The sequence below is a fragment of the Zeugodacus cucurbitae genome, chromosome 3 (genome assembly GCF_028554725.1).
Source record: "Zeugodacus cucurbitae isolate PBARC_wt_2022May chromosome 3, idZeuCucr1.2, whole genome shotgun sequence".
Lineage (NCBI taxonomy): Eukaryota > Metazoa > Arthropoda > Insecta > Diptera > Tephritidae > Zeugodacus > Zeugodacus cucurbitae.
The window spans coordinates 52,643,952-52,788,130 of record NC_071668.1 but is presented as its reverse complement, the minus strand read 5'-3'; the positions used below and the strand labels follow the sequence as shown (position 1 = coordinate 52,788,130).

The 144,179-nt window shown below is 36.2% G+C and overlaps 2 protein-coding genes across 2 annotated transcripts; one reads left to right on the top strand and one right to left on the bottom strand.

Annotated features, from left to right (window-relative positions):
* Window positions 1-22,923: 22,923 nt before the first annotated feature.
* Window positions 22,924-135,732, bottom strand: LOC105216874 (neural cell adhesion molecule 1-A). Its single transcript, XM_029043243.2, has 19 exons — window positions 135,280-135,732; window positions 84,967-85,093; window positions 72,723-72,840; window positions 64,202-64,295; window positions 63,837-63,950; window positions 63,095-63,298; window positions 62,181-62,326; window positions 59,021-59,165; window positions 58,620-58,750; window positions 51,920-52,079; window positions 49,248-49,350; window positions 47,817-47,928; window positions 45,250-45,331; window positions 44,409-44,550; window positions 38,362-38,543; window positions 35,691-35,875; window positions 35,382-35,490; window positions 33,849-34,018; window positions 22,924-24,114 (listed from the first exon to the last, which is right to left on the bottom strand). The coding sequence occupies exons 1-19, from the start codon at window positions 135,461-135,463 to the stop codon at window positions 23,209-23,211; spliced, it is 3,414 nt and encodes a 1,137-aa protein (XP_028899076.1). The 5' UTR covers window positions 135,464-135,732; the 3' UTR covers window positions 22,924-23,208.
* Window positions 27,972-31,704, top strand: LOC128920197 (uncharacterized). The gene is made up of 2 exons (XM_054226900.1): window positions 27,972-30,271; window positions 30,352-31,704. Coding segments are annotated over exons 1-2 (2,286 nt in total). The 5' UTR covers window positions 27,972-27,987; the 3' UTR covers window positions 30,354-31,704.
* Window positions 135,733-144,179: the final 8,447 nt, after the last annotated feature.

Below are 144,179 nucleotides of genomic sequence, written 5' to 3'. Positions count from 1 at the left end.
GCACGACGCAAAAATTCATTTGGATCACGTCGAAACATCGTCAAATACTGCTGTGAAGAGATCTTATAATTTGAGTGAGCAAACGCACCATCTGTCGGTTCTAGCGTCTTTCTCATGCTCAATATACTTCTTTAGAGGTTCCTACTGAATGAGCTTCTGGATTTTTGTCACGTGTAGAGTACCTCAGCATGTCCATCTACGCGTATGTACTTCAAGATGGTAAAAGTAAGTAAGCTGGCTATAGTAGTAGTAATGAGTCACTGAGGCTAATTACTTATCGAACCACACTCGTATATACCAATCAACGTCCACAATAAAAAAATGTCAATGGCATGAAAACTCGTTACTTAATTGCCTATAGCACATTTCGTATGTATGTGTGAGTTTAATTTTTTAGTAGATTTTTATTTTCTTTTTTTATATATTTAAAAAAAGCGGCATTAATTAATACAACAAAATTTTCTTTTTTTCAATATATGTACTATAGATACTACAAAATACATTTGAACTGGTAATTTTGCTTTCAGGCGTTCATTTTAAGCCACCAAGTAAATTTTCAAAAAAGTGATACAGAGACACGGTACCCAAAACCCAAGGGAAAAAGTGATCAATCAATTTCACTATGATAAGTTTCTGGATTGTGTCGAACAGGGCTTATACTTTTTGGGATGAGAAACTAATACAGAAGCAATAATTATGGGGCACTTATGCACAGATGTCACTTCCAGAAACTAGGCAGGAAATGCATGCGATGAACATATTGAAACATTAAAGCATTACATCTACAAATACCTAGTCTTCAGCCGGTTAAGTGTGAAAAGCTTCAGGGTCTGTCAATGTTCCAAGCCAGAACAAATTGGGTAGATTCGAGGGATACGTAGATAATGTTTTTCAAGATATTCTCCATGAAGATTTATACACTTTTGCATGCGCTCAAACCAATTTTCGAAGCACTTTTTTTGAGCCTTTTTTTGAGCGATTGTCAAATTGTGCGGGATCCAACGAGAACAAACCTTTTTTACGGCCAGGTGTTCATGCAATATCGAATGTATGCTGGTGGGAGAAATGCATAGGCATTCCTCTATCTGAAGGTATGTTACATGACGGTCTTGCATTATCAGTTCACGTACGGCATCGATGTTTTCTGGCACAACGGCTGTTTTTGGACGACCTTAACGGAATTCGTCTTTGAGCGAGCGTCGGCCACGATTGAATTCGTTGTACCAGTTTTTCACAGTGCTATAGGATGGTGCTTTATAGCCATACAAAGATTTTAGTTCATCGATGCACTCTTTTCGCGATAATCCACGTCGAAAGTTGTGAAAAATGATCGCACGAAAATGTTCACGAGTTAATTCCATTTTTTGGCCGAGATGAATTTTTTAATTCCCTGTAAATAAAACAATTCACGATTAAATGACAAAACGTTCTGAGTGATGTTATGCTAAAAATGTCAAACTATCCAATGGAAATGTCAGATTGCACCTGGTAACACTTAGTGTTGCCTAGGCCAGAAATATATATAGCAGCCCTCGTAGTATGCAAAAAACTCATAAAATTTGTAAAAGTCTAGAAAGTTACGTTGTTAAGGGGAACCTAAATCGAACACTTGTAATCCATTCGGCCTCTTCTTTCATACTCCAATTTTAACTTCTTAGTATCATTGTCACTAAATCAGTATCAGTATCAATTCTATATAATAGAGGAAATCAATAGATAGGCACACGCTTTAAACAAGATTGTTTGTTGTAAAAATTCTTCGAATAAAGCAATTTGATATACAAATAGAACTTGTATATTCTCTTAAAAATTTCAATCCGAATTTTGTAATGCAAATGGTAATGTTCCTCTCAACACGTACATACTCATACATACTTTCCTACAAATGTGGGCAATCACGTCTTCTGTGCTGAATTTTATGGGCACATTTTACAGCGCATTATGACATTCGAATGTACATATGAGTGTGTGTGTATTTCAATAGCACCTCCATATATACATAGAAAAATGTGTACTTACCAGACTCGTAGGGAAAAGAGAACATAGCAATGAACATTCGCAAGCAGGAACACAGTGTCTAATTTTTTTTAAATTACTACATAAACGATCGATAGTAACATTTATAGACCAATATAAGTAGTATTTTTTGGTCTTTCGGAAATATCAATCTATAGTACCCATCGATTTATAACCAGGAACATTTCTTACACTTTTTATCCTACTAATGAAATTTAATGAAAAAACACGAATTTAAGTTAAAATATGACTCACCAGATAAGATCGAAGCTCAAACTCTCATTTACCAACGCTGCCAGTAAATGGAAGTATATTACAAATTCAAAAACAACGAGTAGGTTTAGGCAAAGAATCTTAACCTAATGATGTAATTATGTAAGTTACATAACTTATTGAAAAGCCGTATAACTCCCAAATGTTCACAATAAAACTTAAATTAACTGAGGTACAATAGATACTCAAACAAAAGGGCTACTAAAAAACTAGCCGAGAAAGACTGGATTAAAAGAAATAATATTGTAATAATATTAACATAATCTTTTGCGTTGTAAAGTTAGACGAATGTAATTATATTAATATTTTTTTTATATACGAGGATTGATAACGTACCGATCCATGCTTTCAGAAACATTAGCGTTCTACCTCTGATGACTATTCGTTTAAGATGCGGTTTCCTATATTACAAACTAAAATAAATTGGACAGATGGAGTGGAAAATAATAAAATTTATGAAATCCAGAAAGGTGTAATCTATCGCCTATATTTCAAAATATTGTTTTTACAAAATTATTGAAAAATAACGGAATTATGTGCTATCTTCGGAGGTGCCAAAAAATGTGCGCCAACTGCTGACTTGTTCCCGTCCGAATGAGTATCCGAAACAAAAAAAAAATCGAAAAGATTATGAAAATTGAAGGATTTCCTATACCATGACCTACGATTCTTGAAAAATATCAATAATTATCAAAATGGCGTAGTACTGAAACAAGTGTGGTTTTGTAATGCCAAATTAATTTTTGACCCATTAAAAAGATCATTGTATAGTATTAAATATATTCAAGAATACTAAGTTTCAATTTAAAGTCGATCGGTCAATTGCTCGTTGAGTTATAACGACGGCAATTTTGAAAAATGTCTCTCTTGAGAACCCTGCCATTCAATAACTATTCAAGATACGACCTTGCCGATTCCACAGGAGCTGAAAAGAAGCATTTCCAGTAACTAGGAAACCGTAGTTTCTATATTTACCTGCAATATAAAAGATTTGCAAACCACTCTTACAAGATGTACAGTACTATCAACTTAAAAAACGTATCGTATCGAAAATTATTTTTTTAGGACGCAATTTAATATAAAATGTTCAGTTCATACTTTTCGACATGAAATGTCCCATTATTACACGGACCTACATACACATGTCTGTTTGTACGCATGTTTAAAAAGCTTAAATGTCTGCACCCGAGAATACATACACACACATGCTCAGCAAGCTTCTTACGATTATTTGCAGTCAGCCACGCATCGAGCGCGAGATATGAGTTGTGTTTTATGACAGTCGTACGTGTTTTGAAAATAAAGCGAAATGAAATTTCACACACAAAGCAAGTAAGAGACATGCACACACATACACAGCCACCAACGCAAATATGACACAGCGCTCTAAGGCATAGCAGTGTGTGCCCAATGCGGTTTACACAACCTTTGTTATGTGATTTCAAACTGCCGCAGTCACACTTTAAACATTTATGACACTTTTGCATGTGACCAAAATAAATACGACAAACAAAGCGTGAAATGTGAACGAAATAATTTGCCATAGTTCCACAACAAACTCGCTAATAAAGTGACAGGCATGGATGAAATATTTGCAAATTGCTAAAAATGCCGTAAAATTAGCGTCACACTGCCATGTTATGCAGCAATTAAGCGAGTAAATGATGCGCGATTTCGGTGGCCGCGTCAACGGCCGCAGGTCGCTCATACGCCCCGTGCGTCGACATGCGACACCCTGAGTTGTCAGTACGAATTTGCATTTCGCAAACCGAAAATTGCATGCAAATTGAAATAAAAATGATAACGAAAAAAACAAATCCAACCACACACACGCACACACACAATATACACCAATATTTGCTTAAGTATGCACAGCGTCCGTCAATGTGACCGAGGTGTTGCATTAGCCGGCAACCGCAGCATGTGTGATGCCTCATACCTACAAGCGTACAGTCGTCACGCTGTGTGTGGCCAGGCGCTGCAGGTGCTTGCTATGGTGTGTGACAAAGTGTTGGCTTTTCTCACTCTGTGTGTGTGTGTTGTATACTCTCGCTCTGTCACTGCAGTGTTTTTTGTTGTTTTTGCTATTAAATACGAAATAACAATTCAATATTTTTGATTGAACACTTTGGCACGTGGTCAACAGCTATTCGAATTTGGCCACAGCGCAAAAAACAACGGTTATTTTCACTGCTTCCACATCCGCTTGTCGTGTTCGTCAACGCTGTTCGCGCGTTGATGGTGGCGATAGCGTTGCTGATTTGACCAATAAATTTTAATGAAACCCATTTTCTGGCAACGCGTACACAGACCGTCACACGCATACAATTCCGTATAGACATTACCGCATTGTTTATGTGCACGCAGCCGCGTTTGTATGCGTGCTGTGTGAGTGCTAGTGGTTCGCCACAACTCGTGGAGGACTCAGCACTTCCAAAAGCAGTATGATATTTTGTCGATTTTGATTGCAAAATTTAATGAAATATAGTTTTTCAAAGGCTTTAAAATTGTCAAATGGAAAATAAAGCTTATTTAATGTGCTATAAGGCTCGTATTATAAAACAGAAAATAATATTTCAATGGTTTCTATTATGCCTTATGTTGATCACTTTTTTGGATATTTCGGATTTTGAATATCTTCAGAGCATTTTGTGGACAGTAGATACTTCGTATCTAGAATATTTGGATCTATTCAGATAAAGAATTGTTTTTGTATATCTTTTGTGCTATGTTCCACAATTTACCAAAAAAATACTTCAATATAGCATCTTTTCCAATAGACACCAGATTAGATATTTCCAAAAATGATGTTTTTACAATGTATACCTAGTCCTGTATTACCATACAGTTTGTATTTGATTCCCCAGTGAGTTTGCTATATGTCAAATTAATTTTTTAGGTTTTTTCTTCACTAGTTAGGAATTTTATAGAATTCGGTAACGAAACAGCTCTAATTATTGTAATCTACGTACTTCTCGATCTGGAAAGCATAGGTGAGTATATGTGAGATCTCCACTTTTGGTTATGTAATTTTCAGATTTACATTCTATTTCTTTCCATAAAAGCCATACCTTATAAATATTGATCGTTCAGGAAAAAACCTAAAACACGCCACAACGTTTACCAACCAAAAATATATAAATATTTAAAAAAGAAGTTACACCCTTCCTCTTCAACAATCAACTATTACTATTAAACTTTTAATTATAAAAAAGTTAAATTTAAGGATTGATTGTAAATAACAATGTCAGAAGCTTGCCCTTCCCTACTTTGTTTATTGTGCAAATATTTGTTGAACATAATATATAGATGTTGGCATAATAATCACTTACTAACACTAGAAATCGGAATTAAATATATCAGGCATAAATATATAGGCACAATTCGTACGATTTTGCCTTAGATGTTCTGGAATTAGTTTGGTTTCATTTGATATTGAATTTCAATTCGAAACAATTGAATTCTCTGTGACAGTTTGACAATACCAATAAAAAGTATGCGTTCGTTCAAAATTTTAACAAATTTGAAATTAAATATTATAGTTTTTAATAAAGAAACAATGTTTTTATGGCCGTTTATGTATTGAACGAAGGTGAACGATTTTATCGAGACAGAATTGAAAAGCGGCATTTGAGAGACCATTCTAATCACCTGTCTGCAGCGGTTACACGTGCAGAAACGTTTCAACTTGTCGTCTAGAGCGGATTTCATTTTTGTTTCAGGTTTGTTTCCAGCTATCGGTTAAGTAAGTTTTACATAGTATTCAAAATTTTATCTGAAAATATTTATGATTTAGAAAATATTTTGTGTCCATGGATTAAGCTTCAAATGTCAGAAATGGATTCTAGAAAAGCTAAACTGGTAACAGGATGCATTGATGGAACTCATGCAGCTACGGTAAAACCATTTATAAACTAACATATTTTTTTAAAGAAAAGGTTTCTCAGCATAAATGCGATGATTCCACAAGTGAATTATAATGAAGTCGGAAAATTATAACGATTCCGATTTGCGACAAAATGATTTGGTGAAAAAACAAGAATGGAATGATTTACAGAACATGTTAAACGATTTGGAAACGGAAAATGTGAAAATATTGCCCGAAAACCATTTGCAGAATATGCCTGTATATGTATTCTTATTTGGAAGACAGAACCTCAATAATCAAATTATAATTAAATTGACTTAAATCAAGACATTTTATTTGTCTCAAGAAGCGGCCTAATTTTCCTCCTCTATCAACTTACTTACGGCTCCCTTGAAGATTCCAGTCTAAAGCTGTTCGTGTGATGCCATATTGGGGTTTACGCAAGGTGTGCTCGATCCATTTCCATTTGCACGCCTGGTCCTCCAAATATTTCGATACCAGTTCGATAGCGCGATACTTCTAGGCTTTCGACATTGTTTCTAGTTTGACATTACATTTGTACTTTTTAAGTCACCGTCCAAAATAGTCCAAATCTGGCCGATATCATCGAAGTAAGTTCATGGGGGGATGGGATGGGAGTGGCCAGGAACGATTCTTTTGCATATGACTCAAGCAGCTCACGACTTCCGGTTTTAGACCAAGTATCTGGGTCGCCAACAGACATCCGTTTAAAGGCGAGCTAAAGTGAGAAGGCGAAGACCGCTTCTGCGGTTGTGCGTAGACTTTGGGACCCACCACTTAAAAAAAACCTCCCCAATGAAAGACCGAACAGAGCCTCGGATGAGAAACCCCACTTTTGATTACGACCCCTGCAAACGTTTTAAGGATCACGATTTGAGGGCATGCACCTGGAATGTCCGGACCCTTAATTGGAAAGATGCCTCTGCCCAGCTGGTTGATGTCCTCATACAACTAAAGGCTGACATCACCGCCATTCAAGAAGTGCGATGGACGGGACAGGGACGTAAGAAGGTGTGTCCTTGTGACATCTACTACAGCAGCCATATAAAGGAGCGCAAATTTGGTGTTGGATTCGTGGTGGGAGATAGACTACGTCGCCAAGTCCTGGCATTCACCCCGGTGGATGAAGGTGGTGGTTTGGTTCCAAGGACGCCATTCACTGGAAGGAAGTCAAGGACAGGATAGTAATTACGTGGTGCCAGTTCCGAACTGTAAGGTAGATACTTTGCAAACAAGCGCATGGCGTATTTTCTCTATGCTGGTGTCCATCTTTGACACGTTCTCCAACAATACTCAAGAAATCACAAAACTATCTGGTAAGATAATTTTAATACGAAATTATATCTTTCTCACTCCATATAGCGTAACCGCACCTTTGTAACACGAAATACAGATTACCACAGCCATCTATTGGATAAATAACGGATTTCTCAGTACAGAAAACTTAATAATTTCTCTGTTATGCAAACAGTATTCTGTATTTCTAGCGCTACTTATGACCATATATTGATAATCTCGAATAGTATACATTTTATTCAGCCGTGACTTTTTTGGACTCAGTAAAAAATTACTAAGTTATATCATTTGTATAGTTTTCCATACCAACTGTGCTTGCTTTTCTGCATATATTCAGGGAAGTGGGTAGAGCTGAATAATGCACTGAATGCCAGAGGATCGTAAAGGCTTTTTATCCCACTGTGCATAGTGTACGTCCCACTTGCATTACATCAGCGCATCGCAAAGTGAGCAGAAGCATAAATATCTTTTGCTGTATCAGCATTTTAATATAATTTATTGCAAATTGTTACTTTTTATTGTTGTAAGCAGCAATTGCACGTCAGTACGCTTCTGTGGGGGTGTGTGTGCTATACAAAACTAAATGATTTTAATTTCACATGCTACTTTATTTTTTGTTTTTGTTTCGCTAATATACACGCATGTGTTTGTGTGCCACCGACTCGATTATCGATTGCGTGTAAGGTTTGTTGTACACATCTGTGAGCCAATGGGCGTAACTAGCCCATTGGAGTGCATTGCAGTTTTGCAGTCGCTATAACAAACAGTGACAACTCAATTAACTACCAAACTCCCCATATGATTAGTTACAGGCAACCATGCAATCATACAACCAGCCGTACAGCCGAACAACCGACGTCTCACCAAACGGCAGCTGCGCCAAACGCCATTTGAAACCCATAAAATACACATTGAATTTTCATTTCGAATTTGCGGTAATTAAACGGTTTTTCGCAATTTTTCCCCCAACATTCGCATGCATCTGCTCGCGTTTGTATATATTTCCATATGCTGTCGTATCGCATTGGAATTGAGTGCATTTTGCATAAATGAACATTAAGTGTTGCGGCAGCTGATTTGAATCGGTTTTTTGTGGTTTGCAGCAGAAATGATTTATTTATAATTTTTCATTCGCAAGTGGTGGTGGGGGGTGTAGTAGTTTAGCACTGCATTGCGTGATATGAAACAAGTGCCTCTTCAAACCAAAAGTGCTGACAGAAAATGTGATTTTTGCATTAATGCTGCATCAGCGCGTAGCATATTTACTTTATCATACAAACAAACATATTCCTATCGATAAATATAGCAAATAAATATCGAAAACATACGCAACATCAAATGTACAGCTTATCTAAGTAGTATTTGACTTAGTCAAAGCCATCGCTGATTGCTTATATTTGCCGTCGTCCATTCGCGACCTCTCGCGCTTCAGCGCTTGCCAGATTGCTCGTTCCAATGCAAAGCCAACGCATTGCCCTAAATCAATTTTATGCATGAGGAAATTTTCATTACGATTTTAAATTATATTACAGCGCGTACAAAGTCAGAAGAAATACCACTGTAAGTGGGTATGTGAGCAGTGGTTTGTGAATAGTACGTCACGGAGGATGAGTGAAGCTTCTGATAGATACTGCTATTGGTGTGGCGTAATTAAGTTTTTAATTTTAAGGGTGGTATGGAAAATGATGGCAAGAATTGTATGCAATAGCAAACTTAGTTGAAATGATTATTTATTATTATATAGGAATTTGTTAGTTATACTCACATACTAATGAATAATTAAATTCAAATAAGTTGAAAATATCACTACCTTGTAGTCAAATAAACTAATACAAACTACCTTATAACTAGTTGGAATCATAAAACCCTGACTAACTTTATTCCAAAAAAAGAACACGTATTTTTTGCGATCAGAAATTTAACCAGTTCATATGGGTATCGCCCAACCCGAAGAATATTTAGATGTATTTATGTATGTGATTGGCGTTGAAACCATTTAGCCGGTTATAGACGAATCGATAATAGCGCGCCACTCCTCTTTTTCCCTCGCAGTTCGGCGCCAGTTGGAGATCCCAAGTGTAACCAGGTCGCTCTCCACCTGGTTTCTCCAACGGAGTGGAGGCCTTCCCCCTCCTCGGCTTCCTCCGGCGGGTACTGTGTAGAACACTTTCAGAGCTGGAGTGTTTTCGTCCATTTAGACAACATGATCTAGCCAGTGAAGCCGCTGTCTTTTTATTCGCTGAGCTATGTCAATGTCGTCGTATAACTCGTACAGCTCATCGTTCCATCGTCTGCGGTATTCGCCGTTGCCAATGTTCTGAGGACCATAAATCTTGTGTAAAATTTTCCTCTCGAAAACTCCTGGTGTCGTCTCATCTGATGTTGACATCGTCCAAGCTTCTGCACCTTAAAGAAGGACGAGGAAGATAAGCGACTTGTAGAGTTTGATTTTGGTTCGTCGAGAGAGGACTTTACTTTTCAATGACTGTTCAATTCAAAGTAGCACCTGTTGGCAAGAGTGATTCTGCGCTGGATTTCGAAGCTGACATTGTTGGTGTTGTTGATGCTGGTTCCTAGGTATACGAAATTATCTACGACTTCGAAGTTATGACTGTCAACAGTCACGTTACAGATATTTAGATACAGTTATATATATCTATATTTAAAAAACTGTAACGTCGCGTCGTCTCTAAAAATATAATAAAAGCAGATTTATTTATTTTTTGAACTTTAACCTGCGTGTGGTACTCTAGCAATCTTTATGCTCATACTCTTTTGGATACATACTTGAGGATTACAAAAAAAAAAAAAAAAAATTATCATTAATTTGCTTGACGGGTTACATAATGCTTACTCAAATACAAATAAAGGAAGAAAAAACAATATGCGATCAGTAAAAATCTATAGTAAAAGTTTAAAGCAATAATCCATCCACAGTATTTTATACTTAACGATTGCCTGTAATGGGGATGGGGTCATATGTAGAAATTCACGTAAGTGAGGAAAGCCCCTGACTGCCAGTCACTTGGGAGTGGCCAGGAACATATTCTTTTGCATGAGGACTGCAGAAAGTGGGTCAATGTGACATCTACTACAGCGGCCATATAAAGGAGAGCAAATTCGGCGTGGAATTCGTAGTGGGAGAGAAACTCAGTCGTCGAGTCTTGGAATTCTCTCCGGTAGATAAACGTCTAGCCACAATCTGCATCTAAGCGAAGTTCTTCTATGAGCGCCTAGAACGTACCAATGAGTGCAGCCCCCGTCACGATATCAAAATCGTGCTTGGCGATTTCAAAGCTATGGTGGGTATAGAAGGTGTTTTTGGCACAACTGTCGTAAAATTCAACCTCCATGATGGAACACCGCAAAAAATATAGGCACTTAAATGGGGAGACACTTAAACGGAGTTCCCATGGCTTCATTGCGTTGAAGCTGTGCGATATCCGTTAATAGTTTGGTTGACGTATGCTTGCACTTCAAATCGCTGAAAAAGTGCGATAATTATTAGTGTAGATCCAAGCTAATTTACAATCACACACCACAGGATTGTCAGTCAATTTTATATCTCGCACACAATCGTCGGCTGTGGTTAGTAAGGCATATAAATTTGATAAGGCATATATGTTTTTAATGAAATAATGCTCTAAGTTTATTTGAAATGGGCATGTAATTCCGACTTTAATCAACCAATCCATATTAAATTCGCTCAAAAGATTGCTACTAAAATCGAGTAATATTATACTTGCTTACTTCGTAATTTTCGGTTCGCAACTTGTTGACATAATTGAGATCTTGCTCTAAAGCCAAAGGCATATTGAAATTGAAATTTATTAATAATGCTACGGAAGCATTTGAGTAAACTTCAGTGCCCCAAACAGTTCGCAGTTGATTTCCACCTAAGTCTAGCCTATGTATATAATGCAGCGGTTGTATATTTGCAATGTGATTTGTGTTGTCATACAATACATCCACCTTTCACAAGCCTCTATTGAGTTCAACTTTACACCACCAAGGGCGTTAGTCATGGACAAGAACAGGTAGTAATCACTCCCTTCCAATCCCACCAAACAGCATTCCACTGCAAAACCTTCCTGGCCGTCAATCCCTGCTTGGCCACTCTTTGGGACGATTCACCGGCCTCGGTCACGACCGTTTTCGCTTGATATTGTCGTATGCAATCAATTTTTCGTCGCCAGTCATCATCCGCTTCAAAAATTGGTCGAGTTCGTTCCGTTTCAGCAGCATATCGCAAGCGTTAATTCCGCGGCACCCAAACATCAAGCTTTTTTGTGTAACCATTCCGCGGATGGTTTAAATGGTGACTAACTCCCATCTCCTGGGCGATGTAACGAGATGCCACATGCCGGTCTAACTCGATGTTTTCCATGATTTGATCGGTATTCGTCCTCACAGGTCCATGGTTTCGTTTTCACGCGCTCTGAATCGTCGAAACCATTCCTCCAAAGTTCGAAGTGATAGAGTACCATCCCCCAAAACACCATTAATCTCCCGAACACTTCTCTAGCGGATTTGCCTTTAATGAAAGAAAACTTTAAAATAGCGCGAATTTCGGCTTTAGTGTTGAACGAACGCAACATCCAAACTAATCATGCATAGCGTCGTTTTGTAGGTTAGGTCAAGACCTTTCAAAAATGCATAGTATTGCCAAATACGAGTTCTGTAGGCCTTTATACATAGCCGCGAAATTCCAAAGACAAAAATGCGGAAGAAATATATTTGCCAATCTAATATATTCGGTGTTATTTCTCGGATTCCATTACGGCTCAAATTCAGACAATTGAATAGAGTGAGTGTTACAAAGATATTTTCCTGCAAGTTTTTCATATTATTCCCGGCTGAGTCAAGCTTCCTGAGCGCAGTAAAATTTTGAAAATATTCTTTTGTCAAGTTTCGGAGAGTCAGTTGCTTATTCGTTAGACTTTTTACACTCAGCGCCTACCAGTTTCCGTGGATAATGAGTAGAAAATATATCAATTGTTACAGCTGTAACAACCGCTGAATGTTAAGTACATTTTGCACTGCAAATTTAACTCTTATAAGCTCTTCAGTTACATCAGATTATCGTTAGTTTATCCGCGTCATGAATATTTAGTACTTCCAACCGAGAAATGTAGTTTTTTTCTATGACCGTTAAATTATTGCAATTTTTCTCGCCCAAATAACTTGCTGAGCAAAAATTTAACGATAATTCGCGTTCGAGTAGAAAATTAATATTTAGTTCTGTTGCTTTTGGACAAACAACTAGCTTTGTGCTTTTATTTGAACCAAATATGACGGAGAGTGTCGGTATTTTTCGCTAACACTACAATAATTAGCACCAGCGCATGTACATGAAATATTTTCATCATTGTAGCAAACAGTAAGTAATGAGTCAAATAATGATGCCAGACCCATGCAATCAGTGGGCTTCCATCCGTTTGTGTTAACCAATACAATATTATTATTTAAGATCAGTCCACTTAGTACGTAGGCGAATATGATATACATGTTGAAAACTTTAATTTAAATGCAATATTTTACAGTTCTTACTTTTATATTTTTCCTCACTATGTTGGCCAACTTTCTAACTATATATACTAAATAATAAATAACCAACTGCAGCAGATTAACCCATTTAAATCGTCATTTAATACCTTACCAAGAAAAAATATTTATGCAACCACAAACTCTTGATGCACTCATCTTATAAAAAACCCTTTAGTAAGCGCTAAGTTTGGGTGAAACCGAGCACTTCTGGCATAAGAGCTGTAAGTCTTGAGTCTTTCCTTAAAAAAAAAAATTATGTACGAGTGCGTATTAGGCGTTGCCAATTAAGTAAATCTTAGCTATATATACATATATTTTTTATTAATTCGGCATTTTCAATTTGTGTGAAATTTATAATTTATTCATTTTTGAAAAATATGCTCCACTCTGTACGCAACATTCAAGATGCCACTGCTCTTTTTTATGTGCGTTTGTTTTTATTGATGTCTTAAATAAAATAAAAACAAAAACAAAACATGAAAAGCATAAAAATAATGATGTAATTTGTGCGATATAATTAAAATATAATTACAATTGGGAGTTGTTGCGTGCGCAAAGCCAAAGCTTAGATGGCAAAGTGTCGACTGTGCGATGACTGCAATGGGAACCGCTTTATTTGCACAGTGCCGGCGACTGGTGTTCGTGCTGCCGTTACCACCCGACCCATCACACCGATAACAACAATTTCGCTTCCACTTGGCTGCCACCTTTCGGCGTGTAAATCCAATTATTTTCGTAAGCATTGACTTAACTAAAAGAGAAGGAGCTTTTGAGAATACAACAAAAAAAAACAAAGCAAAGCAAATATACAATATCAAAATAAAATTGCTCTAAGAAATGAAAACAAAAAAGGAAATGTGTCAGCTAACAAATTTAATTGCAATTTAATATAAATACAATGAAAACCCTTAACAACGGTATTATATATAATGGAAAACAAAGAAAACTTGCAGAGCTTTAAACACGCTACAATTCAAGTTGTTGTGTAGAACTTTCCGTTAAGTTTATTTTTTGCTGTTACAAAATTGCCATCTCTTTTCGCTAGCAATACTTCTTTCATGCTTTCCGCTTAGTATAAGTGTGTCATAAATTTTCCATTCAATGCCAAATTAAATGGCTATTGGCAGATGGAAGTCCCAAAATAAGCGCGCACGCACACATACACACGCTCAATATGATATATTTTCAGCATGCGCCTACGCAAATATTGTTTATAGCCACTTTGAATAAGCGAGCGCCTGGACATTGCCTTCACTAACTCAAACGCAATCATTTTCCAATTCAACGCTTTACCTTTGAAGCTGCCGTCGTCATATAGACATATTTCTCCTAATAGACATACACACACACACAGAGGCGCGCACCTGAAATCACCATGCGCACTAACACATGCAACAAAATTACTCAAGCTAAAACATCCTTATTGGCCACTGGAGATCAACAAAGGCATTAGTCTGGTTGTATACGCAGACTCATACATACATACATACATACAAAACTGTGCATATATATGGTATGTGTAATGTGGTGTTTGCATTCCCAACTGTGGTGCAATTAGGACAACGCAGCTATCATCTAGAAGTATTATTTATGTATGCACTTCAGCATGTATTTATGCAAGCATGTATATATATATATATATGTGTACGTGATGTGTGTTTGCCTCAAACATTTAGCATTTGCCGCTTACGGTTCACCATATAATAAATTCATAAGCGCATTCATGTGCTATGTCGTAGCGATTGCGACGCTTTAGACAGTTGGACAGTTGGCAGACGAACATGCTAAATCTCCCGTATGTACATATACAAACATGTGAAACATATAAACTCACATCTATGTGCACATATGATTGTTTGTGCTAGTTTATTTGTCTGTTTGTTGGTACACATGCTCAAAATTGTTTCGTAACAGACTTAATGTACTGCCATTACCGTTAGTATACACCTACATGCATACACACGTTTATGAGTACGTCCACACACACACATTTATGGGTATGCCATATTTACCGCATAACCAATAAGATGCTTTCGAGACGCTCCATAAAGTTTCACCCGGGCGAATGAGTAATTGGTAGTGATTGATGATATTTAAATTTCATTCGAAACCATTTAATTGGTATAACCTTACTACATATTCGACATTTTTTTGTCTACAATTATAATTCAATTTATTTCTTGAAGTCTTGTTTTGTGAAGTTTTCTAATATTAAAGCGAATAGGCCACGTCATCTGTATATTATTTAGTAACGCTCTAGTTTAGTGGCATAACAAAATAGAAGCGAGATTCGAACCAACAATCGAGTATAATAATTTATAAATTAGAATTTAAAATCATCTCTTCAGACTTTACTATTATTTTAGCAAACCCATTCCGTGGTTGCCTGACATCACCAGACCAGTGCAATGGACGGCACAAGGATAAAAGAAGGTGGGTCATATAAAGCTGCACAAGTTTGCTGTTGGATTTCTGATGGGAGAAAGTCTTCGTTACCGAGTCCTGGAACTCACTCCGGTAGATGAATGTATAGCTATAATCCTCATCAAAGCTAGATTCTTCAACATATCGCTGATTTGCGCCCACTCCCCAACATTTCGTTGGGACTTTCTATGAAAGCCAAGAACGCAACTATGAGCGCTGCCGGCGCCACGATGTCAAAATCTTGCTTTGCGATTTCGACGCTAGGGCGGGTCAACAAACATGGTTGATGGGATGGTTGATTGAAAGCTGCAATCGCAATAGCGCAAGTTTCCACTCGACCTGCTCTCTGAGAACACTCGTTATAAGGGAACTGTGGAGCGGCATCTCAAACTCACTGCGTACCGCTGCAGTTAAAGCAATTTCGGCAACGCTAAAAAACGAGCTGGTGTGTTAAGGAATGTCCTTTCTCAGTGGAGAGAATGCATAATGCCTACTTTGCAACGTTGCGATCGTCCACAACACATGCGCGGTGCAATAGATATCGAGAGAGAGCAGACAAAAAGAAAGACGACGAAACGCACGATTATGAAGAGATTGAAAAGCTTATAGATATGGGTAATGCTCGAAAATGTTATGAAAAGATGTGGCGACTCGCTTGAAGAAGAACAAATCGGAGGGGGCCGATGTATTTACGGTCGAGCTATTCAAACGGCGGCGAAGAACTGATAAGGTGCATGAATCAGCTTATTTGCGGAATATGGTCGGAAGAAAGCATGTCTGACGATTGGAATCTCAGTATGCTATGTCCAATATATAAAAAGGGAGACCCTACAACCTGCGCCAATTACCGTGGGTTAAGCCACATCATCATCACTTATAATTTGTTTCATTGAGATATTTACTTATGAGTACAAATTAGCTTCTGTATTTTGTTCTTTTGATCGTTCATGAAGATTTGGGAATTCGAAAACAACATGCACTTTGTGTATTATTATTATTATTAGGTATTTCTAGTACATATTTATATGACGTTGAACACTATAGTACAACTTTTTTAACTTACCATATTATTCAACTGTTATTTTTTCGAAAATAAAACCAAAATGCTCAATTTTTTTATATTCGTATTTTCTTTTATTTTTATTTACTTGTTTATTGTAACCTCTTTAATACACTAACAGTTTCAATATCATTCGACAATTATTTTAGTTGTTTACTTATCATTTTGCTTTATCAATTTTTAAACTCTTATTATATTTTCCGCCTATTTAATTTACAATCATTGGCTATTTACACAAAAATTTACAATTTTACTTAAATGTTAACGATTTATTTTACATTAACTAATGCCAAATCAGAATTGTCGATATTTATAATGTAGCTATTGTTATAATTAGTGTCTACATTAGGTTTTTTAAAACTATACTAAGCTGTAATGCAATGCCTAGTTTTTTTCGTTTTTTCTTTTTAATGTAAATTACTATGCATTATTTTTTAATGTTTTTCTTTATTTGTAATTATTTATAATTGTAGATTTTGCATTTTATTTTCCAAATTTATTTGTCATACGATACTGTATCTCTGTACATATTTAACTACTTGCAGTCACGGCCGCAACTACAGTTGCAATTGCGTCGCTGCATTATTACAATATGCTCATAATTAAAATACAGTTGGGTTACTCTTATTAGTTGTTAGTAGTGTCTGCTGATGTACATATTTTCACATCCTATTAGCTATGTTTGTTTACAATTAAATACTTTTTCTATGCATTATTGATTCATAATATAGCTACATATTTTATATAGTTACTATTTTTTCTCAACTTCCCAGCTTAAAGGCTTAGTTAAAAAGTATTTCTATTTATTTTATTGTATTGTTAAAAATATTTATTTTTTTTTATTTACTTGCAAATTTCTGCTGTTTAATTTATGTATGCAAAACCAAATGTCTAGCAAATATTTACAGACATATTTCAGGACACGAATTTCGCATGGTTTGCATTACCCACACGTTTTTGTCGCACGCGATATATATATTTATTATTTGAATTTTTTCTTTCCAAATTCATATTTAGCTATTTATAAAAACTTATTTAGTCTATGTTATAATTTTAAAATACAATATTTATATTTATATTTGGTTTGGTATTTATCGTGGCTTAGTTTGCGGTAAATAAATTTTAGCCTACATTAGTTTCAAGTCTTTTAAGAGGTGCTATGTAGTATGTAAGTAAAGGTATTATCATATTTATATCTATTTAAATTAATTGTAAATTGAAGTCCATTTATTTGTTTAGTTTTAAATTAAACATAGCGGTTTAATGGGTAGATATGTGCAATAGATAAATGTATGATATATTGTAGATACATACATATCTACGAGCAGTAAATAGAAAGTAAATTAATATATTTAAGTCACGCTGTCAGCAGTATTAATAGAAACTTAATTATAAATTTAATTAATTTTTTTTGAAATTGATATGCCTGAGGTATGAATAAAAAAGTGATATTTTTTTGGTTCTGAATTATTATCTATTATAAAATAAATTAGTATATTAGTATAATTATTCAGACGGACGTTGTGAGAAATTCAATAATACTTCTAACGTTCGTAACATTTTTTTTCAATACTCATATAAATTTTATTATTATTTCAGAACGCTAATTTAAAAGGCATAAGTAACTGAAGTAACATATGTATTCATCCACATAAGATTTTTCTTTAAATCTGTAGAGATCTAGCTGTCACTTATCTGTCAAAGTAGACATATGTGATGATGATATTTGACATCTTTGTCAATTTTACTTTTCTAGAAATCTAGCTGTCAAAACAACTGTCAACTCAACTGTCAAATTTGAAAGATGTGTTTGACTTTTGTGTACATTTTAATTGGTTAACTAACATGCAAAGAAGAATGGAACAACGTTAGAATATTCGCCTTCTGTGCGGAAATTATACTGCTTTTCAGTTCTTACCATTTCTGACATAAAGGCTACATAAATAAGCCTAATTGTCGCATTTGGAGAACAAATGCCATCTTACAACTAAAAAAAATACTGTTCAGTGGCACCAATTGCAGTGGTCCATACTTTGTATAACTGTAGAGGATCTAACGGGTAATCCTCGAGCCAATAGTAATTTCAGCAGGACAATTTAACAAGCTGTTAATAAGTAACGCGTGAAACAAGTAATTTATTAGCACAGACTTTAGTGACTTGTCAAGTGGATGGATATCTTTTTTATCTTTACTTAAACTGTTGGGCTTGAATCCAAATAATGCAAGCAAACTAATAATAAAAGAAAAAGTTATTTGAACTCAGTAATAATTAATGAATGATGCTAATGAAGTGAACCGTATATATTGTTCTCCTAATAATCACTTAGATTACAATGAACAACACTTGGTTCAATAATGTACGAGTATATGTATGTAGCACTATACTCAGAACTTTCATTTTAATGTACAATTCATATCATTTGTTAGAAAATTTTGTACACTAAGGTTATAATAAAGTAACCCTTGGAGTAAACATTAAAATACTGAAAGACTAAAATTTTACTAAGATAATTAAAAAAATTTTCTAAGTTATTTAAAAGGTCAATAGAAGTCACAATGAAGCCATGGAAGACGAATTGATTAGGATGAAAACAAATAGTGTGTAATGAGGGAAAGACAAAAGTACAATCGGATAAAGTTCTACTCCGTAAATACTTCTTTCAGATACACCAATATATTGTAAGAATTTTGCTGAAATAAAGATCGAAATCGGCAATAGAATTCAACATCAAATATTTATTTATATATTTCAGGTGAGAATTAGCAATGGATTATTTCATATTATGCTTTCATGAGAAAATTTTAATTTGTTTGGATATTGTTTTCGAAGTATAGAGCTTATTAGTCTCAACTTCAGCTCATTTTTGGAAAACAAATTTTCAAAAACACTCAACTGTAATTTTTGCTCGAAAATTAGCCAAAATTTATTAAGTTTGGGATTTACTTCGCCATTTTAAATAAATAATTTTTTTACGCGAATTTTATATAATATTTTTATAATATACGAGTACAACAAATACGTGCAATTGACAATCATAAATGTTTATATTATTTTATATAGTTCGACAACAATTCAGATTGATATGGGATAGTTCTGATATTGCATAGAATTTTGATCAAAAACGAGAACTTTTTAAGTTTTAACACAGAAAATTTGATATTTGGATATGGTTTTCATTTTCGTATAGCAAACGATATGCTTGGGGATATGTAGTCTATTAATATAAGCTGATTTCGATTTGTCACTGCTCTGCTCGCTTTGTTTTCTTTTCAAAAACTACTTGTGCAAGCAACAACAAATTTATCAGTTAAAGTCAATACAAGAGGTTATGTGGATAACCATTTCCTTTAACAACTCTATCAGTTGTTTATTCGATTCGCTATTATCAAAGAAAAACAAATAGCGCTTGAGGTTTATATACTAAATAAGGTTCAGGTTCAATATTATTCGAAGACATTTCTTTATTTGCAAATAATTTTTTTAACAGATATGTAATTAATATTTCTCAAGTATTTATAGAATTTATATATTTTATAGAACTTCCAAATAAGATTCACATTTTTGAAAACGGCACTTTTCTTAAAACCGCCTTTTAAATAATATTCAAATAAATAATTTTTTATATACATATGTGGCACAATGTTTACTATTAGTTTATTTTACATATAGTGGTATTTTGTGTCGCCCTATTTACAGTACTTTACTTGCTTTATACTTACATAGCGTAGTCTACTTAATGTTTACGCATTTTTCTTAATTCATTATATATCGATTTCTTGTTTTAAAATATATGTATGCTTTGACATTTCTCTTATAATTAGCATTAACTACCCGTAGGCAGTTCAGATTTTATTTAATGAATACTGAAGAGTCTACCCTATGAACTCTTATTTCTGAATATCCCACAAATAGTTATGAGTGGCTTGTCATTGAAACTAATGGTTCTTGCTAGCGAAATCAAATGGATGAAATGGAAATGAGTATCCAAGAAATGTTTCAGAAACTAGTAATCACGATTTTTCTAACTTCCATAGTCCAATCTCAAGAAAGCGGAACAAAATATGTGATCTCTTAAAACAGCCAGTACCATCCCTTAGTCAGACTATATGTGAGCATATGATCGACATTTGCTACAAAACGTAATTATCTTCAAAGGAAAAGCGTGAGAGAGATTATAGTATTATTGAACCTAATTGTGATTTTCAAAGAGTTACCTGCCAACAGCAGCTGAAACACAAATCTCTTTATAGCCTTTTTACACAGGAGCTAATTGATCAATTAACCGGCCTATGCTCGATTAAACGCTTATTAAGATCGATTTACCATACAAAATAAAAATATACATTAATTTTTAATTGAATTTTAATCGACTTGAAAATGAAATGCAACTCTGCGACAAAGACGTACGATATACGTTCTTTGCCTGCGTTTGGCTGCATTTTTTGATAAAAAAAGCTACGGTAGATGTCGCTGCTAAAAATATCAAATGATGCAACTTACCAACTTCTGATGAAAAGCAAAAACAACAAGTACGGAAGGGCTAAGTTCGGGTGTAACCGAACATTTTATACTCTCGCAATTTATTTATTTAACTTTATTTATATTATATAATACACAATTTGACCTACATATTCGTCATATATATTGTATAAAGTCCATTGAAAGTTGGAAACCATAATATTAGGTTAGAAGCACCGAGGTCCTCGTGTTCGATATATGGGGCCTTAAAAACCTATGGTCCGATTTCGGCGATTTTTAGAATGTTGTTTAGTTCTGCACCGATATCTTCACTAGAACTTACTTTATATATTGTAAAGTAAACGATTCAGATTGTCTTCAAAGTTCTGGTATACAGGAAGTAGGCGTGATTGTGAAGCGATTTGGCCTATTTTCACAACATATCATTGGGATGTAAGGAAACTATTACAAACCAAGTTTCATTGAAATCGGTCGAGTGGTTATGATCCGATTTCTTTTATTTTTGGACTGTATTAGGAAGTGGCTAAAAAAACGACTGCAGAAAGTTAGGTTTATATAGCTCTATTGGTTTCCGAGATATATACAAAAAACTTAGTAGGGGGCGGGGCCACGCCCACTTCCCCAAAAAAATTACATCCAAATATGCCCCTTAATAGTACGATCCTTCATACCAAATTTTATTTCCATAGCTTTATTTATGGCTTAGTTATGGCACTTTATGTGTTTTCGGTTTTCGCCATTTTGTGGGCGTGGCAGTGGTTTGCTCATTTTCGAAAGCAACCTTCCTATGGTGCCAAGAAATAAGTGTGCCTAGTTTCATCAAGATATCTTAATTTTTACTCAAGTTACAGCTTGCACAGACGGACGGACGGACAGACGGACAGACAGACATTCGGATTTGAACTCCACTCTTCACCCTGATCACTTTGGTATATATAACCCTATATCTAACTCGTTTAGTTTTGGGTGTTACAAACAACCGTTATGTGAACAAAACTATAATACTCTCTTTAGCAACATTTGTTGCAAGAGTATAAAAATGTATAAGAGCTGATCGGTTATCGAGTAGCCGGCAGTGTAAAAGGCAAAAAAGGGTTACTCAATAAAAATTTTGCTTGATCAATTAATTTGACTGTGTAAAAACGCTATTCAATTTTATATACTCAATCCAGCATTTACTACCTTATTTCAATAGAGAGGCGGTGAGGCGATGTAGGGTCTGTTCATATAACGATGTAGTGCTCTGGCATATAATAGAAAATGTTGATCTAGTGCCAATAAAGAAATTTTAGACAGTTCTCTCTCGGAAGCTATTTGCAGATTTATCAGAAATGCCAAAATTTTGCGGATGATAAAGCTGCAAATATTATAGTATTATCCATCAAGTCAACACAATAAAAAATATTTAATATGAAATTTGGAAACGGAGATTTTCATGCCGGAGGAACTTCATTTTCCCAAATCATTTAGTCCAGCTATGACAATTTTCCACTCCACGCTTCATGTTCAAAGAAGTTGCTTTCTCTTCTCTTCAGAAAAAGTTAAATTGAAAGAAACTTTCTGTAGGCTATGAATAAACTAAGACAGAATGTAGCAAACGAACGAACAATAAAGGACACTGTGATTGGTGCACATTTATCAGCGTCGATCATTAGACAGTTTAAGTTTTTATACAATTTTGAAAAATGAAACTGCTAACTCCACTTAATCATGCGTCTGCAAGAATTTATCGTTAGCACTCACTGGATGCTGCAACGTCACGCTTAGCACTTGTGCTAATTACACGAAAACTTTTTACTCGCTCATCAATCTAACTGTACTTAATGCCTAATACAATTTGTCAAGGACGTACTGAAGTAGACAGCAGCTCAGAGCCACTTAGCCAATATAGTTTTATGGCGCAACTTGTTGCTGTTTTTTTTCACCTTTATACATATATATTTATATATATTGGTATGGACTTAGGGCTATACATACCTTACTTATTTCATTACAAATTTTCATGCACTTTTACTTTGTCAGCTACTTCACTACACATTTCGTACATTTTCGATTTTTCTTTTCTCAATACATACCAACCAACCACTTGAGCGCCGCACACATTTATACACATATATACCACTTTGCGACGACTGTCCGTACAACTTTGACAACACTCTGCGCCTCATAGTACTTGTAGCACTTGGCTGGTGCCTTTGACGGCGCACTGCATAAATTGCCAGCTCAGACGCAGCTTTCGGGCACACGCTGTGTCATTAAGCAATCCTTGATGGCATTTATATTTATGTTGTCATCCAAGTCGCTGGACGAATTGCAGGACGTCGTTGCTGTTGAGGCCGCCGATGCCGATACCGCGCCCGTCATACTCAGTCCTAGACCGCTGGCGCCACCACTACTACTGCTATTATTATTGCTGGCGTTCAGTAGCAGCCCGATGCCACTCAACGACGCCGAAGTCTGCGAGGTGAGCAACATCGATGGCAATGCTCCGCTGTGATGGTGGCGTCCACTGGCATTCACACCCGTTGTGCCGGCCAGCGTGTTGTATGCAAGTGGATGTGGCACTGGTAGCGGATGGTGTGACTGTTGCTGTTGTTGTTGTTGCTGTTGGTGGTGATGCAGCATTGTTGCACGACCTATAGTGCCGCCAACTACATTATGATGCAGTCCACCATTGCTGCCACTGATGCTGCCGTTGCTATTGCAACTCTCATTACTATTGATGAGACTGCTGAGTAAGTAACCGCTGCCGCTCCCCAAACCGGGTGGTAGCGTGCCGCCACCGCCAGGGCCATGTAACTGCTGCTGTTGCTGGTGGTGGGTGGCATTGTATGCGGCGGTGGGTGAACCGATTAGTGCCTCATTTAGGCCATTCGCTGAATGGGTCGCAGTGACAACCGTTGCTGCACCAGCTCCAGCGCCTGCTCCTGCTGCTTTTGTGTTCAGTAGCTGCTGTTGTTGTTGCTGGTGATGCAGTAAGCCAGTGTCCACTGCATTGACTAGGACACTACTGCTGCTGCTGCCATTGGGATCTGCAGTTGTGCCCGAGAGTGGATGTGTTGTACGTGCAGTGATTTGATTAGCAGCGACGAGCTGCGTGATGTTGTCATATGCGGTTGTAGGAAGATGCTGCTGACAGACACGTGCACACGAGATGGACAAAAATCCAACGGGAAACAAAGCGACACGGTGATAAAGTGGATGCAGTCATGGTAGCCGGATATGGTGCGCGTATATTCACCGTGGGCATTGTTAATCGTCAAAGTGTTAGTATGTCAAATGTGCAAATAAGTCAGTTGCAGTGCACAGGAAATTGTGTCAGCGTGTGTTTGTACGTTCAAATGTGTTCGTGTAATTCATTCGATAGCGGATATAGGCAACCGTTAGTTATGTTGTTGTTGTCCAACAATGCAGTACGTAGCGCCAAGTAGATTTGTAGCGGCGAGTAACGAGTGGTAGTTAGTCATTTAGTTATCCAAGCGGCATACAGATGTACAGCAGCAGCGGCAATAAACGCCATAAAAATAAATTGGAAAAGAGCAGAAGAGAAGAAAAATGTGTTTAGTAAGCAAAATGCGAGAGAACCACTTAAATTCAATCAAATCAACAGTGAAGTGCAGCTAATTGTTTGTTTGTAATGGCGGCATCATGCAGCCGCCAATGAAGCTCCTTTAGCGCAATAAAGGAATTTATTGGTAATTTTCTTATATTATAATAGTCTTTAGTAAAGTATAATAATAGTCAATGAAAAACTTTATTACTTTTAAATGTGTAATTCCTTAAGCTGTTAACCGAAATCTATAATATATTCGTTGAATGGATCCTTGAATTTTTCGGATGTAGTTGAACATTCAGTACACTCGAAGATTACAATCCTTACGAGATAAAATGTTCGGATAAAAAAATCTGGTTGACCAACAATCATAAATGGTATCATATTAATATATAATACTGGTCAGGCTCACTTAGCTTCTTACTGCACCCTCAAGAAACTCTTAAGTATTTATATTAAAATCGGCATATCAATATAAATCACTATCTACATCATATTAGTCTTAAGGTGATCCATTTCGAGGTTCCCTACTTAAAAAAACACAGAAATTTTCAAATTTAGTGGGTTTGTATTTTTAATGACCCGTTCGAGAATTTCGACTGGTAACTAGCGAATGACACGCGTGGTGTTTTGCTGCAAGGCCTGAATCGAAGAGGCATTGTCCGCCTCACAGGAAAAAGTCTAAAGGTGTGATATCACACGATCTGGGTAGCCAATAGGCCGGCCCTAAACGACAAATCATCTGCTCACCGAAGTGTTCTCTAAATAATCTCGCATTGAATGATGCGATGTGTGCGAAGTGGCGCAGTCTTGTTGAAACCAAATGTCGTCGATATCACGAACTTCAATTTCAGGCATCAAATAGTCGGTTATCACTACGCAATATTGCTCGCCATTGACGGGTTGGTTCTCACCGGCATCATTTTTGAAGACATATGATTCCACCTTCCCACAAACCACACCAAACAGTTGCTTTTTCTGGATGAAATGGCAGCTTATGAATCTCTACAGGTTGGTTTTCGTCCCAAATGCGCCAATTTTACTTGTTTACATACCTATTCAGCCAGAAATGGGCCTCATCTCTGAACAGAAATAAGCTCGAAGATCTTTACAGAGAGTGAATTTTCGTAACAAAGTAAATTTGTTTGTAAATGTTGTTCAGACGTAAGTTTTTCCATGATGAAATTCCAAACAATACTCAACAAAAACAAGTAAGGAAAGGCTAAGTTCGGTTGCAATCGAACATTTTATACTCTCGCAATTTATTTAGAGATGTACCTATATTTTCGGTGAATAATTACCCTTAGGCACTGAGTTCTTCATGTTTGATATCAGGGGCCTTGAAAAGTCATGGTTCGATTTTGACAAGTTTTCCACAAGTGATGTTACAGCTCAAATACAGTATTTGTGTAAAGTTTTAGTGAACGAATCAGAAGGATTCAAAATTGAGTTATTTGGGAAGTAGGCGTAGTTGTGAACCGATTTCGCCCATATTCCACCAGTGTCATCAGGGTTTCAAGAAAATATTATACACCGAATTTCACTGAAATCTGTCGAGGTTACATCTTGTACGGACGGACAGACGGACGGACGGACGGACAGACAGACATTCGGATTTGAACTTTACTCGTCACCCTGATCACTTTGGTATATATGTATAACCATATATCTAACTCCTTTAGTTTTAGGACTTACAAACAACCGTTATGTGGACAAAGCTATAATACTTTTGCAGCAAGTACTATTTATCAATGAACTGAATAATCTAAATTGGTTCTGCCACTAATCGCGTAAAAAAAAATCGCGTAAAAATGGTTAGTTTTCCAATATTAACTGACGAATTGGTTCCTAATATAAAAAATATCGCGTATAACAAAATATACGCGCAAAAAAATATTCAAAAACAATACAATAAGTTTCAAATTTCAGACTTATGATTTATTCATTCATAACAAAATAAAAAATACTGTTGACGCCGCCCCCGCCTAATTTCACTGCCACGTCTGTGTCGGAAGAGAGATCACTACTTCGAAGCTTTTTCGAAGTCTAATTCGAACGCAACTAAATATTTGAAGTTGCGCTCTTGCTTTGCTTCTTCTTACTTCTCACTTCCTTTGCGACATCTCAACCGATCCAGACGTGCACACCGTACTCCACCACCTGAGCTAACATTGGTCCTTCGAGCCGGATAACAGGTAACAAGTTGAATTTTTTAAAGTGAAAAGTGCATTGATTCGCCTGAATTAGTAACACGCAAGGTTACAGCCAAACATATTTTGGACTTGTGCTCTGCAAGCTATAAGGCAATAAATTAGTAAATTTGAACATAATTTATGTATGTACAAAACTAATTGTGCGGTGTGAAGTAGAGACCGAAACTTATTTTTGGCGCTCTACCAACAAAAACTCGCACACTGCAGGTTGTATTGTACTTCGTTTAAGTACAACAATAAATACACCTCGCCTTGCACTCGTCATTTAAATCACTTTATATATTCTAACAATATCTGTTATTCGAAATTTAATTTTCTTGGACGCACAAACAACGTCTGGAGCGTCAACAAATCTCTATCGGTTTTCGTCTTGCTAATTTGAGTCTAGTCGCTCAACTCTGCCTTTCCATATATTGCTCGAATAGCAATAAAGGCAAGCAGCAATACAGTAGCTGCAGTAACGCTCTCGTTACAAATCTCTCTCGGTCCTTTTGTGTAGTTAATTTGAGTCTAGTCGCTCAAATCTGCCTTTTCATATTGTTCGAATAGCAATATAGGCAAGCAGCAATACCGCAGCTGCAGTTTCGCGAGTGATAAGTGAAAAGTAAAACAAAAAAAGAACAAAAAGCACATAGCCCAAACAGCGTTGAAGTGAGCGACGCAATCAAAGGCAAAGCAGCGCAGCAGCCATCACAGAAGGCCGGCAGCAAAGGCAGGCAGAGCCAAAGGACAGCAACAAAAGGGACATTGCATTAGTGCGGAGATAACCCCATAAGCCAAAGTGCAAGTGATAGAATTGAAATAAGTACTTGTGAAATTCTCTTTGTAATTTGATTTAAATAAAGAGTGACTAAGCACACATCAATCTTTGTTTGTGTACTTATACGAATACTAGGCGTGCAAGTGCATTGGGACGATTACCCAGCAAGCACTTTTCAAACAAATTTTAACGAAACGTAGTTGATTGTTTCTGCACTAATCAATTTGTGATAGTGTATATACATATATAAAAAAAAAAAATATTTTTTTATTGAATTCATTATTTTTTTATTACGAAAAATTTAAACGTTTCACAACTGAACAACGCGTTAATTCAGTTTGCAGTTTTCCGTGATTGGTACTGTAACTTTTAAACTTATTGCAACATATTTGCAATTTTTTTTTCAAATTTAAATCAAATTTTTAGAAACGATTTTGCGCAACATATTTGCAGTTTCGGTTAAATTGTCTGATACAATGGAATCCATCAAGGCCTTTATGATAGCTGCAGACGCTATACTGGAGTTTGAGGAGTCTTTTGCTCCAACTGCAAACAACCAAAGTGCCTACTCTCTTGAAGTACAACAAGCCGAACTGAAATCTCTGTGGGCAGAGGTAAAGTCGGAATACAAGTTGTGTTTGCCAAAGGTGGATGCTTCCGATACAAAAACAGTTGAGGACATAAAACTTAAATATACCAACAGTTACCACGCATATGTGTGTTGTGCGGCCTTGATGGGCGAACACATGCACAACCTCACGGGGTTCAACCAAAGCCCAAGTTCAAATTCTACAATAATTCAACCTGAACGGTTGCAACAAACGGCAGAACCCGTGAGGTATTCCCTCAACTTACCGCCATGTGATACAGAAATATTTCATGGCGATGTGTTGCAATGGCCCTCATTTAGGGATCTATTTGCCGCAATTTATGGGAACAACTCGAGGTTATCCCCAGTCGAAAAGTTATTCCACCTGAATCAAAAAACCCGAGGTGAGGCGAAAGCTATCGTTTCGAAAGCGCCTCTGACGAATGATGGATTCGCATTGGCTTGGAATAATTTGTTGTGTAGATATGAAAACAAGCGAGTTCTTGTCAATACACAATTAAATTTATTATTCAAGCTTCCGCACATTTCAACTGAATCTGAGGCCGAACTCAGAAATTTACAGCGGGAGATAAATAGCTGCATTTCAGCTTTACAAATACATGGCATCAATATAGATAGCTGGGATGCCTTATTTACGTATTTGTGTTCTATCCGATTGCCTGACTATACACTGTCGCTTTGGGAACAATCTCTGGATTCGGATTCAGAGATTCCAAAATGGGTTGAGTTAGACAAATTTCTAACCAAACGGGTTAAAACGCTAGAGAGGGTATCAAACCTCAAAGGCGAGTCGATTACTCAACCCAAGGTTCAGTCGGCTGATGGTGAAGGTCGGACACCAACCTTGCAATCAAGGACAGGGTCCAAACCCATAAATTCCCATCACGTCAAGACAAACAGTCTTAAATGTAAACTTTGCTCATCTCAAGCGCACATTTTAAAATCTTGTCAAAGATTTATAGAGATGCAGCCTAACGCAAGGTTAAATGCGGTCAGAAAACTTCACGTCTGCTTAAACTGTTTATCGGACACACATGAAGTCAAAGATTGTAAAAGCATGTTTAATTGTGCTAAATGCAAACAGAGACATCACACTATGATTCACCGGGATCAGAGTGAGGAAATAGCTCAGTCACCCGCCAGCACAGACCCTACTGAGATTTCCACTAAATCTCATATGGCCTCCATTAAGGCCAAAGTATCAAATGTGCCGACCAGTCAAAGCATGCTCTTAGGTACAGCTATGGTGACTATATGTCACAACGAAAACACCTTCACTGTCAGAGCCCTGATCGATTCGGGATCTGAAGGAACATTCATTACCAACAGTTTGCAAAAACGCTTAAATCTGACAAGCAGGAAGGTCAGCGCACGAGTTTCGGGATTGAATAATACCGTGTCGGGACGAGTTCAAACGGTATGCTCAATCACCATTGGCTCGCCCCGTAACAAAGGTTTAAAATTAGAAGCGGAAGCGTTGGTACTACCAAAACTGACTGGACTGCTTCCTTCCATATCAATCAACCCTTCAATTGTTAAAAGGTTACCCAATATCCCCTTAGCGGATAATAATTTCCATACGAGTCAAAAGGTTGACTTGTTGATCGGAGGGGATATCTACCCGAAAATCATATTAAACGGGGTAAAATCAAAGATCTTCGGTTCCCTCATTGCCCAACGTACAGTGTTCGGCTGGATTTTAACAGGTTCTGTTCCCTCCGAAGAAACAAAGAATAAACCGACTTACGTCACATATTTCAACGAGGTATCTTTAGATAATCAGCTTTCCAAATTCCAGGAACTAGAAGAAATACCTAAAAAACCATTTTTCACTGTAGAAGAACAATATTGTGACAGGTTATATTCAAAAACAACCATTAGAAACAGCGAAGCGCGTTACATTGTTTCACTCCCATTCAAAGTTATTCCAGCAGAAACTACTTTTGGAGCATCTCGTCATATTGCACTGAAACAGAAACGAAAGAAATGGAAACATTCCCAACAGAACGTCCAAGTAAACGACCTAGTGGTAGTTCGTGATAAAAATTTACCTCCAAATGAATGGAGATTAGGCAGGATCACCAAAATATATCCAGGGATGGACCAACGAGTTCAAGTTGTGGACATCAAAACACAACGCGGCTTAATTTGTAAGCCTATCACAAAAAATGTCATTTTACCCAATAAATGTTAACTTTTTAACACCTTAATAATTTTCTTTTCATTCAAGAAATTATTGAAAATGACGACCATCAATTGCCCTTTTTGCATAGAAAGTCACCTTCTTCGCTGGTGCCCAAAATTTCGCCAGATGTCCCCAGAAATTAGGCTGAGGACAACCTTAATATACCGCTACTGCAGCAACTGCCTTGCCTCGAACCACTCAAAGGATGAGTGCGACAGTGTAATACGCTGTAAACATTGCGGCAGCCCTCACCATACAATGCTCCATGGTATTAGTTCAGATGCTGAAGAACTAGACGAGGATGTCGTAGACTTAACATGGGCACAACAAGTCGAGCTAGAGGCAGCGGAAATGGAAGAGGAAACCATCGCTACGGCGGATTCGATACCTTCACAACCATGTCAACCGACGTCATCAGTCATGCAACCAAGGGAAAGCTCTGACCAACGGTGCCTCTCCCGCATACCACACGCCCAGGATTGAGCCAGACTCGATTCGTCTCGCCGACTTCGGCGTGCTGGTAACTTCTATTCGGATTGGCGGCATGGTAACGATCGACTGAGACTCGATTCGTCTCAGCGACATTACCCGGACCCCCGTAACTGCACAAATACAACGTCATCAACTACCACCGACGCCAGTAAGGTCTCTGGAAGACCACACACTTCAACACTTCCAGAACCTAAGACTCGCAGACTACGACTTCTACAAGTCAGCGCCAGTCGAGGTAATTTTAGGAGGGGACATCTACTCCCGGCTCATACTGCCAGGGTTACAACCAGCGACAGTGGGACAACTCGTCGCCCAAAATACGACGCTGGGATATGTAATATCCGGCGTCGTATAATATCGGCCCAATAAAATGCACTGGCTACCTACGCCTCTGACATTTACCATTTACCCAGGATCGAGTTAGACTCGAGTCGTCTCACCGACCTCGGAATGTGGTAATTTCTATGCAGTTTGGTGGCATGGCAATGATCGTCTAAGACTCCATTTGTCTCAGCGGCATTTCCCGGACCGAACCAGACTCGATTCGTCTCGTCGGCCACCCCATCTGCAAGAAATGCATCGCTTGCCAGAGGAAGTACAGGAGCCAGTCGCATGTTAGTTTTAAGTAATAATTAATTAATTGTAAACTGCATTTGCAGTAATACTGCAAGGCGAGCGGAATGTTGACGCCGCCCCCGCCTAATTTCACTGCCACGTCTGTGTCGGAAGAGAGATCACTACTTCGAAGCTTTTTCGAAGTCTAATTCGAACGCAACTAAATATTTGAAGTTGCGCTCTTGCTTTGCTTCTTCTTACTTCTCGCTTCCTTTGCGACATCTCAACCGATCCAGACGTGGTAAGTGTAATTCCAATTAATTTAATAAAATTATAATTATTATAAGAATATTTGATCTTCTTTTTTTGGATTACTTTGTGTGGAATCAATTGCGCCCTCTATTTCCCCACGGCCAACCACAAATACGAAACGAAGCACACCGTACTCCACCACCTGAGCTAACAAATACAAAACAAAAACCATATATAAAAGAGACGAAAATAGAAAATAGGTAGATTTAATGAAAAAACCGCATTTAGGAAACCATTCTTGAAATATATTTCCAGTTACCTAGGCTTTTTTATTGGCCATCCAGTGAACACGTTAATGTTTTAAATCTGAGCCCTTTAGTGCTCGCGGCCTGACACTTTTGTTTACTAACAGCGGTTTAATCATGCGGCCACCAGAAGCATTGCTACATAATAAAAACGTTACACGGTCTTTTGCAGCTTTGTAGCCACCAGAGGATTTTGGGTTCGTTTTGGTAACCTGTTCCAAGATAGGCCGGTTTCATCCGCAAAAAAATTGGTCTGGCGTGTAACCACCTTCTTGAAAAATTTTTAATAACTTTGGTGGATAGTCCTGCGCAGCTTTACTATCAACTGAAGCAATTTCACCCTTAGTTTTTAAATTATGAAAATTATGTCTTTCAATAAACTTCGAAAACCATCCACCACTATCTGAAAATTCGTTTTTGTTTTCTTGGTTCGATGTTAATCGATTAAAAATACATAGAGCTTTTTGTTTTATTCCTATAGTATCAACTGGGATTCGATTCTGGTTGAAATCCTCAATTCAATTGTTAATAGGTTTTCCATTTCTTCAATAAAAAAATTTCTTGAGAATGAAGTTTTCTTCGCATTTACATTTTTGTCGGAAACTACAGATTTTCTAATTGCATTTTCATTTTTTTTATTGTCCGCACTGTAGATTCACTTGGCTTGGACTCGCCTCTTCCTTACAATTGTTGGGCCAGCTCCCTGCTCTAGATAGTCCAAAACTTATATTTTTGTTTCTAAAGAAATGCCTTTGCGTTCCTTATTTTTTCCGGAATTAGCTTCCATTGTAAAGCCAGCAAAAATTAAAATTCCTTATGAAATTTTTTGATTATTTTTATTACAAAATTATAGATATATTTTAAAGTCTTACCCAAACAACAGCACCGGCCGCTAACTAAATACATTACAACTAGATTTGCAATAATTGATACACATAGAATAAAATTTTTTTGTTGGGACTTCCCCGTATTATATTCAAAAATTATTACGCGTAAAAATATGTAAACAAGCAAAAAATGAAAAAAAGCAATCGCGTTAAAGTGAGAAATTCGCGTAAAAAAGGAATTTGCGCTGCAAAAATAACCGTAACGTTAAAGTGAAATAGCGTAAAAAGAGATCGCGTAAAAAAAGGACTGAGTGTACTCAACTTTCAATTAAGTATAGACGTTATAGTAGCTGTACTTGACATATTTTCATACTTACTTGTTACTCATTAACCGATATCAAAATCTGCACGTTTATTTACATGAAATGTTTGTATAGCTAGTTAAGATATTTTTTACACCTCGCAGTATTTGCGCGGTTAAAACGGTATAATCTGAGATCGACCATTTTCAGATCAGAACTGTCTGACCATAACTTATTTATGTATATTATATTTCGATATTTTCATAGATGGAATTTCAAATGTTGTAATATCTGAAGTAGGCGGATTTACCCATTTTTCAGCTATTACATAAGGATATCTAGAGATGTATCCAATTTCTATCTAGTTGTATCCAATTTTTATGACGACTGAAGCTGTTTGGTATAGACTCGTCACACCTTAAGCAGTTTAGAGCTATAACTCTGATATGATAATAGATGTGGTTTTTATCTGATTTAACCCATCAGCCATGAAAACGACGTTAACCATCGCAAAATCACCAACATTTAGGTAGAGGTCAAAATATATTAAAAGATGTTTAAGAAATCAAGGTATGGTATAGGTCTATGGTAAGAATAAGGATGGCGGTATTAATCAATTATCTACCAAAATATACATAAAACAGCGTCAAATTCAAGTTGACGTTTAGTGTATAAATATGTGCACAAACACTGCTATTTTTATATAAGTGTATATATGTATGTATAGCTATGTATGCGAATAACATTGGTGTAAAATTACTTTCATATAAAATAAAAAAATATATATTTTTTTTAATTTTCTTACTCACTTTGGAATTTGGTGACCACTTTGTGGCTGCTATTGGTGTGAAGTGAAGCTCAGAACTGCCAGCATTGCCACTTCCGCTGCCGCCACCGCCACCACCGCTGTTGCTACTGCCGTTGCCACTTCCTCCATTGCTGCCACCACCGCCGACGCTACTGCTATTGCCAGCCGTAACTGTTTGATGGCAATTTATTGCATTTATTTGTTGGTCGACATTCGAAGCGTGGTCGAAGTTATTCGGTCGGTCGGTCAATTGGTGTTTTTGGTGTGACGAATTGATAGTAGATAGTTTGAAGAGTTCGCCAGTTGGTTTGCGGATTGTTTGTCATGCCAAACATATTTGGTTGAGCGTTGAATATTGCAATTTATTAAGCGTTGATGAAATGAAGCAGAAAGCCAAACGACAATTTCAAAGAGAAATTAAAATATTTATTATTAACGAAATTGTATTTGAATCGCAGTGTCACATAATATTCTAGTTATCCAGTATTGCAATAATTACTTTTTTTACCAAATATTAAATTGAATTCCAATTTCATTATTGCGAAATTTTTTTTTTAACAAATATGACTGATAGCAACAATAAAATCGACAAAACACGATAAAAATTATGTTGTGGGCATTTAAAGTTGCATATTTCAAATCAATATGAAATATCGATGTTGATAACTACCCTATCGATATAATGTATTAATACAAATTGACAGTAAGACTGCATACACTCTTAATATCATTTATACATAATCCATAGATCCGTCTAGAAACGTATCTTAAGTTGGTCCGAAATGATTTAAGATACTATTTACTAACTTATTCAAAATATAATACTCTGTTGAAAATCTGGTGTGTCCAGATACAACGACTAGAATCAACTTCGGGACAGTTCAAAACAAACGATTCGTTTATTATGGTACAGTGGACCTAATATCCTAACACTATGAGCCCTTCCTAAAACACTCGATTCTTCGAATTGTAGCGGTCTCCGCCAAGAATGGTCAACTCGGCAGCATTCCCCAAATTATTTAAGGAATATTTTCTTCCGCTACAGGGACAGCACTGACTTATTTCAGCGAATAAAAAGACAGCGGCTACAGCGGCTAGGTCATGTCCGAATGGACGAAAACGCTCCAGCTTTGAAAGCGTTCGATGTACTACCCGCCAGCCAGATGAAGAGGAAGGGAAGAGGAAGGCTTCCACTCCGTGGGAAAGACCAGATAAACGCTTTCTACGCCAATTACATACATACATATAATGACAACAAAATCTTTAAATCAATTCGCTGAAATAACGATATTGTTAGCTAATATACACATATAGAACCATTTTAATCGGAATTAGAATCAAAAATCAATTTTGATTCCCATATAAAATATGCTAAACTAAGATTATTATTTTTTCGTTATATTATAAGTTATTTATACTAAATACGCATGACTCCTAGACTAATCTGCATTTTAAATTCGCGCTGTCAACTCCTGCTTACAGTCAGCTTTTAAAATATAATTTTAAATCTATTTTCTCATTAATTTTCACTCACCATATTGCGATGGTATAACATCCGGATCTCGTTCATCTTCCACTAGATCTTCGGATGATTTAGTTTTAATGTCCGTATGCTGCCAACGCGGTTTTTCCATGCCACCGCACTTCTCGTTAAAATGATTTTTATTTATTTTTAAATTTTTTTATTTTTATTTTTTTTTTTTGGTACAGAGAAAATGGAAAAAGATAAATGAAAGTGAATTGAATATCGTTATCGGCATATCTATGTTACTAAGGCAACTTTCAGCGAGGCAAGAACAGCAAACAAACAAACCACACCAACCAAACTCGTCGTGACGCTTACCTTGAGCACATCACCAGCCTGCGCTGCCACACCGGTCGCTATAGGTTTACTGCTGTGCTGCTGATTGCGTCGCAAATTATGCAAAAATGTTACAATGAATATGCGCACAATGATGGCCAAACTAATGATGACAACGGTAAGACCACTGCCAACCAACACCGGCGAAAGCGTAATGGATACTTCATCTGTTGTGGCACGAGCGTTGCGAGACGACAATGCGTTGACAGTTAGAGATTTCGACAAACACATGCGCCAGTTTGGCGTAAATTTGTTGTATTTGTTTTTGTTGTTTTTTATGATTTTTTTTTTTTGTTTTTGGGTTTTATTTTGCATTTTTCGTTTTCATATTTTTTTTGACGTTCAAATAAATTTATTTTTATTGTGCAGACGCAGTATTGAATTGCAAGCAGACGGTCGGTCATTTTTAAGTTGTTGATATTTTCGCAGTGTTGTGCACATTTGTAGAATTATAAACATATTTTTTTCATTTCATATTTCGTATTCCAGTTGTCCATAGTTCAGCCATTTTGTTTGTATTTTTAATGCCCACATTGTTTCAATATTACGTTTTATATTTGTGCCATATTTATTTTTCATATTTTATGCGTTGTGTTGTTGTTGTTGTTTTGTAGCATGTTTTATATTTTATTTTGATTTCCGTTTTATGTCAACATATAATAATTCATAAGTGCGGCCGTCGTGCCCGTCATTAATGCGCCAAGCACGTACATTTAACGGGAATTCAAGCAAATCCAGTTGACATTTTTATGCATTTATAATACGTTGTTGATTTCAATAACAGGTGAAAGGAGACCATAAAAAAATAAATAAACGAGATCAGCACAATATGAATATTAAAATTGATTTATTGTTTTAAATGGTCATGCTTTTTTCTTATTTTATTGTGTGTATATGTTCAAAAAAGAGTGTACATGCACTTGATGGATATCACACAACACATATTTCTATTAATAATCAATTACAGGATTACGGGATTGCAGGATGTACATAATTAGGGTTGCCAATGATTGTAGTTTTCAAAAAAAAAACGCTATATAAAAAGAGTATTAAATGAAATTGTATACGAAGTTTTTACTTTTTAAGATTTTTCGATAACACATCAGTTCTGTTTCCGCAAATTTGGTCTAGAAAGCACAAAATTTACGTAGTATTTTAAGCAAAGAAACGGACTTTCAAAAAAAGTGTTTTTGAAAAATTTTCGAAGAGGTCAGTTTGATATTTTCTGATTCCAGAATTATCTTATTATGAATATCGAAAATCTTAATATATTTACATTTCGACAAGTTTGATCGAATCGAAACCTATAATCCCCACAATTATTTTACGTTTATGACTTTGATCATGAAAACATCAAAGTCTCTACAAAATTTCACACAATAATTTAAATGATCGAATTAATCTTCATAACTTTGCTATCTGTTTGACCTGTCCTTCTAAAATTAATATTTGATGAAAGATTATCATTAAAATAAATTCACTTTAAATCTTGCAATGGGTAATTTAAGTAATCAATTAGTAATTACTAAGTAATCAATTTTTTTTATAAATATTTAGTGGTTTTAGTTCGACACATGCTTCTTATTATGAATTAATTAATATTAATTGTCCGACAAATAGAAGCAACTGCAACTTTAAATCCGCATAGAAAAAAGTGCAAGTACCCTTAATCATTACTTAGTCAGTAGTTAGGTTACTCAAGGGTCGAACCGAAAGTATAATGATTATTCGTGGCTTTGAAAACTTAAATTACTAGTATATTGAAGGCCACAAAAATTGATATTTCTAAATATGTTGTAATGTAGGGCATTAATGGTTCAGATATCAATTTTTCAGGTAAAATTTTAAACTAGCGGAATTGAGCGAAAAAAGTAGGTCTGAAATCGTACTTTTTCGAGAAAATATTGGTTTTTATTTCACATTGTATACATCCCAATTACACTCAATCGCTGATCCTCTGCTTTGTGGCAACTCTAAAGAAATTTAATTAAATATAACTGCTTCCCAGCAGTAGCAGCCTTCTGACTTTGGGTTTTATGCTATAATTATATATATTATATTATCTTACGGTATTAAGATAGGTTAGATTAGGATAGGTTTAGTTGTTGACGCACCTAGGCCTTTGGAAGGCCCATTGTGACACCAAAGGGACTGGCATCCCCTCACACTATTATGTCCTATCTGAACCACCTGGTCAGAGCAACACGAAATAAGTAGGAGGTCAATTCAGCTTTTATAGATCAAATATGATATTACTAGAGATTAATGTTTGAAGCTTTGTTGTATTAGAGAGAAGTACTATTGCAAGATTTAAAGACTAAGTATTTTACATTCATAAGAAAGGCAGGAAAATTTTGCAAATAATATAAATAATATTTTTAGGTTATCCGGTACTACTATACTATAATTATATAGCATAAATTAATATGTACGAAAACAAAAATACAATCACAACATACAATTATAAATATATTTATGTGTAAGTAATCAATTGACATTTAAGTCTTTCATGCGTACAAATATTAAGCGATCAATAAAAGCTTTGACACACAGCACATGACTTTTGACTTGACTTGACTTAACAACTCTGCATACGTACTAGTATTTAATAGAAACAACAACAAACAATTGACATTTGTTAACCAGCACTCACCTGTCTTGTATGCTGACGAGCCAATAATGAAATCCGAAAGCAGATACAAAGGACTACGGCCTTTCTGATTGTAAGCATAAATGCGCAATTTCAATGAGTTGTTTTCCTGTGTCATCATCGATGTCAGTGTATCGAGATTTTCCAGAGAAAATTGCGGTTCCTCAACATTTGTCAAATTAAATCTGCAAAATACATAGATGGTTGCATAAATTCATAAGCATGGTAAAGCATATAATTATTAAGGTGAAAGCAAAATCGGATGAGGTAAACGACATGAAAAGGAAGAGAAAATGAGAAATTGAGTGTGTTTGTGTTTGTATGTAGCTTATAAGAAAGTAAGTGTGGATAAAAGCAGCAACAAAATCGTTTACAGTTGGCTTAAGCTTAAGCTAAATTTAAAACGCTCCAAGGCCTTTCAAAGCCTAACACATAAGCTCTTATTTGCACACACATACATATGTACATATGTATATGTAAAAAGGCATTGTGCCTACTTAGCGACCTATGCAGTGCTGCCCTTTTTATTCAACCATTCAATTGCCTTTCATGCGCGTTTCGATTATTTCGCACTTTTGTGTTGTGGCACATTTTTGAAATGTTAGAAAGTCATTCGATTAAATGTCATTTAAATTGCCCAAATGAACGGTATATGTATGTATGTATCTATATATGTATATGGCATGCGTAACCATTTACGCATGGTGCGGGTCTAGCGCTGCCGGCGCGCTGCATTGGCATGCGTGCTTACAGCAAATACCAGCTAAAAATTCGTTTCACACATTTGCGCAAAGATGCTTACGCTTTACTTATGCATAATCCTTTTTTCGTGCGCCGATTTAGAGACCCACATTCATTGCGCATTATGTGTTTGTTTTCGCAACGACATTTCGCACAGTACAATTTTCATTTTAGTTTTCTTTTCGTTTCAGTTCGGTTTGGTTATTTTTTGTTTTTGCATTACCAGCAATTTAATTTTCATGCTTTCCGTACTATTTTCGCTTTAGCAGTTTTGTGTGTGTCTCCATATTTGTGCTCCATATGTATATATAAATATCTGCTCTATATATGTATGCCTATTTACTTGACCTTATTTCTTTGCCAAATGTATATATATGACACGCATGTAGTCAGCTACACGAGTTGTTCTGCACTATAAATAGAATATCACATGATTCCAATAACGAGCAGAATTCCCGCTTTGAAAAGCGGGCAAATAATTCGGTTGTGTGCAGAATGTCGAAAGTGTGTGTGTGTGCGGTAACGGGAAAAAGGTAAGTAATAAAATTGCAAAAGCGCACACAAATACACACACACCAAATACACGAGGCGGCATTAAAATATAAAAAGTTGCGTATACGCAGTGGCTAGAGTTGCCAATAGCAATCATACCATACAATCCTTTAAAAATAATATTGAAATTGGTTTGGCTGCTGTTATTTGCAGAAAAAATTTCTGAAATTTGATTAGGTTTCCTTTATGAAATCCGACTGGAAATTTTTTAATATTTAAAATTCAAAAGCGGAGTATGACAGCGAAATGACATATTTGCAATATAAAACTCCATGCTACATATGCAAAATCTATGGTAAATACAAAAATATTATATTTTGTAAAAATATTTGCACGATATACATACTTATACTCATGTACAGCAGCAGATTTAAGGTGGAGTTTGTTCAGCTAAAGACTGACTAGCGCTACTGCGTCGATGTACTTCACTTTAAAAATGTATATACGAGTATGCGTGGAAAATTTTCCATTTTTCAGTATTAAGCCAATTTAAAACTTGTCTACAGTATACGATAGTAAATACCTTTTCCAAAATTTAATTCCCATTAGCGTTATTTGATCGGAAATTCTCCACGCAGAGTTTTTCTAATTCTGAATACTAATCTTCGAACAGTTTTAGATCCACTTAACATCAGCTTCACTTGGAAATTTCGTTTTACTTTGAAAAATGTGAGATCAAGTGTGAGATCTTATCCAAAGAAAGAATGTCTCGGATAGCAAAAAGTTTAAACACCTTTTACGTTAGTACTTTTACATAATTGAAGTTTTGCGGCAACTGAAATCGGAAACTCATATTAGACATTCTCTCTTTCTATTTGATCGAAAGTATACAAATGCCCAAACTCATAAAGCCCATCCAACATATATACATACCTACGAAAAAGGACGCTTAATTCCCGATTACATACGAGTACACACACACACACACATCCATCAACACTATACCTTTGCATTTCCATCGAATACCCATAACCGCTAGGACCCATACAATCAGCCGGCAAGTGAGCAGCAGGCAACCAACAGCTGAATTGAACAACCAATCAAACAAATGGTGCGTTAGCCAATCGACCATACGGCAAAGCAACCAGTCAACCCAGCTTCCCTTAATGTCTTTTCAATCATGACCTCAATTTGAATTTGATTATTGTATTTGGCGTCGTACTCTACATCCCTACACACACACACACACACGCATCCACATCCCCTTTTCGTGCAAAGCCAGCATCAAAGCAGTTGGAGAAGCCAACAGGCGTTCAATGTAAAACTGTGCTAAAACTGAATCAACGGTAACTCAAAACGTATCGACTTGACTAGGCTTAAATATACACACACAAAGACGCACACTTGCTGCCAACAAGGAAAATTGTACCTCAAGCTAAATTTGTGTAGGAATATACACACATCCCATTCGTCTAACGCATTCATGCAAAAGAGCACATCAATTTCTCTGTACTACTCGCCAAAGCAGTGTTTTTCCTTCGGTTATTGGTAGCTAGTGAAAAAGCGAGCGGCGCTTTAGTCTGCTCGATAAATGCTTACGTTTTCCTTCTTTTTTCATCTTTTTCTACCCTTCAAATATATTTGTCAAGATTGTTTCTTGATACAGAAATTTATTTCATCGTTTACGTTCATACAAATATATACTATGAGTTAGTATAAGTTATTTATATGTAAATTATGTTGTACAGTGTTGAGAAAAAAGTAAACAGTTAAGAAAGATTTCTTATGAAAATTCCAAAGTTATCTAATTACAAGATTCAGGTCTTATCTGGTAGAGGATATACAGGAAAGCGAAAGATCTTTATGCCATACAATATTTTCTCTATACCTTGGTATATCCTTTACAAATTGTATTTAGAAAATCATAGCCTGTGACCTCTCCCACAACTGAATCAAGTTTGATTTCTTTCATTTTTGGACGGTATAAGGAAATGGCTAAAAGAAACGACTGCAGAAAGTTTCGTTAATATAGCTTTATTGGTTTGCAAGATATATACAAAAAACCTATTTGGGGGCGGGGTCACGCCCACTTTTCCAAAAAAAATTACATTCAAATGTGCCCCTCCCTAATGCGATCCTAAGTTCCAAATTTTATTTTCATAACTTTATTTATGGCTTAGTTGCAGCTCTTTATGTGTTTTTTTGGTTATCGCCATCTTCGAACTTAACCTTCTTATGATGCCAAGGAACACGTGTTCCAAGTTTCATTAAGATATCTCAATTTTTACTCAAGTTACAGCTTGCACGGACGGACAGACAGACATTCGGATTTGAACTTTACTCGTCACCCTGATCACTTTGGTATATATGACTCTATATCTAGCTCGTTTAGTTTTAGGACTTACAAACAACCGTTATGTGGACAAAACTATAATACTCTCTTAGCAACTTTTGTTGCGAGAGTATATAACACTCGACGGAATGCTAACTGTGTTGCTCACGATAATTAATCCGAATATAACAAGCGGATAAATTAATCCCAACGTGACGATGGTTTTCACAGATCCCAGATGCTCAACACGAATTATTGCGCATTTAAAGCATTATATTCACGAAGACAATGACGACTGCGACATTTATAGGTGCAATGTTGAAGACACGATTAAAATACCTTCATTAATGTTCTATATTTGTATATTTGTAAGTACCGACCATATTGGGATGACGTAGTTTAGGAACCACCTTTAGACCAAATGAATATGAGGAGATGCCAACCATTGATAGAAGAAGAAGTTCGATATATTCTATTCTATTCTAAAGTACTAAGTTAATATTTTGCACAACAGTGTACAGAAGTGTTTACAAATAAGTAAAGTAAATGGAAAGTGTCGCATGTGAACTTCGAGGCAGTTTCTGTTCGTCTACCTACACACCAAACAGCTAACATGGGATTTTAAATTTCCTCTGTATTTGGTTCGTTGTTTCATTACGACAGTCAAAAAACCATAGTAAATCCGTAGATGCATACATACATATCAGGGCTCTTAAAATTTATTCGATTAACCCGAAAAGCGATTATTCGAATATCCGATTTGTAATCATTGGTACGAATATTAACCGGTTAGTACTATTCGATTAGTCGCAATGTTACGACTATTCGAATAGTCGTTCTACTGCGGTTATTCGAATAGTTATACTGTCATTATTCGAATAAATGAAAATTGTTTGAATTCCAAACAGCCTTTGATTTTTTAAAGTTTCCGCATTCCAGCCACTTTATCAGAATCAGAGAGGACCTTCTCTATTGCTTGAAACATTGTGACACCACGTCAAATATCTTATATCAAAATAGACGCCCAGTTGAAATTGTTAAAAACTATTTGGCATTACTTAATGGTTCCCGCATGACACTAACCACCTTTTTGCATGCCCAACGAACCCTACGCATCTAACACCCCTTTCACTTTGGTCCAACCCCGTCGAAACAGCACGTTTCCTTGGCCTCCCGTTAGATGACCTCGACGACAATTAGATTTATGCTTTCCTTTCCGGCAGGCATAGATAACCGTTACTACAACAACAACTATCCGAATACTGTAAACCGAATATTATTATTCGAATAATGCCCTATTCGGTTAGTCGATTAGTCGAATACCAAGAGCACTAATACATATGTTCATAGCAGCAGTTTTACCCTGCAACTTTGAAAAATTTTTTTAAAATACACAAAATTGTTTATGCAAACAGAGGAGGCGCAACATTTACAAAAAATTTCAAATATCCATATATATGTGTATATGTACTAAAACACGTATTTCTACACATAACATGTTTACTATACACCCAAATGGGCATAACTACACCCTTTACCCACACTAAGCAACATATTTCTAGTATTGAGACCTGTCCCAACAATGTTTTCATTTATGCTTACCCACATGGGTCGATGTATGTACATCTATGTAAACAAGAGCATATAAAAGTCGTAAATTTTTACGGCATTATTTTCTTCATTTCCTTAGGGTTCTGGTATTTTTACGACTATATGAAAATAATATGCCTAGTAGATATAAAGCTTATACGGTGTTGAAAAATCGAGCATTTTTAAGAAATATCAAATTGGATAAAATAAAATTGCGAATATTAAAGATTTTTAAATTGGTTGGGATGAAAATAAGCACAAATTCACTTGTTTATATGAAAATATGGTATATATATTTAATTATCTAATTCGATTATAAAATAGTTTTACTACGACATATCAACGATAGTATTGGAAAATATAAATTTGATATGCTTAATTGACTTCGTATATTATATTTAATTTCGTTAGTATGATATCTGAAACGTCACAATTTCTCTATATACTAATACCCACTTATCTAGAATGTAATGAACCACCATGCGATAATAATGTTTTATTATCTGCGTTATATTTGAAGTAGTCCTCAGCTGTTTGATCACCATAACGACGGTAGCAAAATATTTTGTCATTTTTTATTTGACACTTTTAATTCGTGTGGAACTTTTCGACTACAAATTTGTATTGCCAAATATTAGGTAAAATGCATACTTTATACAAGTTAGAATATGATAGACAAGAGACAATCAGAGGCAGATAAATGGAAAAATAAAATTCTAATTAAATGACCTCAGGATGTATAATCTAAGCAAAATTGCTGCAAAAAAGGTTTGTCTACAAAATATAACAGTGACAGCTGTAGTCGGTCGCGCGTAACTTATAATGCGTACAAATTATAAGAGTTTTAACTTATGCGTTAAATATGTTTAATATATCTACATCCATTTCCATTTACCTGGTTAGTCCGGTGCGTGTGGAGAACATTTCGAGTACGAATATCTGTGGTAATCCACCATCATAGCCGGGAATGCATTGAATATCGACACTGACGTCCGTACGATTGACAATCGAGCAATTCGAAACGACATTGGGTAGAGCTGGAAGAGCAAAAAGATATTAAACTATTTTTGGAATAATAATCACAAATTTCAATACATATTTGGTAGTATCAATGAATTTTGATAAGCTCCAATGATAGCTTTATTTTCAAATTTATTTTAGGTGAATATTTAGTACGAAACTTCTATTTTATTATTAGTAATTAATTTTTACACAATATTTGAGAACCACTCAGTGACTTAGTTTCATCGTAGGACATGAAAACAATTTATTTTTAAATTTGTTGTACAATAATATTACTATATTCGATGTCGTTTTTAGACTAGAAATAAATTCTAATCACTTGGGGAATTATCTAAAGGTTGACAAAACCTCCTTCAATGTTTCACAATAACACTTTGGTAAACATAGTAATGCAAGGACTAAGTGGAATCAAGGAAAGTAAGAATAGCCGCTAGAGGTCTCAGATTTGCATTTATTAGGTTCAACAAATGTCAATCAAATTTTGACCGTGGAGAAATAATTTCTTATGAATATAAGCTGAGACTCATAATGGACAGAGAAAAAATCTCACAGATGGCTAGTTTATTTTTGATCTTAAAGGGTTCTCATTATTATATGAGAATTTAGACAACAAAAACGAAACTAAGGTATGTTCTAAAAGAAACTTACAAATTTTGTAAGTCATGGCTTTTCCAATAGTTTTGAAATTTTATATAAATGATTTTTCTACTTACCAGCCAGCACGACTTGGAAAAGACAAGGTTGATTTTGTGTACCAACTTCATTGGAGGCCCAGCAGGATAGAGTACCGTAATCCTGAAAGCAGAAATTCCAGATAAAATATAAACATAGTAAATAAAGATGTGATACATTATACCAGAAGAGTCCAAAAAAGTTCTTTAAATTGATATAATTCCTAATATTTAAATTTTATATGAAAACAGAAATTATTCCAAAAATCATATTTGACTTTAACCGATGTTGAATGAGAGTACCAAAAGATTGGCATGTCTTCAAAATATATATATATTACTTTTATAACTAATTAAACTATTTTTTAGAAAATTTTAGAAAATAAAATGTTTAAAATTAATTTACTTATTTTCATAGATTTCCTCATTTCAGTGAAGTACTAGAAGTATACAAATTATGATGGCAAAAATCTATGCTAATATTATAAAGCTGAAGAGTTTGTTTGTTTGTTTGTTTGAACGCGCTAATCTCCGAAACTACTGGTTCGATTTGAATCATTCTTTTTGTGTTGGATAGTCCATTTACCGAGGAAGGCTATAGGCTATATAGCATCAATATGAAACAGTGGTAAATGTGTAAAAAACGGGGGAAATTATTTATCTTTGAGGGCTTCCGTTCCTTGCGCTGCGAAAGCGGTTCAAGATACACAAAAGTTATGTATACAATGATGGACTAATCATAATAGAAGAATTCATGAGATTTGCGACAAATCCCTAACTGATTTTGGGCTTCCCGCATCAAAGAAATTATTCGCTTTTGGACCCGTTAGAAGTAGCATTGCGAAAACCATATGATATAAATGAATTAAATGAGTATATTATTTAAAATGAACCAAGATTAGTTAATGACCAGGTGACAGCGTATAATGGTGTTCTGCAAAGTGTTCGTTTCAATGAAGGAAGATTTTTTTTGGATGCTCCCGGTGGGACCGGCAAGACATTCATTACTATCTTATATTAGCAAAAGTAAGGTCTCAGGGACAGCTAGCCTTAGCAGTAGCGTAGAAGCTCTAGACAGAACTCTTAGAGATCTTAGAAGCTGTGATAAAATCATTGATGGGATTACTGTTATGTTTGCTGGGGACTTTCGACAAACTTCACCCGTAATAGTAAGGGGAACTAGAGCAGACATTGTAAAGTCTTACCTTAAAAGTTCTCCATTATGGAAGTTTCATTTTCAAAATAAAATTGGAATTGATCTCGATTTAGGAGTAAGAGTAGGTAACATTGAGGATTTAATATTAAAAGTTTACCCTGACATCAGCGAAATAGAAAATAAAGATCACCAATGGATATGTCAAAGAGCAATATTGGCGGCGAGAAACAGTAGCGTGGACGAAATTAATGACATAATTAATAATGACATAAATAAACTTGAAGGAGATATAGTCACATACACATCTATTGATAATGTAATGGATCAAGAAGATGTGGTCCATCACCCACAGGAGTTTCTAAATTCTTTGAACCCAAGTGGCCTTCCTCCACATTCCCTTAAGCTAAAAATAGGCGCCCCAATAATTTTACTTAGAAATCTGAAACCACCTAATTTATGCAACTGGACCCGACTTCAAGTCAAATTTCTTTGCAATAACGTGATCGTTGCCATAGTTTTGACTGGTCCAGCGGTTGGCAAACAGTACTTATACCTCGCACCCCGATGATCCCAAATGATATACCTTTTAATTTTAAAAGAATTCAATTTCTCCTTAAGCTATCTTTCGCCGTTAAAATTAATAAATGGCAGGGGCAAACATTTAAACACGTGGGGATCGATTTACGCAAAGATTGCTTTTACATGGCCAATTACTATATGTCGCGTTGTCAGGTTGCGGAGAAAAACAATATGTTCTTCTGCCACCAGAAAATAAAACAAAAAATATAATTTACGCAGAAGTTCTTTGATAACAGAAATTGACGCGGACGAAGATAAAGACGAAGCCCAAAATCACTATTCCACGCGGACGAAATCGCGGCCACAGCTAGTATTCAATATAAATTGAAAATGTAAAGTTAAATGTTGGAATGTTTTGAAAACATTCATTCAAGGGGAACATTGACCGACTTTTTTGAAATATTTACCATGACCTACGCATTTTTAGATGCATTATTTATATCGAAATCTCCGAACATATATTTTATGAAAAAAGAGTATAGACAGAGGTAAGGTATATTTTTTAAGAAGTCTGCCAAATTTATATTTCTTCAACTGACTTTTTCACTATTAATGCATTTGGCATTATCACATGGCATATATATATTCCGATAAGAACACTTTTTGTCATTCAGAGAAGAAACGGATGCCTACAAAATACTTCGGATTCCATTAATAGCTTTTAAAATAGCTATTTTGAATTATAACAATACATTACAAAAAAAAAAAAAAACAAAAACTACTTTAAAAATAATTTGCATAATATAAAACTAACTTAAGCTATATGAAAACTTAACTTATATGAAAAATTTGAAATTAAACAATATGGTTGTAAAGACTCACGTTAGAGTATTATAAAAAAAGTGAAAATTTACTGCAACCACCATTAACATACCTGATCAGATATCGGTGTATACTTGAGTACACTTCTGCTGTCATTCACGCTAAAACGTTCACTGCCAACATCCAATGTTTCACCCGAATTATTGAACTTCCAACGAAATGTTCTGCAAGAAATATTTAATATTTTATGAAAAAAAGTTAATATACACTTTTACACGTTTCACCTTATGTCGTAAAATCGTGTTATAGTATAACTGAAATTAATTGCCGAAATTTGTACAGCAATATCTCAAAAATATTTTATAGCCCCTATTTAATGTCAAAGTAACACTTCAGCTAATTAATTTATGACATTAGCTAATTATAACAAACTTTAATTTATAAATCACCTAAAGGCAATGGATTGTGCGCCATTAATTATGACAGTCTGTATGTATGTACGAGTATGTATGTATGTATGTAGCACAAAAAGAACATATTTCAGTACAAATGTATGTGTGTTACTATCCAGCAGTAGTAGTTGCCCCAATAACTGGCATCGCGCTAGAATTTGCCGCCCCTTCTTATATCTTCCTCCGCTCACTACACTACTCAGTTGGAATTTTGACGAATTGCTTAGTTAGGTGTCGCACGGTACATAAATACTTGCACACACTTGTATGGACATACTTCATTTTGACACTGCGCCCAAAATGTCTACACCCAATTACAAGTGATGAATGGGCTCCCGGACTACCACATCCAAGCACATTCCTCAGCCTTATAAAGCTCGCAATGGCACATCTTAAATAACAATCGAACTTAGTAAAGTGGTAAGTAGCAGCTATGTATGTTTGTGTGTGGTTGATGCGTTCATTCATTCATTCAATTAGAACTTATAGGTGTATTTGTGTGCGGCAAAGCAATTGGACAGCGAAAATTAATTACTATTTGTTTCCGGCTATAGTTCTTCGTAGGCGCACTGCATGAGTGTGAAGGCAAACGACAACACACCTTTACAAGTCCTGGCAAGAACAAGCACAAGCCCACACACATTCACATATAAAGTTGTACATGTGTGTACATATGTAAACTTTAATGAGACAAAGTTTAGTTGGCAACCTAACAAGCAGGAAGTAAAAGTTTCCCACTCAACACCCGCACACAGGTGTGAGTGCCGCTTCAACAACCGTTACTGCCGCCTACCCTTGCACACAATACAACAATACATTCTACTACTCTATTATGCCTACAACTAGGACTGTGTGCGACTACAATGGTGAATACAAAGCGCCCTGCATGGGTAAACACAAACAATTTTTGCTAATTTCTATGATTGTTGTGCCTACAACCTGCTTATTTGGCTTGGCAACTTCTCCCCCAAACTCCCGGCCTCTGCCCCAGCCGTAACTCGTTCATCTTGTTTCACTCAAAGCTGACATTGATGAACGGGTTACACTATGCTTGATTATAGGCATTGTCGATGTGGTTGACGCGCACTTACCTGGGGGGCGGATCCGCTTGTATTTCACACGTGACTTCGACAGTTTCATCCTTAGAGGCGCCAATTAGTATGACACGATCCAAATGCTTGCAAACAGGTGTGTCTATGGGAATAAGGAAATTAGAAAGGAAACAAGAAAAAGTTTAACTCAATTAATGACAGTGCGCGTGTGTGTAATTGCTTAAGATTCAAGACATGTTTGTCGACATAATAGAAAGATGTGAGATTTTCAGTTGCAAGTGCGTGTCAGATAAAGAAGTTCTAATTTGGCAAGTTTTGTATGTCTTACAGAAAGTACTTTAAATATTAAATGCTTGTTTGATAAAGTTTGCTTTGATGATTGCTTGAAGGAGTTTGTTTTGTTCTAACGCAAAAGAAAGCAGTGATACATAGAACAATAATACGATTAAATAGATAAAGCTTCTCCACGACCGTTGAGATTCTTGTACCAAACGACTAAATCTAAACACATATCGAACAGAGAGATATCTTGACTTTTGCTCTACCGAATTATTTAATATTGATCTTGAAACTATTAACATATTTTGCATGTCTTTCTTCGATTTGTATGATTTGACTGACAACAGAAAATGCACTGCCTTCGACTCGCCACTTCTCTGCTCGCTAAGCTTTTCGTTATTATTCTTGTAAAAAGTTGATTTTAAACCCTTTGAGCAGGTGGATGCCTCAATGAAAAAGTATAAGCCTTTTCTTTCATAACTCGTTTTGGTTATGTCAATTTGATTTAAAGTGAGCAGTTTTTCGATTCGCCACTATTTACATTTTTTCAAAAGATTAACATATGTTAAATTTCATGAGGTCGCATTTAAAGGATACAGATAACCGATTTAATGTATTTTTATGTATTATCTATTATCTTTGAAAAACACTGATTCTTGAACCTAGTTGTTCGTCCGAATTTCTTCCTTTCTTTGTAGGTTCATTTAATTTTAAAGAGCTCCTGAAGCTGACAAAAACTAATAAACTAACTAATAAATTTATGGAGATGATCCATATATTATATAACAAAGTATAAAACAATGTTCCAAGGATGGATTTAGGTGTAATTCTAATCAAAATAGTGCTTAAAATGATATTATATATGTATTAATGTTAATGCCCTTCGGAAACATAGGGAGAATCAAGTGACTTTTAAAACTTGTTTAAAGATGGCATGGCATCAAGATAAATGAGACAAACATTGGTAACTTGGTAAGATACTTTCATATAAATTCCTGTATCTGTTTTCACACCAGTTTGATTAAGTTGTCGAAAAAACAGTGAAACATCTCACTATTAAAATAGAATCAGTTGGATAGTGTGATTTCTATTGCATACTAGTTAAAATCCGTACCGTACGATATATCATTATGTACGATTATGTTCATAGTAATTATGGAAGTAGATTTCTTGTACGAAGATTAGAGCGAGATGAATGTGGGGACGACTGATCAGTCTGAGAGTTATGCTGTCTGGTTAAGACCCTGAGGACTGTTGACGTAAGACGAGCACTTTACAGAAAGTGGAGTCAAAGCGGTTGTCGCTGGACCACCTTCGTTAAATTTTAAGGTCTGAACAGATCTTAAGATGGCCCCATCAAATGCATAATTGAGCCAAACCGAGGTGTAGTTTGGATGGAATCTCTAAAAGTATCCTCAGCGGAAAAATTCCCCCGGACCAAGGTAGGACTCAATGCCCGGAACAAAAAATATACAGTAACTTTGCTTCAAAGAGTTCCACCAGTTATGAACAATTAGTTTTCCAACTCTCGGACATAATCAGAGTTAGATCGGCGAAATAACAGCTCTTGGTCGGTTAAAATCGGAGTTAATTCATCTTTAATATTTGCCATTAATTGCTTAAAAATCCACTTAAGTGTGTTGGGAAACAAACTGGAAAGTTTTAGCATCAATTCCAGGCTTTAGTGCTTCTATTTGGAACAACTTTAAACTATTCTCTCCACCACAAAATTTTGATACGTATGCTTCTAAACCGCACATAATAATCCAAAACAACGCATTTCATTAGATTTAGCGGAATTGTCATGCAACACATGTATTTACTAAATTATTAACGTAAACTAGTGGAAACTTTCCAAACTCTTGATGTAATGAACATCAGCAGTTTGACATTTACAAGCTGGTACAACATACATATATGTATTATTACAATGCGAATATGTGTCTACACACTTCTGCCCGTATATGTGTGCCCACACATTAGTATCTCAAGTCAATATGTAAATAATTGATTTTGAACTTGAAGCCAACGTGGCAGAACTGCAGGCATTGTGAAAGTGACGTGTATACTGTGGTTGGTGTTAAGAAATCTGCTGACGCTGTTTACGATGTCTTCAATCTAAGTAACAAAGTTTCGGACAGAACCTGATTAAGCATACCTGCTGCACAGCAGGCGGTCAACAGCTAGCATTAATACAATTTCCGAGCATAATGAAGGGTGAGTACGTAGTAAATACGAGTTTCGAGCGTACAAAACTTACAACACAGTGGGATGTTTGCAAAACTGTCTTATTTTGATAGTCACTAGCGAGGAGCGAGTGGGTGAAGTATGTAGTTGAATATTTGGAAACGCTTTTGTTATTTACTTTTTTCTTGTGCAAGCTTTGACAGTCAAGCAAGTGCCTTTGGCATTTTTTGTACATTTTTACTTACATTTTACACGCAGCGGTAGTTGGTTGCTGACAGTTTCACCCTCGTCGTTGATGGCGCTGCAAGCATAATTTCCTGCATAGTGTTTGGTGATTTTCTGCAGTACCAAACTCTGATTGGAGCGTATGACACGGGCGGAAGTGTTGTGTTCCAGGTGAATGTTCTGCAGAAAGTAAAAAAAATATGGAAATAAATTAAAATATGAATTAAATGTATAACGATAAATGTATGAAACACATATACATATATGTAAAAAATATCAAAGACCCTCAAGCATAATACACTCAACTTTCAAGATACCGAAAATTTAAATTACATTGCGTTGCAAAAAATGTCGGAAAAATATGCAAGAAAAATCCAGATAGTTTAAGGGGTCAGGTGGAATTCAAAATTTCAAAATTTGAAAGCATTTTTTTTTTGCGTAATTAATCGTTTAGCCCAAAACCGGAATTTTCAAATCGGTGGGCAAAATACACTCAACTTTCAAGATACCGAAAATTTAAATTACATTGCGTTGTAAAAAATTTCGGAAAAATATGCAAGAAAAATCCAGATAGTTTAAGGGGTCAGGTGGAATTCAAAATTTCAAAATTTGAAAGCTTTTTTTTGTCTAATTAATCGTTTATCCCAAAATTGAAATTTTCAAATCGGTGGGCACGATTACTCGACAAGTTATGAAAATGTTCAAATTTTGGACACTTCTTTGGAATGACATTATCTAGTTAATGAACAATGGATTTTTTTATGTTTATTACAACTATTTTTTTCTGGCCAATATATGGCGAAAATGCCCCCGCCACGATGTAAAAGTCGTGCTTGGCGATTTTAACGCCAGGGTGGGTAAAGAAGGTGTCTTTGGCACAACAGTCGGAAAATTCAGCCTCCATGACGAAACATCGCCAAACGCCCTGAGGCTGATCGACTTCGCTGGGGCCCGAAATATGGTCGTCTGTAGTACCAGATTCCAACATAAGAAAATACATCAAGCTACTTGGCTCTCTCCTGATCGAAACACGCGGAACCAAATCGATCACGTTGTGATAGACGGAAGACATGTCTCCTGTGTTTTAGACGTGCGTACGCTCCGAGGACCTAATATAGACTCGGACCATTATCTGGTCGCAGCGAAGATACACACCCGCCTCTGTGCAGCAAAGAATGCCCGTCAACAAACACAAGGAAGGTTCGACGTCGAAAAGCTGCAATCGCAACAGACAGCCACGAAATACTCTACTCGACTTGCACTCCTGCTCTCTGAGAGCACTTATCAGCATCTCGTTATAAGGGAACTGTGGAACGGCATCTCAAACTCACTGCGTACCGCTGCAGCCGAAAAAATTGGTTTTCGGCAACGACAAAAAACAAGCTGGTACGATGAGGAGTGCCGTCTCACAGCGGAGAGAAAACAGACTGCCTACCTCGCAACGTTGCAAACGACCACAACACGTGCGGGATGGGATAGATACCGAGAGCTGAAGAGGGAAGCGAGGCGCATCTGCAGACAAAAAAAGAAAGAGGCCGAAGTGCGTGAGTACGAAGAGCTTGAGAAGCTGGCAGACAGAGGGAATGCTCGAAAATGTTATGAAAAAATGAAGCGACTTAACGAAGGTTTCAAGATCGGAGCATCCTCATGTAGAGACCAGGGTGGTAATCTGGTAACCGATGTCCAGAGCATACTGGGTTTATGGAGGGAACACTTCTCCGACCTGCTGAATGGCAGTGAGAGTACAACACCAGGAGATGGCGAACCCGATCCCCCAATCGATGACGATGGAACAGATGTTCCATTACCCGACCATGAAGAAATTCGAATAGCAATTACCCGCTTGAAGAACAACAAAGCAGCGGGGGCTGATAGATTACCGGCAGAACTATTCAAATACGGCGGCGAAGAACTGATAAGGTGCATGCATCAGCTTCTTTGCAGAATATGGTCGGAAGAAAACATGCCTGACGATTGGAATCTCAGTGTGCTCTGCCCAATCCATAAAAAGGGAGATCCCACAATCTGCGCCAATTACCGTGGGATCAGCCTCCTAAATATCGCATACAAGGTTCTATCGAGCGTACTGTGTGAAAGACTAAAGCCCATCGTCAACAAACTGATTGGACCTTATCAGTGTGGCTTTAGACCTGGAAAATCGACATCTGACCAGATATTCACCATGCGCCAAATCTTGGAGAAGACCCGTGAAAAGAGGATCGACACACACCACCTTTTTGTCGATTTTAAAGCTGCTTTCGACAGCACGAAAAGGAGCTGCCTTTACGCCGCGATGTCTGAATTTGGTATCCCCGCAAAACTAATACGGCTGTGTAAGTTGACGTTGAGCAACACCAAAAGCTCCGTCATGATTGGGAATACCGATACTAAACGAGGTTTCAGACAAGGTGACTCACTATCGTGCGACTTCTTTAACCTGATGCTGCAAAAAATTATAAGAGCTGCAGAGCTAAACCGAGAAGGTACAATCTTCTACAAGAGTGTACAGCTCCTGGCGTACGCCGATGATATTGATATCATCGGAAGCAACAACCGCGCCGTTTGTTCTGCTTTTTCCCGCATGGATAAGGAGGCGAAGCGAATGGGTCTGGAGGTGAATGAGGACAAGACGGAATATCTCCTGTCATCAAACAAACAGTCGGTGCATTCGCGTCTTGGCTCCAACGTCACTGTTGACAGTCATAACTTCGAGGTCGTAGATAATTTCGTATACCTGGGAACCAGCATCAACAACACCAACAATGTCAGCCTCGAAATCCAGCGCAGAATAACTCATACCAACAGGTGCTACTTTGGACTGAGTAGGCAATTGAACAGTAAAGTTCTCTCTCGACGAACCAAAATCAAGCTCTACAAGTCGCTTATCATTCCACTCCTGCTTTACGGTGCAGAAGCGTGGACGATGTCAACATCCGATGAGACGGCACTAGGAGTTTTCGAGAGGAAAATTTTGCGTAAGATTTATGGTCCTCAGAACATTGGCAACGCCGAATACCGCAGACGATGGAACGATGAGCTGTACGAGTTATACGACGACATTGACATAGTTCAGCGAATAAAAAGACAGCGGCTACGCTGGCTAGGTCATGTTGTCCGAATGGACGAAAACACTCCAGCCCTGAAAGTGTTCGATGCAGTACCCGCCGGAGGAAGCCGAGGAAGGGGAAGGCCTCCACTCCGTTGGAGGGACCAGGTGGAGAGCGACCTGGTTACACTTGGGATCTCCAACTGGCGCCGAACTGCGAAGGAGAGAGAGAGGTGGCGCACTATCGTCGATTCGGCTATAACCGACTAAACGGTTGCAACGCCAATCACATACATATGGCGAAAATTTGTCAAAAAAATAATTTTTTTGGTTAAAATTCTGTCAAAAATTCAAATTTTAATATGTTATTTTTTTCTTCGTTCATTAACTAGATTAGACATTTTAAAAACTATTCCTTTAAAACGTATTTGTCCAAACTCACTGTTGATAAATCTACCGATTATTCGCTCTGGATAGCTGCAAAGAATATGAATAAGCAAATAAAACATGTCGCACCAAAAATAAACGAAACTGAGTGGGCCAAAACGAATGCACAAAAAGCTGCAGTATTTGCAAATCATTTGAGAAACACATTTACACCAATGTGAAAATAGTTGGTTGGATCCACTCGTCAGCATTTCTCCAGTTACTAGTAAATAAATTAAAAGTCTTATCAGGAACGCAAGGCTCAAAAAAGCTCCTGGGTTTGATTTAATAACCGGAGAAATCTTAAGCAATTTACCAACGAATTGTATAAAAAAAATTGTAAACATTGTAAACGGTGCATTATACTTACGATACGTTCCATCGATTTGGAAGGTATCTGAAGATATTATGATACCTAAGCCGGGTGAACCACTACATGATGTCACATCTTATAGGCCAATATCGCTGCTGGCAGCTTTATCGAAAGTCTTCGAGAATGTTCTCATAAGGAGAACTTCAATAATAGATCGATAACAACTTATACCAGTACATCAGTTCGGCTTTCGTTATCGCCATTCAACAATTGACCAGGTGCACCGAATCGTTAATTTCGTTGAAAATGCTATGGATAAAAAGAACGTTTGTTCGGCGGCCTTCTTAGACGTGTCTCAGGCTTTTGATAGAGTTTGTCATTCGGGTCCCAAACAATATTGCGAAATAATAGCTTCCTACCTAAAATATATTTTTGTATAAAACAAGAGGACGCATACTCAAACTTGCAACCGATAGAAGCGGGTGTTCCCCAGGGGAGTGTGTTGGAGCCAATGCTTTACTTGCTTTTTACAAGTGATATCCCCACTGACTCAAGTTATGTCACAGCGACATTCGCGGACACAGCCTGTTAACAGCAGCAGAGTCTACCTCAGTATCTACCCTTCGAGTGCAAACAGTAGTCAATGCAATTACTAAATGGGCTTCCAAGTGGCGCATTAAATTAATTCGGTTTTAACCTAGATGCTATACTTCGCTGGAAAGGGCATGTCAAGAAAAAAAAAATGCTAAGTTTTACCATCTAGTCGGTAGGAGATCCACGAGCTCAAAGCCGTTGGGATGTAATGAAACTATTACAAACAAAGTTTCATTGAAATCGGTCGAGTAGTTCCTGAGATATGGTTTTTGACCCATAAGTGTGCGACGCCACGCCCATTTTCCATTTTGTAAAAAAATCTGAGTGCAGCTTTCATCTGCCATTTCTTATGTGAAATTTAGTGTTTCTAGCGTTTTTTGTTAGTGAGTTAACCCACTTTTATTAATTTCCAACATAACCTTTGTATGGGAGGTGGGCGTGGTTACAATCCGATTTCCTCCAGTTGGACTGTATAAGGTAGTACCTATAATAAACGACTCTAGAAAGTTTTCTTGATATAGCTTTAGTAGTTTGCGAGATATGTTCAAAAAATTTAGTAGGGGGCGGGGCCACGCCCACTTCCCCAAAAAAATTACATCCACATATGCCCCTTCATAGTGCGATCCTTCATATCAAATTTTACTTCCATAGCTTTATTTATAGCTTAGTTATGGCACTTTAAGTGTTTTCGGCAGTGGTCCGATTACGCCCATTTTCGAACTTAACCTTCTTATGGTGCCAAGAAATACGTCTTCCAAGTTTCATCAAGATATCTCAATTTTTACTCAAGTTACAGCTTGCACGGACGGACGGACAGACAGACATCCGGATTTGAACTTTTCTCGTCACCCTGATCATTTTGATATATATAACCCTATATCAAACTCGTTTAGTTTTAGGACTTACAACCAACCATTATGTGGACAAAACTATAATACTCTCGTAGCAACTTTGTTGCGAGAGTATAAAAACAACCTCTGAAACCCACCTAACCCCTAAACTAAAATAACTGGATGTTTTAACCTGTCGATTCTAGATATGCAGATTCATAATAGATATGACAGTATTTCACAAATTCATGTCTTATTTGCTCGAGAGTTACTCTAATTTCTATAGTTAAACTGCTTCATTACTGGGTATGCACTCTATTACTGCTCATACAATACTCTCATATATCAAATATTTCCTGATATATACGGTATAAAGTCCATCAAAAGATTGAAAATCAGATGACTAAGGCAAGTGGCCCCAGAAAGTTGGTTTGATATAGCATTTGTAGTTCACGAGATACGTACAAAAAAACGAGATACGTTAACACAAAAGGGTCCATTGGGCCACATCGAATAGAAGATTTTGCGAAGTGGGCAACACTAAATTTTCTGTAAAACTTCCATTGATAAGTTTAACGTTTATAGAAGCATGGTTGAAATCTGAACTAGACCTCGTGAATTCGCAACTTACAGTTTTATTGTTAATACATAAATTAGTCAATATTAGTAAATTTCCTAAGACACATGTGCTAATTAAGATACATTTTCTCCTTCTCTTCAATAAACATGGTTCACCAATATGGTTTAAAACACCACAGATAAGTTTAAACTTAAAATAATTTACCTATATTTTGCCGCGAAGCAAATAAGTCACTATTTTCTATACACACGATACCTATTTACATAGATTAAAAGCAAAAAAGTGAATACTCCACCCAAACACATAAACATGCATACATTCATGCGAATGCTCCACATTAGTTTAACCACATGGTTGCGTTAGCTATTTGTCTGCGTCTACGGGAAATTTTCATTTACTAAAAGTGCTTTTCGTGGCGAAATATTTGCGGAAATTCCCGATGGTTTGAGGGTATTCCCGATTGCTGCAAACTTAAATCCGGCGACACACACTTACTACACATAAGTAAATACATATATACATAGTTGAATGTATGAGTGTGTGTGAGTGCCGCTGGCAAACTTGGCGCTTTGCAGACAATCTCCTGGCGTACCTGGTCTATGAACGCAGCGACACACTAGTCACCACACAAACCTTGCGGTACTTTAAGCGCTGCCTTAACATCATTCCATCAATTCACTACTAAAATCAGCTCTAACTGAGCTCTGTTCAGTGCATTAAATATACTAAATATACTGTCTCTTAGCTAGTGTCCCACTTCCGGAAATATATATATATATATATATGTGGGTACAGATAGATTTACACATACTATAATATATATTATATATTTGCAAATGCGGTTCCATCCATAGAGTTTAATTTACATATATATATATATATATATATATGTATGTATATATTTGCCGCACTTATATAACAAATTACTTACATTATGTAACCACAAGAGTTTCCGCCATTGAGGATTGGATTGTACGTGACACTCAAAATACACGTCGTCACCTTCTTTAATATCATCGGGTGTGAGTGTAGAGCCGAGTCGCAGCGTTACCAAAGGCGGATCTGCATGAAGTATGGAAACGAGAGTATAAATTGTAATAAGAAGTACTTAAGAATGCTTAAGAGAATTTAGAATGATAAGAAATATAAAATAATATATACAGAAAAATCAAAATATTATTAGTACGAGTATAAAAATAGAAGATAGGAGCCTCAATGATTTTTCAAATAAAGTGGAGCGCGTCTCATTGAATACTTTTAATGAGGTACTGTTCACTAAAACTCAAAATTTTAAAAAGTTTTTATAAAAAATTTTTCGAGGAATATACTTACATACGACATTCAACTTCCACATTGTCTCCAAATACAGCCCATTCACATTTGGATTCTCCGCACGGCAAGTTATTGATTTCCCATCATCATCTGTGGTGGGCACAAAACTAAGCTCCGAGCGTGTAACATTCTTCGAGATGTCATCCTGAAAAAATAAAATTCAATGTAAATTCAAAGTGAAATATCGAAGGCAACTTGGCGCATTGCTTAGCATAAACTATGTATATCTATTTTTAAGTTTTTTTTTTTCAACAACTGAGTTAGACATGTTATTTAACGCCATTTGATTTATACATTTCAACACTTTGGCAGCAAATTTATGTTCAACAGTGGTGAAAGTAAGTAACACACCCAGTGTATTTGTAACAGCCGACAGAAATATATTTATTACTCCGCGTACATATTAGCATACGAATATTTAGTTGTTTAGAAGTGTATGGAAATTTGTGCGCCACCTACTCGTAGCACAACTGTTGGTATATATAGACATATACACACCGTTGTATTGCAGTACATGTATTGCAGCACTTAGCCTACCACCGGCTACAATACATTTTGTAGTGAAATTTTCATTTCCGCTTTTAAATTGCTTATTGCAAATTACATAGCAAGTACGCTAATATTATCACACAAGTAACAAGCAATACATTTACGCGAGCCCACTCATTTCAGCGGCTCCACCCATTAGCCACATACACTCACCTCTGCATTTTATTGTATATATTTATGTAGGTGTTTATGTTAAAGGGGCGCGTCAGTATTGGTCCTCATTCAATTGCCGGAGTTGAACACTGAAAACGTGGCAGCATAATACAATGAAAGGTACACATTGCATGCTATTAATGGCACAATGAATGCAAAGTAGTTAAAGAAGGCCATGCCGCAGCATGGCAATTGGTGCCGCACACATTCGTGCAATGGATCGTGCATAAAGTAGACATAGTTGATCGAATGGTGGCACAGTATGTTGGAGAACAGTAACTATATTTGAATAATTTCAAAGAATGTAATAAAAAAAATAATATTTTTCCATATGTTAATTCAACCAAAAAGAGTTTGGAAAATAGTGTCAACACATTTTGAACAAATTAATTTTCTATATTTAAACTGGAAAAGAAATGTATACTAAAATGCGATTGATTGACCCAATAACCTAAAATGCATCAAATACTACTTAATTTTTATGTTTGTGGTGCTTTACAAATAAGCTAATATAGATAAATTTTTTGAAGACTTGAATATTGTTACTTCTGATTCTGGTATTTTTAACCCAAAACCTTTAAAATCCATTGAAAACATTTATTTTTTATTACACAGTATACTCATTGTAATAGATCAGTTCACTTTTTCTGAAAACTCAACGTACTCATCATTTCACTCATCGGAGTCTCTTTACGTTGTTATATAGGCTTCACGGCTTCAGAAAACCGATTGTCTTATTAAAATCTACAACGTCACTGGAATATTGTCCTAAATTTTATGGTAATTTCATTGTTGCTGAAAACGCTCAAAACTTGTTTTTCTGGAGACAGTGTTTTTCGAATCGATTGTTAAAATTTGTTGAGAATTACTCAACCGACCTTGATTTGAAATATTAGATATGTCTTCGATTTTTTAATTAAAGTCACTAAAAAATTCCGATAATTTTTTTTAAACTCCCGCAATTTCCAATAATTAAATTTGTGTTATACCGAAAAATATACGATACGCATAACGTAAGAACTTCTTCAATATATGAATATATGAGTAGATGAGAACTACAGCATGACTACTAGATTTACTCCAACCGAGCGAGGCTTTATACCATAACTGGAGGACCTTCACATATCACAGATTCGGATTAAATGTAAGTAAGGAATGAAAAGTAAGCCTGTTAACTACTCTGTATTTTGTATACTCAAGCCGACTATACGCAAGCCGACATACTCAAGTCGAGTGACTATACTCAAACCGAATACTTTCGCTCATGTTCGTCTAACAAGAATGGAGCAAAACTAATAAATCCATGCGGAATGTGGTAACACGACTGAAGGGGTGGAAACTTCAGTGGCGTCATAGTATAATATGCAAAGTGTTGTTAAATGACTTCTTACATCCAGTTAGAATTTTCAAAAAAAAAAAATTTATAATTTTTGTAATATACATGTATTCAAGTAAACACTCTGAAAATTTCAAGTCAATCCGTTAAAACGTGTCAAAGCGTTTGAAAGTAGTAGGCCGGTTTAGCCCCTTGTCTCTCTCAAAACTGGCAAAACAGGGTTTTCAACTTTATTTTCTAGTGATTAATCGAAGGTTTTTATTACCGAAAAAAAATGCTTTTTTATACAAATTTGAAGGCCAAAATTATAGCAAAAAAATCGATTTTTTTCTTTTGAGAAGCCGACAAGATTATACATTACTTTAACGAAATTTGTTTGATTTTATTCATTTCAGATGATGCTTCTCAAAGATAAAGTGGTCATCGGTACCTGCAAGGTTCAAAAACTGTTAATTTAAAAAATAAAAAATTATTCAATACTCATCAAAATTATCATAATATGTGTTCAAATTCTTTGAATAATAAATATAGAGGTTTTCTGAGAAAAAATGTTAGAAAACCCTAATTTTTTAGGGCTCCTAACTAGATGTGACCGCATTAAGACAGCAGTGAGGTAGGCCGCGGCAGTCAGAAACTGTCTTATTTGACTGAGCATATTCAGATATTATACATACTACGTTATAATATCCACTATTAGTTTTCACTACTAATATTCATAGGGACTTAATGTTCAGTTGAAATAGCGTCTCATATCGATAATACATATCCATATTTATAAAAGCTGAAAATTAAATTAGTCAAAATGTAGAGAGACTTTTAGAGAGATGGGCATGAATTATTCTATTCTGTTCTCATTAATTATTTTAAAATACAGTTATTATAGTAAATATTTGAGAAATTGTAATAAAAATACAACTAAAAAAATACAATACTTTTACGCAAAAGACATATAAGAGCTATATAGCGGAAAGCAATAGGAAAGCAATTTCCAGCAATGCGAAATATGTGCCAAAAGTTAAGCGCAATATTTTTGGCAACCACTGTTCGCCTAAAACACTCGCATAGAACTCTGCATTTTAAATTTTCTTCTATAAACAAAATTTATATACGCATAACACCCACCTTTGTACGCCGCAATTGCCGCTTTCCCTTGTACCAGGTGATGATGGCATTCGGACGTGAACCGGTTGATTCACATATGACTTCGTAACGACGATCCGCCACCATCGAATTGGGTGGCTCAATTATTTTCACCGTCAGCGGTTTCACTACAAAAACAAATACGAACGATAAAAAATCAACAAACAAAGACATCATTGCAACAAAAGCAAATAGGGAAATTGGAAAATGGCACAAAAGTTAGAGCGAGTAACGAAACTACATATGTGGCGCAACGTAGCGCAACGCAGCACAGGTGCGGAAAACAGTGAGCGGCGACGCTAAACAAACAGACGGACAAGCGCTTGGCAAACGAGTACAAAGCGGTGAAACGTGGCAGCGCGTATGTATGTGTGTATGCACGGACCCGTGTGGCCTTAAAACCTTTTAAATGCCGCAATGTTGTGTCACGAACACACTCACATGCCAGCACACCTAACGGTAGGCAAACAAGCATGTGAGTACCTTTGCCTAATTAGAACATCAAAATACGTTAGCATACTTTCAGGTGCAATCGGCGGTGCTAGTGTAGTAGGCGTCTGCGTCGGCCTGCATGTATGTGTGTGTGTGTGTCACTTTATGCTTGTGAACTCTTTTGTTTATTTTCATTTAGTCAGGCTTAGTTTAGCGCATATGTGCCGCGAGGCTACCCACTGCCCACACGCTTTGCCGGCTCCGACTCCTGCTCCGCAAAAACTGACACATTTGCTGGCCTCTGCTGACAGCGCTGCTGCGCCAATGGCCACCAACTTCCGACGTCAGTTCGTTTAGTCACGAGCCGTTTTAGTCACTTGCCCACACTCCTGCTACGCGCTCAACTTTGCACTCGACAGAAAGGAGAAAAGTAAAACAGCAACAACACTCGACAGTAAACTTACAATGCATATCAAGCAAAAAGCTTTTCTCCTTAGGCTTATCTAATTGTGTATTCAATGCTTGACAAGTAAAAACGGAATTTAAATCAGTCCGTTGAACCGACGGCCAAAGTAGCCTATTCTCGATAACATCGCCGGAATTGTGTTCGTATTGATTGTCGACAAGTAGTCCATTTACGAGCCATCGTACTTGAGGTTGAGGACGACCTGGTGGGGTAGCGCCGCACGTAAGTGGTTGAGTCGGCAAACAAGGATATGTTTGTTGTAATAGCAGCAGCGACAGTTGCACGTAGCATGTGTTAGTATATTTATTGTTGTTATTGTTGTTTTGTAAATCATTGTTACGTTGTGGTTGCAGCGTATGGCGTATGAAAAAGAGAGAGAGAAGAAAATGACAAAAAGTACTTCAGTAAGTGGTCCAATAAGTTTATCACAAAGTGGTTGCAAACAAATTAGCTAGTGTACAGCTTTGGCTGTGTGTGTGCGAGCGGCAAAAGGAAATTCTATTTTGCTATTTAGTTTTTGTGTTTGTTTGTTTTTGTAAAGAAAGTTAATCCATTTGCCTGCTGAGTTATTGACAGGAAATTGAATTCTCAAATTAAAGTGTATGGAGTTTAAAATAATCTATATTATACATATATATGTATATAAACATCTATATATTTGTCAAAATAATTCCATTATTAAACGCAAAAATACCAAATTCAAAAAAATCTCTTTTGGCAGAACGGTATAATTCACTCACCTCCCACCACACGACACGTGATAACAATATCATCACCTTCCTGCTTCGGTCCAAGCAGCGTGCCATTCAGCTGTCGCCCCCAGCGATCCAATATGATTGGCTGTTCGGGAAGTACTGCAAAAAGGAAGTCAGTTTAGTAAATCCGTAATTGGTCGTGCGTGTGCGTTTGCGGAATTTTTAAGTAATATACCTCCTACAAGTTTATATTTATTTTTACTTATAATCAAGTTTCTATTTTGTGCTATTTTTAAACTACTTGTAGCTCTATAGCAACGTGTATTATTAATATCTCAGTTGGCTTAAGTAAATTGTTTTCTTAATGTCAATTATTTTTTGTGAGAAATGCTTGGAATCTTAAAACTTACTTATTACTGTGAGATTGAAGCGGAAGCTTTGCGTTTGACTCGTACGGAAGTCGATGCGGCAGCGGTAAACACCTTGGTCGTGTCGCTTGATGTCCTGTAAATATAGGAGAGTGTATTTAATTAATACATGAACAATTTAATATAGATTTAAGGGAAATTATTATTTATAATTATTAAAGATGCCGCGGGTCCTACTTTGGACAAAGTTTAGTAACCAGCTTCCTTGGGTTTGGTACTGGTCATTGACCAACGAGAACCAAAGTAGAAATTTTGAATAGTATTATGATAACTCAGCTTAGACCCAATTCAGTGTCACGATATTACTACGAGTAAAGTCTTTATTTGTAACCTCATTAGCTTTGCATTTTCCGGCTAATTCTTTTTTCTCTCATCTCAAAAAACGCTACGCAGCGATCCCGGAGAATATGTGACATTCAATTAGGACAGACTCTTAAAATTCAACGGGTAAAGAGAAAGGATAGGTTAGATCAGGTTCGATGGCTGTGTCCAAAAGAAACACACATAGATTATTGAAAACAATTGACCCTTTCCTTCACTTAATTGTAAAAATCGACAAAGCGCCAGGAACCTAATACTAATTTTTAGAGGTTTTTTTACTTCTATAGAACTCACGAAACTTTTGGCTAGGTCTTGCAAAGGAGGGGTATTTCAAAAGGAAATGTTGGAAAGATTCTACCTCATCCTCCTCCAAGAAGTTTCTACAGCTAGCGTCCTCTAGAAGAATTTCCTTGACCTCTTTACTTTGGGCCAGAAGGATCTGGCAACAGAACAGGTGCTAGTAACCGTTCAGCTCTTGCTCAGTTCAGCTGAGACCCGTTCATCCAAAAACAAATTGCAAGACGATAGTAGTGCTCCTACTTGATCCCTTTCCATTATAGGAGAGACGGAATTGCCTAGCCTAGTAAGGTCGTCAGCCTTGCAATTTCCTGCGATTCCGCTGTGGCCAGACATTCAAACTAGGCTGATTTTGAAGTGATCCAATGCAACTGAGCGCTAAGTCAAGCTCGAATCGCCATTCTGCTATCGGAGTGGATCGGCATCTCTTGGAAGGATGCTGCGGAAGAATAAGAACTCCATTTAATATACAATAACTATCTCACAGAAGCTCACTAAAAACGTAACGGAATTGTATTGATATCCATATTAGCCAAAACAAAAATACAGCTACCAGAAATTTACTAATTCTCTAACAAACAATGTTATTTTTTGAAATTTCATATTTCAAATCAGTAAACACAAAATAATATCGTTTGCTAACGGGGAACATTTTTAACTCTCCTACGAAGCACTTTTCGAGTTCAATCAATGCATACCATTTTGCACTACAGAGTATACCATTATCTAAGTCAGTGCGTGAATATTGAATAACTGTCTTTAATAATTTAGATACTCTTCAAGGTTATCGATCGATTATTTGATAAAACAGACCAAAAGAAGTCAGTCAATAGTCAAGAGTAATATCTAAATATCAGGATGGCCGGTAAATACCATCTCATTTTGTCAGCGGACTCAGGAAAAAAAACATTTTCCAGAAAATTACCAATCTCTATTGAGGTTTGTTTGATAAATATAGTTTAATGATGGTTGAGGCGAATGATGATGGGGAACGAAGCATAATCGAGTTCCAATTGTTTTTCTGTGCTTTAGTACACAAATTTTGTTTATTAACACCACCGAAAAGTGCGAAATGCGATTAGCACACATCAAAATGGGCCAAAAACTAATTCAAGATCACCTACTCGAGAGCCACATTGAATTTTGTACCAATTTTTTTTAAACATTCTTTGTGACGATTTTCAATGAAAACTATGATTATTTTGGCGCTTTATTTCAAATTGGAACGCTTCTCATCCCAATCGATTGATCAAAGTTATCCAAAGTTTACATGCTGTAATAAAGTAAAGAACACCCTGTATCCAACTTATACAATAAGAGAACTTAAATGTTTTTAGCAAATTAGGTTAAAATTTAAAAGTTAATATCGCTCAGCTAATCCATTTAAATTATATTATATATCATTTCTTGATTTAGATGTATAATCAGTATGCGGTTGTGAAGTTGTTGATGACCTTTTGATTTTGGCCAAAAGTCTGACCATGAAATGTAAAGTTCTGAGTGTATCACGAAACAAAGCCAGTTAGAGAGGGATCGATTTACTATTCCACGTTGTTAACTAAAGTTTGTATTAAATTGGAAATACCATGCTGAAATTTTAAGTGCCCTAACAAAAATTTCCTGGAGCTAATTAAATAATTTCGCAGCAACTCGTAAAACTATGCGGCGCGCATACACCAGCGTGTAAAAGTTTAACCGCATGACCTCCAACATACTTCGAACGCATCAACTTGTTAGTAAAACCGCGTGACACGGACGTGGCCAGACTTAAAGAACATTTCGAATTTGGCAAACTAGTCAAGTGCAAATGCAAAGTAATGTGAATGTACACGAATGCGTGGCATGGAGGCATGTTAATACACGTAAGTAAGCACGTAAGTTGGTAAGTAATAGATTACAGCTTCAACTTGTTTAATTTATTCACTTAAACACACTAAACATTATTTATGTACGTAATTAATCTTTTATTGTGGCCAAGCAATTAAATACTACAAATATGCGAGTGACGAGCGGCAGGCGGCGGGCGGTGCGGCGGCGTGTTACAGTTGAATATTCACTTTGCACTGCCAACTATTGATGACATTCGTGTTGGCGGAGGCCTGGCATGTGGGCGGTGAGCACGTGCAATGTATTCCGCAATTAAGTTAACTAATGACCGTCGCAATTGTTATTATTATCTCGTAAGATCGTAAGAGATGTCTGGATTGCATGCGAATATGGACAGACAACAAAAGCGAAATACACATTTACGGCAATCATTTATAGATAAATTCATGAGTATAGCCGATAGTATTTCGTAGGACAATAGCACGCACCCGCACGGGTCAGGGTACGAAAACACAAAAGAAAGTAGCTAGCGCGTAGGTGACGCGCGGAGGCGGTGGTCAGCGAGGCATGCAGGCAACCACTTTGTGCGGCTGAAGTTTTTTATTGTGTTATTTTCGTTTTTTTTTGTGTTTTTTCTGATACACGCCTGGCATGGCTAGCTAGCAGGCGTACCAACCGAAAAGTAGTCATTCCAAAAATGCCCGCCACAAACACGCGCCTCAGACACGAAGCTAATTCTTTAACTTGTTTCACATTTTTGGCGTTTTGGCATTTTGTTTGTTTTTCCGCTGAACGGGCTTCAGCTGTGTTAACTTTCTACGGCTTATCGATTCGCTCATCGAATTCTTAACCCATACAACATCACACCACCAACTACGGCGTCCCACCCGATAAATCTGGTCGACCAGCTGTCACAAGCCAGCTAAATCCGACGCTAGCTGGTCGGAAGCCAGCAAAACTGCAAATTTCGTTTGGTACCATTTGTGTTGTTGTTGTTAATGCCTCGCATTGGCAGCAAGTGCCAGGGATTGCGTGGCATGTTGTACAAGTGATTGGAGCGCATGCAAGCCAAGACCAATACAAGCGGCACGAAATTCCTCAATGGAAGCGCACAAGTGCGACGCGACAGCGTTGGCAAGGCGCGCTATGGCAGGCAGGCGTGTAGCGTGTGCGCCTTAGAGTAGGCAGCGCCAAGTGTTTGCCAAAAACTGACTACCTATGAAGGCATTCGCGCGACGGAGCACACAAACACATACACGCCGCTTCGCAGGCATTGCGCCAAGTCGCTATTTGTTTGCAAGTGTATTGGTGTTGCACGTTTCTCACCGCGCTCGCTCGCTCCTAGCGTGCCGCTAATATAGTTTTCGCGTGCGTTAAACAATTTAACAAGTTTATTTCCAAAAATTTATTATTGTTGTTTCTATTTATTTATTCTGTTGCGAATATATTCGTCTATAAACACATTTACATACACACACACGGACACATAACTACGAATTAGCGTTGATATCTGCAGCGAGCGTGTTTACGGAAAATCTCATAGCCACTTCCTTACCGCAAACACACACAAACTTGCAGACACATGGCAGTCAGAGTGCGGAATGAAAAATTAACATTTTCGGCAATGGTTTTGGCGGTTTCGGTATTGCGGAATATTTTTGGCAAATATTTAAATCGAGCAGAATTACTCTAATGGCGCCTATGAAGTACGATTAAAGTTAGTTTATTTAATGATACACCATTTTTATGTAAAAATAAGTTATTTAAGTCGTTTGTATTGAGAATGGGTTATGATAAATAACGGAGTATCTCACTTACAATGGCTGCAAATAAATTGTTCAAGCAATATCGAACAAAACATTTATTATGTATTGAACTCGTGTTGGTATAAGTAGTAATAAAAAAGTTCGAAATTTAAGAATAGGGAATGTATAGATGTCATTTTCGTATTAATACTGAAGTAAAAGCTCTTTAGCTACCATCGTAGAAACATAACTAATATGAATAGCTTACTTTTGATAATGCATGTTGAAGAATTCAATAAATAAATGAAGCTCATCTCTCGCTGGATTAAACATTTTTTTTTTGATTTTCTTTAGCAATATCACAACAATATCTTTTAGATTTATATTTGGTCTCAAATGACAAAAAGCTGAACATTTGCGGAAGTAATTCCCTGAGATTCCAGTATCCTTAGCCTCTACTGAGTTCTTGCGAAGACATCTCAGGAGTTAAAAACTTACGGAGTGTCATTGTTTTGCATAAAAATATTAGTATTTTTTTGGTTTTCATGCCTTTAGTATCAATTACTTTAAATCATATTCAAAGTAGCTGAACGGTATTGGGCAGGTTAGACTGGTGGGTTCTCCGGCAACGACTGAACAAGTGAAATTGTTTCAATAGAATAGAATAGAGGTTTAGGCATCACAGAGTTCAAAATACACTAATGTACATTAGATTACAAAAAGATCTATTTAGAATTATTACCAGTCCTGGCTTTAAACTCAAAATCTGGGATAAAAATGATAAGAGGAATTGATTTCTTTTTATACTCTCGCAACAAAAGTTGCTAAAGAGAGTATTATAGTTTTGTCCACATAACGGTTGTTTGTAAGTCCTAAAACTAAACGAGTTAGATATAGGGTTATATATACCAAAGTGATCAGTGTGACGAGTAAAGTTCAAATACCTATCCTTATACAGTCCAAAAACGAAAGAAATCTGATAATAACCACGCCCACCTCCCATACAAAGGTTAGGTTGAAAATGACTAAAAGTGCGTTAACTCACTAACGAGAAACTTCAGAAACACCAAATTTTACATAAGAAATGGCAGATTGTAGCTGCACTCTGATTTTTTTACAAAATGGAAAGTGGGCGTGGCGTCGCCCACTTATGGGTCAAAAACCATATCTCAAGAACTACTCGACAGATTTCAATGAAATTCGGTATATGATACTTTCCTGACACCCCGATGACACTGGTGGAATATGGGCGAAATCGGTTCACAACTACGCCTACTTCCCATATAACTCAATTTTGAATCCTTCTGATTCGTTCACTTTATAATGTATACATAAGGAACCGATAAAGTTAGCGAAATAGAACTTTACACAAATACTGTATTTGAGCTGTGACATAACTAGTGGAAAAATTGTCAAAATCGAACCATGCCTTTTCAAGGCCCCTGATATCAAACATGAAGAACTCAGTGCCTAAGGGTAATTTTTCACCGAAAATATAGGTAAATGTCTAAATAAATTGCGAGAGTATAAAATGTTCGGTTGCACCCGAACTTAGCCTTTCCTTACTTGTTATATTTCTATTAATTCGTTTGCCCGGAAAAAGGGAATTTAACTTAATTTATAAAAAATAGTCGAAATCAAATAATAATCTATCATTTCCTTTTCCATTCAGCTTCACGAAAATCGAAATTATTAGAGAACACCTACTTCAGATATAACACAATTGTAAATTGCATAAGATTAAAATAAATAAATACATTAAACTCTAAAACAGACATCGGAATAAATCGTTCCTAAAAATGGACTATATCTTTTAAAGCCCTATATGTCTAACATAGGAACCTCAATTCCTATGACCGACTTAATACCTAAAATATCGCTCAGTCTGTGATACATCTAATCGAAATTAAAGCAAGACTTTATCAGAAAAAATGTGTCCTGGTTCTCCGCAGGGTTAGGTTGTAAGGCAGTTTCCTAAAGGTAAACGCACGTAGACTACAAAAGAAAACTCTTTGTGAAGCCTGAATCCCCCTAGATTCGCAATTAAAATCCGCAGAAATTTTTCAATTCTATGAGTGAGATCCGAGAAATATTTGATCTCGCTAAGGCGGGACATTCCAGAAGAAAATGATGAGTTGATTCCACCTCGTCCCTCTCCACACAGCTTCTACAGCTAGCATCCGGTAGAATTTTTAACCTTACAGCGTGGATCCCTATGGGACAATGGCCAGCGAGAACCCCTACAACTAAAGAACGGTAAGCTTTACTGGGTGCGAGTTCATTCAGCTTCTACAGCTAGCAACCGGTAAAATGTTTAACCTACTGCGTGGATCCCTATGTGATAATAGCCAGGAAGAACCGCTACGACTAAGGAGAGGTAAGCTTTACGGAGTGCGAAGAGCTCAGTAGACCTACTGCGTTTCACCTTAGGTGAGAAAGATCTGGCGACTGCGCTAGTGGCTGACCAGCGCCTGTCCAGCTAAGCCGAGGCCCATCTGTCCAGTAGTAAACCGCAAAGGACAACGGTGCTCCTACATATATCCATGCTTCTAATAGTGAGACTTACGTTCCTGATCTTGCAAACTCATCAGCCTTATAATTTCTCGCGATTCCTGTGGCCAGGAACCCAGACCAATATAATCGAAAATTATACCAATGCCAATAATAGTTTAGATAGGCATTCCTTAACCAACCTTTGGCCCATAGTCAGTGAACTCAAGTATCCCCGCTCTACTATCGGAGTTGATCTTCACCTCCCTAAAGGTTGCTGTGCTTCGAAGCAATATATCCGCCGCTGCCTTAATAGCAGCAACTTCCGCTTGAATAAGAGTAGAGAAGTTGTTGCCAGAGCTAGGCTCTGCGAAATGGAGATGATCCAATAACTTCGGGATGAAGTCGATGTGTGCGAGATTCTTCAGTGCCAAGGCACGCAATCATCTACACACCTGGATTCCCTAAGACTGATAGCAGCTTTCGCGGCCATGCACCTACCGTCTATGTCCGCGGGTGCTATATTCAGTAAGGCGTTAAGTGCCAAGGTTGGTGTCGCCACTTATACATACGAGAGCCACTCGTTGAACGTTTCCTAGCTTTTCAGCTAGTGAGACCTTTTCTAGCGACCTCCACCGCACGAGTATCCCATAGAACATTATAAGCTTGACAATAGTTTCATATAGCCAGAGAATTCATTCTGCAGCCAATTTCGTTACGACGCCGAGATAACTTTGCGTAAGTTCATACACGGTACAATGCCACATTTGCTGACCGTACAGTTCTTCAATTTAAATAATAAATGCGGTGTGGGCAATGAAATGGGGTCGATAAAAGTCGGGTGTGTCGAAAAGGGACACTTCAAGGCTAGAGCTTAATGTCTGCAGTAACGTACACTTATTTTTATTAACCTGCCCAAAAAATAATCAACTTAATTGCCAACGCTTTCCATTTTCAAAAATCTCCAAATTAATAGGTTCACGTATGTCTCAATTAGAAGAGCTCTTCATCACTGAAATAGCATTTTATTAGGAGAAAATTCATCGAATTTGATTTTAAAGCGCTTTTAATTAGTACTTGCCACGGTTACGTGCAAATGTTGATGCCTTTTAAATCATCCGAATGGAATTTACAACCATTCTCACACAGCGCCGTAGTGATGGTAAAGATTTTTTAATCGCTACTGTATCCGCACGCCGCCAAAGTTGGACGCTTAATAAATAATCAAGATAAAAGGCAATTATTTCTGCATGTCGCGCATATTTCATTGGACGCCGCGCCACTTGAAATCACTCGCCGTCCCCCTCACCTGCTGCAATTTGTAAGCACTTTCGCGAGTGCGCGTGTTTTAATCACCCAAAAGACCCCTATAGGGAAATACAAATATGCACGTGCTGCGGTGAATGTGTGTGCACAGACACATTAAGAGAGAACTGCTTAATCCCTGCTTGAGGGCGTTTTATTTCGATTTTCAAAATTAACCGCGTAAACAACAAAATTACCGAACATATTTCACTTTCACTACACCACCCCCAATCCAGCGGTCGCGGCAAGTTGGAGCGCGGAGACTGCTGTGGCCGAATTTAAGCGCCCCACATAAACCCATGTAGTGCCATAACTCGTTCTCGAGCGCCTAACTGTTAAATCCCTGCGCACGCCACCTGCCGCCGCCGCCGCTCTGTCAACGCCGACTTCGTTAGTTCGTTGGCAATGTGTTTTCACGCATTCAGCATTCGGCTTGGCGAAATATATTTATTATCACTCATTTATTTAAAAAGTGACAAGCCACTGCTGTGCGTCAGCCTACTGGCCAACCAACCTACCTTAATTTCCAATGTTGCCGGCTTTGAATCGAAGTGAAATTTGGCACGGGAACCGAACACCTCCGGCGCTGACCAATGCCGCGGTTGGTCGTTACTCACTTTATCGCGTACATCAAAGCTGCAAATATAGGCGAAAAGAAAAAGAGAACACAAACACAGTGAATTAATAAAAAAGCGAAATGTTGAAATATAAAAATGTGCACAAAAAATCGAGGTTTATGGCCGAACTGGGGCCAGACAGAAAGAAAGTGGCGAAAGAGCATTTCTACCGCACACAAGCTGCTGGCGTGTATACAAATATATATACAAGTATGCATATATATTATATAATATGTATATCTCCATAATATACCATATACACATACAACTAAATATATATGTACATACGTCAACTTTCAAAGCTTGCGACACAGCATGAAATGAAATTTCCAACAGATTTTCGCACTTTTTTGAGGTTTAAAATTTAAATGAACTTATTTTGTTTGTAAGTGTGTATGTACAGGAGCACATCAGTCAAGTTCAAGTTTTCGTTGCTTGCATTATATATTCTCTTTATGATAAAGTTTGAATTCACAAAAGGAAATAAATTCAACGAGATGAAACCCCAGAATTTGCGGCCAACGGCTTGATTAAATTTAACCATATTCGTACGTTGAATGCCTAACCGAAATGTTATTTGTCCAAGATAAAGCAAAAAAATAAGGAATAAAATAATTTACCATTGAATTTTTTATAATTTACGTGGCACGTGAATTTAAAACCGACAGGCATCAATGCTACAAGCAGATTAGCGTTGTTTTTCTTCTCTGTCTTAGAAGATGTTTGGAAACACTCCCCGAATACTCAGTGTATTCTACTTTTAAATATAACCTCAATTTAATAGCTCTCTCTACAAGATTATAACAATATTGAAAGACCAATATAGAATACCAAATTGTTTATATTTTTCGGTGGGTTTCAATAATTTGGTTGTATTTATTTGATTTTGCCGTCCAAATATATAAAAATTATCAAATTCCCGTATCTAAATTCCCTAAAATAATTGCCTGTATGTATTTGTAATATACTCATAATATTTTAATCGGCACTAGTTTATGGAAATTATCCGATCCAGAAATTGTAGAATCGACAGTCTGATATACATTAAATATACATAGTAAGTCAAATTCAAAACAATTAATTTACCAATTTGTCAAAAATATAGAGATCTTTATCGCACCGATTGTAATTGGTCAAAATCAAAACAATCTGTGGAGAATTTCATGAAAAACGTGTTCCAAAAAATTAATGTATCATTTTTAAACAAATTTTTCGTAGTACTTGTTCTTTCTCATTTTAATTTTCTTTATTTTCTTAATAATACACATCTCTAAAATTCCTAAATATCCCTAAAATTCCCATATACCGAATCCAAACAGCATATGTAGTCTTCGAGGTAACTGGTAACTGCACTTGATTGCGTTCTTCATATCTCTTCTCTTATATTTTGAGTATGAAAAATTATACTTTGTATAATTTAGATTATCGCACTAATTGTTTTGTGTATTGTAATACTTAAATAATCGCCTATGTAATTGTTCTGATTTATAATTTTATTTTTTATGCTAAGCAAATTTTTGTATTTAGTATATAGCCTAGATTATATATTACGAACATAATATATTTAAGATACTTCCGTTAAGATACTAAAGTAGATGTTTTTATTCGTTTAGTTAAAAGAAGAATTATTTGTTTTTTCAAGTGTAGACAATATATGTCATGGGAATTATGTAGGTAGACTCTTATTAGCTGAAATATCAGTGACCACATTGATTCTCACTGTTAGTCCAGAATTATGTTCTCTGAGGACAACCACTTTACGTAATTTAACTTAACTGAGCTATTCCAAATTATCTAACAGTATTACTTTTTCTAACTATCCAGCAATTTGGAAGACTATCTTATTAATTGTATACATCATATAATAAATATAACAGTAATATGGTAAAAAGTGTTTCGAAAATTGGTCTAAATTCGTGCCTAGTATTTTTATACTCTCGCAACAAATGTTGCTAAAGAGAGTATTATAGTTTTGTTCACATAACGGTTGTTTTTAACACCCAAAACTAAACGATTTAGATATAGGGTTATATATACCAAAGCGATCAGGGTGAAGAGTGGAGTTCAAATCCGAATGTCTGTCTGTCCGCCCGTCCGTCCGTCTGTGCAAGCTGTAACTTTAGTAAAAAAAAGATAGAGATGATGAAACTTGGCACACTTATTTCTTGGCACCATAGGAAGGTTGCTTTCGAAAATGAGCAAAATCGGACCACTGCCACACCCACAAAATGGCGAAAACCGAAAACACATAAAGTGCCATAACTAAGCCATAAATAAAGCTATGGAAATAAAATTTGGTATGAAGGATCGCACTATGAAGGGGCATATTTGGATGTAATTTTTTTGGGGAAGTGGGCGTGGCTCCGCCCCCTACTAAGTTTTTTGTACATATCTCGCAAGCCAATAGAGCTATATAAACCAAATTTTCTGCAGTCGTTTTTTTAGCCACTTCCTAATACAGTCCAAAAATGAAAGAAATCGGATCATAACCACGCCCACCTCCCATACAAAAGTTAGGTTGAAAATTACTAAAAGTGGGTTAACTCACTAACGAAAAACCTCAGAAACACTAAATTTCACATAAGAAATGGTAGATGAATGCTGCACTCAGATTTTTTTACAAAAGGGAAAATGGGCGTGGCGTCGCCCACTTATGGGTCAAAATCCATATCTCAGGAACTACTCGACTGATTTCAATGAAACTTGGTTTGTAAAAGTTTCCTTACATCCCAATGATATGTTGTGAAAATTGGCCAAATCGCTTCACAACTTCGACTACTTCTTATATACCAGAACTTTGAAGACGATCTGAATCGTTTACATTACAATATATAAAGTAAGTACTAGTGAAGATATCGGTGCAGAACTTTGCACAAATACTACGTTTATAGTGTGGCAGCCCCATTCTAAAAATCGCCGAAATCGGACCATAGGTAGTACAGCTGTCACTAGATTTATACTCAGTTTTGTTTGTCATTTCATAATGAACAGACTAACTCCGAAACAACGTTTATTGCTGACATTGGCAAATACATAATGGCAAACCCTTATCATTGAAAAAAATTTTCGCTTATATACAACCAAAAGAACGGCATTATACTGCCGAAAGAGTTTTCTAAAGGAACCTTGGTTTTTGTTTCGGCATAAATTGTTTATCGAATATAAATAAATACATATATGTCTGCCATAAAAAAGGCCATATTGTTTGACTTACATATTTTAAAATAATATATAAATATAAAATCATCCATTAAATATTCGTTCGCTGACAGCTGTCATCATATCAATTTGTGATGTTGAAAAATTTCATTAAACACACTTCATTCACACTTAAGTTTTTTTGAACTTGTTATGGCTATTACGAAACGGATAGCCCAATAAAAATGTAATTTTGAGGCTTAAAGAATTTGTTTATGTTTAGAAGTAGTATAAATTTTTTGCTTGAAACAACTAAACTCCAACCGCATTTTTGGTATCAAATATCAAATCGAAAAGTCTGTTTATTTGTCGAAAGAAATCATTTTCTAGACCGGAAATTGGTGAAAAGTTCGACCAAGAGTCCTGCAGGGATGTTATATTCGACACTGCTTAGTAACTATGTATATGTAAGCATATTAAAAGAAGTCTATCAAATACCACATTTTACACCAATTTAATTAAATTGGATTGTTATTAAATATTTGCTTTGTTACTTCTAAATCTAGCTATCTATTTAAATTTTAACTATTTATTCATAATAAACCTGGCACTAAAATTTATTGTTTTTCTTAATTTAAAACGCCATAAAATAATGATTTTTGCTTTCTAACTGTATATATTATTTTCCACACCCACCAAAAACGTAAAATATTTGTATTAGTACCGGCTGTTCACCAAAACTTCTCAAATTCAATTCAACCCTTGTTAAGAGTTTCACTTTCATCTGCGGCATTTGGATTTCTGGTGTTAATTAAATTGCTTGGAATTGAGTGTTTGCTGCTGGTGTGAAGCTCTAATAAATATTGTGTTTACGATTTTCATTAAACCATTCAGCAGTAATTTTCATTTACAATTACGATGCCACAAAATCTGTGCAATTGTTATGAAACAAAAGTTAATTGTGCTATATTTTTGCGGTTAATGTGAATTTAATATGGTTTATTTGTGGAATTTTTGGCTGTGAATTTTTTATGTTAGCCTGTATAAATGGTGTGCATTGAATGTGTGAATACTATAAAAAAAATCAGTTATGATATAATTTCCAAAATATTGACATTTTTGCCTGATAAAACTATCAGATTGTGAAATATATTATATAGAATTGAAGTTCTAAAACTAAAACAGTACTTTAAAAATTTCATTAATCAGCGGTTTTCTCATAACATAATATAATATTAGTTAAGTGATGTTATTTTCAATACTAATATATTTTCTTAATTACTTCTACAGGATAAATAATTCCAGTATAAGGTTGAACTTATTACGTCGAAACTGTTTCATTGTTCCAAACAATATATCTATGCAAAAATGGTCAATAAGAGAAGTAAAGGGACAGGGATCAGCAACTGAATAAAGGCTAAGGAAGTCCATTTTTGCGAGTTACAAAATGCGAAAAAACTTTAATGGACAAAATTTTGTGCTGATGTAATTAGAAAGTCGCAACAACGAGGTGTGTTCAAAAAGTAAAAGGGAATTTATAATTTTAAATTTCACGGGTTTGCAGAGTCCAATTGTCATACATTTCGGTTATATACATTGATCACTTTCTCTGTAGTAGCCGCTATGGTTACATATGTTTTTATGAACGAAACAATTTTCGTTTGTTAAAAGCTTACACTTGGTTGGCTGTGTATGAATTCATGGCCAATACTGTAATTATGCCCCATCCTCATTATTTGCCAAACATATTATCGTGTAACTTTTTCCTATTTCTAAAAATAAGGTGAAAATTAATAATAGACCGTCTTTTTACAAGCATACGAGAAGTCGCTCAGAGACAATTGCTATCCCGAAAAACGAATTTGAGATTTGTTTTGACGATTGGAAGAAGTGCTAGCATAAGTGCATGACTCGAATACAGGGACCATTTGATAAGGCGACAACACGAATAATAGTTTTTTTTTTTTCAAAAAACTAAATTTTATTTTTTGAACACATCTTGTATTTTGCTGAAGGAAATCAAAATGGCATTATATAAGAAGAGAATTTTGCCCATTCAGTCACTTGTCAAAGAATATTCAAAAATTTAATTATCAAAATAATTTTGGTTTAAATTGGTTGAAAAAATTGTAAGATATTGATCAGCTTTAATTATACCAAATTTCGTCTCAATTTTAACAAAGTTATTGTTTGCACTAATAGGCAATTGAAAAAATACATTATTTTTGATGGTCGCATGTCAAAATGTTTATGAACGATAGTCCCCCACGTTTCTTTGTTATTTTTACACTTTCTCCTATCTTTATCAATTAATTTTCTTATTCTCTTAAATTACTTTAACTTACAAAAAATTAACTTGTGCATTGAAGATCAGGTCTAATTATAATTATCTATGGAACTTTCGTGCGAAGTTTTTCATGTTCATGTTCATAGGGAATTCATATTTTTGAAATGCAACTTTCTGTAGACATTTTAAATTGACTCTTGACTATACAGTATGGAAATGGATCATATCGGATAATAACCACGCGCACGCCCTTCGTTTATTCGTAAACAAAAAGCACCAGAAGCACTAAATCTTATAGTGAAGAGGATACAGGAAACTGGATTGGCATCAAAAATGGAAAAAGGTGAGGTGGTGTCGTCGCCCACCTTTGAATCAAAATCAGATCACATGAAATTGTTTACATAACATTTTCCCGACATCCTGATGTTATGGATAAAAAACGGCTAAAATCGGTTCGCTACCACCCATATAACACAATTTTAAATTCTATCCGAATCTTTCTTTTGGAATATATACATAAATATATATATTCCAAAATACCAATGAAGAAATTCAGAGCTAGCCTTTTTTCTAATAATATGTCGCTGTACGTAACGCAAGTATTCATATTAATATTAATATAAATAAATACTAAACTTCCCATTGGACCAGAACATAGCTTTAACATACGTTAAAATAGTGAGTAGTCATTCACACAATTAATCCTCTCCCTGATGTTACAAGCTGAAAAAGCTGAAAAATCTTTAGCTTAGCCTTGATCTCTATGAAGAATCGATCTAATAATTCACATTCGTATTGTTTTCTTGCCCAATGTAAATAATGAAAGCAATTGCATGCGAATCCCAAAAAAATATCATCAAAAACCTTGCCTATAGGCAACAATGTATTTCTATTTCTTGTTATTTAAATTTTTTTGACCAGCGGTTTTTTTTCAATGTAGACTTATGTGTTGTGCAAATTTACAGCACAATAGTAATAGTAAAATAGTAATGAGAAAAGTGTTTAGCTTATTTATAATAATTTAATTGTTGTCTATAGGCAACACCCTATAACTGCTAGCAACTCCCATCTTAATTCGTACAAGAGAGGGTTAAGAGATTAAACTTTTTGGAAATATAATTGGGAATTTCACTTTAAAACGGACTGCTCTTGACAACGGCGCTCAGAAATTACGCTCATTAAGGGGGCATATGCCGCTCAAAGCCACATTACTGTGAACCGAGTTAGAGATTTCTTGTTGGTTTCGATCTTTCCATAAATGCATCACTTTAAAGTCATTTTTTGTAGTTAATTTATTGCCATATTAATTGAGCCTTACAGACAACATAAATTCATTTTTCAATTGCTGTTATTTAATTTAAACACTTTATATTCTTACAAAGTGTATTTTATTCATCAAGATTAGAAAATGAAAGCAACTGAAAGTGGATTACATTACAATAACAAAAACGATAAAACTACACTTACTTACCACTGCTAAGAAATGACATGACACTTCGCACTCAATAGCAAAAGCAACGATTTGCCTTAGGAAAATATTTACCACCACTTCTATTGCATTATCTTTTTCTTGGAAAATTGTTTTTGCTCACCACTAATTCGATCAGGGAAAATCGGTTTTTTTGCTGTTAACGGTTTTCTCCACTCAACTGTCAAAGTAGTCATGAGAAAATGCCTTGGCATAAATACGCTGACATGAAAAGAATCGAAATGCTCAATCGCAAACATACATACCATACACACATACATATATCAATAACTGTATGCACACACACACACACACACACTCATACGACGTAGTGGTGGAAACTTACGAACGACTTTGCCTTCTAAGAACTATTATTAAGTTAATGTAACTTGCTTGTAGTAGTTGTTGTTGCGGTTATTTTTACTTGCTCCTATTGCATGCATGCCATTAGTTTTGTTGTTTGCATGCATTTAGAATTGTTTTTGTTTAGTTAGCATTGTTATTGTTGCATTGCGCTATGTGCAAGTGTAAGTGCAACGTTTACATAGAGATCGGGTGGAAGTAGCGAATTGGGTTAACAACTTAGGATTTACATGCAATTAAGTTGTTACACACTCAGCGCAAAATTCAACAGCAGAGCCAACAACAGCAATAACAATGGCAACAAAAACAAAAACAAAAACCGAATAGTAGCGACAATAATAACAAACAAACAGCGCAAACAAATGCGTCCATTGCTGTAGAAGGAATAGCAACAGCTAAAAACAACAAGAGCAACTGTAATATCAAGTAGACGCTGTCGGCGTAACGCTTAAACATGCACACAGACACACGTACAGATATATATGTATATATATGCGTATATGCACCAGCACATAGCAGTCTTGAAAGCCAGCCGCGTTGCAAGCGAAAGTCTACAAAATTTGCACAAACTTTCTTGAACATACTCGTTCGTATATATCTACTATAAACACACAATCATACATATAGACTTGGCAATTTCGCCAATTGCATGCACGCACGCTTGCCTGCTTTTCCTGCCCGCTTGTCCGCCCGCCTTGACAGCTCAGCCAACCGTTTTCGCCCTCATCCCGCCCACATTGTTGCCTGCTGCCGCTGTTGGACAGCCTCAGCGACGCCTTAAGCCATTCGTTTTTCGGCCAGCTAAATGTTCGCCTTCGTACATGCATTTGCATACTTTGGCCGTTGCAACGCCTCAAGGCAGTCGTCAGCCATCAAGCCAGCTGTTACGTATAGCATAGTTTATGGCGCTTAAGCAGGCAGTGAAGCGGCACTGTAGTCAGAGAGCCGTAAGCGTTTTGAGTGAGCCATGCCAAAATGGTTATTACCACTACACACACGCATATATCATACATAAGCACACACACATACGCATATGAGGCGATTCTTACACGGTGAATATATGGAAATTTGTGATAGTAATTTGATGAAACGTTCATGGATACTAGCGAATGCGTAGACATTTGGGCTAACACATCGAGTAACGCTAGTAGTCAGTAAGGGCTTATCGTGAAGAAGTAGTACAAACTGTTTTGAATTTTTTAAATTTTTCAATTTCCAGTTATGTGTGCTTAAGTTTCAATTTGCGAAATTATGCTGTGGATGAACTACAACTCTCTAACTTTTTCTCTTTCGAATTATTAAAAGCTTAGATGTTAGAACTTTGAAAAATTAATAACACAAAGTGTTCCTTATTTGTAGTCTATAACTTCATGTTTTTCCATAAATTTCGAGTCTTCCAATTTTTATGTTACCTCTGAGTATAAGAAAAAATAATTTTGAAAATTTCATGATTGACAACCATTCTGAGATTTGGCAAAACTAGCCGAGATGCTGGTTCAATTCGAAGGTACTTTTCCATTAAAAATCTATCGAGATTTCAACCTCGATTTTGATATAGAAGAGATAGTACTAGATATTTACGGTGCAGTAGCACAACATGGATCTTTGGTACTCATACACTTATATATAAGAACATTTCCTATATATATGAAAATATTGTTTATTTTCTTAATTATAATTTACGGTTTATTTTTTGTTAAAACGCGCACTTTCTTTCTCAATAGCCTTATTAAATGTCAATCCGTATGTGACATTTCCCTTTATTGACTACATATATCGAAAACAATTTTGTTATATGGGTATGAGGGCGCTTTCGCTCTTTCCTAGTGGAAAGATCCTTGTGTTCCTGATCCTGAAGTTCTACTAAATACCATTAAACAATTCGATGACTTCAGTACAGTTTAGGCTAGCTGTCAAATTTGATAGGAGTATTGGGAACTATTTTAACTGTCCGTGTATAGGTAATATATAACCTATGTGTCATCATCCTCAACATATTTGCTCCAATATGCCGATTATGTTTTCAGATTTTAAAAGTTGAGGTTTCAGATGTACAGGTTTCTTAAGACAAATGTATCACGATGCTGAGTGTAAATAAGAAGTGGTACTAACTGTCGTTGATTGAATGGCATTTCATTTAATCAATTGGTGTAGATCAAATATATTGAACAATGCCTATATTAATGCAGTTTCCAAATGTGAATAGCTTTAGTTTAAAACATGAAGAAAGAATACTGAGGTTCGTAATTATATATACTTGATCATTATATATGTACATATAAATTATTTTTTTATAATAAAAAATTTGATTGGTATTAAATCCTTAGTTTTGTCTACCGACTTATATAAAACACTTATTTTACGGAAATCGAAGTTGGAAAATATTAACCCTTTCGCGGACACGTCGGCATAATCCGACACAACGAATGGCTTAAATAGGACACGTCGGTATATGCCGACATAGAAAAAAAATCGTATATAAACACGTCGGACATAGGCGATGTCTACTGCATTGGTTTTATATGTAGTAGCTTATTGTGTGCCACTGCAGAAACAATCAGATTTAAGTTAGTGTCCCAATTTTGAGGAAAAATTAAATCATTAAACCATAAACCCAAAATTGAAATCGGAATTCAATTATCGGTTTTATACGCCAAATAAATGCATGTGTCATTCTGATAACATTCACTAAATTTCGTGTGTCCGCGAAAGTGTTAAAAACATTTTAAGGGGCTATACCAGTGTGACACTTTCAAAAAATCGATTTGCTGTAAGATTATATCTTGAAGACTTTTTAAATGACAGCACAGGTATAAGCAGCTATAGTCGAAATTTTAAACGCGTTTTCCTCGAAACGACCATAACTCAACGAGAAATTGACCGATCTACTTCAAATTGCAACTTAGTTTTCTGGTTGAAAATTATCAATTTGGCATTTAAAACTACATTTTTTTATCTAATAAAACGGTATTATTTTTCAGAATTACGCTATTTTTATAATTTTTGATAGTTTTCAAATTTAGAAAGATCATTGTATAGGAAATACCTTCAACTTTAATAACCTTTTTAATTTTTTTGTTTCGGCTACTCATTCGGGCGAAATCATGTCAGCATGTGGGGACCTTTTTTTGCCACCTCCGAAGACAGAACATAATTCCGTTGTTATTCAATTTTTTTGTTAAAAACATATTGCTGAAAATACCCCTTATTATGTCTAAAAACTTCGAAATATTCGATCGAGCACTTTCTTTAAAACAAATTCACGAAAATAGCCATATTTTTCATGGGTTCCACTGGTATAGCCCTTTAAGATATCGATAGATGGTTTTTTAGAAATCACCTACAAAATAAGCTACAAAAAATATAATGCGCTTGTAAAAACTCTTGAGATTCAAAAAAAAAGTTACACAAAAAACGACTAATATGAATGAACTGAAGATTCAAATCTAAAGTAATTATTTCTGAAAGGTTATGCAAAATAAAATTAAACTGGTAATAATATTTGCAGAATTTCCGTTTTAGTATACCTATGCAAATTAAAATTGTTTTAAAGATGATCTATTTTCACACAAATCATCGAATGAACTGTACATAGGATATATCATACAACTGATTCCATGCTTTTAATAAAGAAATATTTTTTAATTAAGAAAAAATTCATGGTAAATATCAAATTTTGTTATTTTTCATTCTTTTCTAAATTTAGTTCAAATACATTTTATTTCAAGAGAAATCACACCCGTAAAAATATCCACAAACGAACTCACTGCTCAAACATGTACGTGAACGTATGTATCGAATTTCGCTTTTATTTCTTCGAATATTGAGACATTTCGTAAAAAGGAAACTATAATATCCGTAAAACAGCAATTGCATTTCTCTCAATGTATTTCATTGCACCATTCATGCATGCAGACGTGGCTGAGTGCCGTTGCACTTCACAAATGTTGCAACGCTTAACTCGTTGTACCCTTTCCAACACGTGTATAGCATATACTTTTAGTTCATAAGTGTATGTAGCTGGCGAAGTGCAATTTCCTTTGCATTTTCCGCAGCAATGTGGCGATATAATAAATATTTTCTTGATTTCAACTTAGTTGACGTTTCAAAAAAAAAAAACTTAAAACGAAATAAAACTACGACAAAATTTGTGGCATGCCACATGCAGAGTGTTGCGGCACAATAACGCAACACATAATGCGTGTGTGAAGAACACATGTATGGTGACGCATATAAATATATATACAAACATAAGTATTCTAAGCTAGTAACAGTACATGTGCTTGTATGCTTCACATGTGGTAGTATGTGTGCTAAGAGCACGGTAACCTAAGAGCTAATGTGAAATTTTGACTTATGGCAAAGGGAAATTTCGGTTGCTTGTAAGTCAGGCAATAAATCACGCTAGTCGGCAAAAGAAGCAACACAAAATTGTGATAAATATAATTTCCAGCCACAATAAGCTGCCGTGTAGTGCTGCCACACAACAAGCAATGCAATAGCTACACATAAAGCAGGCACACACACACTGGGTCCGCCATTAGCGTCGCGTGAGTGACTTTCTCACTTTTCCAGCAATTACGAAGCAGCAATTCTGCTTTCAGTTAAAACGTATAAAGCGCTTATTATTCCCTTTGCTTGCCGAGCAAATTAAAATCATTATTAGTTGCGAGTTATAAGAAAGGAAGGAAAAGTGGGGAAACACAACAGCAAGTGTTAAGCCTTTCACACCGTTGAAGTGAAAAGTTGAAAACAAACGAAATTTCAAAGGCAAAAGTAACACATAGTAATATTAAAGGAGCTGTGTGTTTATTATCTCTAATCACACACCTGCTTTGTGTTCATATTTATGTACGATATATACATTTGTATATATGTGTGTTACTTACCTGTATAATGGTATACCAGCATTATCGCGGAACCATAAGACCATGTAAACGTCACTCAGCGGTGCACTGATCGGACATGGCAGTGAGACGGATTTGCCTTCCACGGCATCGATGTCTTTTGTTTTCACTACAATTGTTGTTGTTCATATTTGTATACGTATTAGTTATCACGCAATACAATAGCGTTAGCGGTTGCCATGAAATGTCAATCAAATGCAGACAAAAGCACATTCAAGCGCATGCAAGTGCAAAGCGTAGCAAAAGAAATGTTACGTATACGACATGGTGTAAGCAAATGGTGTATATACAAAAGATGGCCGATAACGGCAATACGGTGCACATAGTTACGTATTGATGTTGACAAGCGCATTTATTGTTGTTATGGTTGTAGATTTAGGTTTCAAAGCAAATTCCCGTACATCCGGTTTTGTTGTTAATCATTATGGATTAGTGGTGAACGGTTGTCCAGGGTTTTCGTTGATTCCATTGATTTAGTTGGTTTGTTTGTAGTCGCACATGAAAAGAGAGAGAAAGAATTGGCAAGCGAAAACAAGTTAGTAAAATGTAATATAGTGTAGAGAGCTATAAAATTTCTGGTTATATTCATAAAAGAATTTTACAATTTATTAAGCCAAATTGACAGCGGCATTAAGTGTACATCATAAAGGATTTTACAATAAAATGTGTGTTGATAGTGCGCTTGTGTTTTTGACAAATAAAAAACAGCAAGATTAATTGGCAGTAATTGACACTCTAGGATTATCTACTGCGCGTTGAAAGCTGTAAATTAAAATTGCAAAATACATTTTTATTGACACATTTTTTTGTTGCTTTATTTGAAGCGCCCATAGCAATGGAGGTCGCAGCTAATTTGATATTATCGACCTAGCGTTTGAATGAATGCAATTAACGGTAATTGTGGTAACTACAAAATGTATGTAACGGGTGATTTTTTTGAGGTTAGGATTTTCATGCATTAGTATTTGACAGATCACGTGGGATTTCAGACATGGTGTCAAAGAGAAAGATGCTCAGTATGCTTTGACATTTCATCATGAATAGACTTACTAACGAGCAACGCTTGCAAATCATTGAATTTTATTACCAAAATCAGTGTTCGGTTCGAAATGTGTTTCGCGCTTTACGTCCGATTTATGGTCTACATAATCGACCAAGTGAGCAAACAATTAATGCGATTGTGACCAAGTTTCGCACTCAGTTTACTTTATTGGACATTAAACCAACCACACGAATGCGTACAGTGCGTACAGAAGAGAATATTGCGTCTGTTTCTGAGAGTGTGGCTGAAGACCGTGAAATGTCGATTCGTCGCCGTTCGCAGCAATTGGGTTTGTGTTATTCGACCACATGGAAGATTTTACGCAAAGATCTTGGTGTAAAACCGTATAAAATACAGCTCGTGCAAGAACTGAAGCCGAACGATCTGCCACAACGTCGAATTTTCAGTGAATGGGCCCTAGAAAAGTTGGCAGAAAATCCGCTTTTTTATCGACAAATTTTGTTCAGCGATGAGGCTCATTTCTGGTTGAATGGCTACGTAAATAAGCAAAATTGCCGCATTTGGGGTGAAGAGCAACCAGAAGCCGTTCAAGAACTGCCCATGCATCCCGAAAAATGCACTGTTTGGTGTGGTTTGTACGCTGGTGGAATCATTGGACCGTATTTTTTCAAAGATGCTGTTGGACGCAACGTTACGGTGAATGGCGATCGCTATCGTTCGATGCTAACAAACTTTTTGTTGCCAAAAATGGAAGAACTGAACTTGGTTGACATGTGGTTTCAACAAGATGGCGCTACATGCCACACAGCTCGCGATTCTATGGCCATTTTGAGGGAAAACTTCGGAGAACAATTCATCTCAAGAAATGGACCCGTAAGTTGGCCACCAAGATCATGCGATTTAACGCCTTTAGACTATTTTTTGTGGGGCTACGTCAAGTCTAAAGTCTACAGAAATAAGCCAGCAACTATTCCAGCTTTGGAAGACAACATTTCCGAAGAAATTCGGGCTATTCCGGCCGAAATGCTCGAAAAAGTTGCCCAAAATTGGACTTTCCGAATGGACCACCTAAGACGCAGCCGCGGTCAACATTTAAATGAAATTATCTTCAAAAAGTAAATGTCATGAACCAATCTAACGTTTCAAATAAAGAACCGATGAGATTTTGCAAATTTTATGCGTTTTTTTTTTTAAAAAAGTTATCAAGCTCTTAAAAAATCACCCTTTATATAAAATTCTAGTATTTAGGTGAGGTAAATATAGGAAAATATTGAACATTAATTAATTTTGCGATGTCCATCGATCCATCTGATAGATATATGCTGGAGAAATAGATTATTACAACTAATATAAAATAAAGTTTCTTTCACAATTTATGGATGTAAGCGGCTGTAGCCTTACTACTAAAAGAAAATTTATACAGAGTTTCTCTTCTGAAAGATTATTGTATATATCTAGTACAATTCTCGAGTTGATTCACTTGATCGATTTAATATCTTTTGATTATTTCCCAAAAGAATATATAGTTTGGTGGATAGAATTTTATTGGATATATTGAGCAATTTGAGCGCCTGCTTCAAATTCGTTAATTTTTAAAGAGATTTTCAATAAGAGCGCTACAAAAGTAATATAACAAAAACGGTTTGGGATATCAATGCAATTCTTTATTCCTATGAAAGTACATTCGATACCAGTATGTATGGAATTCGATTTATTTTGCATGGCCATCACGGGCACGTTTGAAGAAATCCAGACCTTGAATCCAATTTTTGACGGTTTTCAAGCATAAATTGGCCGATACTGCTAAAATTTCACGAAGTTCATCAAACGTCGGTGGCTTGTTGGCATAGACCATAGACTTTAAGCAGTCCCACAGAACATATTCTAACGGCGTCAAATCGAACGATCGAGGCGGCCAATTGACTGGACCATTTCGTGAGATAACACATTCGCCAAACTTGGTTTTCAATAAATCGATAGTGACATTCGCTGTATGGCTTGTGGCGCCACCTGGAACCACATTTTGTCCAAGTACATATCATCCAATTCGGGCGAAAACTATTCCCATTCACAGAAACGTGCCGGACTTGATCATCACGGAAGAAGTACGGACGGACGCCGCCGGCCAATAAACCGCACCAAACCGTAATTTTTCGGGAGGCAATGGTGACTCATGGAGTGTGGATTGCTGCCTGACCAATAACGCAATTTGTAAGGATGTAGGCGGAGGTCTTTAGCAAAATGCGCACAACGACATTACAGAGATGCCCAACGCTTGAGAACGACGTGTGAGATGGATATTCCTAAATTGATGCGCTAGCGACAGCTACACTCAGGGCACTTCTCACTGACACGGATTAAATTTTTTCAACTAGAAGCTCAATTGTTGTACTGATAGGACGATTATGACGACCATTAATTGGACGTAGTAGAGGCCACTGACTCCGAATTTCGGTAGTAAATTTTAATAATTTTAACACGTTGTTCCCTGATGAAATGGCCTTACTGAAGAGAAATGTCAAAAGGGCGGGAAAATATCGTTTCCTGTCCCTGTCGGTATAATTTTATAGCATCTCTTTTGAAAAATCCTCTATATATCTCTTACATTTTTCAAATAGATTCCTAAACACATATATATATTTAGAATCCAACATTACCCAAAGTTCAACATTATGATTTTACTAAGATATTTGAAGTGAAGTTCAAACATAAAGTCAACTATAAGAAGGAAGCAATTGTATAGAATATATTGAGCTATTTGAAGGTCTTTATAGAATGAGTTCAATTTTTACAACGAAATCATATTATGTTTAAAAAGTATATATTTTCATTGAGATATTACAATATTCACTAACCCATAAGTATACAATTATTCATAGCTCCTCATATTTTGTGAACCAGTGCAGGGAAATGTGAATGTATTTACCGATTTGGATTATTTCAGGATCAGATATCACGCACAATATTTAGATGGTTAACTTTGATTATTTGGCATTTTGTTATCCCAGATTTTGTTGAATTCGACTATGAAATTGAAATTTTTCATAAATTATTTCATTCGTTATAGAAAATTAAACGGATCAAAATCGGATATATTGAAATGAAAAAAATATATGCATTTTTGAAACATAAATACTAAATGTATTGATTAATATCGAAGAAAAATAAGTAAATTTAACGAAAAGATTTTTGTGGATCGAAATATATTACATAATTGAATTGACCTCTTAAGAAGTTAAAGCGACAAGATAATACCACAAAATCTGAAAATCTAATATACTTAACTCATTCTCAAATAAATACACTTGGATGCGATCAATATTTAACAGAGGAAGAGAATCTACCAGCTAATCACTAATCGCTCTAGCTATTAAAAAATTATGTTTCTGCTGAACTGCGCACATTTCCCATTTTCCAATTGAGAGAGTACACAGTCAATTTGCATCAAATGCATTTATGCCAACAACAATAATAAGCGAACAATGTAAAAAGCTTTATTAAGTCATACATGCCACCCTTTAATATTTGTAATTATTGTGCATGTGATGTCGTTTATGTGGATACATGTGTGCTTAAGCATGTATGTATGCAAATAAGTATGCCGAAGAAACGTTTGTCGCATATACCTAATGGCGCATGCCTCATTAACTTTCTTCAGTTCGTGCACAGGCACACATACGACTACATATAGGTATGTATATAGTTCGTCTTTTCATATATGTTACAAGGCTGCAGCTGCTTGTGCGCATATCGCTAGTCGCTTGGCTGTCTATCCTGTCAGCATACCATCGCACTTCCCCGATCGCTTTGCCATATTATTTGCTGACTGCGTTGTTTATGACACTAATGAGTATAAAATGAATAATAAGCATGCGACAAGTAAGTCCTCCCTCATTGGATTATGCTGTTATGATGGTGGAAACAAGTGTGTTGGACTTTTAGTTCGTAGTTCTGAGAGAGAACCCTGTAGGAAAGGTATAGTGTGTGGGCCTGGGAACAATTTGGTACACCTTATGTAAGCAATATCAATGTTTTTGCAAGATGATGAATGAACGATGCGATACTCAGTAAGAAACTCTCCATAAAATGGCTCTCTCTCAATGTCAAACACACTATTTTATCCATATCCGAAAAGAAAGATCTTTAATCTAAGATCTTATATATATTATTGATAACATGAGACAAAAGCAAAGCCAATGCCTTAAATGTAGTTTTACGTCCAAAACCAACTGTATTCTACTATATTAGTGTAAAGAGCGTAATTGTATATTGAAAGAGCAGACAACAACAACTTTTTCAGAATGTATTATAATTTACTTCGCCCCATATCCATTCTATAATAGATTTTCGAGTAAACTCTTTCTCTAGTGGCACAAAGAGAATATGATTTCGAAAAGCTACAAGGAAACGAGGCATTTCGAAATAGATATATGGATCATAACGTCTATATTTTCACGACTATTTTGTATTCACATCATTGTCAAAATAATTCCTGCTGGGTATTTTTAAGAATACTGTGTCAAGTACACCGAAGTGCTACATATCGAAGCATATAGTTAGTCTTAGCACGGCATTGGCCATGGCATTGCGGCACATCGGTTTAATTATGCGGTAAAAATTATTGTTGTATTTGTTGTATTTTTTTGCTGGGAAGGAAAATATATAGAGTTGTTTACCTACATATAGCTATAGTAATAGACACATACGACGACATGCAGGTGCATGAGGGTAATTATTTAAGTCCCTGTGAATAACGCCTGGAATATAGTTGTTTTTTGTTTACCATATTATCTCATGGAATGACAGGTTAATAAAATCATTTAGGTTAATCTTGTTGTGCACGTTGGTCAACTGTAGCGCTCTGTTGTTAGAATTGCATAGTAGAAATTGCTTGCTATAACAGAGGGGGAAAGGAGCAGTGTGTTAGACCTAATACTGGCAATATTAAATATTGAGTTAAATATGCATCTTTTGAGATATACACCATAATGTATATAAACGAGGTATTTATATATATATAAATATATATCCTAGATTCAAGTAAGTTTTAACGGAATTAGATTCAATTTCAACTCGAACGAATTAAGATATGGAATTCCAGTCATTAATACCGCGGAAGCTGAACAAACAATAAGAAAGTACTGAAATTAATCTTCCTCCCCTCCTCCCAGACAACTTTGGCAATTGACGTCCGGCCAAATGTTTAGCTTCATCACCTCAATATATGTCTACTGCAACATATTAAGTAAGAATATTTTATAACCTTGCGTTAAAAAAAATCGAGAATAAAATTTTAATGGATTCTGGTTCTAGTTTGGCATAACTAAATTTAGCAAACTGAACCGCAATACCAAGTTCAGGGAAATGTTTTGCGTGTTCATAAATTGTTCTTTTTGAAGTAAGTTTGCAATTGGAATTGCTAAACTACCAGTCACGAACAGATCGCCGCTAATTTCTTCAGTAGCTTCCTTAAATGGAGAAATCAATATTATCAGATTTAATCATTTTTAGGTTGGTTCCGCTTGGTTGGAAAAATCTTAGCCACAGTAACTGATGATGTATTGAATCCTTTCAACATATCAAGACATGAATTCTATCTTTTGCTTACAGATTGTATACATAAGTGTTAACACTTGTGCCTATTTCTTTTGTCTTTCTTGCTCTGCTCGTAAATCGTCCATAGCGTTGACGTAGTGTTTAGGCAGGATAAACAAATATTTTTTTAGGATTTTTTTAATTCTAAAATTGATAAAAAAATATCGTTTTTATAACTTTTTCGATACTTGAAAATTTATATCGATATATCAAAGTCTTAAATATCTCTAAAAAAACATTATTTACATTGATCTATCGTTATTTTTTCAGCCTATAATATAGAATCATGCTAGCTGAATAAAAAAGAATTGCTTCTTTTCTTTAGACAAGAACATCTAAAAAATTAGTAGAGTATATCAAACCTGGACCACATTAAGCATGTACGATTCTTACGATGTGCTTTTGACATGTACAAAAGATTGCATGAAATGGGCTAATTACTTCTAATTAACCATATACAGTAGAGTCCCGATTATCCAGTTCAATTAAAACCAGGGGTTTTCCGGATAATCGAAACTCAATTTCAAAGCAAATCGAAAAATATTTTGATTATAATAAATTTGTATTATGTAATGGGGTTTACATGCACCATTTAGATAATGTGATGTGATTGGCGTTGCAACCGTTTAGCCGGTTATAGCCGAATCGACGATAGTGCGCCACCTGTCTCTCTCCTTTGCAGTTCGGCGCCAGTTGGAGATCCCAAGTGTAACCAGGTCGCTCTCCACCTGGTCCCTCCAACGGAGTGGAGGCCTTCCCCTTCCTCGGCTTCCTCCGGCGGGTACTGCATCGAACACTTTCAGGGCTGGAGTGTTTTCGTCCATTCGGACAACATGACCTAGCCAGCGTAGCCGCTGTCTTTTTATTCGCTGAACTATGTCAATGTCGTCGTATAACTCGTACAGCTCATCGTTCCATCGTCTGCGGTATTCGCCGTTGCCAATGTTCTGAGGACCATAAATCTTGCGCAAAATTTTCCTCTCGAAAACTCCTAGTGTCGTCTCATCTGATGTTGACATCGTCCAAGCTTCTGCACCGTAAAGCAGGACGGGAATGATAAGTGACTTGTAGAGCTTGATTTTGGTTCGTCGAGAGAGGACTTTACTGTTCAATTGCCTACTCAGTCCAAAGTAGCACCTGTTGGCAAGAGTTATTCTGCGCTGGATTTCGAGGCTGACATTGTTCGTGTTGTTGATGCTGGTTCCCAGGTATACGAAATTATCTACGACCTCGAAGTTATGACTGTCAACAGTGACGTGGGAGCCAAGACGCGAATGCGCCGACTGTTTGTTTGATGACAGGAGATATTTCGTCTTGTCCTCATTCACCTCCAGACCCATTCGCTTCGCCTCCTTATCCATGCGGGAAAAAGCAGAACAAACGGCGCGGTTGTTGCTTCCGATGATATCGATATCATCGGCGTACGCCAGGAGCTGTACACTCTTGTAGAAGATTGTACCTTCTCGGTTTAGCTCTGCAGCTCTTATAATTTTTTCCAGCATCAGGTTAAAGAAGTCGCACGATAGTGAGTCACCTTGTCTGAAACCTCGTTTGGTATCGAACGGCTCGGAGAGGTCCTTCCCAATCATGACGGAGCTTTTGGTGTTGCTCAACGTCAATTTACACAGCCGTATTAGTTTTGCGGGGATACCAAATTCAGACATCGCGGCGTAAAGGCAACTCCTTTTCGTGCTGTCGAAAGCAGCTTTAAAATCGACAAAAAGGTGGTGTGTGTCGATCCTCTTTTCTCGGGTCTTTTCCAAGATTTGGCGCATGGTGAATATCTGGTCAGTTGTCGATTTTCCAGGTCTAAAGCCACACTGATAAGGTCCAATCAGTTTGTTGACGGTGGGCTTTAGTCTTTCACACAATACGCTCGATAGAACCTTGTATGCGATATTTAGGAGGCTGATCCCACGGTAATTGGCGCAGATTGTGGGATCTCCCTTTTTATGGATTGGGCAGAGCACACTGAGATTCCAATCGTCAGGCATGCTTTCTTCCGACCATATTCTGCAAAGAAGCTGATGCATGCACCTTATCAGTTCTTCGCCGCCGTATTTGAATAGTTCTGCCGGTAATCTATCGGCCCCCGCTGCTTTGTTGTTCTTCAAGCGGGTAATTGCTATTCGAATTTCTTCATGGTCGGGTAATGGAACATCTGTTCCATCGTCATCGATTGGGGGATCGAGTTCGCCATCTCCTGGTGTTGTACTCTCACTGCCATTCAGCAGGTCGGAGAAGTGTTCCCTCCATAATCCCAGTATGCCCTGGACATCGGTTACCAGATTACCACCTTGGTCTCTACATGAGGATGCTCCGGTCTTGAAACCTTCGTTAAGTCGCTTCATTTTTTCATAAAATTTTCGAGCATTCCCTCTGTCTGCCAGCTTCTCAAGCTCTTCGTACTCACGCATTTCGGCCTCTTTCTTTTTTTTGTCTGCAAATGCGTCTCGCTTCCCTCTTCAGCTCTCGGTATCTATCCCATCCCGCACGTGTTGTGGTCGTTTGCAATGTTGCGAGGTAGGCAGTCTGTTTTCTCTCCGCTGCGAGACGGCACTCCTCATCGTACCAGCTTGTTTTTTGTCGTTGCCGAAAACCAATTGTTTCGGCTGCAGCGGTACGCAGTGAGTTTGAGATGCCGTTCCACAGTTCCCTTATACCGAGATGCTGATGAGTGCTCTCAGAGAGCAGGAGTGCAAGTCGAGTAGAGTATTTCGTGGCTGTCTGTTGCGATTGCAGCTTTTCGACGTCGAACCTTCCTTGTGTTTGTTGACGGGCATTCTTTGCTGCACAGAGGCGGGTGCGTATCTTCGCTGCGACCAGATAATGGTCCGAGTCTATATTTGGTCCTCGGTGCGTACGCACGTCTAAAACACAGGAGACATGTCTTCCGTCTATCACAACGTGATCGATTTGGTTCCGCGTGTTTCGATCAGGAGACAGCCAAGTAGCTTGATGTATTTTCTTATGCTGGAATCTGGTACTACAGACGACCATATTTCGGGCCCCAGCGAAGTCGATCAGCCTCAGGCCGTTTGGCGATGTTTCGTCATGGAGGCTGAATTTTCCGACTGTTGTGCCAAAGACACCTTCTTTACCCACCCTGGCGTTAAAATCACCAAGCACGACTTTTACATCGTGGCGGGGGCAGCGCTCATAGGTGCGTTCTAGGCGCTCATAGAAAGCATCTTTGGTCACATCGTCCTTCTCTTCCGTTGGGGCGTGGGCGCAAATCAGCGATATGTTGAAGAACCTCGCTTTGATGCGGATTGTGGCTAGACGTTCATCCACCGGGGTGAATGCCAGGACTCTGCGACGGAGTCTCTCTCCCACCACAAATCCAACACCAAATTTGCGCTCCTTTATATGGCCGCTGTAGTAGATGTCACAAGGACCCACCTTCTTCCGTCCTTGTCCCGTCCATCGCACTTCTTGGATGGCGGTGATGTCAGCCAGTCGTATGAGGACATCAACCAGCTGGGCAGAGGCACCTTCCCAATTAAGGGTCCGGACATTCCAGGTGCATGCCCTTATATCATTATCCTTAAAACGTTTGCAGGGGTCGTCATCAAAAGGGGGGTGTCTCATCCGAGGCTTTCGTAGATTTTTCATTGGGGGGTGTTTTTATGTGGTGGGTCCCAAACCCTACGCACAACCGCATAAGCGGGCTTCGCCTTCTCACTTTAGCTCGCCTTCAAACGGATGTCTGTTGGCTACCCAGAGGATACTTGGTCTAAAACCGGAAGTCGTGAGCTGCTTGAACCATGTGGAGAAGAATCGTTTCTGGCCACTCCCAAGTGAGTGACAATCAAAAACTTTCCTCACTTGCGTGAACTTCTACACATGATCCCATCCTCTAAATCGTAAATCGTCCATAGCGTTGACGTAGTGTTTAGGCAGGATAAACAAATATTTTTTTAGGATTTTTTTAATTCTAAAATTGATAAAAAAATATCGTTTTTATAACTTTTTCGATACTTGAAAATTTATATCGATATATCAAAGTCTTAAATATCTCTAAAAAAACATTATTTACATTGATCTATCGTTATTTTTTCAGCCTATAATATAGAATCATGCTAGCTGAATAAAAAAGAATTGCTTCTTTTCTTTAGACAAGAACATCTAAAAAATTAGTAGAGTATATCAAACCTGGACCACATTAAGCATGTACGATTCTTACGATGTGCTTTTGACATGTACAAAAGATTGCATGAAATGGGCTAATTACTTCTAATTAACCATATACAGTAGAGTCCCGATTATCCAGTTCAATTAAAACCAGGGGTTTTCCGGATAATCGAAACTCAATTTCAAAGCAAATCGAAAAATATTTTGATTATAATAAATTTGTATTATGTAATGGGGTTTACATGCACCATTTAGATAATACGATGTATAAAACACGAGCCATAACTTTAATGAATTACACAATAATTTTGTAATTTAAATTTTTGGTTGAAAATAACTTGTTATTGGACTTTGACGTAATTAATCACATCTTTTCATTGCGCCCAAGTCCCTGATGCAATTTTAACCACTCTAATCAATTAAAAACAAACCGAATCTCAGTGTGCTCTGCCCAATCCATAATCTGCGCCAATTACCGTGGGATCAGCCTCCTAAATATCGCATACAAGGTTCTATCGAGCGTACTGTGTGAAAGACTAAAGCCCACCGTCAACAAACTGATTGGACCTTATCAGTGTGGTTTTAGACCTGGAAAATCGACAACTGACCAGATATTCACCATGCGCCAAATTTTGGAGAAGACCCGTGAAAAGAGGATCGACACACACCACCTTTTTGTCGATTTTAAAGCTGCTTTCGACAGCACGAAAAGGAGCTGCCTTTACGCCGCGATGTCTGAATTTGGTATCCCCGCAAAACTAATACGGCTGTGTAAATTGACGCTGAGCAACACCAAAAGCTCCGTCATGATTGGGAAGGACCTCTCCGAGCCGTTCGATACCAAACGAGGTTTCAGACAAGGTGACTCACTATCGTGCGACTTCTTTAACCTGATGCTGGAAAAAATTATAAGAGCTGCAGAGCTAAACCGAGAAGGTACAATCTTCTACAAGAGTGTACAGCTCCTGGCGTACGCCGATGATATTGATATCATCGGAAGCAACAACCGCGCCGTTTGTTCTGCTTTTTCCCCGCATGGATAAGGAGGCGAGCGAATGGGTCTGGAGGTGAATGAGGACAAGACGAAATATCTCCTGTCATCAAGCAAACAGTCGGCGCATCCGCGTCTTGGCTCCCACGTCACTGTTGACAGTCATAACTTCGAGGTCGTAGATAATTTCGTATACCTGGGAACCAGCATCAACAACACGAACAATGTCAGCCTCGAAATCCAGCGCAGAATAACTCTTGCCAACAGGTGCTACTTTGGACTGAGTAGGCAATTGAACAGTAAAGTCCTCTCTCGACGAACCAAAATCAAGCTCTACAAGTCGCTTATCATGCCCGTCCTGCTCTACGGTGCAGAAGCTTGGACGATGTCAACATCAGATGAGACGACACTAGGAGTTTTCGAGAGAAAAATTTTGCGCAAGATTTATGGTCCTCAGAACATTGGCAACGGCGAATACCGCAGACGATGGAACGATGAGCTGTACGAGTTATACGACGACATTGACATAGTTCAGCGAATAAAAAGACAACGGCTACGCTGGCTAGGTCATGTTGTCCGAATGGACGAAAACACTCCAGCACTGAAAGTGTTCGATGCAGTACCCGCCGGAGGACGCCGAGGAAGGGGAAGGCCTCCACTCCGTTGGAGGGACCAGGTGGAGAGCGACCTGGTTAAACTTGGGATCTCCAACTGGCGCCGAACTGCGAAGGAGAGAGAGAGGTGGCGCACTATCGTCGATTCGGCTATAACCGGCTAAACGGTTGCAACGCCAATCACATACATACAATCACTTAAAAAAACATCTAGAGGTTCAAAAGCTTCTGCGTGAGATGGTATTTGACATGTACCTCCAGTTGCAGTCTCTTCACCAATTTCTCTCTCCTTACTGTTTAAATCCTCAATAATTTCTTCATCAGAATAAATTTGTCATTATTAAAACATTTTTAAATTAACAAATAGAGCCGACCGATGCGTTCGGATATTCGGAAAATCGATGTTCGGATAATCAGGATTCTACTGTAAAATGAAGATTTGAATCTATTGGATTTCTAAGCATATTTTTCATTATTTGTAAAATATTGTCTTCTATGGAAATTAACCTTCAATAACTAAGTAGCGACTTAAGCAGCTATTTGAGAAATAATTATAACACACTTTGAGGTTCTAATTAAAATATATAAATTTTTACGCCTTTAACAGCTGATATTGCTAGCAATTTTATATGTTAATGCTGATGAATACAAGCTTTCTCAAGTAAACCAAGAAAATCAGCGATGCGTGAAGAAACGATTGAGAAACTCAAACTCGCAAAAGATTGAAGGGAAAATTCTCCGAAGCGTAGATGTTCTCCAAGTATGTAGTCTTTTATTTGTATACTACATAAAATGCATACCCGCACATAAAGCCTTCTCCCCCGGCTTTCTATTTCTTATTATTTCTTTATTTGTTTAGGAAGGTGTTTTTGGGTTGGACCCAATAATGTAGATATGAATTTGCTTGTACATAAGTAAGTGGGTAGACAGGCAATTGCTGCTGCTTGCTGACTGACAAGCGGTTCGACAACCGCAACGCCGGCATTAGTGGCTATAGATGTAGCATAACATTGGGCGCATTCCTTTGTGTCTTCACTTTTCTTGCCGACGTGTGAAAATAAATGAGCAAAAGCAAGTAATTCATTAGCAGCAAGCTACAACAGCAACAACACAATTTTTATAGCGGTAAATTTATACATTAGTTTACATATATATTTACACATAAATACAACAAACACGTAGCGAGTGTACATTTCAAAAGGGACGCCATCAAACAAATTTTAGCCAAAAGCTGTTGCGGTTATCACGCCGCACACACAACCGTCCGCAAGTCTGGCACTTTCTTATTACTTTTAAACCATACCTTTGCGTAAAGTAAATACTAATATCATTCTGCCCCCACCCACATACATACAGCCTAATTTCTTCAAGTTGAACGTAGTGTACGATGAGTTCTAGGCAAACACAGCTGATAGATGAGTTCTTGTCGCGCTCTATAACTTTGTTTTCGCTGTCGGCGTTGTTATTCACGCATATTATTAATACTTTTTGTTTGTTGTTTTGCTGTTTTCCTTCATGGCTCTGGCTCATTTATTTGGCGTTCGGGTATATATAATATTAAATGTTTTTTTTTTTGCTTTCGTTGCGGCAATGCGTAATTTTTCGGGCGTTAAAGCAAATACGTTGAATATTTTAACTCAATATTTTGATTTAGGGCGCGCCATTCTCAGCGCAAACCACTTCGAAATCAAAAATACTTTCAACAACACGCCATTTTATTCACACCTACACATTTGCGCAGCGCACAAACAACAATCATTAGCCAGTGGCAGGCAGCCAACAGCTGACTGTGGCTCAAGTAGTTTGAGTTTGTAGGCCTTCAGCTACTTGAATACAGCGGCACATATAAATATATAAGCGTGTGTTATACGCGCCACTCACACTGAAGTGCTTTTTCCATTTGCGTCTTGGAATATGTTTACACTCGCCTTATTACGACACTAATGAGGCACTACTTGTATTTACTTTGTTTACTCACCTGCTGCTTTTCGACTCTTTTGTTATGTCTGAGTAATGTAATATTTGATTAACTTTGTTTGCGAAAGTAATGATTTTTGCTTTCATAAATAAGAAAAGCTAATAAATTGGAGGACTGCCTTCTTCGTTATGTGATTATTTTTCAAATTGAAATTTGCTGAGTGCAGCAGTTAGTGCGCAGTATGGTGGCGGGTTTTGTTTTTGGGTTATTAATAATGCCTTTCTCATTTATATGTGGAAAATGATATATTATGCATCACAAGGAACAATAAAAGGTAATGAAGGGAAGGAAGATAAGCAAGGAATGAAAGTAAAAATTAGTAGGGTGCAAAGCCAAATTGTAGTTGCTAGGATATATACAGCTTTATAAATGCTTTCTGGAGTTGTTAAACGTGTACGTACTTTTCAGAAAAACTAAAGAGATCATAAGCGAATTAATTGTTAATCACTAAAGGGTCTTCTCGACAGTCGGGCTGATATATTGAACTGAATTATACCCGGTTTTATATTCAACCAAGTTACGCGATTATAGCCGCGTTAACAACAGCGTACAATTCGTTTTTCCTTTTTGCAACTAAGGATACCAAGTTAAACCAGGTACTTCACCACCTGGTCTTTCAGCGAAGTGGAGACCTTCCTCTTCCACGGCTTCTACCATCGGGTACTTCATCGAACACTTCCATTTTTATTCGTCCACATTAGCCACTGTCATTTTATCCGCTGAGCTATGTCAATGTCATCATAACTCCTACAGCTCATCATTCCACCGTCTGCAGCGTTGCCAATGTTCAAAGGAAAATAAATCTTCCGCAAAACCTTTCTCTCGAAAACTTTTAGTGCCGTCTCATCGGATGTTGACATCGTACCATAAAGCAGGACTGGAATAATGCGAGACTTGTAGAGTTTGGTTCATATTCGTCGAGAGAGGACTTTATTTTTCAATTGCCTATTCAGTCCAAAGTAGCACCTGTTGGCAATAGTAATTTTTCGTAGGATTTCAAGGCTGTAGTTGTTATTGGTGTTAAAGCTAGTTCCAAGATAGAAGAAATTATCTACAACTTCAAAGTTATGACTGTCAACAGTGACGTGAGAGCCAAGTTCCGAATCTGCCGACTGACAGGAAATATTCCATCTTGTCCTCGTTCACAACCAGACCAATACGCTTACTTTTCCAGTCTAACTATACACTCTTATAGAATATTGTCCTTTTTATTGGGGGTTTTATGTGGTAGGTCCCTAACCTTATGCACAGCCGCATAAGCGGGCTTCTCATTCTCACTTTAGCTCGTCAAACGGATGTGTGTTGGCTACCTAGTGGATACTTGGTATAAGACCGGAAATCATGAGTTGCTTGAGCCACATGCAAAAGAATCGTTCCTGGCCACTCCCACTAAATATCAGCTATGTTCTGAAGTCTATTCAACCATATAGATAAGCTATTCTTCTATTCTTAGATATTCATTGCGAGATCCGCAGTATAAGACAGGAAAAAACATACTACCTAGGACTGAATACTAGTACGACAACTCCTCGAACACCATATTTTTCAAACGAACCTTTTATGATTTACCGTCACTTTGAGAATTTAATAAACAAAATTTTGCATATAAATGAGACAGAAAATCGTTTTTTTGTTTTTGCAGAAATGCAAACCACTTGACCACCAGTTGAGGAGTTCGTCTGGAAAATTTGCAATCAAGCCAACTAAGGGCAGGGCACACAACAGTGTCGAGCAAGTCTATGCGAACTCTGCTGTGGCAATTTTGAGGCCAACAAGTCGGCCAATTGTTAACTGTTGACCACGCTAGGCTTCTGTGCCTGAGTGCACCAACAATTGAGGACACTTTTCGCATGAAAGTTTTTTAATATCAACGCCATTCCAGGCGGCTGGTTGATAAAGCGGAATACGAGTACAGTGCACGGGCGAAGTAGTAGAGAACTCGGTGAGTGATCATTGGTCGTTAGTTTGTTTGGTCAGCAGCTCACCGGTTATTAAAATAGTTCCTTAGTTAGTTTTAACAAATGTGTATGTGGGTGTTTGTAGTTAGTTAGTTGTATAGTTGGGCAGTTGGCATGTCGGTTGGTTACTTCACTGACCATTCAGTTGGTTGAGCTCAGAGCGCTTGAAGTGTGAATTTGTTGAATATTTCAAGTTGGAGCGGCGGTTGGCCAGCGAGTTTGTTGAACGGTTGTTGTTTGGATGCATATAAATATGCCCGAGAGAGAAGGCAGTTGATATAAATTTATTTTGTTTAACTCGTATTTTTGATAAATGCTCTTTTAAGTACCAATTTAATTACGTATGTAATTATATTTTCCAAAGCATGTGTTAAACTTTATCCCAAGTCAATAAAATTTTCTGCAAGCACACATTAAAAACTCATTAAAATTGCCTGATGGTGTGCTAAATTAGCGTATTTTCATGGCTGCCATCGTGAAGAAGCGTCATTAAATGAATAAAGAGAGAAGAAAATAAGGGTTTTAAACAATATTTTGGGATATCTACATATGGGTTGCCAAGTGGTTTGATTTTCACAAATTAGGGTTGCCATTGGTACTTATCTTTAAAATTTTCAAGGTAAATGGTGTTTTTTAGCCATAAGCTTTTCAAGAAGAAATAAAATGCATATAATTTAGCGTTATGGCCAAGAATTGAACTTTGTTATATAGATAAAGGATTGCTATTATGTTATAAAAGTAATTTCGTTCGCATAAATCGGAGTAAGTCAAGAAGCTAGCCTAAACAAGTCTCGAGATTAGCGATGTAAGCATTTTTCAATGATATTTAACTCGACATGAAAGACAACGGAAGAATTATTGCTTAGAAAGAAAGTGTAGTGAACGAGAGCGGAAGATAGTGCGAGACAACGAAAAAGAAAGAAAAACAAGTAAGGAAGGGCTAAGTTCGGGCATAACCGAACATTTTATACTCTCGCAATTTATTTATTTAACTTTATAAATGTTATATAATACACAATTTGACACACATATTCGTCATATATATTGTATAAAGTCCATTGAAAGTTGGAAACCCTAATATTAGGTTAGAAGTACCGAGGTCCTCATGTACGATATATGGGGCCTTGACAACCTATGGTCCGATTTCGGTGATTTTTAGAATGGGGCTGCCACACTATAAATACAGTATTTGTGCAAAGTTTTGCACCGATATCTTCACTAGTGCTTACTATATATATTGTACAGTAAACGATTCAGATCATCTTCTAAGTTCTGGTATATAGGAAGTAAGCGTGGTTGTGAAGCGATTTGGCCAATTTTCACAACATATTATTGGGAGGTACGGAAACTATTACAAACCAAGTTTCAATGAAATCGGTAGAGTAGTTCCTGAGATATGGTTTTTGATCCATAAGTGGGCGACGCCACGCCCATTTTCCATTTTGTAAAAAATCTGAGTGCAGCTTCCATCTGCCATTGCGTATGTGAAATTTAGTGTTTCTGACGTTTTTCGTTAATGAGTTAACCCACTTTTAGTAATTTTCAACCTAACTTTTGTATGGGAGGTGGGCGTGGTTACAATCCGACTTCTTCCATTTTTGGACTGTATAAGGAAGTACCTAACTGTATAAGGAAGTAAACGACTCTTGAAAGTTTCCTTGATATACCTTTAGTAGTTTGCGAGATATGTACAAAAAACTTAGTAGGGGGAGGGGCCACGCCCACTTCCCCAAAAAAATTTCATCAACATATGCCCCTTCCTAGTGCGATCCTTCATACCAAATTTTACTTTCATAGCTTTATTTATAGCTTAGTTATGGCACTTTAAGTGTTTTCGGTTTGCGCCATTTTGTGGTCGTGGCAGTGGTCCGATTACGCCCATTTTCGAACTTAACCTTCTTATGGTGCCAAGGAACAACCAACCGTTATCTGGACAAAACTATAATACTCTCGTAGCAACTTTGTTGCGAGAGTATAAAAAGAAGAAAAAAATGTTGAAATTTTTCAGAAGAACCCACATTCTCGTATCATTAATCTGGCAGTTGCTTAAGACTCTGTTAGGAGAAGCTTTACTTCATTGGCATTTACAAGATTTTTAATAAAAAATAGTTTATTTTTTGCCTAATAGTTTATTAGATTAGCCTTACCGGTTCCTCGAACCGTTTTGATTTGAAATATAATATCTGAAACAAAATACACAAACCTACATTGATTAACAAAATATTATCTTAATATAGAAAGAAGAGTATTATTCTAGAAAAAATATCATCCAACAAGGCCGAAAATCACCGACAAAACACTTAATACATAATTCAGAACTTTGGAAGTAAAAGTATATAAAATAGCTATAATTACTCCATAAGATATTAAAGATTTGTAGTCACAAGCCCTTAAAGCCACACAAATATGCCTTATACTTACATACATACTACCAGTTGGTCCCACAAAGTAGGCATTAGTAATCTTCAGCAACGCCAACGGGTAATTTATGGTGCACTGAGACATAAATATGTTTTTATAGTCATTAAAAAATACTGTCTAGCATTTAAACTGGCTAAGTGCGCTCAAATTCATGTCTACAAAAACAAGCGAACGCACATAAAGCTCACAACACACGATTGCACAAGACTCTGCCGCGCTCGTTTACAACAATCTCTCGCTTACTTGACACTGTAAATTTTTAATTCCGACGCGCCTTAATGTAATCGCTTGCTGCTACAGCGCCTAAAAGCACACTTCAAGTGTAGTATATTAAAAGCACTTTAAATTTTACTAACTACTCAAAATAAAAAAAAAAATAAAAAACCTCGTACATTGTAGCTTTGTGCGTTAGTGGCATCATCAGCTCGGCTGCCAATAACAGCCAAGTGCAACACTCACCACATTCAACCACAATGTAAAAATGGCAAGTGCTTACTAGTGGCAGTAACACATTTGGCGCTTCATTAACAAATGCCTCAACACCTTGGCCGAGCTTGGCTAAGTTCCGCCACAACACAACTTTTCGCAACACAAAGTCTCCCTCTGGTGCACACCGCTCACACCCACACTTTTCCATGAACGGACTATTCAAGAACTTTAGCTGCTTGCCACCAGCGTCATTACCATCATCAACTATTATAATGCAATAAAAGTCAACATAAAATTCAAATATTTTCAACAGCTTTAAATTGCCAAAATGTTTCAGCTTCTCACCAGGCTAAGCGCCAAGCAACGACCATTGAAGCTGATGTGCAACTGGCATGAAGCGTTGGCTGCTTCGTCAACAAACTTGAAGATATTAAAACTTTTGCCGCTTGAATGAGAAAATTACATAAATAGCAAAAGTCCTACATACTCACCCACACACACACACACATGCAGTGAAATAGACATACACAAGAAAATGCAGGGCAAACACCAACTCCTGCACACGCGCTTACGTTGAAAGTTCGGACAGCCTTCAACAAACTCACTCGCATTCACCATAGACTTGAAGAATATCATTAACATTGTATACAAAAATTTTGTAAAGCCAGGTTTGCAAGTGTGTGCTGGTGAGTGCACTACCCAGCAGTACACTGGAATGTTAATCTACTGCGCATACGAGTAATCGTGGGAAATATCTTAGGCTGTGCGCATAGATATAGTGAAGAGTGTGTAGAGCAGGAAAGCGGCTGATAATTAAAAGGCTATAAAAATCAAAAGAGAAATAAGAACCAAGACTGACTATATCTATTCAATTCCATGTCGAGTTAGAGTGATACGCAGGGATATTTATACGAAAATATGCGATTCAAAATTTACAGTAGATAAAAAGGACATGAAGTTGTGGCACGTTTTTTGCACATTTTCAAAATTACTTAAACGACTATATTCGTCATAGCAGACTTCTGCTCCAACTTCAGGTCAAAACGTTCGAATAACTTTTGATATATGAGATAACATTTAAAAGTAGGAAATACTGTAATCGGGATCCAGTATTTTAATGAGTTCCATTTTTTGCTATAATAATGGATAAAGAAAAAAAAATTTTTCAAGAATTTGTGGAGTTTAATAAAAGAGAGGAAAAACTAAAATACGGTTAATGTATCCACTTTTATCGGTCTGCTCTTCGGTATAATCACTTCGACGGATCCTACTTTGATGAAAATTTGGAATTAGTGACAAGCTTTCATATTTAGGCATTATGTATGTGAATCAAACGCTTTCAAAATAGATCAAATCATGTTTAAAGGAAAAGTATATTCATTGTTTGAGATTGCTGCATCTAAATCTTCGTATTTATGTCGTTATCATTCCAATTCCAATTCAATTCCATTATACGACTTGGAATTACGCCTTTATTACAATCCCTTAACAGTTTAGTGAACTACTCTTTTGAACATAATACCCAATCGTCTGTTTATCCCGCGTCTGTTTTATAAGACACTCCAACTTCGCACGGGTTTAAACAAACATTTCAAAAGTTATAGGTTTTTACACACTTATACACACTCTCCCATACACATGTATGTACTTTCCTGTTACTTGCGTGGGTCCATTTTAAAAAAGTAAAATGAGGAAATTTCGAACATTAAATTAAATTTCATTTGCAATGAGCTAAAACTTGATTACAACCTCCAGTCTTTGGGGTCCGTTGTCTTTCTATCTGATTATGAAGGCGTTGGGAACGCTCAGTGTTCGACGTTCCAGTGCTTGTTTCTAATATTTTGTTCTTCAAACCGCTGCACACGCTCCGTACTCAACTCTCAAGCGCGTACTTAGGAGGTTTTAAAATTTTGTTCAGCAAGCAGCTGCGAGCGGTCGTTACTCGACTCTCTGGCATGCGATTGCGTTGAGAAGAGAATGAGTTGCAAAACGAGTTTCAGTTTCAGATCAAGATTCTCTATCACGGAGTCTTTTTGATACTCGGGGTGAATGTAGCTGTCCAATGGTGAAAGAATTTTTGAAATCGCCTCAGTAGTTTTAGAGTTTATTCATTACAAACACACTTACAAATCTTTCATTTTTATAATAGTAGTATAGATTGAACATATATATAACTATAACCCAACATACTATATTCAATCGATAGAGATTTAAGAGACTTGCTCAATTGATACGAGATTGTGCCTCGGACCACTACTATTTTAACTCTACAGTATCTTTGCTTAAACATAGAGTAAATATGAGTTGTATGTATGTTATTGGCGTTCAACCGTTTAGCCGGTTATAGCCGAATCGATGAGAGCGCGCCACTTTTCTCTTACCTTGGCAGTTCGGCGTCAGTTGGAGATTCCAAGTGTAACCAGGTCGCTTCCAGGCCTTCCCCTTCCTCGGCTTCCTCCGGCGGGTACTGCATCGAACATTTTCAGGGCTGGAGTGTTTTCGTCCATTCGGACAACATGACCTAGCCAGCGTAGCCGCTGTCTTTTTATTCGCTGAACTATGTCAATGTCGTCGTATAACTCGTACAGCTCATTGTTATATCGTCTGCGGTATTCGCCGTTGCCAATGTTCTGAGGACCATAAATCTTCTGCACCGTAAAGCAGGACGGGAATGATAAGCGACTTGTAGAGCTTGATTTTGGTTCGTCGAGAGAGGACTTTACTGTTCAATTGCCTACTCAGTCCAAAGTAGCACCTGTTACCAAGAGTGATTCTGCGCTGAATTTCGAGGCTGACATTGTTGGTGTTGTTGATACTGGTTGCCAGGTATACGAAATTATCTACAACTTCAAAGTTATGACTGTCAACAGTGACGTAGGAGCCAAGACGCGAGTGCGCCGACTGTTTGCTTGATGACAGGAGATAAGATATGAGTTAAGCTGAGAATAAACAGCTTAGAATTTTTGATCACTTGTGATATGCGTCATATCAGCTTTAACTCTTTGCATCAAGAAATTTGTCCAAAGAATTAATCACAACACCACAAATTCAAGAATTTTATTGAAGATTCTTTCCCAGTAGAAGTAAAAGCTATATATTTTAAAGAAATCCAAAAATAGATGAAGGAATCTATGCTCATATGTAGTATCTAATGTAGTATCTAATGTTGAAAGCCTATTTATTTAGGTTAAATGTATAAGGATGTAACTGTTTTGCTAAGCTTCTACTCCAATTGGAAGATTGAGTCTTCATAATCACTATAGAAGAAGAAACCCATTTATTTACGGATTTAAAATTCCTTTGAGCGACTGATAATAATTAATAGGTAGTACAGGGTTTTTAATAGGGGCGCTACACAAGTAGGGAAAGCAAAAGACGCAATATTTTTTCCCGCTCTTTTGAACTTTCTCTTAAATAAGATTTGCCATTTCTTCATGGAAAGATATACGATCAAACAAAGAGTCGACATGATTAAAATTTACAACCGATATTCTGCGTCATTCTTTAAGGGCGCTACGTCCAACTTATTGACGTCATAATCGTCCCGTCGGATCTACAATTGAGCGTCTAGAGGAAATGTTCCCGTGCTAGTGAGACAAAGTAGAAGCGATTTTTTGAAAATCAAGTTTTGTGAACGTGTTATATCAGGAAATGACCCCTTCAATTCGCCGCCTCGGTCGTGCGATTTAACGCCGTTAAACAATTTCCTGTGACAATTAATAAACTTCGTGCGAATATCAAATTTGAAATTGCAGCAGTATAGGCCGATTTATGCTTGATAACTATTTTGATCATTTTTAGACCTTCCCTCTTTCGGAATATGAACCCATCAAGTGATAGTCATAAGCTACACATGCACAAATACATCCGCTACTACATTTTATACTCTTGTTGGACCAGCTATGGGTTTAGATCTCTTCCAAAGGAATATCACTTGTATTTCTCTTAAAACTGTAAACTTAACTTTTACAACTCTTTTAGTAGCGATTTTGAAAAAATGTTGAAATTTTTCAGAAGAACCCACATTCTCGTATCATTAATCTGGCAGTTGCTTAAGACTCTGTTAGGAGAAGCTTTACTTCATTGGCATTTACAAGATTTTTAATAAAAAATAGTTTATTTTTTGCCTAATAGTTTATTAGATTAGCCTTACCGGTTCCTCGAACCGTTTTGATTTGAAATATAATATCTGAAACAAAATACACAAACCTACATTGATTAACAAAATATTATCTTAATATAGAAAGAAGAGTATTATTCTAGAAAAAATATCATCCAACAAGGCCGAAAATCACCGACAAAACACTTAATACATAATTCAGAACTTTGGAAGTAAAAGTATATAAAATAGCTATAATTACTCCATAAGATATTAAAGATTTGTAGTCACAAGCCATTAAAGCCACACAAATATGCCTTATACTTACATACATACTACCAGTTGGTCCCACAAAGTAGGCATTAGTAATCTTCAGCAACGCCAACGGGTAATTTATGGTGCACTGAGACATAAATATGTTTTTATAGTCATTAAAAAATACTGTCTAGCATTTAAACTGGCTAAGTGCGCTCAAATTCATGTCTACAAAAACAAGCGAACGCACATAAAGCTCACAACACACGATTGCACAAGACTCTGCCGCGCTCGTTTACAACAATCTCTCGCTTACTTGACACTGTAAATTTTTAATTCCGACGCGCCTTAATGTAATCGCTTGCTGCTACAGCGCCTAAAAGCACACTTCAAGTGTAGTATATTAAAAGCACTTTAAATTTTACTAACTACTCAAAATAAAAAAAAAAATAAAAAACCTCGTACATTGTAGCTTTGTGCGTTAGTGGCATCATCAGCTCGGCTGCCAATAACAGCCAAGTGCAACACTCACCACATTCAACCACAATGTAAAAATGGCAAGTGCTTACTAGTGGCAGTAACACATTTGGCGCTTCATTAACAAATGCCTCAACACCTTGGCCGAGCTTGGCTAAGTTCCGCCACAACACAACTTTTCGCAACACAAAGTCTCCCTCTGGTGCACACCGCTCACACCCACACTTTTCCATGAACGGACTATTCAAGAACTTTAGCTGCTTGCCACCAGCGTCATTACCATCATCAACTATTATAATGCAATAAAAGTCAACATAAAATTCAAATATTTTCAACAGCTTTAAATTGCCAAAATGTTTCAGCTTCTCACCAGGCTAAGCGCCAAGCAACGACCATTGAAGCTGATGTGCAACTGGCATGAAGCGTTGGCTGCTTCGTCAACAAACTTGAAGATATTAAAACTTTTGCCGCTTGAATGAGAAAATTACATAAATAGCAAAAGTCCTACATACTCACCCACACACACACACACATGCAGTGAAATAGACATACACAAGAAAATGCAGGGCAAACACCAACTCCTGCACACGCGCTTACGTTGAAAGTTCGGACAGCCTTCAACAAACTCACTCGCATTCACCATAGACTTGAAGAATATCATTAACATTGTATACAAAAATTTTGTAAAGCCAGGTTTGCAAGTGTGTGCTGGTGAGTGCACTACCCAGCAGTACACTGGAATGTTAATCTACTGCGCATACGAGTAATCGTGGGAAATATCTTAGGCTGTGCGCATAGATATAGTGAAGAGTGTGTAGAGCAGGAAAGCGGCTGATAATTAAAAGGCTATAAAAATCAAAAGAGAAATAAGAACCAAGACTGACTATATCTATTCAATTCCATGTCGAGTTAGAGTGATACGCAGGGATATTTATACGAAAATATGCGATTCAAAATTTACAGTAGATAAAAAGGACATGAAGTTGTGGCACGTTTTTTGCACATTTTCAAAATTACTTAAACGACTATATTCGTCATAGCAGACTTCTGCTCCAACTTCAGGTCAAAACGTTCGAATAACTTTTGATATATGAGATAACATTTAAAAGTAGGAAATACTGTAATCGGGATCCAGTATTTTAATGAGTTCCATTTTTTGCTATAATAATGGATAAAGAAAAAAAAATTTTTCAAGAATTTGTGGAGTTTAATAAAAGAGAGGAAAAACTAAAATACGGTTAATGTATCCACTTTTATCGGTCTGCTCTTCGGTATAATCACTTCGACGGATCCTACTTTGATGAAAATTTGGAATTAGTGACAAGCTTTCATATTTAGGCATTATGTATGTGAATCAAACGCTTTCAAAATAGATCAAATCATGTTTAAAGGAAAAGTATATTCATTGTTTGAGATTGCTGCATCTAAATCTTCGTATTTATGTCGTTATCATTCCAATTCCAATTCAATTCCATTATACGACTTGGAATTACGCCTTTATTACAATCCCTTAACAGTTTAGTGAACTACTCTTTTGAACATAATACCCAATCGTCTGTTTATCCCGCGTCTGTTTTATAAGACACTCCAACTTCGCACGGGTTTAAACAAACATTTCAAAAGTTATAGGTTTTTACACACTTATACACACTCTCCCATACACATGTATGTACTTTCCTGTTACTTGCGTGGGTCCATTTTAAAAAAGTAAAATGAGGAAATTTCGAACATTAAATTAAATTTCATTTGCAATGAGCTAAAACTTGATTACAACCTCCAGTCTTTGGGGTCCGTTGTCTTTCTATCTGATTATGAAGGCGTTGGGAACGCTCAGTGTTCGACGTTCCAGTGCTTGTTTCTAATATTTTGTTCTTCAAACCGCTGCACACGCTCCGTACTCAACTCTCAAGCGCGTACTTAGGAGGTTTTAAAATTTTGTTCAGCAAGCAGCTGCGAGCGGTCGTTACTCGACTCTCTGGCATGCGATTGCGTTGAGAAGAGAATGAGTTGCAAAACGAGTTTCAGTTTCAGATCAAGATTCTCTATCACGGAGTCTTTTTGATACTCGGGGTGAATGTAGCTGTCCAATGGTGAAAGAATTTTTGAAATCGCCTCAGTAGTTTTAGAGTTTATTCATTACAAACACACTTACAAATCTTTCATTTTTATAATAGTAGTATAGATTGAACATATATATAACTATAACCCAACATACTATATTCAATCGATAGAGATTTAAGAGACTTGCTCAATTGATACGAGATTGTGCCTCGGACCACTACTATTTTAACTCTACAGTATCTTTGCTTAAACATAGAGTAAATATGAGTTGTATGTATGTTATTGGCGTTCAACCGTTTAGCCGGTTATAGCCGAATCGATGAGAGCGCGCCACTTTTCTCTTACCTTGGCAGTTCGGCGTCAGTTGGAGATTCCAAGTGTAACCAGGTCGCTTCCAGGCCTTCCCCTTCCTCGGCTTCCTCCGGCGGGTACTGCATCGAACATTTTCAGGGCTGGAGTGTTTTCGTCCATTCGGACAACATGACCTAGCCAGCGTAGCCGCTGTCTTTTTATTCGCTGAACTATGTCAATGTCGTCGTATAACTCGTACAGCTCATTGTTATATCGTCTGCGGTATTCGCCGTTGCCAATGTTCTGAGGACCATAAATCTTCTGCACCGTAAAGCAGGACGGGAATGATAAGCGACTTGTAGAGCTTGATTTTGGTTCGTCGAGAGAGGACTTTACTGTTCAATTGCCTACTCAGTCCAAAGTAGCACCTGTTACCAAGAGTGATTCTGCGCTGAATTTCGAGGCTGACATTGTTGGTGTTGTTGATACTGGTTGCCAGGTATACGAAATTATCTACAACTTCAAAGTTATGACTGTCAACAGTGACGTAGGAGCCAAGACGCGAGTGCGCCGACTGTTTGCTTGATGACAGGAGATAAGATATGAGTTAAGCTGAGAATAAACAGCTTAGAATTTTTGATCACTTGTGATATGCGTCATATCAGCTTTAACTCTTTGCATCAAGAAATTTGTCCAAAGAATTAATCACAACACCACAAATTCAAGAATTTTATTGAAGATTCTTTCCCAGTAGAAGTAAAAGCTATATATTTTAAAGAAATCCAAAAATAGATGAAGGAATCTATGCTCATATGTAGTATCTAATGTAGTATCTAATGTTGAAAGCCTATTTATTTAGGTTAAATGTATAAGGATGTAACTGTTTTGCTAAGCTTCTACTCCAATTGGAAGATTGAGTCTTCATAATCACTATAGAAGAAGAAACCCATTTATTTACGGATTTAAAATTCCTTTGAGCGACTGATAATAATTAATAGGTAGTACAGGGTTTTTAATAGGGGCGCTACACAAGTAGGGAAAGCAAAAGACGCAATATTTTTTCCCGCTCTTTTGAACTTTCTCTTAAATAAGATTTGCCATTTCTTCATGGAAAGATATACGATCAAACAAAGAGTCGACATGATTAAAATTTACAACCGATATTCTGCGTCATTCTTTAAGGGCGCTACGTCCAACTTATTGACGTCATAATCGTCCCGTCGGATCTACAATTGAGCGTCTAGAGGAAATGTTCCCGTGCTAGTGAGACAAAGTAGAAGCGATTTTTTGAAAATCAAGTTTTGTGAACGTGTTATATCAGGAAATGACCCCTTCAATTCGCCGCCTCGGTCGTGCGATTTAACGCCGTTAAACAATTTCCTGTGACAATTAATAAACTTCGTGCGAATATCAAATTTGAAATTGCAGCAGTATAGGCCGATTTATGCTTGATAACTATTTTGATCATTTTTAGACCTTCCCTCTTTCGGAATATGAACCCATCAAGTGATAGTCATAAGCTACACATGCACAAATACATCCGCTACTACATTTTATACTCTTGTTGGACCAGCTATGGGTTTAGATCTCTTCCAAAGGAATATCACTTGTATTTCTCTTAAAACTGTAAACTTAACTTTTACAACTCTTTTAGTAGCGATTTTTATTTTCGCTTTAATACCGGCAGCATTCAAAACAACATGTTTGCCTTCTTGGCAGCTTTTAAATATTACGAACTTCTTATAATTTCACTTTTGCAACCCTTCTTGTTTTTTTCGTTGTTTGTTTATTGTTCAGTATCACCTAAAGTTGCTAAAGTTAGCAAACTCTGTCAGCGCGTAAGCCTTGTCCTGTAATCTTTTGTCAAAGCTTGCTCAGTTTTCGGACAGCACATTTGCCCCCCACTAGTATGCAGCTCACTGTCAGCTAAATGTCTGATATTAAGTATTTTTAGCACACGTTTTACTTATTTTTTTTTTAACATAAAACTCGCACAAATCTACTTTAAACTGCCTATAGAGATATATATCAGTATATATATGTAGATATGTATATAGATATTGATATATGCGAGTGCATATACACTAATCAACTATGGTATTTATGTGTCTTTAATTTCCAACCCTGTTTGTAGTTTTCTTATATAGAAAGTGGAATTTTTCGCTTTTCCTCTGACCTGCTTACATATAAAATATTTATAGAATTTCAAAGTCGCTTCTTCAACACTTTGCGCGCGCTCTTATTACTTGGTAGCTTATATGTCACTGCTACTTATTGCTTTGCGTCCGGTCGTTAAGATCACCCACGGGCACTTAGCTGGTTGTATCGATTTTACTGTTTGCTATTGCTATCGGGTGTAGTAAGTAATGCACTCGAGTGATTTGAGTGAAGCCACGACAGAATTTGATGTGCGTAAAAATTAATATTGATGGCTTACATAAAAACGGAATGTCAAATTACAGTTAAAAAATGTGGGTAATGGGAGTAATGCAAAATCTTTTGGTTTTAACTAAATAATAATGAGCAATTAGAAATGACCTAATTTGATATATACGGGGATACGATTTCCATTTCTACGTATAAGATTGCAAAAGTTTAGTTATCAGAGCAATTAACAGTTTCTCTGGTATTCACACATGCCCTTCTGCCAGTATATGCAATTTATACCAATTCTTTGCTTGATTCGCCACTTCTCAGCTTACTACATTTGAGTTATGCTTTTCTAGTGTAGATGTGTACAAGTAAAAGTAACAACAAAGTCTTGAAGTTGACTTCAGTATAAGAAAATGCCATCACCACTTGCTCTTCTAACTTCATTTGACTATGCCACTATTTTTGAATTATACCAGTTATGTCTACTTTTTGCTACTGTACAGAGTTCGGCAAATATACTATAAGACAACAATAACTAGCTGTATATAAGAAATATAGTGGATACTTCTTTAATGTGGTATAATTTCAAGCTATACATTTGATTATACCGGAATGGTTTATATTGAATAATACCATAGAGCCTCAGCTTTGATTATAAAGTTCTGTTATATAATGCGGTCATAAAGCCGATTTCGATAATATAAAAACAGATGTAATACAGAGAGTTTCCAATCGACCATGATAAATAGAAGTAGAAATAAATATATATCTAAACGCAGTGTTCTATCAACGACATTGGCCAATGCCTTGGCAAATTTTTGCAATCAACTCTGTTAAAAAGAAGGGATTTACCAGCCTAAGATTCTAATACTTACTCTTCTACTTCTTAGGCATTTATTAAATACATAGGTAGATTCAATGTATAAAGAAAATATATAAAAGCATGTAAGAAAGGGCTAGGTTCGGGTCTAACATTAAGTTAAACTCTCTCAATTTTTTTATTTAATTTTATTAATATAACATAGAGCCGATTTCACTCATTTTTGGTACGGTGACACATTTTTTGAAGACAAATATTCCCTCTGAATTTCTTCAAAATATCTGAGGGACTTATCTATATTTTCGGTAAAAAATTTATTAGAAGCATTGAGGTCCTTGAAACTTATGGTCCGATTTCGGAGATTTTTAGAAGGGCGATGCCACACTTCTGCAAAGTTTTGTTCCGATATCTTCACTGATACTTAATTTATAGAGTGCTAAGTGAACGAAACAGATGGGCTTCAAAATTGTGGTATAATAAAAGTAGATGTGGTTGTAAACCGATTTCTAAGCGGAGTAACGCCCATTTAAAATATTGTATTAAAATTTGATTGTAGTCCTTCTGCACCATCTTTACCATGAAATTTAGGATGTCTGATATGTTTCCTTACTGAATTAAAGCATTTTTAATTTTCAACATAACCTTTGCATGGGAAGTAGGTGTGGTTATAATCCGATTTTTAGACTGTATAAGGAAGTGCCTAAAGGAAACGACTCTGAAGAGTTTCATTGATATATCATAAGTTTACAAAATATGTATTATTTATCTTATTAGGGAGCGTGAACACGCCCTCTTTCCTAAAAAAAATTACACCCAAATATGCCACTCTCTAGTGCGATCGCTTCTACCACATTTTACTTTTATAATTTTGTTTATGGATTAGTTATGCCCTTTATATGTTTTAAGTTCCGCCAGTTTCAAAATTCGACAAAATATTTCCGTTATTTAACAACATATTGATAAATTTGCGATTAAGTACTGCGTATCCACACTCTGTCATGTAATTTATTTGCCATTCGAACACAATTGTAGCCACTGCGTTCACTTGCGTAAAATATAAACCACAAAAAAGTTAACTTAATTTAACACTCGTATATCAACTAATTACCTAATTAAATACAATTTTGCTACACATTGACCGCTTAACCCCAACCCTTCGGTATGCTTAATTAACCCCTTGCTGTCATTAACTGAAATCGTAAGTAAATAGAGCAGTAGCCAACTGAGTAAATATAGCAATCAAGTATTACCAAGCAAATTAGAGTTAGTTAGTTAAATTAGTTGAGGTCAACTATTGTGTGAGATTATGAATTTCAATCTGTTGCTCATTTACGGCCACACAGATTGCCTACACTTTCGTGCGCGCTCACACACCTAATAAGGGCACTTGAGTGCCGCACAAGGGTGTCATACGAAAATATTTTACACATTTTACTGCTTCATTTCGGCTCATTTCCTATACAGCAAAAGGACATTAATACAAATTCACGTAAACACACCTTTTCCTTGAACATACACACACACACCTGCAAAATATATATTTATACACATGTACGGTGGCTAACGGTGGGAATTACGTGTCTGTGGGCCATTATATTGTAATTAACTGCTTGTAATCATGAATTTGTTAAGCGGCATTTGCAAGTTTTTTCCTCATTTCCCATTAATTTTCTACTTTTTGTGGAGTGTACGAGTGAAAAAAAACTTAATAACAATTTAGCTATACAAGATCGTAAATTTTGTAACAAATAAAAATTAGGCGCGGAAGTGATTTCAAGGCGGGTTAAATATTGACGCAAGTGTTGAGCAAATATTTGTTAAATTCGAAATATAATAATAAAGTTATTTCATAACACACGAAGGGGTTGAGTAGCTTATGTGTGTTATTACCAAACTATTGGTAAAAAATTCGAATCAGAAGCTTTCGAGATTACCACTAGACAGAAAAATTCAAAACTCTAAACAGTATTCTAGTATTTATAGAAAATAATTCATCAACTCTCCGCTTTGTTGTACTACAACAAAAACAATAATGCAGAGGTGCGCCCTACCTTACAGCAAAAGTTCGGCCCAACTCGCGGAAAATACGCTCAAAAAGTGAACACTAAAATTGAGTTACTTATTTAAGAAAAACCAAAACCCAAAAAACACTCTCAAGCGAAAAGAGAAACGGCATTCATGCGCGCGCTAGTGAATATTTAAAATAAAGTAATTTTATGGCGCAATATTTGAATATAAATTAGTTTTCGCTGCAAAATATTTATGAACGCAATTCCGAAAAAAATGGAGAGCGAGAATGGCAAGCGTGTGAAATATGACTAAAAAAAGCGCTTAATTGTGTGTTTGTTATTTCATATGACAGAGGGTATGTTTATAAAAGCGCGCATTATGAAAAAATGTGAAGCATAGCAAATATTTTAATTAAAAACATAATTAAGAAAACAACAACAAATGTATATATGAGTTTGTGTATAACTAAATATACATAGCTACACTTACATATTTGTGTATTGATAACGCAAAGCGTGTAAAAATGTGTCAAAATGCGCACAAATATCTAATTATAAACAGTTACACCTGACATTTTTATTACCCAGAGCGATATTGTAAACATAGATGGCAAAAAAAGTATAAAACAACAAATGTTAGCTACACCTAACCTAGCTACACAACTTGCTATTAATTTTTTAAAATATATCAGCCTGCTTTATTAATACTTCAATACAAGAAGCAAACTTTTTCGTATGCGATAACTGTTTACAATTTGTCAAGCGTTAAAGAGTAACGAATCAAACAAACCACTAATTTTTCTTTAATTATTTCGTATTTGAGTCATTTACTTACAAACTAGTCGGAAAACTGTTAAACTTTAATGAAGCTTCCAATAGAACTCATTATATTCGTTACTGTTTTCACATTAAATTTGTTTTAACATGAGAACAGCACCAAAAATTAGCTAGCAGAGAAATTGCGAATCGATGACGTATCATAAAAATATTCAAAATTTTAACATGCCAATGCCTAGTCGATATAGAACTCATTAAAATACAAGATAGTTTCATTGTAATGTTGTCAATTAAAATGTTGCTTCAGTAAAAAATTATCGTATACTCTAAGCTTAACAGTTTTTCCAACCGGATAAACGAAAAATTAAAAGTTTTCGCTATCTATGTTTGAAAAGATCGGAATCTAATCAAATCCTGATTAATAGTTAATACAGTGGTGTCAAATAAAATACTCATTGTACTATCCCTTCATGGCTCGAGCTGATATAGTAAATCGGTGAAATTTGTAAATACACTGTTCAAAGTATATGATTAATAGCCTTTTTGCAGAGCCAATTTATTTTAATACATTAAGATTACAATTGCACTACTGCTATTTTATGAATAAACACAGCCAACATTTACAGCGTAGAGAACAGTCTGCAGAGTTGCATTGCATTTTCAAGTCGATTTGTATTCGATAAGATAAAATAAGATTTTTTTGTATTTTAATCAGAGCCTTTATCGAGCAAAGGACGGGAAATTCAACAATTAATTCCTGTACAAAAATGCTATATGATTACTTGATCTTTTGCCTCGCTAATTTTCTCGAAGAATGTTAAAAATGCCTATTCGATTCTTCCTCAATGAGAAATTATGCTATATAACATATTATATTTATAATGTTCGATGTAAATTAATTTATTCAACCATGTAACTGTTTAAGCTTTAGATAAGTGTCAATGCTAAATGATCATATTTTCGATACCTTAAATATTGTTAGATCTAGTTCCTGAACCCTTTACTATCTTACGAGAAGAATTAATAAGCCTCTCGGAAAAAAATTTGCATAACACAATGAAAAGGCGTACTTGTTTAATAATCTCATTGACTGACATAATGGATTGGAAAAGAGTGTAATGTTCGTTCCTCATGAACTGAATATATTGTACTACACAGTATTAGAAAAATTCTAAAATACTTTTATTCACAAAACTATATCTCCTTGAGGTTTTCACGAAGCTTAAACAAAGTATTTTTTTTAAGAAGTGTTTACATTCCAATAGGATAGATACAAGTGAGTACCTCTCAATTCTGATTTCACATTTGACCAACTGGATACAGATTTTAAGAAATATTTTTATTAAAGTTTTTATATTATATAAACATTTATTTAAAACCATGCTCGTTTTATTTATGCTCTTACACATATTACAGAAAAAAGTCTCCTCATACATATTTGCCAGGTTATTAATTATATGTAGAAATAAAATTAAATTTATAGAAAACTTTATTTATTAAGATTCGTAAATATACGAGTACAACAACTGCCAATTACAGCATATATAACTGTAATATTCTCTGGATCTGACCTCTGAGGTTTTTAGGCCCTCAAAAGAATATGCAAGGTAAACAATTTTCAATTATCAGGCATATTTAGTTCTACAAAATGGTATCTAAATGGTTTTAAGATGACTATAATAAGTGTGACAGCATCGGTGTCATTTATGAGTGTTGAATAATAAAATCGAAAAAAAAAAAATGTTTGACAAAAGGATTTGATCTTTATATTTTCATATTTTGCTATGTGAACCATACAAATCATTGGTTATGCATAAACTTATTAAATCATGCTAGAAATATTTTAATATTTATTTGTCAAATAAATTTAATGAATAATATAAGTCAGAAATTGCTAATTCGCAATAACGTAAGCTTTCACTTCAAAAAAATATTAAATTCAACGGGATGCCACAAAGTGATATGCCTTTCTGACGCATATAATTGACTTATTCAGCAGCACACATATTAAAAGTTAAATTATTATTAACAAATTTTCCACACGCCAACTTTGACGCAAATATTAAAAGAAAACAACTCACATCATTTCAAATTCACACATTCATACACATGTCAATATGTATATACACATGATATATGCCACTCTCTCATACGCAGCTGCAAACTTCTTTAGCCAATATACGTTTGAAGTTAGGCACATTAAGCTTTTTAAGGAATTTCCTCTGTATGCTTTGTGAGTTATAGTTATTGTTGTTGTTTAAATGCGTGCCATGTGCGAGGCAAAGAGGAAATAACTCACACAGAAATGTATATAAGCCATATTTGTGTGAGTGAAAGCCGCTGAAAGCGATTCTGTGAAAGTTGAAAGAGTTGCTGAACGTTTTGATATAATTTCATTTTACTTCATTTTATTTTCTTATTTTTTTTTGTGAAACTCTTCGCCGCACTTCACACATACTGTACTCCTTCAGCTTTCTTGCTCACATGAGTACGGCGCCGCAGCATGCAGCTGCATTTGAGTGGCACGCACATCATCCGCCACGGCGTATACGCAATATTTATTTAAGCGTTCTTTCTCTATTGCAATAATATTTTTCGTTTGCTGCTCAAGAATGGCAGATGACGCGTATGAGTGTGTAGATACCAATGAGCGAGCGTATGTAGAGAACGCTTTGAAATTATACGAGTATTTTCTTCAGGCGCTGCGAAAACATACACGAAGAGTGCACTTTGATTTTAGTTCGCTTTTTCGCTACTTCAATGTTTTTTTCAATTATTTTTAATAAAATGACACAAGTAAGCATACTAAGGACCCCTTCTATGTTGGAAAATTCCTTTTATATCTACACTTGTCTGTTTGTATGTGTATACTTATGTGCACAAAAGCATTTTTGTCATTGCTGCAGCGCATAAAATCCTTTATGTTGGTAGCAAAGGAATGCACTTCAGACAGTCCTCCTGCAATAATATGCCAAGTTAAAGGAATGCTTCAAGCAAAGTGTGCTAAAAATGTACTTCACATATACTAGCATACATGCACATACATATGTATATCTTAAATTACAAAGATAACCCCATAACCGAAAATGTTTGTAGTCAAAAAGTAGTAAACTCAATGTGTAATATGAAGCAAGTTAAAATTCCCCATTATTTCCGAATGACTTCATCACTTAATTTTTTCATGGCAGAAATACAATCAACGCTGGTTAATTTTTGTCATGACTTTTAAAGAAATTCGTATTAATACTAATTAATTGTTATTTGTTTCCATCAGGTTTATGCTTAAATTTGATTATTATGATTATGACCACACAATATTTTCAAAAATTATCACAATAACAATTGATATATTTAACGTCATATTTCGTTCTGTTCTGCGGTGCGTATACGTAACATTTGTGGAAAGGGGACTTTGTTAGGGGTTACGTAAAAAAAAACTATTTTCAATATCAGTATAACTCCTGACAGGATGATTAAAAAAAATAATAATAATAAGTATTTTAGTTAAGACTATAAACTCGTGCTTGAACGAAGAAAAGACAAAAGCGGAAAAATTGGAATTTTGGCAGACATTTTTCCAAAGAAATAAAAATTTTGTTCAAATTTGCTTGACATTTTTTTTAATAGTTGTAATTGAAAAAGAACTATTATCCTTCGTCCAAACACGAATAAATTGTATCCCGAACACCTGTGCAAAATTTCATCAAAAGCAGTTTGGGGCCATCCATAAATTACGTCACACGAATTTAAGGACTTTTTAACCCCTCCCCCCTCCTTGTCACAAGTTGTCACATTTTAAACTCACTCCCCACCTGACGTGACGTCACCCATTTTCCAATTTTGTGGACTTATCATAAAATAAAAAAAACAGGTTATTCTATTTATTCCTATATTTATTGAATAATCTTTAATAAAATCATCATTTAGTTAAATATTAAAGTACAGAGACAACGAATGACTAGTCAAAAAATAATAGATACTTAATTATGCTGCTGCGTGATCGCCGTGGTACAGAGCAGCCAGTCGTCTAGCACCCAGGAGCGCAGCAGAGCGGGAAACGATATTGCCCTAAATTTTGAAATGTGATGTCACAAAGCTTTTGACACCCAACCCCCCCCCCCCCCCTGCCATTTGTCACACAATGTCACTTCTGAATGATCAATGTGTGACGTAATTTATGGCTGGCCCCTTTTCGAGAATATTTGACAACCGTCTTTGAGGACACGGTTCCGAGAAAAACACTTTTAAAGTTTTGATTAACAATAATACCTGACTTGGAGCGCATACCTTCCAAAAGTTACATCTCCGAAACTAATATTTAGGACTTTAAACTAGAAATTTTAGGATAATATTTTTGAATCCATTTTTTTTTTTTTGGAATTTCCGCCCATCAGGCCACGTCAGTACGAATGTAAAGCTTTAAACGTATTTATCTTAAAACTGAATTTTTCAAGTCGGTGGACACGATAACTCGAAAAGTTATGAAGCGATTTTGTTCAAATTTTGCTCACATCATCTAGTTAAACGAAGGATTTTTTGTACTTTTATTGTAAATATTTCTTTCGCGCCAATATATGCCGAAAATTTAAAGTGAATTTTTTGTTTAAAATTCTGTCAAAAATATTTACATAGCTTACAAACTTATATCTTTGCCCGAATTTGGTTCGAGCGTCTCAGCTTGCTTATTGTTGGTGACTTCATATTCTCTGAAAGCAGTGACTTCAAAGAAGAAAAGGTCAAAGGACCAAAACATGTATTGTTATAAAAGTGGAATCGAACTCAGATATTGATTAAATTTTGGTTTGGAGAAATGGCTGAGTGGAAAAATACAAGTGATCACCCAATTTTAATCAAACATCTCTCAAATTGAAAAAGGTATGGGTAAGAACCTGTCGAGGAAGCTTTTCACGATATTTTCGGAATAGAAAATCGAACAAACAACTCACTTAAATGAAATAAGTTAGTATAGTAAACTATAGGTAGAAGAGAAAGCTTTTATACAACTTTATTGAGGTTTAGGATATCCCCTTTTATTAAATTTATTTTGCTTCGATATGTAAATTATTTAACAAAAGTGCAAAACTCAAGAATTGTGACAAGTTAAATGGAGAATTGAAAACGGTCAAAACCAAATAGATTTAACTTTTTTGTGAGATAATTTCTTAAGTTGATATAAGCTGCACACCTTTTATGTTCATTGGGTATAACTAAACACAAATGCAACCTTTACACAAGCATAGCATACCGCACTTCTACACCGTAGCGAGAGTATAGTTGTCTATATACATATTTTGGGTAGAAATCGTAGTTGTATACCTCGCTATATATTAAAATCTGTACATGGAACTTGTCTCTAAATGCATACGTGTAACATAAATATCCATATACGTGTACTGCTGTCCAGCATATCAAGGACATTCGCATGTCCTTTGCCATTTTCTGCCATAATGGCGTTCCTCAATTACATTAGACATGTGTGCCACTGCATTAGTTCTATTTGTGCTACAGCTCCGCTTTCACTTTTCCCTCCAACAACTAGCTTCTGCATATTCATATACTCGTTTATGTATGTATGTATACATATTACACTCGTACACAGTTTTCTTTGTAGTCGGTGAGTTTCGCTCCGAGCTAAGTGCAATTCTAGATTTGCTACTTACACAATGGACAGCTGACCAATGGCTGGTTGCTAGCATCAATTGGCAAATGCAATTGTTGGAATTGCATTGGAATGGACATCAGAAGCCATCAGCTTGTATACAATTTCATACAACTAACTTGATGCAGCTCCACAGCTATTTACGTGTACAGAACAGAAAAAAGAAAACAAAACGAACAGGAAAAAAACACTATGGCACGAAGTAGAAGCAAAGCTAATATAGCAAATATTCACCAGCATAACTGCATCAAACAGTTGTGACTACAAACGCATGCATCCACAAGTATTTGTAGTCACACACACATACACACTCATGCAACTACAAGCACATGTGACACAATTAAAGCAGAATGCAGTTCCTTTGTAGTCGTCATCTATCCGCCTCCTACACACATACTCATACATACATACATATACACAGCTACTCATACATCATTATCACACATGCAGTTGTATGCGGCGTTCTTATTGCGGAATCGGGGTCATTTATGTGGACAATACAAAGAATGGAATGCTGGAATCTGTGCTAAATATGCCATGCATTATCAGTAGATTTCTTCCCATTGTTAATGGCACAAAAGAAATGCTGCCGGTTATGTGCACACACACACATACATATATGCGCATATATAAATAAGATGAGTAGGAGGTGTGCAGTAAGTAGAGAAAAGCGCAAGATATTTGCAGACAAAAGTCGACCAATAGCTTCACTATGCGGAGTCCGAAACAATAGGAATTTCACACTGGATTATGCCAGTTGATTTCAATTTCTTGCTTTTCTCAATTCTTTTACTTTTGGTTGGTATTTCGATGACATTTCAAGTGAGTATGCACTCAAACGGCAAACACCGCTTGGAGATCTTAAAACTTTACTTAAGATTTAATTTGACTCTAGTAAAAATGAGTTCCTAGAGGACAACTAAAGGTTAAGTTACTCTTCTGTCAGTGTTTGTATTAGAATTTCCTAGTGTAATCCAAAAAGAAAAATATTTTCTTTCCTTCCAGTCCCTTCATGAACAATTATTAACTAGAGTCACGTGGAACCAAAGCCCGCACGTTCTCTAATTACAACTGGCGTTACTCGGTGACATCGGAATGTATTTTCCTATTATTTCCATACCTAGAATTCAGAGTTGATGGCTCGACATTTTCCTTAACATATGTCCCAAGTAATCTAATCTAAGATTTACTAATTATTTTCTAATAAATTACTTTCAGTGAGACTAGCTATAACGCATCTTAAAAGATGTCTTATCTCACTCATATTAAAGAAAGACACTCGCAACCATAATGATCTGGCACCGTCTATAGCTTAAGCTCTTCATTACAACTTACTTAATTATTGGACCCAAACGTATAATTCGATTCTACTCAGTAGTCTTTTTTCCTTTCAGGTGGACAAAGGGCCATGTATGAATGAGGACCCAAGTTATTGAATGAAATAGAAATTCTAGACCAGAACTCCCAGATAAACAAAGAGATCCCTTAGGGTATTATCCAAATCTAATTCAGGTGAAATATATGAGCGCCCTCTTAAAAGTGGCATTCCTATTTCTAAAACTATTTTCAATGTAATACAATAGACAGACAAATGATTTCCGTACTGCAATCTGTACTACAGTAAAAGCTTATCAAACCATGTACCGGCATAGTGACACACATGTAGTATTGTACTATGTTTACATCCATCAGCTGAAAAAAATAAACAAGAAAAATATAATTATGAATAGCAATTAGGAAAATGGATCCTGAGTTAGTTATAACTGCAGAAAACATTTGATTGTGGCAGAAGAGCTTAAAGCTTTGATCTAGCACTATATTCTAGTACGGGAAACCATTTGCTTTCGAACACAATTCAGAATAGGGAAAAATTATACACTATTTGTAAAATAGTAAATTATCGGTAATAAAAACTTACTTCTTTGGAATATTATATTTGAAGCTCAACATTTTAAAGGTCATCAACACTGAGGAAGTATGATCTTTAAATGAATTATCAATTTGGTTATTAGTTCTCAAACACTTAAACTCCATCTATCAGATAAACTCAGTTTGAATTACATTCAGATATCTTGCCGAAATCCTGAAATCAAACTACGAAATTACCACCCCTAAATATTAACAGTTATATTAAAACTGTATTTCTCCTCTGCCAGTAGAAATTTGTGTTAATATCAGTTCCTACAAGTCCTCACAGAATATTTCAAGTTCGGAGCGACTTTATATAAGAATTAGCAAATATAAAAAGAGATAGATTAATGGTTATTCTGATAGGATAAAACGTAAAAGAACTCAAACAGATTACCAGGCCAGCCAAAAATAAATTCGGATTACTTAGCGATAAATAGCAAGTTAACAAAGCTGTTTGGAAAAAGGCGAGGTAAAAAAATCTAAGTAATTCGTCCTCCAAAGTCCAGTTTTTGTCAGGCAAAACCTTCAGTGAACCTGGCGAATTGGGTAGCATTAATATTAACCGGTTCAATAAGTTTGTAACAGATTCCAAGCGCCTTGTCGAATCATAGGGATGTTTTTTATCCATTAGGAGTTTATTGGTTTCACAAGGGACAGCGCTCAAAACTGTCCAAGTACGATCTTCCTGCATATAAAGATTTGCCTACTAACCTAACCTAACCTAAACACAGACCAATTGAAATGTGGAATGCACAAAATTCTTTGAATTGATTGCGATTGCAAAAATAAAAACCGGAGTTATCGGAAAGGCTGATTCACAATGTTAACTCTTTAGTTCCATTACTCGTATTTTTAGTCTTCCTTAAGGTGCTGGGACTGGATCAGGTTATGTAATAAAGGGCTCAGTAGACCAAAGCTCGACGTGCATACCCACACTTCATCTAAAATATGGGTTTAATAAAGGATAATAAAGTTACAGATGTCTATGGATTAGGAACTGTGTTTTCCAAAAATGGTGGTGTGATGTTAAAAAGGGATTACAGGAGTGCTTCGTGTATTATAGGCAGATCAAAAGGGTCGCCGATTGAAACTGTAACAAATTGAACAGTTATGCAAATAGTTACCAATCTACCTTAAAAAGATCAATCCCTAAAAGAACTTCGTTTTAAAACTGGTACGAAGTTATGAAATGGTGAAACCAGAAAATGGATTTTCAACCAAAATTGCTTAGTTCGAAATCAATGATTCGATTAAAAAAGAACATACCTATCATACTAGTGGTCAGTAATGTAATTAATTAAAAACAAAGTAATCCACAAAAATTAATGCTAAAATTAAATTGCTTTAATACCACATTAACTATTAAACAAATAAGTCACGAATACGCCCTTAGAATTGGTAGCTTACATACGCCTAATTCAAGTAGAAGGTCACATGCATGCAAGCGCCATTAAAGAACTACAATCTTAAGCCTAGTTTATGGTTTCCTCGCGACGGCTAACGCATATTCCCCCAGAAAATCCACAGCTTTGTACAATTATTACACAATTAAATTCTGGTAGCGTCGTCACGAAGCTTCTACTTTTAGTTTTGTTTCAAGTTTTCTTTATCATTTTCATTTCACTATTATTTTATTTTATTTTTATTTTTTTTTATTTTTCTGTTCAAAATGCCTGTCACAATTAAAGCACTAATTACATGCACAAACTTCCGAGTGTACGTTTCCACAGATTCAAGGATACGAAGGATACGAGTGCTCGGCTCGGTTTGACTTAATTTCCACAAGCGCTGCGTTGCCATGCTTGAGCTACTCTTTTTTGTGCTCTCTTCTTTTTTGATATCCGCTTTTCATGTATCATCTTTTTTTTCATTTTGAAGACTATGAAAGAAAATATTCCAGTTATCGTGCTAACTACCAACTAAAGTATTCTTACAACTAAGTGAAGATGGTGACGGGGAGGGGAGGTGAGGTGGTAGAGCGGCGGTTGAAGTATATCTATGCAGTAATAAAAGTAGAAGTGGTTGCTGAAGCGGGAGCAGAGACAACGGCAAAAGCGGAGGCAGCAGAAAATGTGTGTTGATGCAATTGTCGTTGCGATAGCCGAGCATATCCGCCGGCAGCGATGTACGAGTACGTTGAAAAAATACTAGCTGCAATTGTTGCAATGAGAGTGAAGCCACTGAATGTAGTTAAAACCGTGCGAGCGGGCTGCGGCGCGGTGTTGCTCGTAGTCGCACTGCAATAAATGAAGGAACTGCACGCAAGTTGCATGGCAACGTGCCACCGTGTTGCCGTGGCAATGTGCAGACGTGGCAACGTGTACGAGGACAATGTGCTGTCAATGTGGCAGCAACGCAGAGCCGCAACTAAGCAGCAACAAGAGCGTACAGCAAAAAAAAAAGAACATGAATCCCAAAAGAAGAAGAAGAAAATGTGCTATACGAAAGAGTGAAACTCACGCATACACATACACCTTTTTAAATGTATATAAATATATTTGTATGTGTGAGTCAACCACGTGCGTACAAGATAAAGCGACAAAACGTGGGCGCTGCGTGTGTAGGAGCTTACGTATTTCCAAGTATTTCTCAATACATAACACTTACTTAAAACTATACTCTATATATAGCAATAGGTAAGTACATATATAAGAAAGTAGGTGAGTTTGTGTGTGCTCTTGCTTCGACTGTAGTGCACCCGTGGGAAGATACTTAAAATTATAGCAAAAAGAAAGGTCCAATTTTTTGTACCGGAAAGGAAAAAGGAGAAAGTGGCTACGCTAAATTAAATTTACAAATTTTCTTACCTAATTAAAAGCTTTGCTAAATTATGGCAAGCGTCCTTAGTCAGACTCATGAGACAGCAGATATTTTAATGAAATCAGTCCAAATTGATAAATTAGTTTAAATGGAAAAATGTGTCAAATGTGCTTTTAAAACTTGGTGCTAAAAACCAAATTAGCCTGCCTGCAAATTCATTATAGAGTTTATATGTATATTCTAAAAAAGAGGTGGATACAAATACAATTAGTTAGAACTATATGGATTTTCTTTTATTATAATTATGCAGTAAATTTGAATCTACGAATTTTGTTCTCAAAGTTCTCAATTTCGATCCGAAGAACATTCGTGTGAATGTTACTCAGAGCTATAGACTGTCGTAAGTGGTTACACCTAGTTTCCTTACAATTAATCATAATGTAGCACAATCATCGCAATATAAAAGCCACAACCGAAAACCCTATATATCACTTGAATATTTCGAAGTTATACTTAGTTAGTGCTTCTTAGAACAGCTTTAGTTAAATTAAGACACCATGCCATACATTTCGAAAATAATTAATGTCGTCTGACTAATTTATATACATACATCATTTCCATGCCCACAAAATTGTGTTCACTGAAGAGCTATTAGGTGCTATAACTAATCCATAAATAACGGACAAATCCATAAATCACCCAATGGAGGGGCCTATTTGGATGGACATTTTATAGAAAAAGTCGGCGTGGTGCCGTCCCTAATAAATTTACTAAATAAATTTCCCAAACTACCAAAGCTATGTATAACATACTTTCTGGACTCATTTCCCTTCAGTATCTCATCATGGAAAATGGGTGAAATCGTATAATGACCACACCCACCATCATACCAAGAAAAACCTCAGAAATATTAAATTTTGTAGAAGAGATGGTAGAGAAGAAGGATATAGAAAATGGAATATGGGTTTGGCGTCTCTCACTGTTAGGTCTATAACCATATCTCCGAAAGTACTCGAGCAATTTCAACCAAATTAAGTAATTAATCTTGACATCCTAATTTTATTATAATATGAGCGCCTATTTTACATACTGAAATGTTGAATTAAATCCGATTCATCAACTTTGCTATATATAAATCAAGAACTAATTAAGATATCGGAATAAAAATTTGCATAAATACTGCACTTACCTCTAAGTCAATTGAAATTTTTCGAAATCAGACTATATCCTTTCAAGGCTCCAGATATTGAACATGAAGACATCAGTGACTGTGGCTAATATGTTATCGAAAATATCAGTATGTCTCTCAGATATTTTATAGAAATTCATAGGAAATGTTTTTGCCAAAATGGTTTAATATCAGCCCATTATTGATTGATGATTTCAAATGAAGGCTACAAAATCAACTTTTCCTTCCGATTTTTCCGATTAATATAATTCAATTGGAATTTAGAATTAATAACGCATAACGATCGCTTGGGAGCACAATGGACCTGGAACCGATAGTACCAAATGGCTTATTTCTAGTAAATGTCGTTGCATGCTTTGCATCCTTAAAATGCCTTTGGAAAATCGAAAGCTATTTAATCTAATTATTTTTTATACTCAATGCACAATACTAAATTTTTTGGAGTAATTTAATATAGACTGAAATAAATTTAGTTCAAGATATCATGTCTAAATTTTTTTCAACATTTCAATCGTGTTTTTCAATTGCACCCTTGGTCCAAGATTTGTCTCTAAACGTGTGACACTAAAAATGAGATTTAAAACGCCCATACGGCCTAACGCCAAACAAATCGCAGCACTAGCAGCTACAAATTACAGGACAAGCCGTTAGTTCAGAGCATTTCTTATTCATAACTGGAGAAGAAGAAACAAAATAATGGTAAAGAGCAATTTTGCATAAATCATTTGCTGACTCGCGTCCTGACTGGTCGTCGTCGAAGAAGAAGAAAAGAAAATAAGAGCAATTTCGCTTTTGTAAACTAAGTGCAACATTTATGTACAATAACAACAGCGCTAGCGCAAAAGTAACAGAAATGTGAATATCAACACTTTGCAACAAAATAAGGGCAGACAATTCTCGATCGTTATATAACTATAAACAAATCTCCAAAGAAAGCTTCGAGATAAAAGCTACTATAATTAATTTGCTCTATAGTTATTCGTTCTAGAATTGTGTATAATCTATGGATCTATGGACCTATTTAAACAATAAGTTCTTCCTATTTTTTACATCTTCTGTGAAGCTTTGATTTTTTACGCCTTTAAATGTGGGGTATGATCTATACATAAAAGCTGACAAACCTCGAATAAGGTTTGAACACATTAGGATTGGTTAAATCAATTAGGTAGAAAAATCTGATGATGGTTTCTTCTTTACATAGATCTCAAGGCATGAACCTCTGACAACTAAAAATAACTTAAAGTCCACATACCGAGAAGACACTGCCATTTGTGAACTTTTGAAACAATATTTTGTAACAAAGTGTAATCTTAGTGTTTTTCTGATTACAGCGCAGGCCGCCGACAACAATAAGAAAGGGTTCACAATAGAGCTGGGAAACACAAATAAGGCGACACAGTGCTGACATTTGCACAACAATATGTGTACAAACATATAGACATACATATGTAAATGGGCTGCCAAGAACGTCGTTCAAGAAGACGTTGAGGAAAAATGGAAGAAAATGCTGTAAGTAGAAGATGAAGATGTAAAATTCATTGTTGTTACTTACACAGGCACTTTCATCACTATGGAGCAATAAAAAAGCAAAGAAAGCTTAACACGGAGAGCTTTAAAGGTCTATAGAAAAATTAAAAGCGAAGACTATGCAAGTATGTTAGACAGCAGCGAACGAAAGTACAAGTACATATTTTTTATAATAGGAGTAATTGAGGGAAAAATAATGAGTACACTAGAAAAACTTCTTTAAAAAAGAGGAATTGTGGAAACATAAAATTAAGAGCATAACAGTAATAACTTTGGCTGCTTACTCCATAAAGCCGCATACAAATCTTATCCTTTCTTGAGGTATTGGTTGAAGTACTTCGCAAATATGTACAGAATGTTTTACAATTCTTTTATATATCTTATCTTATATGTTGTTTTATATAAGTCTCTACTTTTATTCAAGTACAAGTATACAAAAACTTGCATTTTAGTGTACTTAACTGCAAAGTCAAAGGTACAGACTTTTTGATTGAATCCACCAATTATTATTAAATTACTATAAGCTTCGATAATTCTTTAAATTTGCAAAGATTTCCCACATTATTTGATCAGAAGATTTTTGTAAGATCGGGGCATTCAGTGCAAAAAATCATGTTTCAAATTCTCTTTCGCTACATACTATACAGAGCTATATTTCAGTTCGAATGCTCTCTCAGACTTTTATTCCTCCTAAGTTTTCATAATGATGTCCCATTCGTCGCTGATAATTATTTCTAAATATTTCAAATCGCCATTCGTCCCAATCATACCGCCGGTATCGCCTAGCTATACAATCAAGGGCAAAGCTTTCATTTACTAAAAACCGACGAAACGAAAAGTGTAAATATTATAATCCTCGAGAATAGTTAGTTATGTACTCGTATAAATCGAGATGGTATACGAATTATATATGGACGTACTCTTTATAGTTGTTCGGGAATGATTATGTATACACAAAGTATAATGACTGACTAACCTCAAGCAACTCTTCCTCATTGTCATCGGCTTTCGGCGAAACTCAGCATGTATTTCTGCCTTAAAAAACTGTAAGTCTAGATTTATGGACCGTAAAACATTTTATCATGACCCATATTTATAGAATAACATCTATGTATATATAGTCGTAAAATACCGTTCAAACATATACATATATGTACATTAAAATAAAGTCATATATGTACTTAAATTGATCAATACATTCAATACCAAAACAATTGACTTCAGTTCATATTAACAATTTGTTCTCTGTTCATACATACTTAAGAACCCAATTCCAAGATAACCGTTTGTATGCGATAAGAAAATTAAACTTTAGCAAATAAATCTTTGAGAAATCAATTTAAATATCCGCCACACCTCCTCCCCCACCATGCGCAGCATATTGAAGTCAAGATTGCCGTCAGAATTTCGAATCACAAATTCCAGCCACTTTAGTGAAGTCTCACTGCTGTTTATAGCCATTCTTGCAGCAGCTTAACGGCTTTTCTTATACGCCTCTGCTCCTCCACCTTCACAGCAGTCAGCCCCTCCCGCACATTACTAGCACCAAAGTATATTGCATGATTTTTATGTGACCGTAAATATCTTGTCTGAATTTATATGCAACACACAAGTCACGACATTCGGATGTGTCATTTAGTGCTGTCGTATTCACTCATACGAGATCATGTACATATGAACACATAAGTATGAGCACATACTCATGGAATTGTCCGCATTAATCAAAGCAAAATGCGCGTGCTAGCCATTTCTGCCGAGTCCGTTGCCAGGTTGGTGGCGAGGCGCTCGGTAATGTTGCGTTGCGTTTGGGGCAAGACAGGTCTGTGTTATGCGCATAGCAGTCATGTTCACTGCCATGTTATGTGATAATTCTTGTATTTTTCAAGTGTTGAAATATTCATTACTTATAAGTACAAACATTTATGTTGATATGTATATATGTATATTTGTATATGTGGTTGCAGGTGCGCTTACAGGCATATGTCTTTCGGCATAAAGTTTTTATGGATGCTGGCGCACAAAAGCGCTTTAAAATCTTTAAACGCAAAAAAACATAGAAGTAAACGTGCGCATAGCTAAATGCATTTATGCTATGCTATGCATATGTACATATATGCATATTCAAGTACATCTATATTTGTGCTTACGCAGTCATATAAATATGTTTTTAAAGATTTATATATGTGTGCTGTATGCTCAGTGAATTAAAGCAGGAAGCACGGAAATCCAATGCGCCACTCGAGTGCCCACAAAGCTATGCCCACATCTCCCAACCAGAAATATCTACATAAGTGCATATTTGAATGTGACATGCCACACACGAATCCATGTGCTTACAGATATATGTATGTATATAATATGCATATTTAACTGTATGCATGAATGTGTGCCTTTAGGCTGTCTGGCGCTTAACAAAAGTTCATTCTTGACATTTTCACTTAGTTATGTAAATATGTAAGTATGCATGAACTTATACCTGGCATTCCACTTATGTACATATACATATATAAATACAAATATACATATTTACACACTACAACTGATACTTATGCGAGCATGTATATAAATCGTCATGTGGATAATCTTTAAAACAAGGGAGAGCGACTTATTCATCTGTTTTGATTGCATTCGAGAAATCTATTATTTTATGTATGAATTTGTTTGGCTTAAATAAAACAAATTATTTTAGATATTTGTATAGATCTCAGTGAGATTTTCATTTCAAATATTGTGCAATATTTGTGCTTAAATAAAGAGAGAAATACTGAGATTTCATTGACCCCATGCAGTTTCAATTTATGTACGGATTTCGTAGGAAATGTTTATTAATTTTAAATTTCTTTATTCAAAGTAGTAAATATAAACCTTAATAAACTACTTTTGTAATTTGGGACAACTAAGGAATTTAATTTACTATTAATAAATTTTATTGGTTTATGTCACACCTGGTTTCACCCAAAGAACAGAAAGAATATATAACAATATAAACAATCTAAGCTCTTTGCAACCACCTCAGATACTAAAATGAATCTTCAGAACAAACTATAAATTACCGATGAGATCATCAAATCATCAAAGCATTTCGATAACATATCTGTATTTTGTTTTATTAATTTTTATTGCCTCTTTTTGTAAGTCCCTCTTCATCTTAGGAGCTCATATTGTCTGTGCAGAAATTAACAAACTAACGAATAGTAGCTTCACCTAGCGCAGCGCCCAGACAGTAATCTTCATAAAAAATTACAAATGAGAAACAGTAGCGCCCAAATACGGTTTTCGGGAACCCCAATAATTGTAATATTATCTACATAGCAAAAATCTTTACTTACATCTTTGTACGTTTTAATTTACTATTGACGGAAATTATTGTAATTAATGTCGCACGGATATAATTTATGTATCAAAGATTGGGAAATCGTACAGGTATCATTTCCAATCTGCCAATTGTTACTGACTTCGAAAGTACATTCAACGTACGTGGAATCTTTCTCATGAACCTAATTCTTTGTCAGAATAAAATGAAGTAAATTGCGTCCAAAGTACGCCTTGGCTAATACTTACCATCAACGATTGCTATACCTATATTGAAAGTTTATGTAGGTATTTGAAAGAATCACCTAGAAATTTGTTTAAGAGAATATTAAAGATTTGTAAGAGAAACGAAAATGTTCATTGCAGTACCCGCTGGTGGAAGCCGAGGAAGACCTCCACTCCGTTGTTAAGACCAGGTAGAAAAGGATCTGGCTGCACATGGGATTTCCAATTGACGCCAAGCGGTGTCTACTCCAATTAAGAAGAAGAAAAGAAATTCACAAGCGAAAGATGTTGATGAACCCAAGATGAAACTGTATCCGTGTTTAAAGACCAACCAGATCAAACCTTTATCAGGAAAAGTAAGGAAAACCAAGTGGAGAACGGGTATCAGCGCTCTTTCTTCTCCATATAAACATTTCTATCTTTTTTTCCTAAAATCAATATTTAGGTTTGTTTCTGATTTTGGCATAAGATAGAATGGACAACAAAACGCTAGATAGTGATCGTGCAATTTGTAGGGTCTAAAATTCGTTTTTTTCGATTATCAAATTATTAATTAAAGCTTTATGAATGTAGTCATCAAATCAATCATTTTAGACCGAGAACGCTTTCCAGGATTTACTAGTAAAATAAAATTATCGAATATTTATTACCACCACGATAAGCGAACATTTGTACCAATTAGTCGAGTAAATTATATGCTAATTGTATTAACTTCTTGAAGTGAAACTTCGACGTTGTTCTGTTGCAATTCGAGCAGGCTGTGATCATTTTAAATTAAATATTCCACGCAACTTTGGCCATTCACTCGCACACTTGCGTGGAAATCGCCGCCAAAGCAATACTTAAATTTAATATCAGCACGAATTTGTGTACTTATCGTCGCTATGACACCTTGGCCGGTCATGATAGTGCGAAGCAATGCCACACGCAATCTGCCATTTCCCTTAATCCTGCGCATTTACGTGCGCACACAGCTGTCAGGTATGAGGGCTAACCGGAATGGCAGCCAACCGGTGTATGGGCAGCCACTAATGGCCATTCTGGACCTACCGTTGCACGGTGTGTAACCGACTTGCCACCTGCCAACACAACGCATCACGCGCCATCGACTAACTAATGCTAATGGATGTTGAGCGCCAGAGCGTTGGGCAAACTTTTCGTCGAACAAAAAAGGACTGAAAAACTTTACAAAATGCTTATAAAAAATGACGAGCGCCATAAAAGAATTGAAAGGAGTAAAGACGATAATTTTAATAGTGAGCTTAAATGCGCGTAGACTTGGTGGTATTTGCTTACATATAGTATATATGTATAGAACATTATATACATTAAAGTACATTTGTATGCATGCACAGACTTGTAAATAGCACTATATTTACTCGTAAGAAAAACCATTAAATTGAATCAGAAAATTGTTTTAAACTTACCATGCGCATCTTTGTTGGTTAACGAGCCGCCAGACAAACCACCAATGCCACCGCTGCCACCACCTCCTCCGGCTGCATGCAACATCAGACTGTTGGACGAATGCAACCGTGCTGCCACAAATGTTGCGCGCAACGTCACCAATGTGAATGCAATAAAAATTTTCCACATTGTTAACATTATCATTACACTTTGATGACAGTTTTTTCCACTGGCCACTGTAATGAATCCAGCCACAACAACACCAGCCTCGATGAGCCGAAGACCAATACTCGGTCCGGTCGGAAAGAGTGACAGGGAGTGTGATAAAGCGCGTTGCACACACCTCCGTAGATTCACTCAACTTTATCGAGACGTAAGCGTAGTTTTACTTTCACTCTTCGTAATAATAATTATTTTTTATTACATTCGGTAGTTTTGCTGTCAATCGTTTTCTTTTTGCTCGCTGCACGGAACTAGTTTCTTTGTTCTGTAAAAATGAGAAACAAGAAAGTATAATCATTTAGTTAACTTTGTTATAGGTATAATTGAAATTCATAATTAGTTTTAATTGTTTGTAAAGTTACTTTTAAGGTCGTATGACACTGTATAAATAATTCAATAGAAAAGCCTTTCGTGACAAAGTCATCAAGTATTTAGAGGTGTGATTTGAGTGTGCACTATTGGCTGTGCTATCCGAATGTCAAGAGTTGATATCTTTTAAGGGCCACAAACCGATTATAGAAGAATTAGAAGCGGTGGAATTTATATATGTTCAAAAGAAGAAAGGGCATTAAGAAACAATACATTACTAAAAAGATCAATATCTTTTAAGGGCCACAAAACGATTATAGAAGAATTAGAAGCGGTGGAATTTATATATGTTCAAAAGAAGAAAGGGCATTAAGAAACAATACATTACTAAAAAGATCAATTAAATAGATCTCAGGATGGTTCAAATATGCAACGTTTTGTTAGGCAATTTGTTGATATTTTGAAGGTCATTTCATAAACTTCACTCAGAAAGAAATCTTCGTCCCTATTGGGAAAAACTGGAACAGTCAAAAAAGCTTCTCTTGAGACGAATTGTCACCATTAAAATCGTTCGCCTTAGATTTGAACAGGTAATTATCTAGGTTTAGATCCATAGCGATCTCAAAGTGCTTACATCGACTAAATCAAAATAGCGCTTGATTAGCCGTTATAGTACCATAGGCACTATTCACATTTTCAGTCGGTAACAATAATTAACGATTTCTAATAATAATTTCAAAACTTAAGGGGGGAACCTATTTTAGAGACTTCAAAAAATCGATTTTTTTTATTAATGTCTATAAATGTCTACCCAAACTATCCAATAATGTGTCCTCAACTTTCAGAAGCAAATTCAAAATACTTTTGGAGTTACAGGAGAAATAGTGAACAAACGGCGAGCAGGTATACTTATATACGACAACTTTAACGCGCGATTTGTCGGTTTTTCAATTACACGATTTTTCCCAATTGTCGGCTAAAAGATGGAAATCGTAATTTTAGGTATATAGGATCTAGGTGAAGTTGTGACCCGATATCACCCATTTTTGGCACGGAGACACATTACTAAAAGAAAAATATTCCCACTGAAATTCTTCAAAAAATTTAAATTCTTCTTCAACAAGTAAGGAAGGGCTAAGTTCGGGTGTAACCGAACATTTTATACTCTCGCAGTTTATTGATGTAATTTTATAAAGACAACACAATTCGACCCATATATTCGGCATAAAGTTCAATAGAATAACGAAAATCATCATAAATAGTATATGGGGACTGAGGTAATTCCTAAACCGATTTCACTCGTTTTCACCACCAAGATACAATGTATCGAAGACTATACGATCACTTAATTTAATATTACTTATAATTAGGTATATAGGATCTGGGGGAAGTTATGACCCAATTTTTACCATTTCAGGTACAGAGAGAAACTGTTATAAGAAAAAAATTCAGAGGGAATGAATTACATTAAAATATCTGAGGGATTTACCTATATTTTCGGTGAAAAATTAACCTTAGGCACTGAGTTCTTCATGTTTGATATCAGGGGCCTTGAAAAGTCATGGTCCGATTTTGACAATTTTTCCACAAGTGATGTCACAGCTCAAATACAGTATTTGTGTAAAGTTTTATTCCGCTAGCTTCATTGGTTCCTTATGAATACATTATAAAGTGAACGAATCAGATGGAATTCAAAATTGGGTTATATGGGAAGTAGACGTAGTTGTGAACCGATTTCGCCCATATTCCACCCGTGTCATCAGGGTGTCAAGAAAGTGTTATATACCGAATTTCATTGAAATCGGTCGAATAGTTCTTGAGATATGGTTTTTGACCCATAAGTGGGCGACGCCACGCCCATTTTCCATTTTGTAAAAAAATCTCAGTGCAGCTTTCTTCTGCCTTTTCTTATGTAAAATTTGGTGTTTCTGGCGTTTTTCGTTACGGAGTTAACCCACTTTTCGTAATTTTCAACCTAACTTTTGTATGGGAGGTGGGCGTGGTTATTATCCGATTTCTTTCATTTTTGGACTGTATAAGGAAATGGCTAAAAGAAACGACTGCAGAAAGTTTGGCTTATATAGCTTTATTGGTTTGCGAGTTATATACAAAAAAACTTATTTGAGGGCGGGGTCACGCCCACTTTTCCAAAAAAATTACATCCAAATGTGCCCCTCCCTAATGGGATCCTATGTTCCAAATTTCATTTTCATAACTTTATTTGTGGCTTAGTTATTACACTGTATAGGTTTTCGGTTTCCTCCATTTTGTGGGCGTGGCAGTGAACCGATTTTGCCCATTTTCGAAAGCAACCTCCTCAGGGTGCCAAGGAACATGTGTTCCAAGTTTCATTAAGATATCTTAATTTTTACTCAAGTTATCGCTTGCACGGACAGACGGACAGACGGACGGACAGACATCCGGATTTCAAATCTACTCGTCATCCTGATCATTTATGTATATATAACCCCATATCTAACTCTTATATTTCTTGGTGACACAAACAACCGTTATGTGAACAAAACTATGATACTCTGTGCAACAGGTTGCGAGAGTACGGGTGGAATATGCTCTAACACTTTAAATGAAATTCGGTTTATAATATTTTCCTGGCATTCCAATGATATGTTATAAAAATAGTTCAAATCGGTTCACAACCACGCCTAATTCCCATATACCAGAACTTTGAAGTCGAAATCGTTTACTTTACAATACATATATAAAGAAAGCACTAGTGAAGATATCGGAACAGAACTTTGCACAAATACTGCATTTATAATGTGACATCACCCATCTTAAAATCGCCAAAATCGGACCATAAGTTTTTAAGTTAGTTTCATATATCGAACATGAGGACCTCAATGTTTCTAATACATTTTTAACGAAAATATTTTTATACTCTCGCAACCTGTTGCACAGAGTATCATAGTTTTGTTCACATAACGGTTGTTTGTGTCACCAAGAAATATAAGAGTTAGATATGGGGTTATATATACATAAATGATCAGGATGACGAGTAGATTTGAAATCCGGATGTCTGTCCGTCCGTCTGTCCGTCTGTCCGTGCAAGCGATAACTTGAGTAAAAATTAAGATATCTTAATGAAACTTGGAACACATGTTCCTTGGCACCCTGAGGAGGTTGCTTTCGAAAATGGGCAAAATCGGTATACTGCCACGCCCACAAAATGGAGGAAACCGAAAACCTATACAGTGTCATAACTAAGCCATAAATAAAGTTATGAAAATGAAATTTGGAACATAGGATCCCATTAGGGAGGGGCACATTTGGATGTAATTTTTTTGGAAAAGTGGGCGTGACCCCGCCCCCAAATAGGTTTTTTGTATATAACTCGCAAACCAATAAAGCTATATAAGCCAAACTTTCTGCAGTCGTTTCTTTTAGCCATTTCCTTATACAGTCCAAAAATGAAAGAAATCGGATAATACCTCCCATACAAAGGTTAGGTGAAAATTACTAAAAGTGGGTTAACTCCCTAACGAAAAACGTCAGAAACACCATATTTTACATAAGAAAAGGCAGAAGAAAGCTGCACTGAGATTTTTTTACAAAATGGAAAATGGGCGTGGCGTCGCCCACTTATGGGTCAAAAACCATATCTCAAGAACTATTCGACCGATTTCAATGAAATTCGGTACATAACACTTTCTTGACACCCTGATGACACGGGTGGAATATGGGCGAAATCGGTTTACAACTACGTCTACTTCCCATATAACCCAATTTTGAATTCCATCTGATTCGTTCACTTTATAATGTATTCATAAGGAACCAATGAAGCTAGCGGAATAAAACTTTACACAAATACTGTATTTGAGCTGTGACATCACTTGTGGAAAAATTGTCAAAATCGAACCATGACTTTTCAAGGCCCCTGATATCAAACATGAAGAACTCAGTGCCTAAGGTTAATTTTTCACCGAAAATATAGGTAAACCCCTCAGATATAACAGTTTCTCTCTGTACCTGAAATGGTAAAAATTGGGTCATAACTTCCCCCAGATCCCATATACCTAATTATAAGTAATATTAAATTAAGTGAGCGTATAGTCTTCGATACGTTGTATCTTGGTGGTGAAAACGAGTGAAATCGGTTTAGGAATTACCTCAGTCCCCATATACTATTTATGATGATTTTCGTTATTCTATTGAACTTTATGCCGAATATATGGGTCGAATTGTGTTGTCTTTATAAAATTACATCAATAAATTGCGAGAGTATAAAATGTTCGGTTACACCCGAACTTAGTCCTTCCTTACTTCCTTACTTGTTTGTTTTTAATTTGCGAAAAGTTTTTGAATTTCTCACTTTTTGTTTGATTTTCTTGGTTTATCTAGAAGCTATACTATTAGAGATTGAAAATGTTTTGGTTTTTTTTTGTTTTAGATGGAAATAGCGACCAGTATGTTTCCCGCCGCACGACACATGCACACTCTAGAGAAAAATGCAACAATATCCAAATGTTAAAGAAACACACCCCAACTATTCCATTCTAAGACAGTCGATGTAGTTCTTATTGATAACGTAGGAAGTCGCAGTATTTCGTAGTAGCAGACATCAATAAAACAGGTTCTAACACAGAAAAATATGTTTCCAGATTATCAATAGGTACTATAAAGAAAAATGTGGAAAATATGTGATTTCGAAAAAGTGATTGTTGAGGGGTTTAATGAAGTCAAGCAACTATATGAAGATGAATAGTGTAATAATTAAATAATATCTTGAGATAATCAAAAAAAATAATAATACATAATTTAAAATATATATTGAGTGTTTTGTGGACCCAGAATAAATAACAATATTAGGTCATTTTATAATGTAGTAATTTAAGTTCTTTGAAAATATCCCATATGTGTAGGTTTTACAAACCTGTATCCATATTAATATTATAAATGCGAAAGTAACTCTGTCTGTTACTCTTTCACGCCTAAACGGCTGAACGGATTTTGATGAAATTTGGTATGGTGATAGAAGATAACCTAGAAATGGTCATAGGCTATAAATAATCACGCCATCGTTCATAGGGGGTAAGAAGTAGGCAGATAACTAATTTGAGTTAGTGATTTTTATTCGTTTTTTTGGGGTTTTTGCTCTTTCACATCTAAACGGCTCAACGGATTTTGATGAAATTTAGTAAGGTAATAGATGGTTACCTAAAAACGGATATAAGATCAAAATGATCACGTCATCGTACTTAGGGGGTAGGAAGTACGCAGAAAACTGCTGGGAGTTTTGCTCTATCATGACTAAACGGCTGAACGGATTTTGATGAAATTTATTTAGGAATTAATAATTAACATTTTGTTTTACTTATAATTTACCGTTATATAAATATAATATAAAAATGAATTTGCTGTTAGTTAGTCTCGCAAAAAGTCAAGAAAAATATAAAAAGAGAAAACAAAAAAATAATATTTTGAAGGTTGTCATTGTTGCTTTGTTAAAATATTTTTGTTATTGTTCAATTGTATAAGGTTGTGTCAATAGCCCAAAACAATTTGTAACAAATAAGGAAAGGCTAAGTTCGGGTCCAACCGAATATTTTATACTCTCGCAATTAATTGATGTAATTTATTAAGATAACACACAATTTGACCTATATATTCGGCATAAAGTCCAATAGAAAATCATCATATATAGTCACTAATTTTCGGGAATAGGGGCATCTTGCCACCTTTTAGTAGGCAAACAAACGGCACATTCGGCCTTGAAATTACTCCTAAATTGCAAATGAACGAAACACCAGTCGCAAAATCGACAAAAATAGCGCTATAACGAAGATTTTACAAATATTCAAGAAATCGTTGGAGGTACTGCACAGGACTTTAAAAGATCTGGATTGTCGGTGAACGTTTTTGGTGGAGCCAGGATTCTGTTAGCAGGTGATTTACGCCAAACTCTTCTAATTATTCCTGGATCTACTGTTACTGACGGGCTAATCGCATGCCTAAAATCATTTAATTTGTGGCGACACATAAAGAATCGCCAATTAACAACTAACATATGAGTGTTTTTGCAACAATATCAATTGTAGAAGCAGTGGTAGCAAATGGTAGGGTCGCAGTTGACACCTCGATGGATTAATAACAGATTTCTGTCACTTCATTGACTCGAAAGAGAAGTTTTCCTGACATGAAACCTCAATATGATAACCATAAAGGACTGATTGAATGATTATATTGGTGGTAAAAAACAAAGATAACGATGATCTTAATGCGACAATTTAGAACTTCGGTCCAGGAGAGTTGACACAGCTACAAACCTGGATGACATAGTCAATTATTCCAAACTATTTAAAATTGCCTTACTATCACCACTCACTTTACAATTAAAAGTAGTGTGAGTTGTCATCATGCTGCGTAACATAAATCAACCTCGAGTAATCAATATCGTCGCCGAAGCCAAGATTGGACCAACTTAATTTAATGTATGCCTTGCCATAAAAACGTGTGGCCGGGTCTGCTAGTATATTATATATATCAATTTGGTAAAGTATGTTTTATTAAATTTCTATCATATGTTCATATGTACCCTACGAAAAAAATTTTCAATCATTTATACATATGGAAGTATCAGCGAAAGTTATCAGTGTTCATAAATAATTTATGAAAAATATTCCACTGTAAAAGAGCTTTATCCTAAATTTTCTGCAAAGCAAACGTTTAACAAAGTAACGAAAAATAAACACAAAAGGAGATGACCCAGAAAATATTATGACCGAAATAAAGCAGGAGAATACATGCAAAAGAACCTTATCGAAATTATGTTAGTGCAGTTCAAAGGTTGCGTTGTAACGATGTAGGAAAAAATTAATTTCGCTTGCACAAAAAAAAACAAAAACGCCGGAGAATTGAAAATAAAGCGTTAAACTTCTATTCATTTTTTTTTTTTCAATTCATCTATTTCCACACTTTTTTCCTTGTCAGCCCATAATAATGATGCCATAATTGTGGTGGGAATAGCCACAACGTAACTATTAGAATCTACAAAAAACGCACACACAAACACTCACCAACTCATTACGTACAAAAGAAGAAAATCCAACAAAGTCTTAGCTGAGCTGATAAGCGTTCAAACAGCGGCAAACAAGCGATTGAAAAGAGAGGAAAGTTTACAACAAAAAATATTCAGCGCGTAAATATAAAAGAAGTTAGCGAAAAAAGCTCCAGACGCATGGCGCAACAGTGGGTGGCCGAGAAGAAAGTCTAACCGATGGCTGATGAAAAAAGAAAGTTTTAGCTTCACTTTTTTCTTTTAAGTACAACTAATTCCGAAGAAGTTGTGGCAACAACACATATGTATTTTGCGAAAAAACTTGTTTTTTCCTTTAAGCCGATCTCCACTGTCATCGTAATCTTTTGCAACTCACCTTAATGGTTCGTGGTTAAAAGGACGGTCAGTGAGTGTCGCAAAGTGTACGAGTTATTTGTACTCTCTTAGGAACCACATAGATTTTTCGTGGCGTATGTCCTGCTATCCGCTTTGTATTCAGAAATATGTAGACCTCTTATGTACATATAACTAGTGTGTAGTCAGCCATTATGTGTTGTCCGACAGCATTAGCAATATCAACTTCAAAGTGAGAAGAATTTAAAAAGTCAACGGCATCTTAAAAATCATTAATATTATCTTGTATAATATGTATAACTAAAAGACTTTTTGCACTTTATGTCTTCTTCATTACCTCTGAAATAAACCGATCATTTTGGTATCGTGGTTATTATGATGAAATATAATTAAAACTATTTTATGCGAATGAAAAAAATATATATATTATATAAATGAAAAAAGATCCAGTAATCGCTCCAAAAACATATCATATATATCCTTTTTATTTTTTATTTTTACAATTGTACCTAGTATACAATGATTAAATACTAACAACAATTCAATTCTAATAATATTAATTTATAATATATTAAATTAATAATAATATTCGTGAGACTTTGCAAGTTTGGTTATTTCATTTACATGACAGTAACGTTTTTTTGCTTATAGTTAATAGGAAAAAGCGGTTTTCGTATTTTGGAAAAATATTTTTTTCTGATGGAAAATCACCATAGCATCGAAAATAACGGCTTATTAAGTGTTACGTCAAATTTATCATAGCACATTCAACTGTTAAGACCGATAATTCAAGGAATTACGCTTGGAACTTAGTGGGGGGAGCACTGTATTTACTAGATTTGGCTTCCAGCGCCTTTTCCTATTTCCGATGTTCCAACTGGGGTTTGCTGGAATATTTTGCATTCTAGGAGCTTCATATTCACATAGTATTCTAGACAGAGATTATGTCGAAAGATTGAGGAAGTCGATTATACGTAGTTCAACTTGATCGATAAATACCTTTCCTAAATGGGATTGAAA

What these genes read in the sequence shown, in the direction of transcription:
- LOC105216874 (XM_029043243.2), bottom strand. Translation starts at nt 135,463, where the DNA reads ATGATAATGTTAACAATGTGGAAAATTTTTATTGCATTCACATTGGTG. An exon ending in CACGTGTCGTGTGGTGGGAG is followed by an intron (nt 63,299 to 63,836) that starts GTGAGTGAATTA and finishes CTACCCCACCAG; the next exon opens with GTCGTCCTCAACCTCAAGTA. An exon ending in CTCGTCAGCATACAAGACAG is followed by an intron (nt 35,876 to 38,361) that starts GTGAGTGCTGGT and finishes GTGCCACAACAG; the next exon opens with ATGAAGTATCCATTACGCTT.
- LOC128920197 (XM_054226900.1), top strand. Translation starts at nt 27,988, where the DNA reads ATGGAATCCATCAAGGCCTTTATGATAGCTGCAGACGCTATACTGGAG.